General features: G+C 41.6%; 2 protein-coding genes across 7 annotated transcripts; both read left to right on the top strand.

Moving 5' to 3' along the window:
* The first annotated feature begins 33,780 nt into the window (after positions 1-33,780).
* gramd1bb (GRAM domain containing 1Bb) lies at positions 33,781-100,118 on the top strand. Of its 6 annotated transcripts, XM_029517406.1 has the most exons (23): positions 36,020-36,136; positions 47,161-47,250; positions 50,929-50,955; positions 58,636-58,679; positions 81,322-81,532; positions 87,622-87,642; positions 88,526-88,549; positions 94,017-94,101; positions 94,428-94,531; positions 94,650-94,745; positions 95,025-95,105; positions 95,260-95,375; positions 96,173-96,335; positions 96,415-96,604; positions 96,740-96,883; positions 96,994-97,112; positions 97,201-97,343; positions 97,534-97,637; positions 97,834-98,134; positions 98,310-98,321; positions 98,473-98,580; positions 98,894-99,014; positions 99,505-100,118. In XM_029517406.1, the coding sequence occupies exons 5-23, from the start codon at positions 81,419-81,421 to the stop codon at positions 99,592-99,594; spliced, it is 2,136 nt and encodes a 711-aa protein (XP_029373266.1). In that variant the 5' UTR covers positions 36,020-36,136; positions 47,161-47,250; positions 50,929-50,955; positions 58,636-58,679; positions 81,322-81,418; the 3' UTR covers positions 99,595-100,118. The 6 variants fall into 6 exon arrangements, with proteins under 6 accessions (XP_029373263.1, XP_029373264.1, XP_029373266.1 ...); XM_029517403.1 differs by lacking the exons at positions 36,020-36,136; positions 58,636-58,679 and adding an exon at positions 33,781-33,879; XM_029517404.1 differs by lacking the exons at positions 36,020-36,136; positions 58,636-58,679; positions 88,526-88,549 and adding an exon at positions 33,781-33,879.
* Positions 100,119-105,149: 5,031 nt separating this feature from the next.
* dact3b (dishevelled-binding antagonist of beta-catenin 3b) lies at positions 105,150-115,216 on the top strand. Its single transcript, XM_029517851.1, has 4 exons — positions 105,150-105,413; positions 111,359-111,491; positions 111,807-111,914; positions 112,347-115,216. The coding sequence occupies exons 1-4, from the start codon at positions 105,183-105,185 to the stop codon at positions 113,855-113,857; spliced, it is 1,983 nt and encodes a 660-aa protein (XP_029373711.1). The 5' UTR covers positions 105,150-105,182; the 3' UTR covers positions 113,858-115,216.
* Positions 115,217-115,635: the final 419 nt, after the last annotated feature.

The following is a 115,635-nucleotide window of genomic DNA, read 5'->3' as shown; positions in this document are numbered from 1 at the left end:
GTGAGTAGTAGTGTGGAATGATAACTAAAAGTAACTCTTGCACAGCAGGTACTGAGCGGGAACATGGAGCAGAGATGATTCAGCACCTGTAGGACGGGGACAGGAGGGACGAAACGCAGACTACGGGAAGAAACAAGGTTAGAGACATGTAATGTTGCAATCTACATGCATGGGGGAGAGAGAGAGAGGGAGAGCGGTGTAGGCCCATAGCGGCATAACTAAAATAAGAACAGTAATTAAACTTACATTTTTAACTGTAGGCTTTGTCATAATGGAAAGTTTTAAGCCTGATCTTTAAAGCTGCAGCAAAGTCCGCCTCTCAGACTGATACTAAGAGTTGGTTCCATAGAAGAGGAGCCCGATGGCTGAAAGATCTGCTTCCAGGTTTACTCACAGAGACTCTAAGAACCAGAAGTATACCTTCATCCAGAGAGCACAGTTACCTCCTGACCTTTGAACTCTCTGAGAGATGATGCAGCTTGGTCATTAAGAGCTTTGTGCATTAGAAGAAAGATTTTTAATTCTATTCTGAATTTTACTAGGAGCCAACGAAGACAAGTTAGCACAGGAGAAATGTGATCTCTTTTTCTACTTCCTACTTCTACTTGCTGGTCATGCAGGTCTTTATGTCTGTAAGACATGCCTGTAGTCTGACTCACTGATTAGTTTCATCTGGCTTCATGAACAAGTATAACTGAGTATCATCTGCATAACAGTGAAAACTGATGTTGCCTAAGGGCAGCATATACAGGTTGAAAAGGATTGGTCCAAGGACTGAGCCCAGTGGGACTTCATAATTTACCTGAGTGTGCGATGAAGAGTCATTGTTAACATTAACAAAGTGATATTGTTGTAATGAATATAATTTCAACCGGCTTAGTGTGGCTCCTTTGTTCCAGTTTTATGTTTCAGCCTTTGTAATCGAATATTATGGTCAGTGGTGTCAAAAGCAGCACTAAGATCTAACAGGAAAAGCACGGAGGCTAATCTGTTGTCTGAAGCCATCAGAATGCCGTTTTTGCCACTTTGTGCTCTGATGTGCTCTAAAATCTGCCTGAAAGTCTTCAAACAAGCTATTCCTATGCAGATGTTCATATAATTGGCTTGCAATTGCTTTCACACGAATTTTGGAAATGAAACAGAGGTTAGATGGGTCTGTAATTAGCCAAAACATCTGGATCAAGATTAGGTTTTTTTGAGGAGGGGTTTAATAACTGCAATCTTGTCGGGCCGTGGTACATAACCAAGAGGTAAACTCACATTTATCAGATCCAGAATATACATGCTAATTAGTGGGAAAACATCTTTAAATAGCCTGACAGGTATCTGGTCTAAAAGACAAGTTGATGGTTTAGAAGATGAGACTATAGAAAATGGCTCAGAGATTTAAAAGTGAAAAAGATCCCAAATACAAAGCAGGTGTTCCAGCTGATCGAGAAGCTGCTGCATTTGATAGTGGACTTCTGCCAATTGTAGGTAAAAGCTGTTGAATTTAGCTTCTGATTGTTACGATTTTATCAGTTAAAAAAAGTTGCTGCTAAGAGCTAAAGGAGCTATGACTCTGTCAGCCTGGCTACAGTACTGATGAGAAACCTGGAATTGTTCTTGTTTTCTTCTATCAACACTGAATAGCAGGACTTTCTGTCAATGCAAAGAGCTTTTTAAATGTATTTATTTATTTATTTTTTAAGCTTTGTTTCCAGGCCAAGTAGAATTCATCTGCATTACTGGACCGCCACTTCCTCTCCAATTTCCGTGACGTTTGCTTTAAGGCACAATTTTGAGGGCAATACCAAGGTGCCAGCCGCCTCTGTGTCATTACTTCCTTTTTTCAGAGGAGCCACAGAATCAACAAGGTCATCGATCAGTGTAGGGGTGAAGTCCTCCATAAAATTTAGACATGGCAATTTAGCAAATGATGACTGAATATTCTCCTTAAATTTGGCCACAGCATTTTCAGATAAGCATCTACTATAGCTGAATTTATTCCCCGATGCTTTGCAGCCAATTATTGTAAATTCAAATGTTATTAGGTAATGCTCCCAGAGAAGAGGGCTGTGGGGAAATACTATCAAAGCTTTTCATTCATGATCAAAGAAGATCAAGAATGCATACTATCTGTGTAAATTGTGCATAAAGCTGGTTGCAATGCAACTTTTCAGGTGTGCAGGTCATCCGCCTGCTCAGTTCCTATTTGTGCTTTTCTGCTCTGTGACACATCTGTTGCTGAACCATGAAAGGACACAAAGTTGTTTATGGCCTTCTATTACACATGTGGGGTTGGGTGAAGCCCCTCTAACTGAGCCCTTCATGAGCCATGATGGCTGAGGACGAAGCAGACGGCAGGCTCCTTCACCTTCCCCCCTCTCAATCTGCAGCCTTTCAGCACAATACTGACACGTTGGCAACAAGGTCAGCGATATCTATTGACCTGCCAGTCACGTATTGACTGGCATTCATCTTTTCCCTCTGAAAACTTCTTACGCTGACAATCTATTGAACTGCCAAGATAGAGAGTGTGTGTGTGGACCACGGTTAAAGAGAGGATATGAACGATAGATATGACACAAAGTCCCAAAACCTGTGGCAATGACATCCTGAGTAGATGGAAGTAAACAAGCCACAGGAGATAGGACAATTGCCGGTGTGTTCACTGACATCTGTTTGTTAAGGAGCTGGCTGCAGACTGCTTACTCAATTTACATATTCTCTAAACGCAGCATCCATATTAAGCAGGATCAAATTTTCAAGGCCAGATCACATTTCTCCACTCCCTGTCCCATGCCTCTGTGAAAATTGTTCCACATGATTAGCCATGTGTGATAACCCTGTCATATACCCACCTCACTGGTTTGCCCGCGGACACACAAGGGCTTGTAAAATATATGCACGTGTGTGTTGGCGACATTTGATTACAAATCGGATGATCGGAGAGCTAAGGATGAATATTTGCAGTTTTAGCAATAATATTTTGTATAGAAATAATCTAATGTTGCGTTTTGTGCCTATTTAGGACAAATGATTGGTGTTGTGTCAAAATTTCAAATTAACACAGAAACGGGACACTCACGATCTAATTAGCCCAAATACAAAAGTGATAAAATATGTCATCGCTCAGATAAGAAATCTCTTGGCTCTGAGCAGCCTTTGTCACCTAATTAATACCAAATCATATTTTGCTCTTGGTATATCTCTGTAATATGCAAAGTAAATATTTACAGATTGCCACACAAGGCAGTCATGATTGAAGTCACTTACATAACGTCACCCCTGGTGTCCAGCAGGCTCTCTTCTTATCTGTGACGCTGATAAGCGAGTCATAAGTCAGACATCACACATCACCAGCTGAGATTATTTCATTAAAAATCTCATGTGTAACCGAGATAAATGCAAAGGAGTGCAGACAGAATTCTTCTGGAGTACAGTTATCTATTTCCAGAACGTTTGTGTCACGCCTTTTCAATTTAAGGGTTTATGCATGTGAGGCCTTGACATTATTTATTTATTTAATTATTGACCTTCTCAGTAAACGCCTGATCTTATTTCCTGGGCCTCAACAAATACAGCAAATGTAATATCAGTGTTAACAAAAAAATAAATAAAGAAATAAAAGAAAGTTATTTGTTTAGAGGACATTTGCACTGCGTAGTGTCCTATATGGTTTGTTGGAAGAACATAGTAATAATATAGCTATAGGTATTATACATGAGTGGCTTTGCTTAAAGCTCCCTCTGGTGGAATGGGAAATGTGTACCAAGGGCACTACAGTAAGCAGGAGCAGACACTGCAGTTCCGAAAGTGTTCTGCATAAAGTTCACTTTAACTACAGTCACATTGTATTCATTCACGTGAAAGTTCCTCATCTCCTATCAAAGACAAATTGGCGGTGTAAAGACGCCACTCATGGTGGGAATTCGCTTCACTGTTGCCAATCGTTGTGAATAATACTGGGGACTTTGTGAGTCTTTGCACTGATTATGTCTTGATAATGGAAATTACACTGTGACCCATATCCAAAGTATAATTCTCTCTGTGACAACTACACTAATTATAGTGCTGCTATAAATTCACATTGAGAGGTTAATAGCATGCTATTTTTGACACTTCTCTACTAAAAGTCCACTCGCCTCTGCATTTAAATGAACTGAAGAAAAAACGATCAATTTCTGGGGGCTAAATTGCAAACTAACCATGTGATGCTGTTCGATCTGACGGCACAGACTATGATTCATGAACCTGTGACACCTCTGGCGAACGTAACAATCCATTTACATTGCGAATCCCTGATAGTCATAGCTAAAGGAAAAAAAAAAAAATGTTGGTTAACTTGAACTGTGATGTCTTTGATGTAGAGCTTCGAAGTCTGTACTGGGTGTGCCACTTTTTCTGATGCTGGGTGGTAAAATACCAGCACAGTCACCACATAGCTAAGAAGATCTCTTTTTATTCTATTATTAAATATTAAAAAATTAACTGTTTGACTTTGTTTGTATAACGAGAAAAGCAAGAAGCATGAAAATCCATTTAGTGTACTGAAATCATAATTCTGAAAGCTATTAGTCAATCTAATTGAAAAATGAAGCAATTAATGATACTCATTTTTTTTTAAAGCAAACAAGTAAAATTAATGTTAGGGTAAATTAGATAAAGAAGATCCATAATGCTTCACTCGGAGGAGGAGAGCCATTCAGCTGAAGATTTCACCCTCAGGCTCTCGTACATGGTGGCACGCCATTTTCTATCGATTCACCAAGAGTTCGTCTCAAACTATGCAAAAATATGCTGTGTGTTACGGTTATTTCTAGAGTTTGCATCATTTCAGAATCCATTTTTGACACCACAGATCCACTGCAGCAATACTTTGTGATCAAGTGGTAACATAGTTATCGGAGCCTTTCTGAATTTTCATGGATAACCACACTGGACATCAAATCAGCTTCACAGCTGCAAATTCAATAAATGACAGGTTCAATAAAAATAAGAAATTATCATGATATTAAATGCAGATGTTGATATTGTATCTTGGTGACATCTTAATAATATTTCATCTTAACACTCCTACAATTATTTTTCTACCCGATATACCTATAATAGCTGGTGTAAGGTATAATAATAGATTGACTTCATCAACCCTCTGGCAGGGAGGGCTTGATGACTGACTCACGGCCAGAGAATAAATCTTTCAAACATACAGAAAATAAATATTTATTCATACATTTTGCATTCTTCAACCCCTTAGAAGCACAGAGATATCGTTTTATGACAGTATGAAAAACTGAGTGAACCACACAGTGGGTAGAGATGCAATGAGGACGATTTTATATATATATATATATATATATATATATATATATGAGAGAGAGAGAGAGATATGCACACACACATTTTGTGGCTAATGGCATGGGAAGCACAGTGAATGGTAAAATTATAAATGGACTCTCTTTCCTTCCTCCCTCCACCTGCTGGTCCCCAGACTCCTCTGTGAAACTTTAAGCAGATCTCCTTCCAGCCCAACAGAACTGAGGCAGAGAAGCTCACACTGCAGCTCTTTTACCGCACACCTGAAGGAAGAGCACACCTGATAAATAAGACATGGCCTTTGGGAATCTCATTCCTCAGCTGAGACTGGAGGAGGCGCCGGAGGACCGGCCGCTCAGGTGCGTCTCCTTCCGCCCCTTCCAACATGGACACCAACACGGACACCAGCACCGTGGGAAGTCAGCTTCTCCCCGCAGCGACAGAAAACGACACAAGTAAGAGTCTTTCCCCCGCTGCAGTCAGTTTGAAGGACTTAGGCTTCCGGTGAGGACTCCCAGTTAGGAATTATTGTCGGTGAGGCTGAAAGGATTAAATTTGGGTATAAGGAAAATACAAGCTGAAAGCCAGCCCACCGTGCACTTAAATGAAAAATAAACCACAACTAATCCACTTAGAGATTCAGCCCTGTTCGTCCTGTAAAGGGGGGGAAAGAAAGCCATGCTGCAACAAACAACAGGACAGGTTAACATACAGACACAAACGGAGCTTTCCCACAAATATCAGACGTTAATTCACCCATTGGCTTGAAAGCAGTGATTATCATCATTAATCTCTGCCCTAAATGTGTTGCTCTCAATTGTAAAAAGCTATCAAAGCCAATTCTAGCATGGCAAAACGAAATAGTTCGTTTTACAATCTGAAAAGTACAAGTTTAAATAAATGCACGCCAGTAATTGTTATTTGCTTAATTCTTGCAGTGATCAGTTTCTCTACTGTATGCAGCCATTATTTCCTGGCCGACTGTTTGTTGTTTTCTTGATGACAGTGTTACTAATTGGAAGGAAGTCATTAAAGGTGTTGGGAGGTGTCAGCTTTAATTAGTAGCGTTGACGAAAATGGGTTAGGCAAGATCTATTTTTCGTGTCACAATAAAGCTTATAATACCTATTTGCGACTTAAAGTATTTGTGAGATGTTGCTGCTGTAAACTGGAGCCTACAGAGGCATAAATACAGGCTGTGGGCTTCTAACGCTACGCTGTCATTTTCAGTGGAGAAACCATCATAAAGGGGAAGCTGTCATTTGGAGGAGTGTAATTTCACATCCTAATCATACGCTCTAATTTGCATGTGTTTTTTTTAAGAGTGTTGGCGTGACAAGAAGTGAAATGCAGGAGATGTGACTTTTCTGTCTGCTGATGATTGACAGAGCAGTGCTCTGTGATACAAGGAAAGTATTCAGCCTACAGCTTTTCTTGGTGCGCGCGTTTTCAGGTCAAATAAATATCAATGTAGCTTGTATTGTGTTTTTATTCAGAGCTTTGTGAGGAATTAACTTTAGTCGGGGCAAAGTAGCTTGACCGCTGCAGGATGTTACAGCACGGCCGTAGGAAGAGATATTGCTGTGAAGCTGCTTGTTGCTACGCGAACTGTCACCTGGGACAAGTAGGATCTAATTGGGTCTTTGTATAATATGAAACCGGCTGTTAGCAGCCACAGTGGTATGGTGATTAGGCGTCCATCTTTTCCTCTGTCGAACAGTTATCAGCCCGTCCAATGTCATGAATCTATCTTGTGCTTCTCTGGGTAGAAGTGATGGATGCCAACTGTGTCGGAGCCAGATTTCACAGCTCAGTGGCGGTGTTAGAGCATTTAGGGGCGTCTGTCTAATGATGTGGCTTTAAAACGAACAAACTTTGTTTTTCACAGTGGTCAGATAATGCTGAAAGTGTGAAATGTGCAAAAATTTCTTATGACACAACCTCACTCTGGTTGGAAACTCACAGGGATACTTTATGTCCTCAGGAGCTACTTTGCTTTTGTTGGTTTTATTTCATAGAAACTATCGTCAGAAATGTCCAGTAAAGGGTTTTTTTTTGGTTTATCTTCAACAGTTGCTGGAAACAGTGTCACATCTGTTAAAGTCAAAACAGCTGTACTTCCCGGGTAACATGTTCACTGCTGAACATATTTTAAAATTTTTGGCATTATGATGCATTTTAATGCAAAACATTTGTTCCTGAATATGAAAATGGTCTGAAGCACCTGATTATTTAGCCTTTGGTTCAAAGAAGCAATGGGTAGGTGGCATCAATTATCTGTGACATTGTGAGTCTAAAGACACTATCAGCCTCGCTGAATGGTGCTTAGTCATCACTTGTCAAGCTTGTTTCAAGTCAATGTAATTTTAGGTTTGATATAATGGTGGTGTCAGCTCGCCTGGCTATCTGTGTGGCAATATAACACTGTAAAAATGTCCCTGCTGTCCTGACAGTTTTTTGTCAGGCATTGCTGCCGTTTCTCGCTGTGAGCCGGTTATAAACTTGTGATATATTTGAATCGTGAGTCATATTTTTTGCAGTGCCTGCAAATAAGTTTGCTGTGATTGACCAGATGATGGGGTTCACATATAAGATGATAGTGGAACAACTAGTACAGCCCGAGGTATCTAGGTTTGTATTCCTGTAACATCCTGTTTGGGTATTACTCAGAGAAATACTTCTCTGAAACTTCATTGATGCATATTGTACAGGTTCAGTCTGGAGTTTTATAGCCAGCTGATTAAATTGCTCACAGTGAGGCACTAATAAAGAAGTCATTGGGTCCAACCCATAACACCTTTCCTCAGCTGGCGTCTGTCCAAATGGACGGGCATGGAGGCTTTTGTTAGTTCGCCTGCTCATTTCCAATCTGTGAAATTAAGAGCCATTGCTGCCAATCTTGACATCACACTGGGCCTGTTCAGGATACCGACCACAGGAAAAGATGGAGAGATAATCAACAGATTAAGTAAAGTTTTTTTTTTTTTTTTTTCCTAATTTATTATGTCTATATATTTTTTTGGGGTACATTAAAATGTGGCATCATTTCTGCAGTTTGACATAAAAGCCTTCTTTGAGTCTTTGAGTGTGTGTCTGTACTTTGCAGCTGAACATTTAAAATCTTTTCTGTCCCATGTGTGTTTGTCAACTAGCTACTGCCACCAAAGGGCACTAGTCCTGATGGTAATATTTCAGGAATCTGTCAGAGTTGTACTGCTGTATGTGCAGTGTATGTAGGAAGAGGCAACAGTATATCTCCCTGAACTGTCAGTCAGGTGTGTTAATCATATTTCAATCATCCTGCTTGTGCTTTCATAAACAGCAGTCAGGTTATTAGTGTCACAGTGTGAGATGATGCCGCCATGATTAGAAGTCTTCCTCTTGTCATAATGGCAGCATCTCTTTGACCGAGCTCAGGTGATTTTCCACACATTGTCAGCACCATGCTGGCTCCATATTCATACATTAACAAGTGTGTTCAGTCTGTAGAAGCAGAAACCATGTGCACAAGCAATGAATTGATACCAAGTGATAAAAGTGTGGCAAGGCTTTGCTCCGAATGTGCTTTTTGAAATAAAAAGCACCTCCTATTGAAACTGTGTGTGATATGCGGCCTAGGAGATTTAAATTATTGAACTGTGTCACTTTGAGCTCTGTAGCTGATTCCATCGCACTTTCGCCTCCGTCACAGTGTCCTACATGGATGCTCCCAAGTGTGTCTAACAGTTCTAATGAGGACTTCGTCAAAGCTGTGACTGGCAAATGAGACAAATCCAAGCCTTGGTCAAGGAATGGATCTTTTCTTTTATCCCTGCAAAATCTTATGCAGCAACTCCCGCTGATAAAACATAGCTGACATCAAAGCCAGGGCTCAGAACATATTAAATCTGGGTTTAAGAAACATGCTCCTGCAGCCTGTTCGTTATTGGCACAACAGTTAAATGGCTTTAAAAAAAAAAACACCATAGTGAGACAGAGCCAAGATCACTTTTGGATGTCCTACATTCTCATTAAAATGTTTTAAAGAGGATGCTTCCCCACTCATATTCATTTGCTGGAAAGCTCCGAAAAACACTTCATTAATTGCAATCTCTGCTTGCTATGAGAATATAACATACTTTAAATAAAATGATTTTTTAATGCCCACAAATATCATAATTCCTACCAGGATTCGCTTGCTTTGCTTCGAGGTCATTCAATATTTATCACAAGCTTTTCATAGATGGGAAATGGCTACATTACTATTACACACGAGACCTTTAATATGTTGCTGCAAGGAAGAAGCAGATTTTGAAAATGAAGATACTTTTGGTAAATGGCTTCATTTGGAAAGTGGTTTCCTCAGTGCACTTCCTAATTTGCCTATCGTTCACTAATTTACCCCGACTGTATGCATTTCTCAAGCCACAGCAATAGCTTGATTTTGTGTGTGTGTGTGTCAGTTAAGTTTTCACGTCCAACAAAAATGTTTCACATGAAATGTAAGAAATTGAAAAGAACAGAGGTCATGTAGAACCACCCAGTAATTTTACACACTAATCTTGGTTGCTGTAAAGGTCAGAGCTTCATCAAGTTTACGGTTGGGGGAAAAAAAAAAATCAGTAAAATAATATTGTAATCTGATTTGTTTTGGGACTAAATTATTAATATCTCCGGCAATAAGCAACAACAAAACAATCAGGCCGATAGGCTGCAGAGTCAGTTAAACTCCTCTTGAAGGTAATTAGATTCAGATAATCCAAGCAACAAAAGCCATAATCCTGCTCAGATTCACTGCATACTGCTGGTGTTGAACTGGCAGACCTGTTAACAAACTGCAGCCAGAGAGCTAATAAAACTAAGCTGTTCGTTGGATTGGATTAGTAGGCATAAATTTACCCTCATCAATGCTGTGCCGTCTGTCACGATGAAAACTGGCGTGTTTGTGTGTCTAGGCAGAGCTTTTGAGAACCCTGCGGTCGAATCCATGCGGCAACGAGCAGACGATTAAATGTTGTATTTAAAAAAAAAAAAAGAAATTAAGATGTTGCCAATGTTAGAACATTTAATGATGGTTAAATTCAAATGTGCATGATACTAATCTGCAAATTAATTATAATTATAAAATCATGGTGGCTGTAATTCATGTCAGCTGAATCCTTTTAAGATTGCATGAGAGGATATTTGAACTGTGGTCAGAACAAAAAGGGACAAATAGTAATTTGAAACTTTTTTTTTTATGTACGTATTCGTCTCCTTTTTTAGTAACAGCATGCTTGAATAATGCCCTTTTTAATTTAAAGGTGGTTTACACCAAAGCCTTTGATGTCAAATAAGATGAAGACTGTAATTTGTGCTATTTGTGTTTTTCATTTTTGCTCACTTGTGTATTCCATCAGACTGGGTTAGGGTTGGATTACATAGTCAATATTATGTCTCGTAATACCACGTGATTCCCCGAAAGGCATCTTCAGTGTTTCTGCTTTGTTTCTCCAAGGGCATCACCACAGAGCCCGTCTCACCCAAGGGCCCCAGTTAATGAGCCAGTGCAGGAAAATTGATTCAGTCTCCACCTTCCTATCTCCATCCCATGCAGGCCAAAGATAAAAGTGGGTGGATCCCTGGACTCATGGCTCAGTGAAGCTCCCGAAGTCATTTCCTTTCCTCTGTCTGTGCGGCCTGATTAATTACAGGCCAATAAAAACTAGGATCAGGTCTAATTAGTGAACATATTGAATACATGCTTGGTTGAAAAGATGCATCTGCACTGTAAAGTAAATCTATGCATCTTTCCTCAGGGTGCTCTAGTTTCTTTCTGCTGTTCGACAAAATAAAAAAATAAATTAAAAAAAAAGGCTTGAACATGCAAAGCCACCTTACTTCAGTGATGCTGTTGGTGCACGGTGGCACACTGGTTAGTGCTGTTGGTTCGGTTCCTGGACCTGGGGCCTTTCTGTGTGGAGTTTGTATGTTCTCCCTGTGCCTGTGTGTGTTTCCTCCCACCGTCCAAAGACATCATGTTTGGGTTAACTGGTGGCTCTAAATTGAGTGTGAGTGCTTGTCTGTCTGTGTTGGCCCTGCGATGGACTGGCGACCTGTCCAACCTTCTTGTTGTGGGTCAACATCACTAAGCACAAAGCTGCCGAGCTAGGTGTTAAAGTTAAGTTATTTAAATCCACAGAATATAATACAAAATATGCTCCTAGCTCCACATATAGTAGACTCTCAAACACAAAGTAAAAGCCGAAACGTTATTATTAATCCACTCATTAATAGTGTTCTGAGATTTCACAGGTGAGCTTGCTGCTTCCTGGGAAAGTATGTTGAAGAACGCCTGTGACAACTTTACAGTCCTCAGCCTGACGTTTGTTGTATAATAATGTTTTCACATTAAACTTAGTAAAACTGAACCCCCCCCCCCCCCCAAATCAGGAATGCATTGCTTACTTTTCAAAATAATAATCACAAATTAGAAGAATGTAAAAGATTATTGAAACTAATACAAACAAATGAAATACACATCTCAGTCATTATAATTTCACTGATTCACTGTGTGGGAATTTCTGTCCACATGGTGGCACAATAGCTTTACTCTTGCTGAAAGAGAAAGAAATTATTCATACCCAGTCAAGCAGTCTCTGAAATGTACAATATTGTAAATCCTCAAAGTAAATGAAAGGGTGATAGTTATTTAGTATCAGTTTACTCTTCAGGTTATCCTCAAAGTGGATTATCAATCAATCATGTCAGGACTTCTCAGACAAGCCAAATGTTGCTGCAGCCGGAGGCCAAAGAGCAACGTTCCTCTTCCCTGCTGGGATCCAAATTCAATGTCAAGATATATGCCAGCTCTGATATCCAGCGGAACATAAACAAAGTGATGCAAACCCACACTACTGGCTGTTTCATGGACCAGCTATCAAGGTTAATTGCTGTGTGGGGAAATGGATGTGAATGTTGCCTTTAAACAGCAATCACGGGGAACGAACACCAGCTAGATTAGGAGTCAATGAAAGGTATCAAGAACAGGATGTGAAAGAAAGAGAATCACATTTACTTGCCTGTGCAAAATTGCATAAGCAGACTTCAGCCAAGCTTTCAAGCAGCTGTGGGCGGGGGGTGTCAGTAAACATCAACACAGCTAATGAGCTTTTCAGCGTTGACTCTTGACATTTGCATTGCATTTCGGTGAAGATGGCAACACGCCCCAAAAAAACATATGCGATATTGATGAACTCTGTCTCTTGTTCAGCTTGCAGCTGTTTCACTATTATACTGTGCTGCAAAAGAAGGAACCCAAAATGCTGGAGTTGGCAACTAATCCTGCACAGAAAGAAAATTTCCGTTGGGCATTAAAATATTAAAGGCAAGTCAATCGCACTGCAGCTTTACTATGTAGTGACAAAACCATTCTTTTGTTTCACAGCCGCAGTGTAATCTCTCTATTCATCATGTGTGGAAATGAAGCATAGTTTTGGTGGATTGGATAGAGTTTGTATTTGCTGAGGAGACGGGAGACAAATCACTCTATTATTCGCATTGTTCGTTATATACAAACATGTATGGAAACAAAATAAAATATCAATTTTAATTGATGCTATATCAAGGTATTTCTGTCATGTCTTGCAGGTGTTCTGTAGTTGCAGATGATTGTTGAATGAAATGGCACAGTGGCACAGAACAATGACAGGCTTACATAATCGTGTAAATTAAAAACTATTGGCCAAAAGCCTGTGTGGCTTGCACGTACAACCTGTTCCTTATTCTTGCAAATAAATCACCATGTTATCTGTGCAGATTTTCGTTTAGCACACAGCCGAGCTATTCAATCTCAATTATTTAACAGATCTGCATCAGCGGACCATTTCAACACCTATCCACACGAACATGCATCTTTCTTTGAGTGCATCTCGCACTACCTGACACCTCCATCGAACAAAATCTCTGGTACTCTTGTCATTAAGCTCCTGTGCATGAGCCTGGTAATAACTCCTCTGTAATCCAATACCATTCTGCCATCCTCACGTGAATCAGATAGTTCTGTCTCTGATCAAACCTTTAGTGTATTAATGCCAAATACCAGTTTATCACATAATATACTGCACCACCGCTACAAAGCACCCTCAACAAAATCAAGCATGTAATTGTGTCCTTATGCTGTATGCAGTGAGGCCCGTGTCGCTGATCATCTGCAAATGTGTAATTTACAATGTGGGATACATTTATTTTTTTTTTTTCCTTCTCGCTGACAAAGAGAAGAGGTTGGAACGAAATGTTTTTGATCATCATCCCCTCTCTGCTGTAATTATACTCTTGCTATGGCTTTTCATTGCTGTTTTGAGAAGAGAGAGGTTATGTTGAGCACTCTGCAGTGCTCCAGCTCTCCACTTATGTTGAATCGAGGGCTTTGAAAGAGGAGAGAGAGTTCAAATTCATCATTCAGTTGCACTAACTCATTGACCATAAATATCAGCTCATTCTTGAAAGCTGTGACCAGAGCTCATAGAAATTACTCTAGCTACTCAACAAAACCTCTCCAAACATCTAAAACGCGTAAACCAGTGTGGGGACACGGCTGTAGAATATTTATGTTGTTGTTGTTGTTCCAGTTCAGCTGGTATGTTGGTGTCACATGCGTTGTGATGGAATTATAAATTCCACCAGTTTGCCCTTTTTTTTTTTTTTTAAGGGAATCTATTTGTAGTCTTTAGGAATAGGAGGAACACGCTGAAGTTTATTTCATTATTTGCGGGAATGTAAATGGAAGAAGCATCTGCTGAAAGTGAAGCACAGTCCCATCAGGGTGGGATTCAGTCTCATAAAGTAACGATTACCGATCGCTGTTTGAACAGATGTGTTGCCTCAAATTCCAGGAAGTTATTAGTCTTCTGTAATGACCAATATTGTTTTATATAATTAACAAACCCTTTTAACTGCACAACAAAAGAGTATCCATCATCACATCCAATATGGTGTATAATCTCCCACTGTAATCTGTACATACTGTCAGTTGTGTATCATTTAGTTTTTGAAGTACCGTACGGCAGTATCAGTGCCACAGCTGCTACATATTAGGGAGTGCGGGTTTTAAACACTTCTGCTGGAAAACGTTTCACTTCAGATTGATAAATCATTTCTCTATTGGAATGCAACTCAGGATAAGATGAGACATTTCTGCAGAGTGAAGAGGGAGTTATGTGCAAATGTTTCAGAAGAAGAAACATAATACTTCAAGCAGGAAGCAGGAGTGGCTTTGAGAAGGGCTAAATGATGAACCCCAGACAATAAAGGGGTCGTAATGTTGTGGTTGGTTTGGTTTGAACATCTCGACTGACTGAAAGTTTTTTTTTTTTTTTAAATGGGAACATGAAGAATTTTTCTCTTCTTGATTGTATTAGCACTCATAAGTTATCCCTGATGAAATCAGATCTGCTTCAAGCTGACATTTCAATGCACAAGCATGAGGGATTAAGAAGAATCAGAATCGCCTTTATTGTCATTATACATGGTACAACGAAATTGGGGCGAGAAGCCATATTGTGCAAAGTAAGTAAAGTTTTGAAGTGCTCTGTTTTTCTAATCGGGTTAGAAGTTCCTGTCACACAAACGAGCCGTGTCAAACTGACATCTTTTTTTACGGTCAGGTTGGCATGATACTGGGATGCATCTTTCTTTCCAAAGCAAAGAGCCCAGACAGCGGCTACATGAGGGTGTCATACTGGGAAAGATGACAGAGAGAGCAGAGCTGTTATTATAGATACATGGTGGATACCAGCAGATGATAATTAACACGTGATCCTGCAGAAGGAAATTTAACTGTCGGTTCCTCTGGGCCTGGCCTCACAACCAGCTTGCTATGTAACATTGCAACAGACATTTGTCATTTGTAGGGTTTAAAACTTAGTTTAGCTTAATACCAAAATACAGTTTTAATTTCTTTTCAATAATGTCACTATAATATGCTCCACACTGCATTTACAAACTGCATTTTCTTCAGACTAGTTTGGTCGATTTGTTCTGCAATTAGAAGCAGCAATAAAGCAATTATAACAGTTCTGTATCATCACCATCATCAAATTAATAAAAAATAATAATAATATAATATAAATAAGAATATGTTGTTCACCCACATAGTTCTAACATTACAGGACGCTTCACTAACTTTGGATCAAATGACTCCAATTAATTTTACCAAAGCCTCCAATATTCAGTAGACTGGAGCATGTAACAACTCACTTTCATTGAGCTTTAGTTGAAAGGGCACATTGTTTACTGCCTTTGTTTCTGTTGAGTAGAAAAATCTGCTTTCAACCTGTTTCATGAACACGAATGAACCTCCAAACCAAGACAACAGAACCGTTTCTTTTACTTTAGAAAGACCCCATGGAAACTAAGTTATTAACGTCGTGCATTCCTCGTACATTTTGGACAATGGCTGCACCTCTAATTGCTGGACTAACAAGCTGATACTTTTCCATTTACTTATTTATTATTATTAACATCACCAGGTTTTCAACTCATCGTTCTTTTCTTTGTGGTGTGTCTTTTTGTCACCAAGGCATAGGAAATCTTGATTACTTGGTTTGGTATGCAAAGGTCTCCAGCTGCTTGTTCGTACCAATACAGCAGGCAGGTGCCTTCCATCTCTGTGCAGACTTTTTAAACCTTGAGCTTATCTGCAGATTAGACCTGCTATGCTTTACTTTTTAATCACAATGAATTCTTTGTGCTTTGTGAATACTTGGAGGAATTTCAAACCTTGCTTGATTACGGCTTCATCAGACTGTTTGTGGGCATAAATGCAAATTGTGTGCGTGAGTGTGAAAGATGAGTGACTGTATTTCCTCATTGGCCAAAAAAAAAAACAACTCACTGTTTATGTACCAAAGAACGTTAAGATTTGAAGTTTTCCGACCCATTTTTCTTTTTCTTTATTTCTTTATTATTATTATTTTTTTAGAAGTGAGGATTACTACAGAGCTTCAGCCTCATTGCAGTTGCCATAACAATGTGTAGCTTTATTTGGGCTCGTCTGAAGATCTGTCAGAATCTGTAGTCAGGCAGGCAACCAATTCACCTTGCTTCTCCTCTGATTTATCTTTAGCTCTATGTTTTTCTCAGCTTTGAATAATGTGATACTTTTACATGGGTGAACTTAATATAAAGGAAATCATATAGTCAGTGGATGAAAATGATAAATTCCCAAGTGGTTGGTCTCCACTCTTTTGCTGCTTGACCCTTCCCTGCCTCCTGCTATCAGCTCAGTTCACCCCAGCACTATGAATATCTCTTAGGTAACTCTGTCCCTCTTCCCTCCTGCTGTTATCCCCTTAAACCATTGGGATTTTCAGCAAGCAGCAGAGAGACGTGGGGAGATGGTGTTATGAGTGTGGGTGTAGTTTTAGGGGAGAAGGGGAGATTCTCATAATAGCGCCTTGCTGTCCTCTTTCTTCTGTAGTGCATTACGGCTGAAGACTCAAAATAGAACATCTCTCCCGAGCATCCAATCACATCTGTGGTAGCCTTACGCACACATACACACAGGCGTTTGGTGTATCCCTTCTTCTTCATGCAATCATGAGGGATATGGGATTTGCAAGGGAGATCTTACTGTACAGTGACTCATTCTGAAAGATTTATTTTATTCATTACATCAGTTTTATTTATTTATTTATTTATTTTTTTTTTTACATCACAGCGGAGGCTTCCTTCATTCTGTCTGAATCACTCCGCACACACTGCCTCTGGTTTAATATATGACCAGTTCTTGGTGTGACACAAAAAAAAAAGGGTCAAGCATAATGCAGTTCATTATAATGGCATCCCATCACCCTCATATTGTGGTCTGTTTGAGAACATGTCAGATGTAACACAGTAACACATGTTTGACTGCTAAAACACCAAGAAGTAGCTAAACGTATTCTACACAAATACAGCTCAGAGAAGCTGACAGGAGCTTTTTTGTGTGTGTGTTATTTCCATACCTTTTTTTTTTTTTTTTTTTTAACAGTACAGAGTGTGTGTGTGTGTCTGTCTGTGGGTGCCTGAGCCACTGTGGATACGAATGCATGCCAGAGTGAGCAAGCAAGTGTACGAGTGGAGCAGGATCAGGAAGGAGAGGAGACAGAAGAACCACAGAGAGAGAGAGAGAGAGAGAGGGCTTTGTGCAGATAGTGCAGGAGCAAGTCGCAGTCCTCGAAGAAAAGGGAGGTGCATCCTTCAATCTTCTCATGGGGAATTTAAACTGGCTTCAGATTGGCTCCATTCAGACAGAGGATTCCCCCGCTTGTGGAGTACGATTCCTTCTTCTAATGTAACACTTTGTTGTGAAGCGAGAGAGGCGCACAGGAAGGAGGGACAGGAACACTCGCTCCTACTTCCTTTTTTTTTTTTTTTTAATTCAGCCTGCTTGACAGATGGCACTGGCAGAATGATCTTTGACTCTCACCCAGCGACCAATCCCCGCTCCCGCCATTGAGGTAACATATATAAGCTCCTCTCTGCTTTTAGCCGAAGAAAAAGCTGTGTGTTCATACGTGCATTTAGCTGCGCTGTGTGCCATGTATGTGCTTGAATGAATGTGCAAAATGAATATGACAGCTCAGTGTGCATGCGCATGTATGTCTGAAATATTAGTTCAGCTGTTAGTTAGATATTAGTTGGCTCAGTCACCACCTCATCAGCATCTTTTCAAAGTGGACTTATCTAACGTGGCTTAGTTGATGGAGTTATTTATTTTAATTTTTATCAGCAGTGTGTTTTTCTTTCTTTCTGTGATAGAGCTGTTCTATGACTGACCATCATCGGGTAGATGCCAGAGTAACTGAGGTCTAGATATTGGCCATAGGGAGCAGAAGGACAACACTGTGGTGCCAGCACTTTTTCCCCTGAGTCTGTTTATTTATTTATTTTTTTTTTATTCGATTAATTCCCTCCATCAATAAAAACGATGCTGCTCTCTGTATTATGACTGGCTGTATCAGACTTACAAACCATGGTAATGCAATTTCCAACAGTCAGGTGCTGTGGAGTTTGGTTTTGTTTTTTTGATGGTGTGATGTTTGGGATTTAGGTGGCTGTCTTTCTTGTTGCAGAGAAAATTTGATTTGAGGTTGTAGTTTCAAAAAAGCTGCTGAGAAAATGTAATTAATGGAAATACAGGTGTTTGATAAAATGGAAAAAAAAAAAAAAGTCCTGTAATTGAGAACAAGTGCTGTAGTACAATTTAAGAATAATTGTCTTAGAAGTAATTGCAAACATTCTGACTTTAGAAAAGTTTATGCCGTTGATTTTGCTCTACTTCTCTGCTCTCACTCCACATCAGATGACTTGTTGGCCACTTGCCAGCCTTTCTTTTAAAACCCATGCTCTCAACACAATGCGCTAGCTTCTCCCAAGCAGCCAACACTGTTGGAAATGTATTGTTTAATTTCCTTAGAAAAATAGATGACAGTCTCTGTAATATCTAGTGACAACCTGAGATTTTTGAATGTAGGGAAGTCTGCATCTGAAACAATGGCTAGCTAACCGCGCTCGTCTTTGGGTAATAATTCACTCACCTTCACTCTCTGTGTCCGTCTCTGTCTCCTGTCCTCTAACTCCTGTTCTCAGCATGAGGTTGATGATCAGAGGAAGCCTCACCGCAAAAGATTGATTGTACCTATTAAAAAAACATACGAAAAGATGGTGACACTTGCCCACATATTTGACGTTAGTGTCTCCACGATTGATTACGTAAATCATCATATGAAACATCTCTTCTATTTATGTTAAGGCCGATAAATACCTTTTTCATATGTCGTTGTTTTTATTTTTTATTTACTGTCATGCTCAAAGGGAAGGTGTCATAACGGCGTAGTAAAGTTCACAGCTGGCTTTCTCACCAGCAGCATGTCTGGACATTGTGTCCTTGAGCAGACTGGTTCCCTGGTTGTACACCTACAGGAGGGTACTGAGAAGATGTTCAAAACGGGACGAGAAAATAAACAGAAACCAGTTTGTTTTGATTTGCTTTGCAACGGATGAGAATTATAAGCGTTATCAATGCGGCTTGTATGAGCTTGGCAGCATACATGACAGCAACTCAAAAAAAAACAAAAGTGCAGACACATTGTGATCATATTTTACAGCAAAACTAGAATACACACATTGACCACTCCTGATTCTGTCTCCCCATTTCACTCTTATAGAGTCCACAGAGGGATTTTAATGACGGCACTACAAAGTTAGAATCTCTTTTAGGGAGATTCGTTTCAGAGCCATTTAATTTATTTGCCCCGTGTGTGTCAATTTGTCATATTTTGGATATTGTTTTTTATGAATTCAACACATTTCTGATTTGAATACATTTGTCCTTCAAAGCATTTTTTTTTCCCAGACTGAATTTAAATATTTATTAAAAGCATCCACCAAATAATTAACAGTAATGCATGGAAAGAGCAAAATTAGTTGTCATAGCACAAATACGCACTCGCATCATGTGAAAGCCGTTTCATTCACACAGCACTGGCATCCTCAGCATGTAAATGTTGACAAGTCATTCTATACTTTGAGCTGATTAATTATTTAGCCAGCATGGCAGGCTCTTGGCTGTTTGTGTGCTGCATAGGAAGCCACTAGTTTAATGCAAACCATCAATCAAGACAGGACACAATTTTAATTGAATCATAATTCTGGATGTGATTTCTGACAGAGTTGTTCAGAGCGCCACTATCCGTCATCACGCGCAGCGTGTTATTCTTAGCCACAGTGGCTCGACAAACCTTTGCTTGGCCTTGACAACATGTGACTTCCCCTTCGTGAAGAGCTGTCCGCAGGTGCAGAGTTCAGAGTGTGATGTCTCGTCCTTGACGGTTTAATGTGTTTGTTTATAGCATTCATTGACCCTGTTCACAATGAAGATTGATGCTCAGTTCCCTCCCACTGCGTTCCCAGGGTCGCCCTCCTCCTCTCCACTGCCTGTGCTGAAACTCACACCATTATCTGCAGATTAAGGATGCTGTGGCTTCCTGTATCACAGACAAAGCAGCAAAGCAGGTGATTTGTAGTCCCCACTGTGCCGTAGTTTGACCAATTTCAGCCCTAATCGACACAGTAGCTGTGAGATGGATAAATGTATTTAATGAGGGCAGAGGGACGAGTCAATAATTCCGTCAGTTTGACGTTTTCACTTTGGATAGACTGTCAATACACTGGGCTGATTGAACCCTTTAGATATGACTGTCACATAGTGAAACATTAGCTTTGTATTTCCTTCTTTCATATGTGACGTAACAGATGTGGACTAGCAGCTTCTTTTTGTGCTTTTGTTTTTCATTTTCTCTTTAGCGTTTTCTTTGAGATTTCTTTGGATCAGTAGCCTTAAATAACCCAAAGCTGAATTTAAGAGTGGCCGCACTAAACGACAGAAGAGAAGTCTCAACCTGAACTAAAGTCTCTTATCTGTCTCTCATCTCTGTTATTATAGCGGTTATCTTGTGTGTCCAGGTATTTCTGTCCGTGAAGGTTCTCAGTCGTCCACGTCGTCTTATTCTTGGTATGTTTAGTGGGAAGCAACTGGACTTCTAATCTTGTTTCTCATCCAAAAGGCTTCTTCAGTTCTGAGAAAAGTGTGTTCAGTGTGGTTTAAAAAAAAAAAAAAAAATCATCATCACTAAATGAGTACATGAAGTTCATGAAGGCATCCATTTCTTTGCTTCCTCCATGACACCCTTTTTTTTTGTGATAACTTCCTGCATGAATATGTATTTTTTACATAATGAGCATGCGGTGTTTCTGTAGGGTGAACGTGTGTGGTTTCAGTCTGCTGGTGCTTAGATTTGTATCCTCATGTAATCCGTCTCCTAATAAACACTCTTTATTAGCATTCGCTCTCTAATCTCCTGCTCACTTGCTGATGAAAATCAAAAGCTCTGAGGGTCAGCATATTTGGCATGTTTGACTGGTATTAGGTGTTACAATAAGCCAGATTGATTGTAGTTGTGGGGAGACGTGCTGAGTTTTATGTGGCCCACTATTTAATTAGCAGCTCCACACAATGGGTAATGATTTCCTGACCGTCTGAAGCCGATTGATGTAAGATTAACTACGTCGGTTTTTGGGTTTGGCTGGAATTTTTCATATGCCACGTTCGCTGTGTTTTCCATAAAACATAAACTTATGTTTTTAATGACTCAGTTTACACTTTTCATGCTGTGTTTGACTTCTAAATGGATAAAACTCATTTGTTATTGCTCAGGTTTGACACTAAACGCACCAAAGGCACGTAGCTGTGTTCATTCTCTGGTCGGAGGCATCTATTGTAGATTTTCTGCCTTTTCGTAGTGCCACAGTTTCCTGTGGCACCGCGGTGATGTTGAGTGAGTGCAGTGGAAAGCAGCCCAAGGATGTTGTTGCTGTCAGCTTAATCTCTTGCGATGGTGAAGACAGAAGATCACTTAACACATTATATTTCATGCCAGATCAGATGCGATAGAAGAATTTGTACTCTAATGTTAAGCACATTTTCTGTCTTGCATCAAAACTCCTCTTTTTTCCTTTAGGACCTTGTTGCATGAACTTTGAGTTGAAGTTGAAACTTTGGTGACTTAGTCTAATCAAAACAAGGTGCCGTTCATTGAATGTCCACTGAGTTTCTGTCTCTGTCGGAAAATAAGTTGAAGATGGATTAATTTCCTGGATGTTACACCAGAGAAGGGGTGAGTTAAAAAAAACAAACAAAAAAAAAAACTAAATCCAGAGGGTGGCTCCAACACTTGCTTTAATTAGCAACTGTCATTGTGATGCCTGTATAGCTGGGGGGATTCTTCTTCTTCTTCTTCTTCTTCATCTTCTTGTTTCCTCAGGCAGCAGTTATCTCTGAGAGCTGTCCTGGTTCCCATTTAACAACAGTAATCTGAAAGTATTGTGTACATTTGATTAAAAATTCTGGCAGGGTCCTGTTTCACAAATGGCTCTCTCTCTCGGCTTTTGTGCGCGTTGGGTGTTTTATACCCTCATACAAAATTAAGCCCTGCTCCACTTTGCCGATAACCTTTGGGCACTTTGGCATCTTGCTCTGGTATTTACCCCAAACAGTGGTGCAGAGGAGCGGCACTGTGAGGCCCACAAACTCAACATTTCGGTGGTAGAGCGGCCATGTGGCATGCTGAAGGCTAGATTTAGATGCCCTAACAGATTAGGAAGGTGCCCGCTGTGCAGAAGAAAGTGGAACGAACATAATAAGCGGGAGGCTTTGTGTGTTCAACTGTCGACATTTGTTTTATGAAAAAAGAAATACAGCGGGAGTCGCCTGTTCCCTTCTCATTGTTGCTCATTTCGACAGACCTCCAAGGTCCGTGCTGCATTGCTTTGGCTGGCTGACCTTTCAACCATTGAATGTTGAATAAGATGAGTAGAATGTAAAAGGATAGAAGGAAAGAAATGCTCACTAAACATCTTGAATATTGTGATGCATTAGAATCCCTCTGCAGCTCCTCAGGACTCGGATGAAAACCCGCAACAGACATCAGAGTGCAAGAATTGCTATTGGTTTACATGTCTCGTGTGACAACCTGCCTCCTGCTTCTTTTTTGTTTAGTAGACCGTTGTATGTTTTGTTTTGCTTTGTTGTTTGTTTGTTTCTCCTGCTGGGCCTCTAATTTTGCTCCTGGTGTCTTGGCCTCACCAAACCATCGAAAAGGTAACATTTTGCTTTCACTCACTTTAGGTCATTCCCAGCTTTTAGGAAATAATGGGAGTGAGGATGTTTGGGAGCAGAGAAGAACCATAAATGCAGCTCACAGGCAGTGAGACAGAAGCTTTTACAGCGCCTGGTGGCTCATCTCTGCTCCAAAAAGAGAGTTAAAACTGCCGACAAGCCTAAGACACTGAGACAACCGAGTCCGACCGAAGGCTGTCACAAGGATCACAAATGGAGTGAAATCGGCTCCAGAGAGGCAATGTTAACTTCCTGAATGAATGGTTGTTCATTAAAACACCCAACTTTGGTACTCCTGAGCAAAGCTAACGAGAGTGTCTGAAACATCAGCATGTCTCCGTTCCTTTTACTGTATTTTTAATAACGACCAAATGCTTCCCTAAAGTCCTCTGTACAGTCTCTGGTCGACGCATAACAGGAAATTGAAGTCAATAAAATAATTGATATTTTTACTTTTATAGCACTTATCTAAATTTTTTTTTTTTTTTTAATGTTAGATGTGTTACCCTACTTTCAGCTACAGTAACACCAGACCTACATGGAGTTCATAATGCGAACTACTTTTTTAATAAAAGTAATCTTAAATATGGTAACATTTGTCAGCAATAACTCTTATTTTCCTTGCCTTCTGAACAGCTTTCCATGTGTTCAGAGTGAGTCCAAAAAAAAAAAAAACGACTTTGGATTTTGCAAATGAGGTCAAAGAAAAATGGTTTTCATTTTCATTGTGCCTTGGGGGCCATTTTTAATGATGACTGATTTGTATGGGCAAGTAAAGTTCATGCAGCAGGCTCTTATTACAACTTGGAAAGTAGGAGAAGGCTTTTATGTTAAAGCTGACTGGCTAATTGAATTGGATAAGTTTCCCAGCTTTCTTCTCACCTCTGATTTTTGGGAAAAGGCCTCATTTTTGTCACGTTTGTCACAAACAGTGAAGCAGCCCTGCAGTACGACACACGAGCTGAGGGGAGAGGAAGCATGATTTTGTTCTGCTCAGGCAGCTTAGATTCCTATTGAGTGGTCACAGTTAAAACCTGATTTGGGTCTTTGCTCTGGCTCTGAAACTACAGTACAGCAGGCTGACACGGGGCCAATTTATGTGCCCAGAGATCACATTAAGTGGTGCTGATGCTAAATAGAGCTGATAAAATGTCTTTATGTTGTCAAATAATGAAGTCATCTAGACATTACAGTGACACCAGCGCCCCCTCCGTCTTTCAGGCCGTCATTGATCGTTCACAGGCTGTAATTCTGAGTTTTTTACTCTCTCTTCTTCCGCTCACTTCAATTTTTGTTTTGTTTTGTCAGGTAAATCGCAGCAGCATTCAATAGGTGGGACGCATTTATGTACTCCCAACATTAATGTGTCCCAAAGGACACTGACAGTAACTGTGGAGAAAAAAATGTTTGTTGTTTAAAAAGGCACCATAAAATAAAATAATCCTTTTATTAGTCCCTCGGTGGGGAAATTTGCAAAGGTTTATAAACAAGAAAAATTAAGAGCCACTCTAGTGAAATGAAAGGAATTCCCAGACTGTGACATCTGTTGGCTGGTATTCAAATGTTTTCCTGGTATTTCATGGGAAGTATTGACTACCTGTGTGTTTTTGGCTTACTAATCAATATTTCATTGTCGTCTTTATGTACCAAGTGCAGTCGAGGGGGTTGTTTTAAATTAACACTTACAACTGAATTATACAGCTACAGGGCTGCATATTGATTCGGGAGATAAATGAGCAAAATTGGAGATATCGGTTGCTGTCAGAAAGTAAAACCTTTCTGCATTAACTAGTAATGAGCAGTTGATGTTGTCCTCTGAGAGATGTGGAAAAATATTTCCCATTTGCCTCAGCTGCATCTGGAGAGGTGTCTGCTTTTTCAGCCTTAATTACTTACTTGTGACTCTTTCCAACATCTTCACAACTGACAGAAGGCACTTAACCTCATAACGTATATATCTTGTGTTATAACGAACAGCCTCGGGGAAAATATTAAAACTCAGTCTGAAACAGCAAGCAAACTTCTGCGACTTAGCAAAAATCTGCTGTTTTTACTAATTATTTTGAAAAGAGGAGCACAATATCAGACTCTTTGATTATAGCTCTTCTTATATAGATCTTTGCTCTGAATGCTAAAGGATAATGATAACAGCATTCATATCTGTTTTTGTTCCTGCTGTAAATGGATAAGATGCTGCAGGAAATAAGCAAAAACTCATTGACTTTCTTCTTAATTTCTTTTATATTAGTAATTTTTCTAAACTGCCTCATTTGAGGCAAATAAACCTAACTTGGTTAAGAGTGAATCACATAACTGCACAGTGCGACGTTATCTCTGTAGCAGCACGGTTTAAAGTCCAGGCTGCAGGGAGAAGTTTATGTAAGGATATAGCTGATCATGTCATTTTATTTATTTATTTATTTTATTTTTTTTAATGAGGGGACACAAGCCTGATTGTGCACCTTTCTTGAACGACTTCATGAGGCAATCGCAGTGGAACGTCACAGATAATTAGCTAGCTTGCTTTGATGAGAAAAGAAAGCAAAGAAAGCAATGTCATCATGGGGTACATTTGATAGCCTGGAGCTTTTGATCCTGTCCCATTATCTTCATCAGCAGAGGGGGGTTTTGTTCATGTAATTCTGATTTAGATGTGTTGTCGATGGCTACCTGTGGTTTTAAATTTCCATTCAAATTTTTAGCTCCAGGATAACATAGAAATAACATCAAAATTTGAAATTTGAACATCCATACACTGAGTCAGTTGTCTATCTGCCATTAAGGCTCAGAATCAAAAGCTACAGAACTAAAACTAAAAGGACATTTTATATGATTTTTTTTTTTTTTTTAAATCATACAATATGCCATATTTAAATTGTTGTAAATTGGAATTGGTGGGAGTAATCTGAGCTGACGCTGGCGAAGGGCACGTTGCACCCTCAACCATCGCCCATGGGTTATGGTAAATTGTACGTCATCAACCTAATGTATAACCCCTAAAGAAATTATTTTAATGAAGTCGCACAACATTTATATTTCTCATCTATCCTAATGCTGTAAATGGCCATCGGAACAATGTCCCTCATGTTTTTCCACTGACTGTAAATAAATAGTGACACTATTCTGTCCCTTCAGCCACTTACATTTTTGCGCTCCATTACTCCAAGAGGGCGAAGCTTTAGAGGATATAGACAAACTCCTGAAATTCAAGGCTCATTATCTGTGCAGAAGTAGCACCCCAGTGTACCAGACTGTATGGACACAGCCGGTCAGCCTCCAGTCCCCAACAATTAAGGATCTATTTTTCTGGCAGCAGAAATAGCCTCAGTTTCTGTCTGCCAGCTGACTTTAATTATCCGGTCACTTCCTGTAGTCTGACTGAACAGAAACCAGTGATGTGGCGATCTTTTCCCTGGTCCGCACACGCGCCACAGGCTCAGATTCATTCACGGTCTTCAGGTCTGTCGTTCATTATTCACGTGGCTACAGCAGTAACATGACCAGTGCTGTTGTTACTGGTGAGGAGAGCTATCTGACGTTGGTACAAAAGTTAACATTAGCTATGTAGCTATAGGATGGCTGTTTTAATTTGCCTTTCCGTTGGAACGAGTTCATGCTGCACTACGGGTCTTCAGTGACCAGGTAGGCTGAAGTGGAAGGTGGCGCGCTCTTCGACAGGCAAATTAATAATTATGTGCAGTCATTTCAACTTCAGTAGGCTATGGCCCAAAAGGGTGCTCAATAGTTTAACAAAAGCAAACTTGTGTATTATATGCCAAGTGAAGCAAACCATGTTGCTCTTTAGTGTTTGAAAGCCGTGCTTTTTCAGTCATTACTCAAATGACAGCTGGCTCCAATGAATGAATGAATGACTTAAAAAAAGACACTCTGACACTCAGATACTTTTACCTGATGCTCTCCAATCCCAGGTTAATCTGTTCAGCTGTGTACATCTGGCCATGAGGGTGTAAATCATCTCTGCTCGAAATTAATAAATTAATTCATTTTCTGTGCAGTTTCTGTAGTTTCATTGAGGTCAGTGTAGTCTTTACTGTTTGAGTTCAAGGCATCAGGACTGGTATTTGGGGTTTTCACTTTGGAAATGGTCCTGGGGGTCATTGTCCCATCCTGCCATCACATGAAGTGTAAATGGGAGTTAAACTGGCTGGAAAGAGCTCTTAAACACTGAGTTATAGTTGGTTGTTGGTGCTGTGTCTCACAACTTCAAGGATGCTCGTTCTAGTTGGACATAGATGGCCTCTTTCACTCATGTCAAACCTGGGCTAGAAACAGCGTCCCACCTCCTTTAGATGCAGACGTACAGTCTTGTCCTGAGGAGCTTGCTCTCCTGTGTTCTGCCATGCGCCTGCAAAATCTCCATTCATCCCCTTTGATACATCTGTTGTTCAAAATAACCCATTTTCTTTCTTTGTGGATGCAGAGTGATTACTGATCACAATCTGCATGTGGAATAACACATTCCTGAATCAGGATAAGCTTCAGGGACTGTAAAACGGCACCAAGTCACAGCCTCTGGCAGTGTGACTTTCACACCTGTGGTTGACAAAAGTTTGCACTCACAGTTTTGTGGAGACAACAGATTGTCGCACTAGGCAAATTCAGCTACATGCTGCCTGTCATTCCGATACAAAAAGAAACATTAACACATTCAGTCACTGAAAGGGACTGGAGGATTGTTGTCAAAAGCTTTTCAAAATCCTGAAAAAGCTACTGAGTGCTTTGGTGTCAGTTTGAGCTACCGATAAGCAGCTTCCTTCTCTGACGGGTTTTCATCCCTCATGAGGACCCTCCTTATAGTAAACCTTAGATTTAAAGCCCCTCTATGCCAACTTATTCTTTTCAGACCAGCCTCTACTGCAAGAAGTGAACCTTCATCTGTGACTCGGGCTCACATACTGTTCTGTTGCTGAACCAGATGAAAAACTAAATAATCCACAGTGTTAGCCAGTGACTCACAGCTGCTTCATCTATTACAGAGGCAGGCTCCAACGTTCAAATGTCATTTTCCCACAATCTGAAAGATTTATGATCACCATTGCACTGTGTATGAGAATGAACCTATGGAAAGAGGGGCGGATCAGGCTTTCAGGCAATACCACGCTCTTTTCTCCAGTTGCTTTCAGATCAGGATGTGATGAATCAGTTTGTCCTTGCTTTGTCTGGATGCTCAATTGAGTTTGTTTTGGAGCCTCATTAGCAGAAATTTGCTCATACTTTGTAGATGGACACCAACAGCATGTAAATATGAAGTGATTTAAAAAAAAAAAAAAAGCTGCTCACATGTAGGTAACCTGGAAGTAAAAAAAAAAAAAAGCTACCTCAGTGCTGCCTTTCCTAACCCCCAAAAAAACCTGAACCCCACAGCTACAGATAAATACAAAAAACATAATTATAACAGCAAGACAAACGCTCATATCGGTGCTTTGCATAATATTCCAATTGTTTAGAATATATTAACAATTTTCACAGCAAATTGGCGAGGTGACTTCAACCATGCTGTGTGAATTGTTCTCAGCATTCTTCTGTACTTGTCTGCACTGGAATAACTGAACTCATTGAGATGCAATCCAAAAATATTTCATAGAGGTTGTTATTCAGCGTCCGCATTTGTGACTCAGAAAACACACACACACACACGCAAACGTCAATGCAACAATAATTTATGGGTCTGAGAACCTGAAGGAGATGCCCCGTTAGTCAGAAGATTTATGTCTGCCCCCTCAAGTTTAGGAGCTGCAATGAGCGACTTTATTATCAAGCCTGACGAGCAATTGTATTGCATTTTTAACTTTCTTTTCGAAAAACATTGTATTCAGGCTGCTGCTCAAAATGTAACATGCTGCGCATGATCATGTTACGTAAACCTGAATAAATACTTCACCATCAGAGCCTGCTGCTCTGTATTCTGATAAGACGTTTCAGTGTTTGATTTTGCCAACTCCCTGCCTCGTTTCCTCTCCACTCCCCCGCCCCAGGAGCTCACATGCATCTGTTTGTCTATCTGATTATTTCTGTCTGTTTGTCTTCAAGGAGAATATCCCAAAGACATGAACACATTTTCAGCAAATGTACCAAACAGATGGGCCGGGGATCAAGGATTTATTTATTTATTTTATTTTTTTTTTTTCGTCTGGGTGCTCTGACAAGAAATTAGTAGTATGTTATAGTGAGTTAACTAACATAAATGGGTGCTGTTTACAGGGTCAAGAAATCCATTTGAAGTACACCATAGTAACATCTATTGGTAAGTTGGAAGATGCACCACCAGCAATGAAATGCCCCCCCAGTCCCTCCCACCCCAGCCTTTTGCCACACACTTATTGACCTTTCTTCTTTCAGTGTATTTTATTGGGAAGTGCTTCTGCTTCTGAGTCCACTTATGTTAATACTGTGCAGTGGGCAGACAGGTAGGAGGGATATATTGTAAAAGGCTTTGCAGCAGGAGTTCAGTCAACACCTCTCTGACTTTTTCCGCACACATTTGCATTTTTAAATTTCTTCCTTGAATATATTTATCAACAAACAAAAAAAAAACATGCTGTTGTCACTTGGCACAAAGAAAATTACCACACGACCTCATAGTCCCCAGAATAATAAGATGCACAACAGCTCAGCAGCTTGCTGATGATAAATACAGATATACAGAGACAGGAGAATAATATATAAAGTTAATAATCAGGCTATGCACTTTTCTTCTGGGAAGTCATTCGTTGGTGGGTGAAAGCATTTACCTGATCAGTATATAGGGTCATGAAAGAAAGCAGCCTCTTGAGAGCACCACAGTGACAACACATGTTTAATTCTGCTAAATGTGGCAGTGACCAACAATGTTCACAATGCTGCTATAGAAACCAAGAAAACTGTCTCTACTAGATGCCTGTATATGTTCTGTATATTTATTAATACATGTACACAATGTGTGTGAAAGATTCTTTTCATGGATGTGTGTAGGGGTAGGAGGGGGCGGAGAAAACAATGACAATTACAAATGCCGCTCTTCATTCTTCTGCTCCCAGACTGGCAGCTGAAGATGAATGTGATGTTGCTGAATATTGCAATTACTTTTGTGCAAAGCCTGCAGACGGCTCCGAGATACTCTCCATCACGCTGTTTTTAGTTTTTCCTTTCTTCTTATTTCTCGCTCAGAGCACATTAATTTGACCAGTGCAGCAGGCTGTACAGTAGTTGTGCGCACTCAGTGAATAGTGTAGATAGCCTAGCACGTTAACCATTAATTCATTCATCCATCTTCTACCGCTTATCCGTTCCCGGGTGGCAGCGGGTGCTGGAGCCAGTCCCAGCTCACATTGGCCGAGGGCGGGGCACACTCTGGACAGGCCGCACGTTAACCATGTCAGTCTCATATGGGAACAAGCAGGAAGTTAGAGCTCCATGCAGTAAACCAGCTCTGTCATTAATGTAGTTAGCAAACACTAGTCACGCTGAAGGACATTAGATAGAAAAAGGCAGAAAAGCATCATTTGTTGAGGCTTGATCACTCGCCACCCTAAGTTAATTTATAATTTCCTGCAAAGTTAAATGACCAAGTACCAAAAGTTTGCACAGGCTTGCTTCCCTGAGCAAACACGGGCATTTAACACTTTACCCTGAAATGATAGAATTCAAATGAATCACATCAGAAAATGACAAATGATGTTTCACACAGCCATTTGATGGGTAGTTATTTTAATAAACTGAAATACCTGTCCAGACAGTGGATAAAATCAGATATTTTGACGTGTCATAAAACTCAGTTTGAGCTGCAGCGAACAGTAAACTGAGCTATGATCGGCAAGATTTTTTGGATGAATCCAATCCAAATTGTGCAGGGTTGCACGAAACAAATTTGCCTGTATAGCAAGATGAATGCCATGCGTTTGTCCAAATTCAAAAATTTCAGGTACATATATTTTGAAGTTGTGTAGATGAACAAAGCAGAATCTCCCACAGATTGTATAAAATACGCCAGCGATGTCAAGCCTGTGTTAACCACATTTTATCATTTTATTTTATTTTATTTTATTCAGAAAATTTGTTTACTCTAGGATAGACAAGGCTTAGCTCTGGTTCAAAAATACCACCTTATCTCTGGGTTTGAGGAACACAGAGTCCTGCAGCACTTACAGTAAATAGAGTAATTTTTTACGCAGCATTTTCTTATGCTGTCGAGCATTTTGTCCCCTTTTGTCCACATCATCTTTATGTAAAGACACAGCAGCATGTGGGCTAATGGAGATCTGCCTAGCTGGCAATAATGTGTCCATGAAAGGCAGAGCGGGCCTTCGGGGTGTGACGTCATTTATTCTAAATGACGACACATGACAACAGCAGCACCTACAATGATTTCCTGTTCTTCAGAGCACCCGCTCGTTGAAATGGAGCCCTTTCACTATTGGAGCGCTTTCTGGCTGGCAAGCTGTTTTGTTAACTAACTTTAACAGAACAGGCAGTGTACCTTTTCTGTCACACTAACACACACTTGTATGGTTTTGTGATGATTGTGTAAAAACACTCATTCATTTTCTCCTCTCATGAGTCAGTTATGGTAATACATAATTTACTGTATTCCTGCGCTGAGCTCAGTGGCAGTTTGTGGTTTGCTTTTGGGTAATTACATTACACAAATCCAATAGAACAAGACATCTTCAGAAACTACAATAAAGTAACGTTTTTGTTTGCTATAGATATTTAACCAATGTGAAGTCAAATATTTGATTTTCTGTGAAATTCATCTGAATCTAATTTCTTTCATCGGTCATCCTTTGAAGCTGCAAACGGCCTCAAGCAACAAAACTCCACTATCTGTCTTTAATATGTCACTGTTTCATGCTTGTCGCTTTCCAAACATAAAATTGTTGCTTTTCTTGTCTATAAAATGAGTTCTATTATGAATATAAACGTTATTTAGGAGCTTAAAAGTAACCAGGGAACTTTGTAAGGAGGAGCGGACTAATGGAGGTCAACCAGAAATCTTATCTTTGAGATGTGGGAGCTAAGTTGCCAGAGGTGGAAGAAACATTGATGGACAAAGTAATCCTTGGCCAAAATACACCTGTCAGATTAAAATAAATCCCAATAGTAAGATGATTGGTTGGAGCTGCAGAAGCTTCAGCCAGCCTCAGTCTTCTCAAAAGCCTCTTAGCTGCAGTTGGAAGTCTTTTTGTCACAGTGAATGATGTGGATTGTAATCAGATAACTGTAGATCTGTCTCTGTCTCCTCTGTTGGACTGTCTGCCCCTTGTCACTCTCTGTCACGTTTCCATCAATAGAAGCATTGTTCAGTCGCGTCGCAGAATCCAAGAATTGAGCTGTTTCTGCCCGACAACGGCCTTTTGCGCTCTCTCCGTGCACAAGGCCCCAGGAAAAGTCACACTCGGGGAGGGAGGTGTGGGAACGCGCAAATACGCGAGCACACTGTTTAATGGCACCCTGGCAGACAGACTGCCCAGATTGTTTGTCTGTGACCTTCACCCAGTTGTTCCCAAAGCGGTGGAGGAGGTCATGCCTCATGATCTGTGACATAACAAACCACTGCAGACTCCGACTGTCCTCATTTGGACCATCTTTTAAAACCAGTCAGTCACTGACGAAGGTGACTTCGGTGGTAACTTGGGGGATTATATCAGCGTGATTTCTTCTTTACAGTGTGTTGACAGCAAAGGGTGAAAGGTGAAAGTCAACGTTAATTAAATTTTACCGTGTTTTGTTTTTTTTGTTTTTTTTTGTTTGTTTGTTTTTTGGGGGGGGGCATGTGAATGTGTCTCTTCGCTGGTGTTTTACAATATTACCTTTTGTAGAATTGGTTGGAGGGTTTGTTTGTGGTCATGGTGGAGAGACTGGGGCTGTTAATGTCGTGAGATGCCCCAGACTGCTCAAACTAGCTGATGTCCATTAAGCTAATTGTTTAAATTAGGGTTTCAGTGTGTCCTATCAAAAGGGAGTAAATACTTCAGATCACTGTGTAGCTCTACACTGTTTTTTTTTTTTTCTTATGTAAAATGTCATTGTCTTTACTTTAAGTGTGGCATCCCCAACAAGATGTATTTGTTGTTTATGTTCACATGAATTTTTTGAGGGGGGGCTTCTTCCTGGAGCTCTAGCAGCAACAGAAAACAGTCAGCCAATCAGAAGAGAGGCCCGAGCCGCTGCTCTACTATTGGCTGATTGAATTAAAAACAAACAAACAAAAAAAACTTAGGGGACTTCAAGTTGGACAAACTAAATCATCCAAAGTTGGACAAAGAGTCCAGGTAGGTTGTGTCCGGGGCAGTAACTCATTGTGACCACTTTTCTGGTTGTGACATCACAAAGTTATGCTCCTTTTGAGCCAATTCACGAGCTCTGTGCATTTTGCTTGCGCACTTTAATACTTTTTAAGAATATTCAATCAACATCCATGCCTGTTTCATATAAACTGTACAGTCTCTAAAAATAAGAAGAAAATAAATAAACGGCCATGTAACCCTTTTTTTGGAGAGAATTTTGGAGAATTATTCACCTGATGAGTGTGATAAAAGAGGAATAAGAAGAAAAAGTGGATCAGGATCAGCTGTTGAGCCACTAAGAGGTTAAAAGAAGGGAGGTTATTGTGTGTTTGGTCCGGCACTGATAGGTCACCGCTCGGTGGTCTGCTCTCTCCTCCGTGCAGTAACGGGCTGCCCGTCTCCGCCTCCCAGGAGGCACTGATTTGATTTCACTTCAGTTGTTTTTTTTTTTTTTTTTTTTTTTTGTTTGTTTGTTTGGTTGTTGTTTTTTTTTTTTTTTTCTCCCCGGATCTGTGATCACCGAGCAGCATGGATGAGTTCCGTCGGTAGATCTGGTCCTCCGGGTCCGGCAGCCTGTGAGTCCAGAGCCAGGAGAAGTTTGGCGAAGGAGGATCGAAGGTAAAAGAAACGTGCGTCGGACTTTCACTGCTGGTTTGAGTTTCATCTGTGGGTTTTTTATTTATTTATTTATTTAAGAAAACTTAAAAAAAAAAAAGAAAAGTGAAATCGGTAAATCCTGCGGAGGAAAGAGTTTTAAATGCACCGGTGAAAGCTCGCAGTGTGTTGATTTCCTCCAACAAGTAGATGCTTTTAACTTCCTAGACTTGATTTCCTGCCTCGCAGTGAGCGGACGGCTCCTGTCGCCTGTCTCTGTCAGATGCTGCAGTCTGGCCATCAAGTCTCACAGCACACACGTCTCAATATGAAACATGATATTTTATCAGTAATCATTCTGGTGAGTGGGATCGTCATAATAGTCCCCTGTGAGGCCACCTTGGTAACATCCCATCTTCCCTGGCACCTGAGAAAGATGAAAAGTGTGTTGTGGCCGTAGAACAGAAGTCTGTCTTATTTCTTTCTGATGGGTTTTATTACATTTCACTTGCAAACTTCAAATCCTGTGCAGAGTTTTGATCATATAGAAAAGAGAGTGCGTATTTGGGGCGCACTGTGAGCCGCCTGTCAGACAGCAGTCCTCCTTAAATCTGCTGCTGGCTTCAACATTTCTTTCATGGACTTGTTACATCAAAAAGCATTTTGCCAAAGGTTTTTCTGACAGTACCGTCGTCACCTGGTCTGTAGTTGTCTGTAGGGTTACCGTTTGGGAGCGCTGAGCAAGTTGTCATTTTCATATTAGTCACATTAACACATTTTTTTTTCATTCATTGCAGATTTTGTGTCGTCTTTTGTCCATTCTATAATATTCCTCACATCAGGAGAGTTCTCCCTGTTGTGATTGGGTATTTCACTTAGAATAAATTAAATATATTGCTGGAACCTTTTTTTGTTTTTTGGATTGCATTTTGTAGCCATTGTGAGTGTTTTCTAATATAATAGCCCGAATCAAACAACAGTGTTTAACAGAATACAGTGTTATGTGTTATATATAACATATATATATATAGTAGTATAGTTACAACTGGCCTAAGGGGGTAAAATATTTGGACCTGCAGCAGGTTTTTGATATAGGCTGAAGGGAGGTTATTATACAGACACAAGCTTGTCTGGTTGGTTTTATTACGTGGCGGCACAGCTTGAGCTGAAAAAGAATGGTCTGGGATGCTTGAGTGTTTTCCTTTTACACATGTAAGGTTTGATAGAGGAAGTAAAAATGTTGATTATCATCTGAACTAAACACAAATGAAACGTCAAATTTTCCTTTCAATCTTCGACAAGCTCTGGGCTTCATTTCAGTTATCTCGACGCCACTCAACCTACCTGCATATGTGTAGCTCATTCAGATTCAAGTGTTAAGACGTTATGCTTTGGGAAACAGTAGGTGTTAGATATGTCTTAAACCACATGTTGACAGCAGCAGCAAATCTGAAAGAAACTTGTCTTCACAGAAGAGTTGCCAGCTCTGCACATCTCTTTCTTTCTTCCTTCTTTTTTAACCTGTCCTGTTTAGCAGCTGGGGCAGGCAGGATGAATGTTCCTGGTGCCTTGTTGTGCTGAAATACTCCTCCTGTCTCCATCTGCGTTTAACTTTATTGGCAATGAATCTGGTTTATTGATGAAGCTAACGGACTGAGGCTCAGGAGTGGATAGAAAGAGAGAACGGGATAGGGGAGATCGGGGGGGGGGGGGGGGTACAGAAACAATAATATCAACAGAAACAATGAGATTATGTGTCAGTTGTGCGTGTATGTGTGCGATGGCTTGTCATTGGATGCTGGGGGTAGGTGGCGTGTGGGGGGGGGGGGGGCGTAAAAACAGGCCCCCGGCCCAGGACATCTCTGTTATGAGCTACTTCCAGGAAACTCTTCATTCTGCTGCTCTTCTATAGAAATACCTTGAACTGAGCCACAGCGAAACAAGAGCATTCTCCCAGTGAGACATTTTGTGGCTTGGCTGTTTCGGTGGCTAGTTTTCTCTCTCTGAATGCAAGCACTTTGAATGCATCACACAGTCTGGTGTTTCCCGGTTTCCGACAGCCCTTCTTCTCTCAGCTGTTTGTGACTGTCGGGCCTGGGAAAATGCCTCTTAACCCCACAGGAAATGACAGTTGCTGAACAAACCAAGCTGTTGCTTGCAGTTGTCGCTACTTCAGTGTTACTGCAAATAAAGTGCTCTTTGGAGGTTAAATCTGTCGGGGTGATTCCAGAAGAGTTTTTCAGACATGAAATGCTAAATTCCTTTGGCTGTAGCTGTTTATGTAAGTCATTGTTCTCTCATCTTTTTTTATTTTTTTTTTCTTTGTTCTGGTGATAGACAGATAGAGACGCATAGTAGGCTGCAACCTGTAATATGCCACAGACACTGTAATTTCCAGATTGTCAGTGCCTCAGTCTTGCCTCAGAGAAAATGTAGTTTCCGTGCTTAGTGTATTATATATGCACATGGTTTTCTAGGGTGTCAAAAGGATATTTGAAAATTTGCCGCATGAATTGCTTGGTTTGCTCGAGGATATCCAGCAATAGGCTGGAACACCTAAATGGAAAAATACATACATTCCTAAGTAAAATGAAATTATGATCGTATGATCGTCTTAATTTTATGGGGACTTGACTTGCATGAATTATCAAGTCGTAAGAGAGTGAAGCGGAGAAGATAAGTTGTGAACACGATGACTAAAAAAAAAAACAAAACCAAAAAAAAAACGGTTTCACATCCTCTCAGAAAAGCAGGTGATAGAATCTGCTGGTGCTGTAAAAGCAGCGCCACCTGCTGTTTTTTCTGTTATTTTAAAAGTAAGCACCTTTTAAGCACCTAAAGTCGTCTCTCATTTCATGAATTTTAGTTCAGATCGTCCAGATTGCCTCACAATTTTAGAACAGCAAAGTTGGACTTTGGGGAACTTTGACAGGATTAGTGCAGTCTTAGTACAGCCAGATGGAAACTAACAGCTCATTGGCTAAATCCAATGGCAACCTCATCATTCATATTTGCAATGCCAAATGTGAGAGGCAGCATTGAATCGTCTCATCAGCGCTTCATAAACCACTTAAGAGCTCCTAAGAGCTCATAATTGCTGTCTTGAAATCTAAATTCAATAAAACCAATCAGACCTGGGAGATTAAAACCCGTTTAAGAGGCATAAATAGGCTTTGTGTTCGGTGACTTGAAAGCGAAATCCGGAGCTTAGCGTCTGTCTTTCACACGTATTAAAAAAGACTCTTCATTTTACAGGATCACTGCACTTATGAAGGTTTTTTTTTTTTTTTAAAGGCAGGCAGAGATCAGATGCTGCAAACATCACTGCTGTCTCTTTCAGCTGAGAAAGAGTGTGCACGTGTAAGTGTGTAAGTGTGCACGTTTTTAAAAGGGGATGTGAAAATCCTGGATTTGTAAAGATGGTATAAACACAAAGTGAAATAACTTGCAGCTGCAATGGACTACTATTCAGAAATATTCTGATTGAGTCTGATCAGCTTTCCCAGTGCATATTGTAGCTTCAAATTCAATGTAATTATCTGACCCCCCCCCCAAAAGTTCATTCAGTTTATCTCGCCTTGCTGTCATCATTAACTAAGACGTGTCTTCACTACAGTCTAAATACTACATGCTGTATTGTACTTCACCAAAGAGCTGTGTCTGTTTCCATAGTGTAACGAGGCTATTTTTAGACGCAAGGAGAACTAAATAAGAGATGAAAGCCCGGCTTTTGATCAGTATGGCAAGTCTCTGCAGATGTGGACTAAAAAGGAGGTGCTGTTTTCATGGTGAGGACGGTCGCACACAGACCTGATATCTTTGACTGAAAAGGATGCACTGTGGGCACATATAGCAAGTTCCATCGCCACCTGCACAAACCCAGGCCTGGCACAGCAAAAAGTCACAGTTTTGAGAAGACCTTCTGGGGATCATGCATTAGCATGGCTTGCAGCTTTGCAGCTTTTAATATAACCTTTCTGTAAGTAATACGCGACTAAGACAACTTGTGTCTGAAAATAACTTCGCTGCTGTATTTATATTTACAATGAACCCATTTACAAATAACTTCCCTGGCTGGTGAGCACCACAGCAGCAGAGCTGGAAGAAAGAGTGGTCTGTTTTGCATGCGGTCACTTACAGCACAATGTGTTCCTTCAGTCTTCTTTACAGTGAGTCGGTGTGTATTCGGATGCCAGTCTGACCAGGGCTGTAGTGAGGTTTATTCCATAGATTAGCAAAGGAAAACGCAGAGGTACATTTTAGGTGAAGCCTCTCAGATGAACAGGCGGTATAATCGCATCACTTCCACGGTGCACACGGTGTAATATTTGCCCGTCAGTACTGCTGTGGACAGCTACCCTGCGCTGTCAAAGTCAAGGCTTTAGATACGGACATATTGTTCAGCACAGATTCCAAATTGTAACACTTTAATAGCAGTGTGCCCGCGAGATAAACGTCAGGCAGACGCAGGTTATAAATGCTTTAGGAGGCAATATAATTTCATATTATTTATTATTATTTAATTTTCCTCACATCTCAGTTGCTTTGTTCATTCCCTCTGAGCTGATCCGCGGTGAGATGAAGGGCTCTGTTTACACACATCAATCTTCACTGATTGTCTGAGATGTTTTACTGTCCGGCTAAATTGCCGTAAGTAAATCCAAATCTTTCAAAGCTCCTCTGTCTATATGCGTTCTCATTTGTCCGAAGATATTTAGCGGTTACATTTATCTGACCAGGAGAAGACAGAGTAAAGCTTTGGTTTCCCCTTTCATAGTGGAAAAGCTTTAGTTGAGCTTTAGTTGAAGCTGAAGCTGAAGTTACATCCACCCATGTACCCAGGTTTCCTTAAGCTTTACTCCACTTGAAGGGAAATATTCATCAGTGCATTGATGTCCTGTATCTTTACATAAAAAATAAATCAATTGTCAAATTTACTCTGAGGTTTATTAGCAGCATTTATGTTGTCACAGTTCTTTTCAGTCTTTATCCACCATGACAAAGAAAGGTCTCCCACTGAGAAGCTGTGTGTTTGAAGCTCTGGTAAAGAATTCATTTGACCTTTTTTTTTTTTTTGCCTCCCCGTGAGTGTTCATTTAATCAGCATTAACATGCCTCTATTATCTGCTCAGTGTTTGACATTGTGTTGACAGGGACAGAGTACTAAAAATAGAGAGGCAGGGAACAATTGAGCTGAACTTTGATGGTCAGAAATGACGCGTAAAAGGCAAGCTCTCACACGGTTGTTTTGCGCTGTGTAATGTTTACGGCGATGGAAAACTGTGATCCCGGTTTCAGCTGTAACAGCAAAGCTACACCATGGTGGGCCTGATGATTAGGGCCTCTCCTGCTGTGCGCACTTTTTATATATACATATTTAACTGCACAGGTGAATCAACACGTTCCCTTAGATTTCCTTTTTCTTGATTGTCTAGGGGAAAAAATTATTTTTGTTCATAAAATCTGAAAATTCGAAGACATTTTTATTTTTTTTATTTTTTTTTTTTGGCCTACACTGTTGTGTGCACCTGTTAAGCCAAATGAAAACCAACAACAACAGAGTACGTCCAGAGGCCACTACGTGTGAAACTGTAACAAGAAACGTTGTCCTCCTATAATTAATGCATGAAGTTTCTCCACTTCACACTTAGCCAGCCTGCAGGTCAGAGTACACACTCTTGTTGTTGTTTGTGTGTGCATACATCTGCATACGTGTGTGCGTTTTGGAATTTACACAATGCCGTGATAGATCTTGAACACATGATAGTTGCTTGTCAGCAGCAGTTTTTTCCGTCTTGTCTGTGGCATCATCTCGGTCTTTACAATACGAAGTCATTCTGCGTATTGAAGGATGGCTTCCTAATTATTTAATAACGCAAATGGAATAAACGATTAGTAATAGTTGAACAATAATATTATCTCGATCATTTACATTGTCATAAAATCTTTGATTTCACTGCACAGTGAAACTCTGCGTATTCCAGCCTTTCAGGATTGACCTTTAAACAGCTGAATTGCTTCTAGTCAAATATTTGTGAATGAGCCCCTGTTGGCTAAATCCAATGGCAACCTGTAATATTTGGTTAGCTATCTCTGTGATAATGATAGCACTGTTTGAATATTACAGCTCAAGTTACAAAGCCTAAACATTAAACGACTGGAGTAAAAGGCATAATGCACCCCATGTTACTGATTCTTGATTCGTGCTGTCGGGGTTGCCACCTTTATTTTTAAAATAATTAATAATATAAAAATATATAAAAAATTATAAATGTAAACTGGAGACACACATTCATAGTTCTTCTTTTGACAGGACAGGCCAAACACTGATTTGATATGCTCTGTACCTTCAATAATAAACCAGTGGCTTCAGATTAGTGCTGAGTGCTGCCTTTAAGCTGTAGATGAACTGAGTGATTGATCAGTGCAATAACAGTTAACGGAAACTTTTTTTTTTTGGCCTGTTGTATGCTGTCAAAAGTTCCATTCTTTCTCTATTAGTAGTCCTGAGCCGCTGTACATTTATGTTTTCACCTTTTCTTGTCACCCCAATGATAGTTTAAATGTTGTATTACATCATCATCTTAACGTATGAATGAATGAAAGTACTTTTTTTTTCCTTTTCTTATAAGAATTCAAGCAGCTCATGACATTTATTTTTAAAATCTGCATTTCATAATGGGACATCTGAATTTTAGGAGTTTTATAGTCACTGCAGCTGCTCTGGTTTGATTAAGACCCGAAGACAAGGCCATTTCTCATTTGTCCTATTTCGGAAAACGCTTCATGTGCTCACTTTCTCAAGGTGACGTTATTGAATGCTGTCTACCTACCAAACTCAGCATTTTACAGGAGAAACCACATTAAATCAGATTGTTAAACAAAGTCTGCACGATTTCGAAATTCTTCCCAGCTGTCTTCCCTGGCCTTTTCTGTTGGAGTTATTTGGCAATGGAACATAATATAACATTTAGCCCAGATTTTAAAATATATTTCTTCCAGACATCAGTACTTTATATTGAGTGAGTTTTAAAGGATTGGTTTGATTTCCATTATCATTAACAGCAAAAAGTGGCGCTATTAGCTTGTATGATATTTATGTGCAGTCAGGTCGCTCTCGCATCTTTCTCAATACACACAACACTTACCCCTGCTATTTGTTTCTCACCTCGCAGATGCCCAGCAGAGAAAGCCATATGTGCAGAACAATTACTCTTGTGATGCTTGTGGTGTAGAACACAGATGGTTGTTTACAACTGCCTTTGCCTTGGCTGTATTTTGAGGCCAATGCTGAATATATAGCCTTTGTGATGGTTTCTTCTGAATCCTATTCTGGGTTTTAGTTTGACAGTTGCACCTGCAAAGCTGATAGGCGTTGCTTTTACCCGTATTCAGAAAAAACATTGAGGGTTGATCCGATTTGGGAACTTTGTCAGCATAAAAGATTTACGGACTGACTTCTCTTGTGTCCTGATCTGTAACTGTGTCGTTGCTCTGGTGTACACTTGCATGCAGCCATTGCTCAGGTATCCATCGTGTACAGTGATTCCTAGAGGTTTTCTCTTCTCTGCACATTTGTTTGTTGGCATTGTTAGAACATTTAAAGGTAAGTGATACGCCTAATGCTATTTTTAAGGTTTAAAAATAAAAAGTTTTGGACTGATGCGTGGTGGTGGATAGGCAGTATATGTTCAGCAGATCAGATATGAGCATGTATGAGTGTTTGTACGTCTCATATGCTGCGTTTCCTGTTACTGCTTATCGTAGTGTGTGTATCTTCCTGTGCACCACACTATTTTGATTATCTGTGTGTGCGCTTGTGTGTGTGTCTGCTTCACTTGGTCATCATCACCCTCAGCTTTACCTGTACCTTGCCGTCCTATCACCTTCCTCTAACCTGTAGGTGTTAACCACCCGAAGACAGCGGCACACGGGGGCATAGGAAGAGCTGACCCTTCGGCATGGGCGCCACCAAGGCTTGCAGTGACTTCCTCTGCTCCGGCAACGCCAAAATGAGCACAAAGTGACAACAAACAACCTTCCCAGCCTTTCACACAGCATCAGCATTAATATTCAATGGCTGACAGTTGGCGCCTTCCACTTTAGCATTAGCAACAGCAGCTAAGGTAACAGCTTTGGCAGCTCAGACTGTACCACAGCCAATGTGTAAGTGTGTGTGTAACTTGGCCTAGCAGTCCCTGGGGAGGACCAGCAAAGGAGTTGTGTTACACTCACTGACAGTCTTTATACATGTTTCATCTGCTGCTCTCAGAACAGAAGCCCCCTTTGTTACCTAATCCAGCCCTCTCTTCCCCAGCCCGAGAGACTGAGTTTACTGCCGGTGCTCCTCACAGTCTGTCAGTGAGCCATTGAACTGATACATATCAACCAACAGCTGAGGAGCAGCAGAAGCAGATATCTGCTATCAGGACTCCTCTGCCTGTCTTTTAATTCGTTGGCTGCAGTGGGGAGAGGGCTTTAAAAATAAACAAGAAGAACTGAGGGGCTTCGTGAAATCTACCAAAGTCAAGATTGTCAAGGATCTAAACCGTGTCCCATCTGTTCAGCTACTTCTGTAGCTAACAGCCTTTCAAGCTGCAAAATTGCAAAACCTACAGATCTTTAAAACGGGGATCTGAAGAAGTTCTTTAGGTATTGCATTTGCATTTTAGTGAGCCGCTCAGGACCATGAGTGACACTCTTAGACCTCCTTCACTTCAGGTGAGTGTCCCAAACGATGCTCCAGCATACTCAGACGGAGGAAGCAACGCTGTGTCCGATGGTTCCATGCGATCCAGCTCTTCAACCCCAACTCTCCGCCGCAAGCGCTTCAAGATGCGGCGCATGAGGAACGTCCCCAGTGAGAGAGACGTCGTAAAAGGGCGGCTTAACGGCACTCACCTAGCCCCCAGATCCCACTCCGGCTCCAAAGAGTACCTCCAGCTGCCTTCCATCGAGATCACGCCCTCCAGCGATGAAGATGCATCCCCTTCCTGGTCCAGGTGCTCCACGCCAAGCGCCTCCCCTCGCCGCAAGCGTTTCCTGTTGAGGAAGTGGCTGAAAGTCAGAGAGAAGAAGGAGCAAGGAAGTGAGAGCAGGTTGGTATAGGCCCTGCCTACTCACCTCTCCTCATTCCCTTCCTTTCCTCCACATCTTCCCTAATACCTCCATGCTGCTTCAAGGCTCTTTCTACCTGCGCTAATGTGTTACATTTCTAATTGAAAGTGAATTAAGCTTTGTCACGTCAGCTCAGGTAGAGGATTGGAGGACTGGACATCTAGACTTGTCTAGCTTGAGGTTTCTCTTAACTTTTCAGAATCCAATATTTGTTCATCTGGCTGGTCAGTAGTTGGCTACATTGCTTAGTAAGCATGGACTCAGGACTGTGCAGATTTCTGTCTAGGGTCACCAAAAGTTAAGAGGTTTCATCCTCAACTGAACACAAATCTATAGATTAGAAATGATGCATTTAAGACAAAGGTCTCTGGAGTTACGCGATGGTTACTTAAAAAGAAGTTGACCTTACAGTGGAACTGGATCGAAGGTTATAGAGTCTACAAAATCAATAGCTTGCTTACTTTGAACACAAGGCAGTAAGTTCCACAGAGATCTCTGATAAAGTATAAAATAGTGTCACAAGAGCATAATTCTTTTTATGCATTTGTGGGTTGGCTGGAGTGTTCAGGGCAGTTTCTGTTGTCATAAGTTTAGTTGTTTTTTCCCCCAATTTATACAGGCCATACATTTTAGTGTTAAACTTTACTTATGGTCTTTTGCTTCACTTCACTCTGCTTATTGTTAATGATTTGATTGGGAATGAAGGGAAACTGTTCGCAAGTGTATATGCAGTTCTGTCAGATGAAACAACTCTTCTTTTAGTTAAAGACACCAACTCATCCGAGGAATATAACAAGGCATGTAGCGCCAACGGCATCCATCAGGGTGAAGTACTGTCATTAAGCAGTGTGTAAAGCTCTGCCTCTCCTCAAGGTGGAGTTTAGACTGTTGCGGCATTTGTTCCTCACCTTAATAAGCACACTGCGCCGTAAAGACGACATCGCTCCTCCGCAGTCGCCGCCTCCTTACTTTCTGCACATAGTCCAAGCTCTTAATTCTCTCGAAATAGCCAAATCTCAGTGTTCGTCTTCACATAATTACCGATGAAGCAGAACAAGCTGTCATGTTAAGTTGTGGGAACACTGTCCAACTGTACAACATGTCCTCCAACGCTGTTTTTCTGTTAGTTAGCACTTCTGCCCACGTTTGTTAATTATTGTTACTATGTAGGTTTTTGACATACTAAATATTAATGGCAAGTTGTTCCGCAACAGTTGTGTTTTAAGAAGCCAAAGGCCTCATCGTCTGAGGCACTGAAAATGAGTACACTTTTGCTCTGGTGTTATCTCTCTGCAAATCGGGATGTGTGATGTATTTAAGGATTACTCAAAAATATATAATACATTTTTTTTTTTTTTAAATATTGTTTCGTTGTAGTGAAGGAGGTATAATCAAAGCAACACTGGAACAACACTGAGGTCTGTTAAAGTATTGTTTTTCCTGCAGTAACAGAAGTTAAGTGAAAAATATTCAACAATAGCAATATTTGGTCATGATGGAATGGTTATAGCTAGAAAATTCTGTGTAATTTCTTACTGCAGCTTCAACTTTCTGTCATCTATAAGGGACACACTGTTTTCAATCCATGAAGCTTTTGTGATATGATGTGAAGATTTAAGTGTTTTTATGTATTAATCTGCTCTGATCTCAAAGCTGAGCCTGAACACAATCATTGTCCTGCACAAGGACTTTGTGACAAGTTAATTTACATTTGTGGCTGCAGCGTCTTGCATATTATTTGTTGGTGTGTGTGGGTGTTTAAGATTGTCAGTGAACGGTAGATGCTTTTCGCTACAGTGGAATCTGCTGTTTTGCAGCCTGATAAGAGAAGGGCTATTTTAGTTCAGTATGCTTCACCAGTCTTCACTACTTCCAACTCACCCGAGCATTTAAATATTTCAGGCAATTCCTCGTGAAACAAAATTAGAAAACAAGAAGTCAGATGCTAAACTTTTAGATTTGAAGAAATGTATAAATCTACCTGTCTGTCACTTATTCAGGCTGTCCTTTGGGGAAAAAAACCGTGTAACCGTGTGGTTAAGATGTCAAGAAGCTTATTCAGATTGAGATCATGCTCTTGATTTAAGCAAGTTAATAAATTTCCATGCACTTTAATCTGTGGGTGCTTTTGCACATTAGGATGGAAAGTTATTATGATAATGCATTGTTTCGTGCATTTTGTGTTTTATAACGTACACTGCTGTTAGCTATCACTTTTTATTTTGTGTCAGCCCTTTGCAATCATGTTCAAAGCCCATTTTCCATCAATTGTGTATGAGTGCTGAATAATTAACCGTGGGCCTGTGCCCTGTCAACTTTCTGTGCTCCAAAGGCCAGCGATACAAGTATATATACTTGCATTACACAGACAAACCCGACTGCTTCTACACTTGTATACATCTTCCCTCTGAGAGAACAGCTGGGAGACACACTGCACCTGCAGCTAAGAGAGAGTAAGACATAGAGCAGTTGAACGGATGCCAATGAGCAGCATGAAGAGCAGAGCTGTGCTTCAAGGTTACTTTAGCTCCTGCCTGTGTTAAAATATCAGATCCTGTATTTGCAGGTATGGTGATTTTCTTTAAAACTGTGTTTACAGTAAGAATTCAAGATTGCACACAAAATAAATCAGGGATGTTCTTTCAGTCTTAAACAAATAATTAATTTTTTATTTTTTTTGTCAATCATTACTGCACTCCACATGTAACTGGTTTACAGTGGTACAGTTACAGTATCACTGAATTGAGCACAGTACACACAAGTCCAAAGACATCTAAAACTTTAAGAATCCACCTGAAGTAAACTAAACATAACCTTATCCTCCCAAAATCTGCGTTTTTCATTCATTCCAGCCTGGCCCTCCTGCAGCTCGTAGCTGCTGCAGGAAACAGCTCAGGGCACCGTGCTGAGTGTAAATAGTGACGACCTTTACCGACAGAATGGCTTTATTCTTAAATGTCACCTTAGAGTCGGGATGCAGTATCGAAACAAAGGTAAATTATTCCAATGCAAAATAAAATACAGATGTGCCTCCATGGTATTATTCATACAGAAGATGCAATTTAAAGTAATCAGGTAACAAATATCTGACTCTTGCAAAATTTGGGGGGGCAGAAGTAGTCATCTGACTATCTGTAACAACCTTGATTTATTATCATAAAGCTTTTCTGCTGCAAATGTGTCATATGGCCCCCTCTAGTGTTAAAATCATATTTGTGCATGGGCTGGACTCAAGTTTTCATATATATATGTGTGTGTGTAATCATTTTCTGTCTTTCCAATGAAAAGTACTTAAGTTTAATTGTCACAAACAACAAAACAATCTCCTTGTCATGTAAGGCAGATAAAACATTCGATAGGTAAATGGAAAGGAAAAAGCAAACGGCAGAATGTTGAAATAAGAATGGACCCATCACACTGTGTGAAAGTGCAATGAGCATAGAGTAGTCCTGTATTGGGATGGTGGCAGCTTCTGGGTGCAGATGAGGTCAAGGTGAATTATTAAGAAGTGTTACAGTTTGTGGGAAGAACTGTTGACCATTCTTTTATATTCTTGTTGGGCTTTCCCGACAACTGAGGCCGTGATGATGCTTCGGGCTCTCGATCAATGTTCCGCCAAGTATCTTGAAATGAGAGACCTGCTCCACCTCCCCACTGCTGATGCAGAATGGGCAGTGGTTGCAGTCTCCAGGTCCTCAGAAGTCTGACGATCTGTGCTGTTTTTGATGTTGAGGTCCAGGTTATGATCCTCACACCAGACTGGCAGATGTTGTCCCAGCCTCCTATATGCAGACCCATATTATCTGAAAATGTGATGATTTGATTAGTTCGACAGGAGGGAGAGAGAGTCATGAGTGTATAAGGTGTACAACAATGGACTGAAGATGGGCGGTTGTGTTTGGTGCCTCCCAAGCCTCACAGATGTGTGTGATTTCATTTGTGAGCGTTCAAAACCACTGTCATGGAAAACATGAAACAGATGAAAATAATAGGAATAACACAAACTGCACTGTAAAAGTTTTGATCATAACTGTTAATTTACTGTTGTATTTTTTCATGTCTTCGCTTAATTTTTCTTCAAATTTGTAAAAAAAAAAAAAAAAAAAAAAAAAAGAGTTCACATTGCAGTTTAGCAGAAGGGCACTGTAATGATTGTCAACCCCGACCCGTCTCATGTGTTTCATGCAGCAGCCAGCAGAGCAGCCAGCAGAGCAGCCAGCAGAGCAGCCATGAAGACGACAACACTCGTTTCTTGACTCCATTAATCCGAGAGGAGAGGTGAGCTGTGCCCGGCGCTTCTTTTTTTGCTTGCAGCCCTTTTTAAATCACAATGTGACTTAATGAACCGTTAAATCAAAGTCAGAGTTTATTCCATGAAGCATATAGGAGTCAGTATATTTACAGTCTCTGCAGTATCTATTGAATCAGGCCACCTGGAAGATTCATGCTACTGGGAAGAATAATCAATCCTGTGTCTAATGTATTCCATAGTTTTTGGGTCACAGTTATTCATTTCTTGCATGCATTTGCCACTAGATGGCACATCTGACTGCTGTGGTGGTAATACCCAAAGGCGTTGCTGTGCTGCATTATCAACTTTTTGTCAGTTTCACAGGTTATTTGTCGTTTTGTTTTGTTTTCCAAAACAACAAATTCAACCCTTCAGTTCTTTTTTTTTTTTCTTTTTTTTTTTTTGGACAAAGGAAATCATTTTGTGAAAATAGATTTAAAGCATACTTGTGTTCTTCCTGAAGTGACAGTAATGAATATAGGGATCTTGGTCATGTGTAATTATCCCGACTTGATTATTATGTGCGCTTCTCTGTAGCTCAGTTTAAACTGAGACAGACGCTATCATTAGTTCTTTCTCAACCCAGAATATGTCGCAGCTGTCAGAGGAGCACCACTGACAGATAGATAGACCAAGATATTAAAACAGTAACTGAACCTGGTGTGTTCGTGTGTGTGTGTGTGTGTGTGTGTGTGTGTGTGTTCCCTGCTTGCCTGGATCGGGCTATGTCATACCTACTGTAGCATTTGAAGAAAGCAGTTCAGCCAGGAGCAAATTCAAGTGAGCAGTCTGTCAGGTGCTGGATGTCAGAGGAAAACAGAACTACCTGCATCGCTGAACTTTTCATGTACTGATGCAGGTGTGTGTCTTCCAGTTTGTGCTGCAGCCTCATTTTCAGGGTGCCGTGATTGTGGGAAAGAAAAGTAGGAAGAAAGAAAGATATTGTTGTCCTTTTTTTTTTTTTTTTGATTTCTAGCAAGATGGTGCTTAGTAATGTCTGATTTCACCACCAGTAGAGAAACATGATTTCTGATAAATATACAGAGAGGCAAAGTGTTAAGTTGTGATCGCAGAATAGTTTAGACAGCTCATTGAACTTAATCTCAGCCAAGTTAAACATTTCAGATGTTGGCAAGTTAATGAAGTTGGTGAGTTGGACTACCAAGGCCGTACAATTTATTAAAGCCTTTTAAAATAAACATGATGCAAAATGAAGGAATACACCGAGGTCGTCTTTTTCTTTTATTTTACTTTTTTTTTCAATTTCAGCAAATAATCTGCAGTACAGCGAGTCTTCTCTGTTATAGAGACAGCCAAATGTCAAACAAGCACATTTTACAAAACAGAAGTTAAAGGTAAAATAAAATTGACCCTGAATTGAAAGAAAGCATGTAGGAATCCTTTTTGTTAGCTTCATACTAACCACCCACTGAGCTGTCTTTGCCTTCAGCTCTGTGCATCTTTCACTACACCTCTACTCTTCCTCTCTGTCCTGAATGTTCCTCTTCTCTGGCGCTGCCTCCCGCGCACTCTTCTCCCTCAGTGCCTCCACTCGCTCGAATTAGGAACAGTACCTGTCAAACCTATGGGATTTCTGGCTGCTCTTCTCTTTGCTGTGCTGGTGATAGCTAGTGAGGTGCTTCTGCAGCAGCTGCAGGGAGAGCAGCGTTCTGTAGCCGGCTTTAGAGGGCACGGAATGTCATGTCTCCTCTGCAGGTAAAAACAGCTGTATTTCTGCCGGGAGCGATGCACTGCTGCATCTCCCCAAATACCGTGCTGTCTGTCTCACTGTCTTCGTGTCCGTCAGTCCTTGTTTTGCTCTCACTGCATCTGTCTGTTTGCCTTGTGAGCTACAGTTTGCTCAGTGTGCTCTCTGCAGCTGCATTTCCTGTGGGGGGGAAGTGACAGCAGGCTATCGGCTGATATGTGCCACTAGCTGTGATATATATATATATTTTTTTTTTTTTTTTTTCCCCTCTCCTTACTGCCTCCGCCAGATTATCTGGCCATCCATAGGGGCTGAAAGGCAGAAACGAAGACAAGTTTGCTCATTTGCTGCCATTTTCTTTCATTCGCATTCTCCGCTGTAACTGCAGAGTGTTACGTAATACCACAACGTGACTTTGCCAAGTCGGTGTAATATGACACACCAGTGGAGATGACACAGCACATGATTGTGAGTTGTGAATTGGGATCACACATTGTCAGACATGCCATCACTGGTTAAATTTGCAGAACAGAATAACACATATTTACATAAAGATAATGAAACTGCAAAATGTAATTTTAGACTGTCCATTGTGTGATATATGATATGATGATGCAGCAGCAAGTATAAACACAACCATGTATAACAATACTATGAGCATATATGGGGACATTTGAAGTGTTGAACATTTTAAGACATGTTAAATTTTCTTGATTTGTTGTAATTGTGTTTACATTGTGGATTAACTCTTCCTGTGATCCACCTGTAAGGAGATTATGAGTAAATGAACAATTCAACTTTGACACAAGAAAACTCATATACAATGATGTATAATCATCATGACATGTGCGTTCATTTCAAGCTGTGTATAGTGAATACATTTTTAGTCAGGCACACATGAACTTCATAGAGTTTTTAATCAGGAATTGTCATTCTCTGTATCTATCCTACGCTTTTTATGGGTTTTATCTTTATAGCTTCTCACTATCTGCCTCATTGTCTCTTTCCAGCATCTTATCTCTCTTCTGTCTGATCCTCTTGCTCCCAAAAATTCCCCAGCTCTTATATAAGTTCGTAGTCTTCTTTAGTTTTGGTCTTTCCTGAATCTTCCCAGTTTCCAAGGAATATTTTTAGTAAATTGAATAGAATATTTGTGACCTAATTTCTCCTTCTTCTTTTGTCGGTTTGTTTTAACTGGATCTTTCCTGTTTTACCTGAAGACAATGCAACACGCTAATAATCTTTATTACATATAGATCATAAAGTACTTACTACAATTCTTCCAAATATCTGTTTTTCACCCTTAGTTGTGAAGTGTCCTTGACTGCTATAAAGTAAAATACTTTATATTATGGTATGGTCTTTGACTGTCAAATTAAAATAAAGGATAATCATAAGATAGCTGTTGGGGAGCCAATATCAAATTTTTATTTATTTATTTTTTCAATTTTCCCACTGTGGGACAAATTGAGGAGTTTGAATTTAATACTTAGTGACAACTTTCTATTCTATTTTTTAAAAAAAGAAATAGATCCTATGAAGAATTTATTAAGATTATAATTGTAATTTTTAAGACAAGCATTAAAATGATTTACCAAATTTCATTCATTTTTTTTTTATGTCAAAGCCATTAACTTACATACCAAAACAATATTTAAATATGATGGAAATTCTTATTGTTGGTGAAAGAAAACATAGAAAATGTAATCAAAACCCTCATGGAGGACCTTCTCCTCCAAACTAAACTATTATTTTTTTCGAAGAAATGGATTCTGTTGGGTCAAGTTATTTAATTTTTTTTTTTTTTGTGTTATAATGCAGTAATTATAAATTTTTATACTCCTTTGTGGTTATAGTAGAAATTTTGAAGTATTAGTACAGTGGAAGACGAAATTTAAAAAAAAATAAAAATCACTGGCAATGAATGATTTTGCTTCTCCTCTCGTCTTCTGCGCAGGTCTGACAGTGCAGCTGACAAAATCGGGTAAGTCTGCTTTCTGTCACCCGCGCACACTCGTCCTGTACCACCAGAAGTGAGGTTGCATCATGCGTTGGTGGGCTCGGCGGCCTTGCTGTCACCCCACTTGCCTCAGCCCGCCCACCCCACATGTGACACAGATTTGTGGCTTTGTCTGCCAACCAAGGTGTCTGAATGCGCTTTACATTTGGAGAGGCCAGCACTGAATACAGTTGCAAAGCCACGGAATGCCATTGTTTGCTTTTATTGGACAACATCAACATCAGACACAAACAGGGCTTTGTGAGTGGGAAACCATTGTGCAGCTTTTGGTCTGTTTAGCTAGTCGGCCTGTGGCAGGTCAGCAGTGTTGATGCACACTGTTGGTCCCCACACTATGTTCTTCAGGGCATGAAGGCTTTGCTGCCGCAAGAGACACAGTGCCGAACCTGAAGCGAAAAGGTTGAAGGCACAGGCTGGAACGGTGAGTGATGGGTAATTTTAGTCTGTGGTGCACCACATGAAAACTGATGGAAGGAGTTTCATGAGCGGCTAGCCGTCTATGTGGAACTTTGGAGGCAACCTTTTATTATGTTGCATCAGTCGAACATTTCCTATTCAGATTTTACAAAAGATTTCTCTATACCAAGTGAGACAATGTTATGGGCACCCTGGTGTGTGTTCGCTAATACTTTTCCATCACTGAATGCAATTTTTGGTTTAAAATGCCTTGAAGCCAGTGCTTGGCCCTTTTCAGTCTTTTAGCTTGTTTTTTGTTCTGTTTTTTTTAACTGCATTTTATACGACGGAAAGTCGGACGTTACACCAGCTGATGTTGCTTGTTGTTTGTCACCATTCGCATGCCAAACATAATCTATCAGCACTCATGGAGGGATATTAAATTAAAGATTTAGATGCTCGGGCACTTCGCTGGCTTTACTAAATGTGAACATTTGTATGAACAGAGGTCACACGTGGTGATGCTTAAATCAGAGAGAACTGAAACTCTGACTGTGAAGTGACTGTCCTCATTAGAGAAAGAAAGCAGCTCCTCTGCATTCAAAAAAGCGCCTCAGCTGATTTTGCTTTCGGCAGAACAAAGAAGAACAAGACTAACTTTGATTTTTTTTTTTTTTTTTTTTTTAAAGGATTACCTTCATTAGTCACACATGTGCTCTTGCTAATGTTTTTTAACCAGTTGATAAATACATTAAGTCAGAATGAAGAACGGTTTAAGGGCAGCACAGCGGAATAGTGGTTAGCCGAAGGTCTGAGTGTGAGTGTGAGTGGTTGTCTGTCTCTGTGTGTTGGCCCTGTGATGGACTGGCGACGCTGCCCTCACCCAGCACCCATCGCCACCCGGAAACGGGTAAGCTGTAGAAAATATTCTGCCATCAAGCAAAGGTTTTTTTTTTTTTTTTGTTTCTTTTTTTCCCCCCACTGAAATGAGAATATATATGCGCTTGTCATGGGAGACCAGTCGGCCAAAAAACAAAAAACAAAATTCCACAAACCTGCTCGTTTTAGCTTTTGAATTGGTGATCGAGTTTTTGATACACTGGCAGAGCAGCTGTATTAAGGACGTTTAGGATCTGCACTATACAGCAACTACAATCATACATGACATTACATGAATTATGAAGTGAATATGAACTCACCCCTGCCATCCCTGTATTTGGTCTCTGTATCCATTCTAACCCCACTGCAGGTATTTCCTAACTGGTCTTGAGTCACAGAAATTTCACAAAATCAATACATAGTTTTTTGGGTTTTTTTTTTTTTTTTTATAAAGCGAGCCATAAATAATGCATGCAAAGAGCCTGCTGGCTGGGTAAAGTGAGCAGGATGCAAGTGCATTTGGAAACTCTGTACTTTGCATGTTGTAAAGAGGAATTTGAGTCAGGTGCTGTGAGTGTGCCCAGAAGCTCTGGTCTGTTTTAGCGCACACAGAATAAGAGGCTGCCAGGTTGCATCCTGGGACACACACTCTGATCTTGTCCTTTTTAAAAGCCAGTTAATTCTGCTGCAGAGATTCTCCCGAGCGGTCCAGCTTTGTTCTTTATGCCTTCTCTGTGTTCGCTCTGATGTATGCGTTGCTCTCCCTTCCGGATTATCGATCATCGTCTGTGATGTGAGATGTGAGCTTCCAGTGATGGAGGTCAGCATAATCTGATCTTGCTCTTTACTTGGCCTCAGAGAAGCATTCATTGAACATATTGGGTAAAACGATATTTGGAAAATAGACAAGACCCCAGTTTCTAGTTCCAGATGACTTTCAAACAAGGAAAGGAGACGTTGGTGCTGTAAAATATAATCAAGGAACAGATAACAGACATTAGGGGGAACAATACTGACAATCCAGAATTTCAGTTGGCCTTTTTTTAAACTCATAATATATTCTGATCAGTTACAACACTTGTGACTTAGCTGTGAGAACGACAAATACAATTGATTTTCTTTCAAGCTAATTAATAGTTCACATTAATGAACAGTTTGCCATTCAAAATGAGTGACTTCCTGCATCTGCTTCAACGATATATTTTTTTATCTTTAATTGTTTTGTTTTTTTTCCCCCCATCTGTCGCATTGGTCATAACTGTGTGTTGCGTGAATTATTTGGCTAATACATGTCGCCTTTCTGCTCTTTAGCTCTGCGTGGTTTCATCTGCTGCACTCTCATGATTTCTGTTGTCACTCCAGCTTCATATAACAATGGCAGTACATTGAAATGGTCATGATAGTGATGACAGTGATGCAAGTGTGTTGCTCTATGAATTTAGGTCACGGACTTCGCTGGGGTGTTATGTCTGCAAGATAGGATGACTTGATGACGTAGCTGAAAGCCCTTCCCCATATTAATGTGCATTTGTGTGCGTGCATCCACCGTGTCTCTAATGCGGCTCCTCACAAAGACGTCGTGATGCTTTGGTTGAGAAGCGCGGCTGCATGCCCGCAGCTTGAAGCACAGGCAGGGAGACGGAGGAGGAGGAGGAGAGATGGAGAAAGTGACGGAGGGCAGCGCAAGGGAAGGGAGGCTGATAAAGACGAGAGAGCAGGAAAGGAGGTGAAGGACCACCCTTATCGAGCATAGCCATTCTCAGTGAGCCTACCAAAGGGACCTTCCCACACACACACCATGCCTAGGCAGCCAATCAGAGCGCTCACATCTCTGACCCATCCTCCCTCGTACAACTGCTCATGCATGGCTCAGTGAAGCAGATTTAAGGTGATACGATAGGAAGCAAGGCTGCGAACCTCCTGGACAGAAAACTGAAACTCATTGTGTATTGTGTAAAATACAGAGTGGAAAGATGGTGTTTCGGCAACAGCTGTGAGGAATTGAGGTCTTGCATTGCTGTCAGGACAGTAGCATCTGGGCATTATGGACTTCCTGTAGCTTCAGAACAGGCAGTATAGATTAGCAACTGTTGTCTGCATTACCTCTCTTTGCAACTTTCAGTGTCTGAGCTGGTGACACTGTTTTTTCCTCTCACTGGTTTTGGATGTGCTGTGTGACAGAGGAGAACAAGGGGGATTTTATGAGGCTTGGCGATGATGACAAACCATGCTGGACAAGTGACAGTCTGACAACGAAACACCGGGACAGTGATTGAAGAGAGGCCATGAGAGCCAGGAGAGAGGCCAGGATGGTGTCTGCCTGTTCACCATGCACAAACATAAGGTCAGGTCTTATTTCTATATGCTTTTCTTCATCTGCATCTGCATTCATAGCTCGTAATCTTGAGTTTGGTTCAACCAAAGATGAGCTGAGAGGCAAACAGGTTACAGTGCATGAAATAAATGTGAAAACCAAAAAACAAACAAACAGGTAGTCCAACATTAAATGCACATGCTGTTCTATATATAATATCCACAGTTTTCAACAACCACGTCCTGGGTATTTTTTAATATACAACTAGAATGTACCACTTTACTCCGTTACATACCGGACTCCTCGCTGCCTGATAATGATGATATGAGCTACAGAATTATGTGCTGATGTAGTTTCCAGTCCCTACATCAGATGATGTAGACGACCCTGGTATTGTTCTGCAGCTGTACCCTTTTCTGTATGACCTTTGCTGAGGAAAAGCATCTGCGATCTATCTCCCTGTTTCTCTCCCCCTCTCTCCCTCTCTTTTCTCTCCTTCTATCTTTTCACTTGCTTTTAAATGTCAAGTGCATTAGTTTTCTTTTTTCTTTTTCCTGAACTTGCTGTGAGGAATTTAACATTTAAATATATTACAATTCAAAACGAGTGTAAAATAATAACGTTTACATCCTAAATGTATGTATATAGTCGCCGTGTGTTGCTATTCAGAGAACAAGCAGGCATACACCTTTGTGACCGCATTAGATAGTCCATATCTTCATTCTCCTGGATGGGGCGGGGCTCATATTAGCCTCAGTCTAGTGAAAGTTTATGTCAGAAATGCATTAAGACATTAGAATATGTCAGAATAATGAATATACATGTGCTTTTATCTCAACCTGACGATTGACAGAATAAATGACTCGTATTTAAGCAATAAACACATACAGATATTCGTGTTGAAAGGGGTTTTCCAGCTGGCTTGTGGGCCTGCTAAATGTCCACTGTGATCTCTGCTCCCCAGGTACATTACGGGCAATTTCGTTAGATTTACTATAGTTGTCGACGGGGAAACAGCGCAGTCCTGCAGCTGCTTTAAGTTAATTCTCTGTGATAAATTCTCCGGGCAGGTCATTCTGCGTTACCCTCACATAACTATCTCTTTCGTCCTGAAATGAATCACGAATGATGAGCATTAGCTATCGAAATGAGGGCTAGTAAAGCTGGCATGCACAGATTGGATTTATTTTGATAATGAGACAATGAGAAAATAGTCCACGACTGAAACAGAAAAAAAAAATCCTTTTAAAATGGCTACTTTGCATTCACACCTTTGACATTATGTTTTTTTTTTATTATTATTATCATTATATTATGAATGCAGTTCATTAAATAAAATAGTAACTATGGATTTGTAGTATAGCAGAATAAGTGTGATATGAAACACCAGAGCCCACACCATTGACAAAGCTGCAAAAGAGAGGCGTTCATTATGACACTTTATGAATCCATATTGATATAACTGATATTGACCTTCTATCACAATGCCAGCTGCAGTTATTGAGCATGCTGTCATTTTAGAAAGCTTTTCATGTTCTCAATGTTAATCAGGCATATTACAACTTCTCTGCCTGATGCTAAAAGAAAAATGGAATAAGAGTCATTTAGATTTTACCAAATTACCTGCTGTGTGGCATAAACATGCAAAATATAATCGTACGAAGCCAACTAACCCAGTGATGTTCAATAAAATCAATGAGTGTAAATATCGTCATATTGTACATAATTCACTCATAATGTACTCTTTTTTTTTTTTTTTTTTTTTTGGTCTCTGCAGAACTTTCACATGCAAAAGAATTTAACTGAAATAAATTCACAAATCAGCTGGAAAATTTTATCAATCATCAGTATCTGCAAAATGCTAGTGGGATAGTGGGGTTTTATTATTTCTCTGTTGCTCATACCTACATAGAGATTGTGGTCATTACTGAAGTCAGATGGACATTTTTATTTATGGAAATTGTCTCAGTATGGAACAAAAAACAACAACACACGCACACAAACACAATTGTTACGATTTGAAGCTGCGTAGTAGTAGTTATATCACCCCCTGTATTTTGGGCCAGCTGTTGACATCGCACACTGACGCTGATTCATTAAGTACCCTTTTCTGTCGACAATCTGTCTGTCACTGACACACCCACTTACTGTTTTTGTCAAAGGTTTTGTTTTCATGCTGGGAAGACATCTGCCTCACTGTGGAATTGCACAAAGAAGTATGCCATGCACATATGCCATGAAACTAAATATAGACGCGTTGTTGTCTTTCAGTGATCATTTTTTCGAGGCAGGTTTGTCCCTACCTGTGCTCAGTTAGAGCTGAGTTTGAGACCAATCTGAAGCTCACATAACATACAATCTTATTAGAGGAGTACCAGTTTCACAGGAAATTTGAGATAATGTGAGATAATGAAGCTGTGCTTTGTTCAATTCACTCAAATATTCAATACAATTAAAAGGGGCCGATACAATATTTGGGTTCAGCTTCAGACACTGTAGAGTTGTGGAGGCCTGAACCAGCCCAAATGTACATAAAGCTCCTTCAAACCTCCCACAGCCCGTACTGTATCTATCCATGTGGGCCATGTGTCTGCTTACAGTCGTCTCCCCTGCTTGCTGACTAATCATGGGGCTTCTGGTGACTCACAGAGAAACTCACATATGTTCATCAGCAAATCAATGCCACTGATCACACCAAATGTCTTTAACTCCAGCCCAGCAGGGTAGCATTTAATGCGTTTCTTTCTGTAAATAAACACTCTTATCCAGATGCATATCCACAGGGATCGACCTTAGATACGTTGTAGCTGGAGAGCCATCTGTCATCTTAAAATTACTCGCAGTTGTTCTTTACTGAACGCTGCAGGTTTGGCTCTTCAGAGCTGCGAGGAATATTAAGTTCCATACAACAGCCGAATTCGATTCTCTTTTCTGGGTCACCTTACTCAAAACGTTTTCATCTTTAATAGGAGGTGGTGGTCTGTTTTCGAATTTCATGAATCAAGTGGTATAAACTGTAATCTTAGCTCTGAATTGCCTCCCTTTGCCACAGACGTTATTGATTTCCCCTCTAGCTGATCCAAAGGCGCCGTAGATTACTCTTACTTAGGCCACTCTCTGTTCCTCTACATCCTTCGTTTGCAATGGCGCGAAGCGTCCAGGGTCAATGGTGCACTTCCGCTTTAATCTTCACACAAGGTGAATGATGGAGACACAGGGCCTTTATTCTGCCTTTGTCAAGCAGCAGCATGCTCTAGCATTAACCTGACGTTCCTAAGTCTTGACAGGAAATACACCAGCTAATCATCTCCTCTCAGTGAGAAAGTATTAAACTTGATTACCCATCTGACAGGCATGAAATATGTAGGGAAGGAGCAGCACAGCCAACAGAAACCTCAGTAAGTGCTGGGAAGCTTAGTCGGAGGAAGGGAGTGGGAAGAAATTGCTCTGACTGGAGAGGCAAATGTATTATCAGGTGTCACAGCGAAAATGAATTGATTGAATAGATGGAGTGGTTGAGGGCCTGTGATCACAGTGATTCATGGTATATGTGGGCGCTCTGTATTGAGTCACCGGTGGCAGCAGCGACTCCAGTGAAACGACAGTGCTCTGCAATCCCAATTAGCCGTTACTTTACATACATGCACACACAAATGCACATGGGATTACCACTGTGTGTGTGAAATGATTCCCTTAAACAGTTATTTCTCTGTTTTAACTTCAGGGTTAGAATAAAGCAAACAGCAGCATTTCAGAATGGCTTGTTATTTTAACCGCAGTGCTCAGTAAATAGCCGTATGAAGAAGACTGAAGTCTGAAAGAAGGCTTCTCTCGCTGTGCGGAAAGCAAAAAGGGATTCTGAACCAATCAAAATGAAAGCTCCTGACCTTTTGTGAGGACCAGGGATAACACATTATAACAAAAAGTACAGTTGTTATAATATTTGCTTTTTAAATTTTCTTTAAAAAGCAAGACCGTCTCTGTCTCTTCGTGAAAAACGAAGGAAGAGATTTGACCAAAACCTCTCATTTACTCTTCTCTACCTCCACTGATAGGCCAAGCAAAAGAAGTGGAAGAAACTGATATGGAAACCACAAAGGTAGGACATAACCCATCAAAAGACACTCCACACATGAACAGTTGTATTATATCGCAGCTGAGATGTGCTTCATGTCATGAAAGATAAATATTAGGTTGTGGCGCATTCCACCATCCTTCATGCCTCTCTGCTTATATGAAAAGAAAACTCTGCAAAGTTATCCATCACATCCTAACAAGCCTTATCTGACACGCCAAGAAATGGCGCTGCTCCAGTTGGCTGATTGCATATCCATCCCCAGTAGTTGTCTTCTTCTTCGTCTTCTTCTTCTTCTTCTTCTCTTGACTTCTGGTCCTCAGATTTCACTCAATGTGAGCTTCCAAAATTTGCAAACCCGCTGCAGCATCATTTACCGAAACACTGTCAGCATTGTCCTCTGCAAGAGCAACACTGCTTATCTGACACCCGAGTCATTCTGGCTCCAGTATGACCAAAATGCGGTATAGAATGGTAAGTGCTGCAAGGAAAATGAGTAAGACTGCAGAGAAAATAGTATACATTGGTCGTGGGGTGGAAAAAACAAAACTCTGGTGTTTTTCTGAGATAATCAGTGTGGAAACTACACATTTATCTTGTTTAAAAAAAATAAAATAAAATAAAATTATAAATTACTGGGGACAAAAAGTCATGATGTCTCACATTGATTTTTTACTATTTTAATTTATCACTTGGGAGTTTATAGGACTGCAATGTTATTTTACTGCAGTACTCTTTTAAACGAGGGAACAGACAGGTTTCCTTGTCCAGTTTCTAAAAGATATCACTGATCACATATTGATTATACGGTGAAGAAGAGCAGATCAGTGACATACATTACTTGCAATATTAGACTATGTGGTTTTCATTTGTGTTTTGTGCTAGCACTACTACACAAAGTTAATTTATTATACCTTTCAAAGTTGTTAAAACTGAAGATGAAAAATTTTAATGATAAAAAATTCACCGTTTTTGCCACATTAATGAGATAATTAATATCAGTAATTTGGATGTGTCATTTTGTAGAGGCATGCAGCATAAGAATTGGTTAAAGAAGTGATGCATCTTTTTTTCCTGTGGCTGCACAGTAACAGGAAGGGTGGAAAGGTAGAAAAGTGTGGAGCTCTCATTTAGGCAGATCATTCTGTCACATGTGTTTGACTAGTGGTGCTCTCTTCTGGGCTGATGACAGACTCGCTTGTTTGAGGATGGATAGATGATCACCTCTAATATAAAGACTCTTTGGTAGCATAGACAAGCGCAGAGTACTGTCTACCTCAGGGGTTTAATACACCTTTCTAAATCTGAGTGAAAGGGAATTACTTTATCAATCAATCAGTCAGTCCCAAAGAATTTTTAGCCTCAGGCCCAGTAGCTTAATGACTCCCAGGCACCAAGGACCAAGTTAAGAATAAAGATGACTTGTAAGATATCATATGGTGTTAGTGTCAGGTTCATGATTATCAAAAAAGTGCCATGAGAACATCTGAGGAGTTACATAAGGGTTTTTGTCCCTTTCTCTGTAGTCCTCGACCTTGTTGCTGTAATCCAAAGTTTCAGGTTTTCATCCGTTGTGTAGGCTTGATGTGGAAAAAGCAGCTGGGCCTTGTTGTGAATTGTGGCATTAGCTTTTCAGATTCCATCAAATGTGAACTTGAGGTGTTTGAAAGTCTGAGGCCTCGCTGGGTGATTGTTGCTTTGTCACCATGAGTGACATGGATCATTTGTGAGGCTCAGAATAACTCAAGAGCCGCCCTTGAAGGCTGTTTGCGTGGTAATGGCATAGCAACCACTGTTAAGCAAACGTGAAGTTGGTGTGCGTGCGTGCGTGTGTGTGCTTAAGTGGAGCTTTGAATTGTGTTTCATTGGCTACAACTGTATGTCTGACTGAAATAAGCAGGCAAGGCCCACATGTGGCCCTGAAGCAGCAGGCTGGACCTTTCCAGGCTTCGATGATGACAAGGTCGTCTCTGTGGCAACAGCCCTGGCTGACTAGATAGAAGGTTCGTCTGCTAGGGGGTCGGTCAATATCCCCCCACCCAATCCCCACTGCCATCACTGCCCCACAGCCAGAGCCTTTTAATACAAAAATAGCTTTTCCCCCCTCTACCTTCGAGAAGACACAAGTGTGTGCAAAGTGGTGCCACTGAGAAGAAAAGCTCTAATACTAAGACAGAATAAAGATGGACACCTTTTAAATGGCGTCATGTAGCAGCTGCAATTTTCATAAACTTGCCTGCTTAAATAAAAGTTAGACAAAGCTTCCTCTGAGGAAACAGATGGGGTTAGTCTTTCACCCGCGGAGATGTTTGAGTGTTCCCAGTGGTGAACAACCCGCCCCAACACACACACACACACACACAATCGTCAGCACATCTTGCCATCTTAGACTCCGCACCACTGTATCTCATGCTGACTGAGCCAGCTTGTTTAGTCACGTAATAACTAAAATGAGGACGAGGTTTCAGTGTCTTTGACAATGTCTTGCATAGATTATTTCTTTATTAGAAGTCTATAAATCAGCATCTTCCTCCCTTTTCTTCAGGCTGCCATATTACTGCGCGCGTACGTGCATTCAGTACGCATCTTCTGCAGCTACCCTTTGCCGTTTCTGACCCTGCACAGCAGTGTCAGCAGTGCCGTGTCACTGTCGCAGCTTGGCTATAGTGTGTACCGTATACTACTACATGATCTAGACCTGGAGAGATCAGCATAGCCTGACCTTTTTGTGTCAGGACTTTCTTTTGTTTGTTTGTTTCTGAACAGAGCTGATTTGTGTTTAAGAAGCTCAGGGTCATGAATGTGATGATTCATGGATGCACAGCATAATAACCTCAGCTCCATTTGAGGCAAGAAATGCTGTTCCATTACTCTTGCAGGTAACCAAGAGAGATGCGCTTATTATTGTTTTATTAAGATGGATCATGACATTATTTATTCTGATGAATCTGAATTTGCTAACAGCCCAGGACCTCGTATTTATACTCATGACTGACACTAAAAACTTTCACAATTCCAATAAATTGTTCTTAATTCCCCTTAAATTATGCCTTTAAAAGACAATGGCATTCTCTTAAAAGTAGCCCTCTATCAGCAACGCATCTGCTGCTGTTCAGTTAACCTTTATCTTTAAAATCCAGTGAATTCCACTGATAAACTAAAGTACATCATATAATGTTTTGTTACAGTTCGTGCAGTTGGACTTCTCTGGTTATACCACACATTGTCAGATTCGGAGCTCTATATTTTTGCTGCATGTTGATATAAGTACACAACATTTCTTTATTTTCAGGAATGCACTACAGTAATTTGACCTTTTCTCTCTCAGTACAATTATCAGTGCCTAAAGCCAGTTTGAGTAGACTCATTTGTTTAGATCACTCTTTGATGTGCCAGGGAAGATAAAGTGGAAGCTTGGAGTTAAAATAAGCATAGTGGCGTTAAGTCACCACGTCAAATGAAAAGAGCAGTTAACTGCTAAGTAAGTAAGGTGGAATGAATGAATTTGCTTAATCTACATGATTAGTCTACATATTTAATAGAGTGGTGAATTCGTCACCTGCATTAGTGATGCAGATTAGTGCATATAAATCATATATAATAGTTCATCCCTAATTATATATGGAAGTATGAAAACAGCAAGTGTCATATTACAGCGGCCTTTATTAATCAGTTTGTCTTTTTCAGGATTTAAATCTGAATTTGTTTTGATACTGGCCCTTGTGAATGAAAACCTCTCTACTGGGATAAATGAGTTAAACAAGCCTCAATTTATTAAAATTTAGCAGTGAGAAAGTTAGAATTTCCCACCCTGACCTTCCCGGCGTTTCTGGGTAAAATCAAGATGTAGATCATAATAAGAAAAATGCATCTTACTGGATGACTAACCCTAGCTTACTAGTTGCTTGCTGACTTTATTAAGTCTGTTTTCTGACAAGCCAAATCCATTGTTTAGGTTAGCAGATGTAGTCTCCCCATTTTCCACCAGCTCTCTCTCCCTCTCTTCTCCTCCCTCTCACTCTGCTGTGTTAAATAATTATAGGTCTGTTTGCGCGCGCGCATGTGTGTATGTGTGTGTGTTTGTGTCTGCATGTTAAAGTTTTGTTGAAAAAGAAACCTCTGTCTACTTTCATCCAGCTCTCGGCAGCATAAATGGGAGACTGAAGGCTTTTTTTTAAATGAGTGCTTTAATGTCAGCATGCTGCTGCTGTACTTTGTTCTTTTATTCATGGCACACGTGACAGGCACACAGGCCATCTGTATTTCACTTTATCACTTTATGGGTGGACTGCATATTGAACATATCTCTTTCACAGTGACGGTCCTTTCTGCCATCAAACATATGACGTCGTCCATCATCAGAGCCCGTTTTTGTCTTCACTCTCTCTCTGCTGTGCTGCTTTCATGTTCCAGCCAACGCTGTTGTCTGTTTAGTGTCTTTTCTGCCTGTGCCCATAGGGATGTCTGCTGCTGGTGTGTTTTTTTTGCATGATATTAAATCTTCTTGGGCCTCCTGCTAAGCTGGTTTCTGTTTTACATTGATGTTCCATGTTTGCATCAGTTCAGATGGATTCTTACTGCTTCCATCTTAGATGTTGCCCATTTTTCTGGCTGATCTCATGTCATTGTGTTAATCAGGCATGCAAGCTTTTACTACAACTGCCTGTCGAAAATCCACACATCTTTCTGATTCAGACAACAAACGTGCATCCTATGTAGCTATTTAATATCTATGCAAATTAAGGGCTTTATTTATTTCATTAAATTGTTCTTAGATTTTAGTTTTTGGATCTTTTCCTTCTCAGATTTTTCTATTTTGCTTACATTTTTTAAAGCTATAAATTCTTTGCCTGTCTGTGTGTGACCTGTAAATGCATTGCTGCTCTCTGTCTCCCCACTGTGGTACTGAGAGCATGGATTATTCAACATGGTCAGATAGTCAATAAACAAAATAGCTAGTCAATCTCATGGTCACCCATTTCCCTCTCTGATCAGATAGTGGCGATCAATCTAGGGGGGCTTATCCATGTTGAAGGAAAACAGTATGAGCATAATCCACTCTGTGTGACAGAGTAAGGAACGCCTACCAGGGATAATGGGGGGGTGCGTCCAATCCCACAGAGCAGTGCAGAGGGATTAATCCAGATTATGCTATTCTCAGAAATAAATGAAAAATCTCTGGCCCAGATTAGGGTTCAAAGAGTGCTAAAAAAGATTCTGGTGCAAGGATCACCTGACTGCTGTTTACTGATTTAATAATAACAAATATCTGTCAAGTTGTAGTGACAAGATGAAATATTAGCTCAAACATGTTTTTATTTTATTTTTATTTTTTTTTGGTTCTTTTGTTTCTCTTGAAGTAAACATCAGAAGAAAGATACCCCATCATTTTGGTGTCGACTGAGATTTCTCAGCGAGCGTAAGCCGTTCATGCTTTGCTTGACTTTTGTTTGTTGTGTGTTTATGTGATCATAACAATCACTCTGCCGCAGCAGCACTCAGCGGCTGTCTGGCCAGAAGGTGGCATCAGCGAGAGGACGAGCTGCCTGAGAGGAGCTGTCCATTCAGCACCACTCTGTCAACAGAGGGCAGCGCAGACAAACTGCTGTCGCACACACACACACACACAGAAATGATTCAAGAAAAGTGAATCATGACAAAATGAATCGTTCCGTGCCTCTCTATGCCATCTTGTTCTTTACGTTAGCATTTAGATGGAACCTTATAATTTGTTTCTGGTGTTTTCTGGTGTTTGTTTTGTTTTTTTTTTGCAGCTACAAGCTGCTTTTTTATTATTATTGAGATGCAGAAAAAAATCCAAAGTCACAGTGACCCTCTCTGTGAATGATTTGATACATCGAGTAATATTGGTGAAAATGAAGCATGCATGCCCCTTGGTGTGTCAGTGGCATTAGCAGAGAAAGCTGGATGATCAAGATGTGCTGCTTGTTCATTACAGAGGGATGTTGTCTGCAGTTGAGGTGGCATCTTGCCACCTACGGGCTCTGTGGTCATCCTCCATGTCCCCGGCAATGTTTAAGTCACTTGGCTTTACATTCTTATGACGCACTACGATGCAGGTATTGTTTTCAGTTTCAGACATAACTCGGTGGGCCCCACCACATCGACTCTGTGTGAGATGATTTGCTGTCCCCCTGCCTGACTGAAGCTCAGGTTACACCACTCACTCGCTCACCCTGGAAAGGGATTAAAGCACTTTCATATCTACCCTTTTTTTCCCCTCTCCACCCTCTTCTATCCCCGCAGTCCTACTGCATTCACAGTAACCAATGGGGAAGAGACCATGCTGGCTAACAGTAGAGAGAGAGTGTGTCCTCCTGTCAGCGCTTTGCCTCACAGCACCGAGGTGAAAGATCGTCATCCCACTGAAAGTTTTTCCATCTTAAAACTAATCAAAGTGTGGTCTTAGGTGCTTTTTAAAAGTCTGCAGCTGCCAGCTATCGATTGTTTGTTATGGATTGTTTTACGGTGCCCTCTTCAATCCAAAGTGCGCACGCACAAATATGTACACAGAGACATGGCCCCACAAACATGGGCAGTAGGTTGTTGGAACAAATGGACCAAAGCCACCTGAATGTTAGAGAAATTGCAATACATTACGTTTGGACCTGGCAGAGGTGATGCTTTCACAGGCATGCTTTGGGCTATAATCAGAGATCTATGACGTAACACAGGTCATGCCATAAACAAGGAGTATGTGACTGTACATCTCACCAAAATTAGGTGTCATCTGAAAGCTTTTTACTGTCCACAGTACTAAAATATGTCCTGAACTCTCTGTGGCAGACCCATATATCCTCCCAGACTAAGAGTCTAGATCCAACAGCATTATCTACTTTCCATTATCAGTCATTCTCTCTCTCTCTCTCTCTCTCTCCTGGCACAATCTGCATCTGAAAAGGCAGAGCTAGTGAATGAAGCTCAGTGACTCAGCAGGCAAAGCTCAATAGCAATAATAACGTAATATTATGCTAGCCCAAAACTGATCACGAGTGCTTTTCTTTTCTAACATCAAACACCGACAGCCAAACATTTAAAAAAAAAAAAAAAAAGCACCAACTTAAAGGGATCAATGTGCAACGAATTGTTTACACTTAATGGCATAAATCAGTCTGTGAAATGCATAAATCTTCTCAATCAGTTGTGAGCGTTGGTGCGTGCCTCGGCCCGGCCTGGCCAACCAGAATCTCAGTTCTTCTGACGTTGGGGGGTTGGTTTGTATTAGCCACTGCTGATAAGGTGTAATTTGTGTGCCTTGCCTTAAGAAGATTAAGCGGGAAGAATGTGTTGCACCCTGACCCAGTGCCTACCAGCCATTGTTTTTGGTGACAGTTTCCATTAAAGCGAAATGGTCGCTGCTCCCTCTGACCCCCCTGTGACCTGTTGTGGTCACAAGCAACCAATTCTGACGTTGTCAGTTGAATCAGATTCTTGTTTCCATTATTGTTAAATGTCATTTAAATGGTTGGGCTCCTGAAAACAGATAAAAGAAGGCTGAAAAGGCACTTTTTCATTTTATGGTAGAGAAGGTAAGCAAACTTAAATCTATTCCCTATCCTGCTGCTTTGTTGTTTTAGGTTTTGGAAAGGCAAAAAAAAAAAAAAAGACAGCAAAGATCACTGTTTTCAAAGATCCAGCATGCGGTAAAACCCAAAGCTTGATAGACCTGCTGTGCTGGTAAATTAGACAAATAAGGACGATTTAGAGGAGTCCCGTGTTTAAACCAGGGAATCAAACGCATACACAGCAATAAACACAGGGAGAACCCTAGTACACTCAATTCATTAAGAGATTAACGGGGTGAGCTGCCGACACTGATCAAGACTGGAGTCCAATACGAGAGGGGAGAATCGCAGCAGCAGCAGCCCCCCGCCACAACACCTAATACCCCTCTATGCGTTGCATGTTAGGTTGGAGGTGGGGGCGGGGGTCGCTGCACAGAGGATGTTATGACCGGGGGCGAGCATCCTGCACTAGTCTTCCAATTGGGGCCAGTGAGGCTTATCATGGAGAGAAATAGAGAAAGAGAGCCAGTGAGGACAGAGAGAACAGGAGGGAGGTTGGGGGGGGGGGGGGTGTGAGAGGGAGGAGGGTGGAAATCCTGCGCCTGCTCACTGTGAGCACAGCAAGTGCGGCTTTCATCCGCAGCAGAGAGGACTGAGAGAGAGAGAGTTTGAGCGAAAAGAGGCTTTCAGGGACAGTGTTTGACAGAGCTTGACAGGAAAGGCACAAAGTTAGGAGCGATCAGTTACCAGCCATGTTTTCATTTATCTGCAATCCATAATCCGTCTCTTTCTGCTGCCTGCAGCGGTTTGCATTGTGAATCTTGCGGTGCAGGTCACCTCTTTCTCTTTTGGGAAACCTGAAGAACCCCAGGGAGGTGTGAATTTCTGGCACAATTGCTCAGCACTGCGGCACCTCAACGCGAGCGAAGGAATGTAGCAGACAGGTGGGCAAAGCCGAGGATCATCCTTTCCGGACTTTGGTCCCCGATCATCCATCTGTCTCTGCATCATCCACTCCTCCCTTCTCCCTCTCCGTGCATCTCTCCTGCTCTGTGCATGGGAGGTGAGGGCTTGGCAGGCTGTCAGTCAGCATGCGGCGGTGTGAACGGGCAGGCCAGTGCCCACATCACGCTATGGATGTCAGACACTCCTCGCTGTACTAATGAAAGGCTTCAAGCTCGCCTGGTAAGGTTAAATGCACATAATTTAACATTGATGCTCATGTCCTGTAGCTGTACGGCTGTCTTGTATGAAAAGCGGAGCAAGTTGTGACCATTTACTGGTATTTTTCTGGATTAGGGCTGCACTGGCATGTCAGCGTAAGACCATAAGACCGGATGGACTGTCAGATGATTTGGCTCTTTAGATTCGCTGCTCTTCACTTGTGCATTTCTATATAGTTGCATAAATATAGCAGCTTGTAATGCTGGCTGGATCAGAGTGTGTACGTCCACTGTTGATTAGTGGGATTGTCTTTATTGTTCTCACTGTGATGACCCTGCTCCACTCCCCTCCGGCGGGCTCAGTGTGGAGCAGAGCAGCTGAGGAGAAGGGCTCACGTGGCCGCCTGGGAAAAAAGCAGGCACATGCTGCCTCTGTCTCTACCGAGCTTTCGCTCTTGCCGCCCGTCCTCGCTTATTTTCCTCTGCCTTGGTTATCTCACATGGACAAACACGTCCACGTCCAGTGTACATGCTCTCTGTGCACTTTTCTGTCATCCCTTCCTCTATCCTCTCCTCCTCTTATATTTGTTGCTCCTCCTCCTCTTGCCTGATATTTTTAGAGACGAATTACAGAGCACTGCAGGACAAAAAAAAAAAAAACTAGAGGGGGAGCAGTTTAGGTAACGTGCGTCCCGCTTCCTTTTTTCCTTCTCACTCTGATGAGGACCTCTTTTCCCCACAGGACCTCTTCTTTTCCCTAATGCCTCTGTCTCTCTTTCATTTCTCTATATTTGTCCCTCCCTCATTTACTTCCCTCTCCTCTCTGCTCGCTTCTTCTTTTTTTATGCCTCTCCAATCTTTCACTTTAATCCTCCAATCTTAATAAGGGTGAGTGTGTATGTGTGTGCTTTCTTTTTTTGTGTGTGTATCTCAGACATCCAGGACTCCTGAACTGTTGTGTTGCACTAAAGGGAACCCTTTTAACCCTCTATTTAATCTGTTCACAGTCCCCCGGAGACCCTGCTACGTTACACTGCGGAGTCATCTCTTATTCTTCCATACATGAAGTCGACCTGGCCGGGTGTTTATTTGTGTATAGTTTGCATGCCATACTCTTAATGTTATGTAACAGAATGGACTCCTGCAGTTTTACTTTGTCCAATATGACGCATTTCTATCCTCATCAAAATTGCAAAATGTTGCAATAGGTGTATATTTTTATCTACTTTTTGATCAAGAATATATTTGTGTTGTGTGTCAGTTCTTGATGAAGGACAAAAAAAAGAATCAATTGAGGAAAAGATCAAAGTTGTAAGGCATCATTGCAGCCTCATCAGTGACAGGATCCAGCAGAAACCACACTGTTATTAGCCCTCTGGTCTTTTCAGGGACAATGTCCTACGTAGGCAAAAAACACAGTGACCTCGAGGTCATTACATCAATCAGTACCTCAATCAGTGCATTTCTTGTCTGGAGGCTTATAAACCGGCAGCTGACACTGGACCTAGCACTTAATTTATCCGCACTAGATACACTCATCTGTCCTCAACTGCGATTCTCCCAGTCTCTCAACTTATTGTAGTCTGATGACAGAAGAGAGAGCTCAAGGTGATGATGATGATTGTTTTCTTAATTTTGATACAAAGAAGATGCAGAATGTAACGTACATGAAAGATCATACGAAAAGTCCAAAAAAAAAGAAAAAAAAAAGGATTTATAGAAATTGAGTGATTTTCATGACTTTCATGTGCATTTTTAGTGTTGCAATGAAAGCATATATAAACAAGTTGTACCTATAGTAACCTGCCATCATATAAATATGGTATACGATGGGAAGCCTTTCTAATGGTCATACGGTTCCAAGGTTGTCCTCGCAAGCACAGAAATTACAGCTATATTACTTTTACGTTGACGTGATAGGAAGTTAGTGTTGAATAGTTGTCAGTTTGGAAGCCAGGCTGCCCTGTTGGGTGTATGTTGGCCATAGGGCATGCTGTGACTGAGTACCATGGTGGAGGATATTTTTGCAGCATTACTCACTTGTCAGAAGACAAGGAAGAGATAAGAAGAGACTAAGAAGGACGGAGAGAGAGAGAGCGTGAGTGTGTGTGTGTGCATGTGTGTGCACATGCATGCAAGTGTGAGTGAGAGATTGCTCAGGATTTGGCAGTGGTCCCAGTACGGGGATGTTTGCTCTTGATATGACATTTGGGGTGACTTAAACCTGCACACAAATACACACTCGCACACAGACACAGATGTGCACACACAGCCGACAGCAGCAGCTGTAGCAACAGCAAGGCACTGACAGGAGGCTGGAGCTGGAGCTTATTCTCTGCACGTGACACGGTGCACAAGCTGGTTGCTGCTGCAGGACAGTTGGACAGACTTGCATACATATATGCCTGTGGGTGTCTCTACCCTGAGTTTCCAGCCAGTTGTTCAGTTCCTCCATACAATAAATTTTCACAAATCAGAGACAGTGACTGCACCCCCCCCCCCACACACACACACACACACCCCAAACATCAAAGACATTTGGAAAAATTCTGCATCCGCTAGCATAACCAGGGATACTCCAGATCCTCCAGTACATACATGCAAAATGCACTCCAAGGCATATATTGTTGCGAATCTCTCTCTGCGCTATTTTTGGCTGACCCAGGCCTCCGCACCAAGAATATTTGTTTTAGTTTGCAAAGAATTGGAGGAGTAGTAGTAGGTGTCGATTGTTTAAGATGCTCCTTGCTGATGATTTGGCCCCTTCCCTTCTGCAAAACTATTTCTAGCTGCTCAGAAAACAAAATTTGTATCTGTCCAGGGTCGGGGATTTATGAGGGCCAGTCTTGGACCAACTACAGCCTAACAGATAAAGCACTGCACCATCCCATTGAGCCACAGTGGACCTGTGAGTTCACAGCAGGGGCTCTGCAGTGAAGAGAAACCGCAGAATTGTTTCCCTCCTGGCCGTAGCTTATTAACGCTCTCTCTCTCCTCCCTCTCTCTCTCTTCTCCTGTCCTCTTTTCCCTTTTTTCTAAACTACTGAATCATCCCCACGACCCATTTATCATCGCTGATTATATTCTATAGTTCCCTGCTACACTTGTCTGCCTAAACCCAATATAACTAACCTTTTTTTCCCCTGTCTCTGCCCTGTGAGGGGATAAAATTGATGTATCGATTTTCCAGTGTTTGATAGTCACACAGTAATTATAGATAAGAGTTGTTTCTTGTTTGTGTGGAAAATAAGTAATATAGGCTACAATGAAAATAATAGATTTTTCTGTCATATTGTAATTGTACAACTGCATTAGTGGACAGGCAGGTTTTTGTTGGTCTCAATCAGCTTCATTATTAATTGACTGGAAGGTACATTCAGGGACGGACATCCATGTGTACTTCTCTCTGATGGATGTCTGATTAAAGACTCCACATTAGCACTCCATGTGTTGGTTTCTCAAATTAAGCCTGTCCAAACAACAACGTCATTTTCCATTCAGCATTTTAAAAGTACAACGAGAACCCGCTCGCCCTCCTTTTCTAAATGTCAAAAGCTACTGTAAACTATATATATTCAAATGAATAGGAAAGTGTCACTGGACTTCTGACTGGAACTTTTTTATTTATGAAAAAAGAAAAAAAAAACACTGTTGGACCAATTCACTCACAGTAATTCAATAATTCTTAGTATTTCAATCATTACCTTTTATTTATTTATTTTTATTTTATTTTGTATTTTCACCTTCATACAAGCATTCTAACACCTCTGTTCACTGTTACAATATTAAACAAAATCCCACTTCCTCATTTCACCTGGTTTTTCCTCGTTTGCACCTCCTTTGCAAGCTGACTTTGTGTCTACCCCGTCACCCTCTCTGCTCACCACTCTGCTTCCTTCTGTCTGTATATCCCCTGCAGATGGCAGTGGCTGTGTCCCATTCCACTGGGACAAAGTGTCCTTCGGGGGCTTAATCCTTTTTGCGAGTTTTCCGTCCCCTCCCGCCACTCTCTGACATCTCCACCAAGTCCTTAAATTGCCTGACTGGGGCCGAGTTGTGCTTTTGAATTTAAATCAGAGTGCTTAATTATAGCTTCTCTTAAAACAGGTTCTTGTACCCAGAGGTACTGTAGGTCACAGCTCCAATGAGAAACCAAAAATTGTTTCAGGCCTGTTTAAGTTCGGTTGCCACACAATGAGGGTGATTAAGCATTTTAATGAAGCCTGGGACAAAACACTAAAGTTATGCCCTGTGGGCTGGTTTTAAATAGTTTAAAGAAAGGTAACGATTCCCAGCAAAGTGATTTTTAAACTTTACTCATACATCACCACCACCACAATAAATGTTGCGTCCTAATCTTTCAAAGTGTGAATAAAATGGAGACACCAGCCGTCAGGGTCCGACTGTGACCCACTCCTGTCACTCCAAACATGTTTGCAGCAAAGTGCACTTAAAGTCCAGGGCTTTGTAGATAACTACTCGTGTGTGTTAATGCTTTATGCTTAATCATCAAACCACGCCCCCTGCCCCCCACCCCAGGACACAAAAACACAACCATGCACCCTCCTCCAGCTTTCTCTTTCTCCCTTCTAGTTACGGAGACTTCAAGTAGAGGTGCACATGAATGCTTTGACGGGCTGCCATGGTAACAGCACGGCCGAGACACAGTCGAGCTGACAGACATTTCCGATCCAGTCAGGCGTCACCGCACTGGTGTTGCCATGACGACTTGGTAAACAGCGCGTCTCCGTTTCAAAAAGATGGAGAAATTTGTTGCAGTTGTTAACATTTAGGGCGTGGCCGGATCCAATGAGCACCGTTCAAGGCTTTCAAAGCTGTCAATAATCAGCGCTTAAGATGAATAAATCATGAGTTAGATGCCCAGGGCTGTTGATTTCATACCATCTCTCTGTCTGTGTGGTCAATTTGACCATCTGCAAGTCCCCTGGGTGGAACAACAATGGGAACAGAGGTCTCCTAAGTAGGTCATTTGTTGGTGTGAGCCTGGGCAGGCTTATCTGGGCACACAGTGGTCCAGCTCAGTGGTCCAGCCCTCTTTGTTCCACAGCACAGCTCTGCTCGGCGCTCCCACAGAGGCAGCCAGCTCTGCTGCAGCCCTGAGGTCAAGTCTTTCCAGCAGCACAGCTCAGGGCTCCGTTCACCTCATTATAGAGACACAGAGGTGGCCGCTCACTATGGCCATCTTTGTGTATGTATGAATTAACTACCTTCAAATGATCTTTCTTGGCAAATTCATAGCAGCACTCATTGTTGGTTTAGTGTACACGGGATGACAGTCAAAAAAGAGAGAGCAGCAGAAATAGTGAAGATGTTTTTTTTTTCATGGTGAAAGAATATTTGTTTGAACAGGCTGGTAATCCTGCAATAGATGTTGAATTCACAATAATACTGGTCTTCCAGAAATGGGCACACACTCCCAACTTTGTGGATAAAGTTTGCTGTTGTTTCTGCAAGAGGGTTGCATTGGGTTGTAAATTGACTGACTGAAGTGCAGAAGTTGACGTATATATTAAAAACAAAATGCTATAGTTTGAGGATGCTTGTGACTGGTTACAATTTGTGTATTTGGATGGAAATCCGGCTCGTGTGACGACGAGCCAGCACACACAATACCCCCAAACTGAAGCAGGTAAATGGGAAGTAGTCATGAGTCATGTCCTACTTTTTTACATGTGTGTCTGTATTTCTATTTTTTTATTTGGTTCGATTTGAACTGCTGAAGGAGGAAAGTAGGTTCATTGAGTGTTTTTCATATTCATGATGCAGTTGTTGAAAATCTATGCTAAATATCAGTTAAATACTTAAGTAAGAAATTTATATTGCAGCAGGAATGATTAAAAGATAAAGCTTCACTTGACATTTTTTAAAATGCTGTTTGATTGCTTGAGGCTTGAGGAAATGTGGCTTTTCTTCACATTTCCAAACAGATGGTGAAGACACACAATGGTTAATGGTTCATATTTTCTTTTACTGTCTTGATTTAATTGACCACAGTTGATAATTGGATATCAGTTATTATTCTAATTGTTGGATGTTGGCAAGATACAAGATGCCTCTAAAGCCACCAGTGGAATAAAAAGTTGATATTTCAATGAATTTAAATGTTTGGATGGCCCAATATACTGACATGACTTTCCCCATCCCAAAGTGTCTTTTTTTTTTTTTTTTTTTTCACCTTTTTGTGCAGTTATGATTACATGTTCATCATTCGTTATTGTTCAGATTATTATAATAATATTCATATTATTCCAAATTGTAAATAGCTACGGCCTTATATAGTTTGTGTGTGTGTAAGCTTGAACTTGCTTATTGTGTGATTTAGAAGGAGGTCCGAATGTAAAGTGACCTGAATGCCGGTGATGTCAGCCCCTCCATTCATGAAACACATGAATAATTGAGGAAGCGGCAGGCTCAGTGCACCAGCACCAAGTAGAGGTGGAATGCAAAGTGAAAGCCATCTCTTCCCTCCCTCTCATTTGCTCTGTCTCTGTCTCTCATCCTCTCTCTCTCTCTCTCTCTCTCTCCTGCTCTCCCGCTTGCATGTTTTCCCTCAATCGCCTTTCATCTATTGTCAATCTGCAGCCGTGAAATTCTGCAAGCGAGGAGCAGTAATCGCGAGAGAAGAGCCTTGCTTGGATACTCGCGGATGCAGTCATCAGGCAGATCATCCGACGGCTGGCAGAGCATAGCGAGGGGGGGGGGGGGGAAGAGAGGGAATGGAAAAGTGCAGGTTGCTGAGAGAGAACAGGAGAATATCAGCCTCAGTTAGACAAAGGGGAAAAGAGCGATAGAAAAAGGAGGAGAAAATACACTGCCTGGTCTACAGCTTCTTTGGTTTCTCTCCATCTGTCGGGAAAATACGTTCTCTCTTATCTCCCTCTGCTGCGTCTGCTTCCTCCTAATTTTCCTCCCATCCTCCTGGCATGCTCCGGAACTCATTCATCCTCCTCCCCTTTATCCCTCATCCCTCTCTCCGCTCTCCTCTTCCCTCCTCCTCCCCTCCTTCCTCCTATGCCTTACCCACTGCTCCTGCTGTGTGAATGAAGCTGTTGGCAAAGGGCTGATCGCCGTGGAGCCGCTCTCTACATGGCTACAACCAGGTTAGTGCTGGGAACAACTGGCTGCCGACCTGCCTTGCAGTCAGGCAGAATTACATGAAGCCTGCATAAAGATTAGCTTCCCCACTTGGCGAGATCAGCGTGTACTATTTTGAAGTAGAGTCCAAGGAGGAGAGGTGGGGGGGCAGCTGCACCTCAGACCACCATTGCCTCTTCTTTGGCAGGTGGTGTTAAGGGCAATGTAAGCTGGTTATTAGGAGATCAGAGCTGGCCAGGGAAGATCAGTGGCCCTAAGCCTGCTAGAGAAAATCTCCCTGCCTGCCTCTTCCATCTTTCCTCCCTCCCTCTCTCTCTCTCTCTCTCTCTCTCTCTCTCTCTCTCTCTCTGGCTCTGTCTCCCCCCCCCCATTTCTGTCTTTATTTATCTGGCCAGCTCCCTTCTTTTACACTTGAGAGAGAGAAAGGAAGGCGCAGGTTACTGCCTGCGGGATGATCCGCTGGATGAACAGCTCATTACTCGGAGCTGCGTACGAGGACATGGTGGTGTTTGAGTGTGTGACGGTGGCCAATGAGGGCTGTCGCTGTCTTGAGGGCTGCTACGGCGAGGTGTTGAGGGACTGTGTCTTTCAGCAGGGGTATGGTGGGACTAGGGTGGGTGTGTGTCTGTGTGTTAGTGCCAGTGTGTGTTCAGATAGAATGGATGGGTGGGGTAGGATGGCTTTGGTTATATAATACATACAGTTGGGTGTTTGTTTTTTTTTTAAACTTAAAGTTGTTTGAATGTGTTGTATTTTGTAGATTCTATGTGTAGAATTTGGTTTAGCCTATCTCAGTAAAAATGGAGGGAACTGTCACATACTCCTGCAATATGTAGGCGTAGGTACTCCGTTACCGTGCGCATGCTCATGTTTATGTCTGCTCCAGTGTACTGTATGCGCATTCCTGTGTGTGCATGCGCAGTTGTTGCTCCTCATGGTTCTTTCAAAGCAAGCAGAGCTGAAGGGCCACTGCCAGATGGGTATTTTCCAGGGTCAGCAAAACTGTGAAAACTAGCGGGGCCCTCAGAAAGGCCCGGAACTCTGTTCTATTGTGCAGCTGAGCGTTTGGACAGCTTGAGCCGGTTGGATTTAGAGCTTTAGAGCTTATTTAAAGAAAAGACTGTAACAAAGTGGTGCAAGCAGTGTGCTTGTTTCTTTTTTTTTTTTTTTTTCCCCTCCACACTTTATATGTAAGAAGTGACCTATATTGAGTGACTCTTGACATGCAGAGATCCTCTTTGATCAAAACCTCGAAGTTAGCCGTCTGTCGGTCTTTCTGTGCTGAGCTCTGTAATGCAGATGAGTTATGTGCTCAAGCCTCAGGGACCAAAGCCTCTCGCACAACATGCAAATGAGCACACTACACTGTACGCCAAATTTTCATAATCATTAGTATATATATAGTACAGTATAGGGAAGTTCGGGTAGAGTTGTCACACTTTGTGTGTGTGTTTTGTTTGTTTGTTTTTTTTTTGTTTGTTTTGTTTTCCCCCCCTCCAATAAATCAAAAACCATTTAGACTGGAATAGCCAATTTGACCAATGCCCAATTTGCTATATTCTAAACTTAAATGTGTATTAAACTTTAATGTATTTAAGCAGTCTGATGAAATATCTTACAGGTTGCAAAATAGATTTGAACACTCGTCCAAATGTACAGGAACAGGTGGAACACATACTACGGATGGTAATAACATTACTAAAATATCTATAATTCAGCTGTCAAACACTCCAAATAAAAAAAGATTATATATCTTTCATGTTATTGCGACATATTCCGACTGAATTAGCCTGTTTTATTTCATCTGAAGCCCTCTAAGGTAAAGAAAGTGGGATTCCTTTGTATGTCTTCCTCTTTCTGATATTTGGCACACTGTAAACAAACATGTAAACAAAAAATGTAATGATCTATGTTTTTAACATGACTGAACCAACTTGTCAGTGACTAGTTGGTTGTAAGGCGTCGTTATCACGGTGTCTATATCATCTCTTAATGTTTTCACCTCACAATATCTAACCTGACTGCCAGTTTGACACATCTCAGTCATTTCAGTTTTTAGCCTACAGAACAGTGATTTTGATAATAATTCTTTTCATTGTTAGACATTTGGTCTCAGGACAGCATCCAAAAAATACGTCTGATAGGAAAGTAAAAAGTTTTACCTCAAAAAAAAAAAAAAAGTGATAACTTTCTCTGGTTGTTTCAAATGTGGCTTATTTTTTGTTAGCAAAAAGATGTGAGCACAACAAGTGTTATCACTTGTTTCTGATCAGAGAAATTCAAGGAATTAACTGTCCCTGGTCTCCCCTCGAGTCACTTCAGCTCAAAATAAAGATGTGATTTATGGGCCCTAACACCTAACTTTACCTTATTTATTTTGCTGGGGGGGCCTTAACAAAAGCTTTTCTATGCAATTTTAAGATTACATTAAAGATTAACTTAAGTTAATCAGGACTTGTGAGGAAACCTGAAAAGGAATATTAGACAAAACTGCAGAATGAATACTTTAGTACATATGAGCGTTGTAAAATGTCTCTAAATCCAGACATCAGTCATCAAACGAGCTGTCACATGGTTTGTCCGCCTCCCTGCTGTATTCCCCACACAGACAGCATGTCGAACAGCAGAGCTGCTGAAGTATATTCAGTCACACTCTGAATATTTAAACCCCTCTCTCCGTTCACTGTTGCTATAGCAATATTCAGTCTAAGCTGAGCTTTGTTCGAGGTATATAGTTGTGTGGGCGGTACTCTAAATGATATGACTTTTTAATTGTTTGTTTGTTTGCTCTCTATTAACAGTAAATGACTGCATGTAAATGCAGACCATAGTCTTTGGATCATATTATCACTGCAGCTCTGTAAATGTATAAATCATGGGAGTGCTGCTTTATTTGATTTAAGGAGAATGATCATATATTGTTGGGTTTTTCCCCCAAAGCATTAGAATAACTCGTATTTTATCAAACCATACGTGTATTTCATGTGCTGCTCATGTAGCAACAGCTTCGTCTATTGTTTGACAGCTGCCGGACCCATTGTGCTGTTTCATTGAACTCTCCGAGCATTAAAGAGATAAAGCACCACCAGGTACTGTTGTGTTATGGCAAACTCTCAGTGCTATTGTGTCATGCAGCAGTTCCCTACAAAGCATCTGTTATAGATGCTTTTGTCAACCTCTCTGCAGGTTAACGTCAGCTGCATGTTCGCTCCATCCACACCACCACGCTGGTTCAAAAAGCAAACGGTTGGGCAACTGACTGAGTGGTTTAGTCATTCATATCCTGATGATGGATTATTGTTTGCTCCTGTGTAAATGTAAAGGAGAGGTGGTCTGTGAATTCTTCCTCTGCTAAAACAACCTGTTGTTGTTCCTGGACCAGGGATACCCCCTTGGTCTTTCCAAGGAAGGAGAGTAGGAGAAATGATCCAGTTCCTGTTTTGGTTCATGCAACACTGATTTTACTCTTTTACATATTTTCAGTTGTGGCCTTTTGTTGCCGAACTGTAATTCTTAATTAGAAAAGCTTTTACTCCTCGGGCAACATTTAAAAATCTGTAACTGCTGCAACATGGCCTATACCTATTTATACAGCTAATATTTAAGTTTAACATTAAATCCCAGCCTCTTTTACCAAAAAGACCAAGTTGGTGGTTAAATTACAAACACTGAAAGATTTTAGATTTTGATTCACGAAATTAATGACCTCAGAGACTCTGGATTCAACCTGACACTAGACTTCATCGCCTCCCAGTCCTCCACCGTGTCATCCTGACGTACAGTGGGTGAGGGGATCTGAGTGTGTGTGATGAAAGCTGACTCAGATATCAGGAAACAAGCCACACTCCCTCTGTCCGTATGGAAGGGGAAACTGACTACTATGTTTGTAATCGTTCTGTAGTCTTATTTACTTGCAAACATGCAGAGGATGCGGTAACTCGGCAGACAGCAGAACAGCGCAGCGTAGCGTGTCTGCTAAATGATTATTTTTAACAATTTCATTTACTCAGCATTTCTGGGAAAAAGTGCTCTTAAAGATGGGAAGTTCTGGAAGATCATTCCGCATTTGCCTTCTGGTCCAGCAAATGCAAACCTGAATGACTGTCACAATTCTCTAAATAGAACGTGTGCTGTTCGTTTTTAAAATTTGGCTTCTGCTTATTATCATTATCATTCTTATTAACTAATATATTATTTTCTTCCCTCGCTGTATTCCTCGTTGATGTCACCTTCCTCTGTTGTCTGAGAAAGATACCAGAAAAACACAGAACAGACAGATTATTCCCCATGGCTGTAAAGTCAGTCTCTTTCCCAGCTTCCCCCAAGGGATCATGGCCGGTCATTTATAATTGGGCAAATGAGACGAACAAGGGAGCTGCACCTTTTAACTGGCATGCGACCAAAGTCTCTTAATTGCTTTGCTTTATTTCAAGATTAAGAGAAAAAAGAAGTTCCCTTTTACTCATTAAGTTCATGACACATGCATCTGCTCTCATTAAGGTGCCTCCCCTTGAGAATCAATGTACAATTTACCAAATGTGCTTTTGAGCACCCAAAAGGCTCTCCTCCTGCCGCATCATTTTTGGGAGTGTATTTTTGAGTGGTATTTAATTTGAGAAGTATGTGAAACACCCCAGAAGTTCCCTAGAGTACAATGATGACATTGGACAGGACTTAAGCAAGTGTACGGCATGTTTAATAAGGCACGCGTATGACGACGCAGATCTCCTGGAAAGAGAGAACACATTTTTAATGTGCTTCTCCGACCGAGGACAACTGTGCCCCAGTGCAAGACGTGATACTGAACAGACTGAACCGGAGGGTCTTCTCCAGCCAGTACCTGGCATGTGGAGGATGTATCCACAGTTTTCTCTCGTGTCCTGTCGCACGGTAAAAAGGAAATCAGTCAAATGATTGCTGTATTATAAATCAGCTGCTTTTTCTGATGAACGATTACTGACTCGTACGACATCAGTACATTTAGGTGTCAACAGTCTCTGAATTTGCAGTGCAGTTAAAACACAAGAGGGTTTGACATTGTTCTTTTGCTGTATGCCTTTTAAAAACGCATCCCAATTTAAGCTGTTCTCAAACTTAGTTTCAAGTCTGTATCTAATTTGTTGCTATGGAAACTGTCGTTGGTCTTCAGGGTTTTCCAAAGCCAGGCCAGCGGTGCCTGAAATAAAAACCTCTGCTTACATCATAAAGAATTAATACGGAACCTCTAAAATTCACCTCAACGTGGACGGGAACTGGGTGGCTCATCACCTCACCTAAACAATTTCCTTGCCTTGGCTTATTTGTCATGTGACGTCACATTTTGTGCCATAATATGTTGGTGCTGTGTGTTTTGCTGTGGCCCAGACAGTCTCTGAGCTCAGACAGAGATTACCATGCCTGCTGAATATCAATGCACTTTGCTTCCTACCGTCATTGTGCGCTTGTGACTGTAAAGTTATACCCTAACGGACCGCATAGACTGCTGGAAAATTCAAAAATGAATACAAAATAAATCAACACTGTGCCCGGGATACAATATTAATGGCTAAAGAGAAGCGTGCAGAGAATTCAGAAAATTTACAAAAGTTTGGTAAGTTTTGTCTATTTCTGACTTTTTTATGTCTGTTAAGCATCTTTGAGTTCTGTTGAAAAGCACTATTCAAATAGAATTTATTATTACAGGCTTATAACCCTAACCCTAAGTGAACGCACCACGTTGCTCTTGCCTTTTAAAATCAGCTACTGGTACATCAGACCCTGACAGTCGGACAGAAGATGCCAACGCTGCTCTGTATGATTTAGTGATCTAAGCTGCAATGAAGTCTAGAATGTAACAGTAGATCAGTAATTCATGGCCACTAACGGCGGCCATTGGCTGGCAGTGACGCAATGGCTTGCATAACGCCATGCCAAGTAACCGAGCCTGGCGGGCGCTTTGCCACACAGATCACTTACAGAGCCTTTTGTCAGCTTCTGTCATTTTGGGGAGAAGGCTTTCTTGCTTAGCCACTGATGTGTGTGTGTCTAGTGCTGGCTCATAAAGGCTATCTGATAGTAAGTTACTGTAAAAGAGAAGAACAGGGACAGACAACTCCCTCCACTTGGCTGGAGAGCTGTAGATGGAGGTATTAGAGCAAATCCCCATGCAAAAGTCAGCGTGAACCATAATTTGAGATAACAGAATCACATACTATAGGCTTACTTTACTAGCCAGAAAGACGCTTTCCACCTGGTCCTGTACATCTGATCATTTAATCCTGGTTATATCTCCCAGGCTTTCCTGCAGGCATGGAAACAGATCTACTCGTTCAGGGGAAAAGATTTGATTTCATCAATGCAAGGCCTCATATCTTACAGTATTTCAAAGAAACAGGTCGATTAATGCCATGGTCACAACATAAGTTGGTTGTTTTTCCAGGACAGTTTCATAAATAAATTGGCAATGTCTCTAAAAGCAAACCTATCCATTTCCCTGCTATGTATTTGTGAGAAAATCCTCAGGTCATGTGTGTGAAGCTGTCTTTCTACCTATGGTTCCCTCTCTCCTGCTGCTGCTGCTGCTGTTGTTGCTGTTGCTGATTTCCCGTATTAGTTTAGCTCTTATTAGTCAGGTTAGCACACGGTGCTTCAAGCCTGTTAAGCCACATGTGATGTAAGTCTGAGGAAACTGTGTGTGTGCTGAGCTGTTGTCAATACTGACGTGTGAACTAATGGCGCTACTTCGCGCAGTGCTTCACCCGAGGGGGTGTCTATGTGATTTCTGGCATGCCTATGATGCCCTTTTTAGAGGTTTACATCATATCGAAGGTGAAATAGTATTAAACAGTTTCCTTATCACTTTCCCTCTTTATTTTCTTTCAGCACTGCCAGTAACTCAAACAAGAGCACACCCGCCTGCTCACCAGTTCTACGGAAACGCTCACGCTCTCCCACACCACAGACGCAGGAGGGTGAGAACATGGTGGAGAAGGGATCAGACCACTCCTCTGACAAGTCCCCCTCCACGCCTGAGCAGGTTGTCCAGAGAACGTACTCCCTGCAATCAGCACGAAGCGGGGCAAAGAACTCAAAGGTGAGTGATTGAGTGAGTGAGATGCTCCTTTTTTTTTTTTTTTTTTTTTTTTTTTTTTTTGCCTCTTTGGGTCCCTCTTCAATAGAAATGAAGGTCAGCCTCACAGTTTGAAGTGTGGTGCAGTTTGGAATATAATTAGTATCAAATCAACATCATGGTCTCAGCTCTTTAGTGTTTCCACTGAAAAGAGTCAGACGTTTTCACAGAAAGGCCTCACTGGGAGATGGTAGGGGGAAGACGTGGCTTAAGGACTGATTGTTCAGAGTGTTCAGAGAAATTACTCTCTTTGATCAGAAACGAACAGTGGATATTTCAGCTGATTATAATTTGTTGCATGCACTTAGACGCAAACAGCAATAAAGCATCGAAATGAGGGTGCACACAATGTAAATATAGTAGTTGGATAGTTGAGACGAGATGGAAAATCATGAGTGCAGCCGTCAGTTAACTGTGACTGCATAAATACGTCAGAGTTGTCCTGAGTTCTTGGATTTCTTTTTTTTTTTTTTTTTCTTTCCCCCAGTGTGGTGACGTATGTGTTATGCTTTGTTATTGACCTGTACGTACTGATATGTAACTAGTGAGCTGTAACTATCACTCTCCCTGCCTCAGGAGAGATTGCACCCACCTCTCCATTCCAGCCTTTCATTTGTACATCTCATTTACTCCCCAGCAGCCTTTTCTTTTCCCTTGCTAAAACTTACAACTGAATTTAGGGTTGTTGAAATGCTGCCATTCTTACATTCAGAACAGTAATGAAATAGTCAAATCCAGCTTTACCTTCATCTTACTTGATGAGCCAAAGCACATGTATGTCGCTCTGGCCAAATGTAGAACCATATTAACTCAGATTTGGAGGCCCAAACAGTGTTGTGGTCCAAAGATGAAGGAAGTTGTTGCAGGAACACAGTTTGGTCCACGCTGTCATTGTTATGGGCTTCTCTGAGGACAGACTACATGAAGACAGGCTGGTTTCTGCTGCCTGTCCAAGCTGAACCATGAACAGTGTTAGGAAATTTTGTCTTCGAGCCTTTTAGTTTGTTGATATGATGGATATTACCTGACATACTAATTGGTCACAATTGGCCACAATGGTCAGCAATTTTAACCTTTGTCCTGGTATAATATTTTTACATTGAGGAAGTGAATTTGACCCAGATATGGGTGTTTCCAAGGAATCAGTGAGGTTCACATGTTTTTGAGTGAAACAATACACAGCAGCTCATTTGAAGAGTGTAATAAGTTTTATTTGTCCTAGTTCTTTCTCCTAATTCTGTCCCACTAACTTTCACAGGAATATTTCTAAAACTGATTCTACTTTGAGCGATGAGGATAAAATTCAATCCAATACACTAGCCGATGTTCAATACTCAGATTCCTTAACAAAATGAACAGCTTACACATCGACAATTGTCTTTATCGTTGGTCACTTTTATTAACATTTGTGTCGCTCGTAGCTAATGTGTAAAATTAGCTTCAGGTAAAAGACATCTGTAGATTTTTTTTTTTTTTTTTCTCTCCCCCTGTCCATTACATTGTATGTAAATAGGAGGAAATACCTCTTTCAATGTCCATTTGCGCATGTGAGTATCATTTTAATACTGCTGGTTTGAAATGGGAACCTACACTTTAACAGCAAGATGGAGGATATATTGTCTCTGGCAGAGGTGGACTGTGAAACAGTATTGATTATTGCCTGTGTGTATGTATATACATATATATATATATATATATATATATATATACATACAGTGAAAGAGTTAGTGATAGAACAACAAGCCCTTGTGTGGAAGAGTAGAAGGACAAACCTTCTTGTTGAGTTATTCCAGCTGAAGAAACAGAGCCTTTCGCACATTCAGGGTATTGTGACGGAGGGAGCGTGTGGCTCTGATGCTTTGTATGCTCAGCACTCATTTGAGCTCCCAGTAGGTTAGAAATCAACCACAACACTCCCCTGATCTTTACCTTCTCATTCTGTCTTCATCCATCTCTGCTGTTTTAAATCCCACATTGTTTGGATAATTTATTTATTTATTTATTTATTTTTGTTGTTTTTGTCTCCACAACACAGTGTGCACGCCTTCTCTCTCTCTTTGCTGCTGTTGCTACATGCCATGTAATAATGTGTGCCATCTGATGATGACTGTTCAGTTCTTCTGTTGGTACTTTCAGCTGTTTCTTCTTGCAGTTGATTTCTTTCTAGTTTCATTTTTCTCTCTGATTTTTCTTTGTTCTTCTCCTGATTGCATGCTAGTCTCACAAGCGACTTTCCAAAGTAAGCATTACTCTTTTTTCTGTTCTTCAAATATTCCTGTGCCCAGCTGCCCCTCTCCCCTCCCTCCCCCCCGCCTTCCCCATGCCCCCACCTCCTGTCTTGTGAGCTGCTCTGTAGAAATGTCCCTGCCTTGTTTGCGATGCTTCACCCTGAACCAAGCCTACTTCTGTGCACACTGCAACCATTATGAGCCCCATCTGCACTCGCAATCACAGCAGATGGGCATTTCTTGAGACTGACAAGCCCATCAAAAAACCTCACTCACCTCCTTTCCTCTCTTCTTCTCTTGTCCTTTCCTTTCTGGTGATATGCAATGTGGCAGTTCCTGATTACACTAATATGTGTATTAACCAGGCTATGCATACTGCAAATAAATGTCACATCAGGATAGATTGGGTTTTTTTTTTTGTTGTTTGTTTGTTTGTTTGTTTGTTTGTTTTTTTTTTTGGGGTGTTTAAATGTTGTGAAATAAAATAATAAAACGCAAGGAAAGGTAAGGGAAATCAGCAAACGTTTCTGGTACAACTTCCTAAATTCAAATTTCTTTTCCTTTACTTTTCTTCTAACTATGTCCCTTAGCTTATCCCTCTCTTCACAAACTTTATCCCGCTGATACATTTTGGCAATGAGAGCTTTATATCTGTCGTGCTGTGTGACTGCCTGGCTGCAGAGGGATAAACACTTAAAAATCCTGCCAGGATCTTGGTTCAAAGCTCCAGGACTACATCATTATTTGAGCTGCCTCTGTTGCCACATTAGAGATTCCCTCCTACTCTTTTTCTCCCGCCAAAATCCCCCTCCCCAACCTGTAAACGCACTGCAGGCTGGTGTCACGTTTTAGTGCATCACCCATATTCTCGCATCATCCATCGATTTTCCTATTTGTCAGACTTCATCTCACCCCCCCCCAATGCATTAAATTTATCGCTGAGCATATAAGGAGTCCATTCAGGGTCTTGCTTTGGATCAAACTCCTGTAGGCACTGACAGTGAAACACATGGAGATTTTAAATAGGACTTTGGTGTGAGAAGCAGCCACATGACGATCTAATTGCTGCTATGCAGCAGCACAAACTCTTTCACGCACATACACACACACACATATCCCCATCGATTACATCACTCTTCAGTTCTGCGCCGCAGTCCACCAACACCCCCCACCTACCCAATCCTTTTGCAACACCCCTTCGCCCCTGGTGATCCTCTGTGGTCAGCAGCAGTCACATGACCCCGGATGGCGTGAGGTCGTCCTAGCAACGTGAGCTTGATCATCCAGTTCCTAATGCAATCCAAATAAAAGAGTGCATTCAGCGAAAAACAGAAGAACTGCACCTCTCCGAAAGGACCCAGTGATGATAACAGACAGTGATACAGCAATAATCAGTCAAAGCGTACGAGAAGCATGGAGAGTGAGTGAGATGTCAGGTCTCACAAGATACTGGTCCTTGGTCCCTCAGCTTCCGCTATCTTATTTTCTATTTCGTTGTGTTCATGTTGCTTACTGCTTTGGTTAACATTTTGTTTTCTCTTTAATTTTCTTTCAGTATGACAGACTAAACCTCATTAAAGTAAGCATTTCTACTTGTTTTCATTTGAGCCATTGACAGTCCCCGCTGGCCACCATTAAATCCCCCGGCCCTCCGCTTCCTCTGTAGCTGTGCCACTGTAGGACCCCCTGTGATAGTTTCAGTCCCTCGTGTCCTTTCCAATGCTTTCCATCCCCTGAATTAAGGTGAAAGGACAGTGACCTATACTCTGTGTAAAACTGTTTATTTTCTAAATGTCTTGACGCCGAAGCTGACGCAATCAAATTTGTATCGGTTTAAAACACAATTTCCTTTCTGAATGAGTGCACTCAAACTGGTCTGTTGATTCATTTTGCCATAACAACACAAGCAAAGAGGTATTTTAAAGTGTTTTTTTTTTTGGCCGTCATCACACAGACTGAGCCAGTGTTGCTGACGATAAGCTGAGTTCTGCGGCATAAATTCGCCATTTAATTTATTGACACACATACAAAGCAAACGTGTTACTTGATATTTGGTCTTAAATCATTCTTTTGAAGTGTTCATCCAGCAAAAATGTTCAGTTTTGTAATCAACATCCCTGTAGGTGGTGACATGGAAACCAAATTATGTAATTCAGAGTTATCAAAACAGACTCTTATCCAAACTTCTGTGTTGCTCTTTCTCTCTCTCTCTCTCTCTCTCTCTCTCTCTCTCTCTCTCTCTCTCTCTCTCTCTCTCCCTCTCTCCCTCTCTCTCTCTCTCTCTCTCTCTCTCTCGTAAACAATCACAATGAATGAATAGTTTGACACTGTGAAAATAATGCCATAAAACCCACAAAAAGTCATACAAAGTCAAACGCGGCATGCATACACCACACGCACAGACACACACACACCTTATCCAGACAGTGGCCTCAGAGTAATTCCTCTCTCATGTCTCTGTCACCTTCAAATCAGATTAGCCCACATTAGCCCAGCTATCCTTACTGCCAGGCCTCAGGCCTGCTACTGCAGCTCACTGCATGCTAACACCACACACACACACACACACACACACACACACACACACACACACACACACACACACGCATGCACAGAGCCCCTTTTACTCCGCAAAAATAACTACTAATACCTGCTAACATACCATTAGAGTCTGTCTTTCAGAGAAAACTCTGACAACTCCAGGCACAAGGAAAAAAAAAAAAAAAAAAGTATTACAGGTTTTTTGGCAGCGGTGAATTGAAATGTTTTGGACCTCAACCCTTGAAACACACTATTAGTCACTAGTCTCTATTACCAGCAAAACTGCAGTAATGGAATAGTGGTCTTGACAGAAAAAACGACTAACTCGTCATAAAAAGGTCTCTAAAGTAAGAGAAATAAAATTCATGATATTCAAGTTTCTTTTGGGTTTTTCAGGTTTTGTGGGGGTTTTATTTATTACTGTAATCAGACAATGGATATCACTTATTATCCCTCGATTCCTCTTCTCCTCCTGTATTCCTTCCTTCTTCTTTCACCCCTCTGAATGATCACCTGCATGTTTTGCCCTTTGGGACTTTTGCTCATAGACTGATAGAGCAGAAAATATGTGTATGTGGCTGGAAATGTTGTGACGTCATAGTCATGATAAAGGCATATCTCTTCTGCCCTCTGCTGTTACAAAACTGCACCTGGACGTTATGAAGAACACAATGATTATTGTTGGGAAATCACCACTGAAATGTTTTAGTTTGATTATAATAACAATCATAAAATGTTATGGTACCTTAAATATTACTATCAAACAGCAAAAATGCAAAGAAGTTGATATTGAATTTTTTTCCCCAAGTCATTTTTTTTTTAATCAGAAATTGTACTTGAAAGTTTAAAATAAATAGGTTTGAGGTGAAATGCCTTTCAATTACAGCAGTAGAGGAAGCAGAAGCCCCCCACCTCCCACTTTTTTCTTTTTTTAAAGGTTCCTGTATTTTAATAATCAATTGATATAAAACTTAAAGGGCTTTTGTGCTGTTGAGGGACAGACTGAGTGAACTGTAAGAGAATATCGCTCAGTCTTTACCTCAGACGCATATTGCTGCTATTTGAATATTGTTCATATCTTCCTTCGATTGGTGGCAGGAAGGACTGTGAGGTTCAATTTGACCTTCACGCCTGCTGGCACTTGTTGTGATCGCGTTGATCAGGTTTCACCCCCACAGTATGTTTGTACGAGCACACAAACCTTCTGCAGTGTATACTTGGATGTGTCACAGACTTTAATGCTCTCTCTGTCTCTGTCTCTTTGTCTGTTCTCTCTCTCCACAGAAGAGCCAAAGCTGGTACAACGTAAGTCCCATCATTTGTTAAATTTGATATGTGTGATTCTGTGTGTGTCTTATGAAGTTACACATGTGCCTGTGTGTTCTCATGTCACGTGGGTGAGGTGACTCCTGAGAGCAACTTAAATTTGTCGTAGTGATAAGTGCGCCTTATGAGTTGAAACCAAATCACGAGCGGGGGGTCACTGGTCCTCCAGGCAGGGATTAGCATGGCCTTAAAAGAGCAACAGGCTGGTCCCATCCGATATCGAAGAGAGAATGGAAAGGCTAAAGTCGGACTTTATATGACAGTGAATGTGAATTTCTTATGGCAGCTCTTTCATCTGCCTGCCGGGGCTCACTGTGGCTTTAAGAAAATAATGTGAGTAGATAATGGCTATCACTTTTAAATAAATTTTATTCTATTTGGTTCTTTTTTTTTTTTCAATGTAATAGTTGCAATTCTTGAGATTTAGGTGATCTTGCGACCTTGAAATAAAACATTTTTGTAATATTTTGTGTCCCACCGTGTTGGCGTCACCTGCGGCTCCAGGTGGGCTTTATTTGGTGGGAATCGCGCCCAAATGGCTCTTTTAATGCTGAAGGTTGCTGACTCCTGCTTTACGGAAACTCACAGGGCACCCAGAATGGTGCAGATTAATGGTGCACCACTAGATGGAGTGCTAAAACAGTTTCTGAGCTTTATTCTCAGAAGAAATCACTCAGGACGACCTCTGAATGACCTTCACCAACATGTCCACCAAAAGGGGCCTGCTGTGTTAATCACACCCACAGATTCGGCCGATTGAGGTTGTTGACCAGGTCAAACCCGACTTTTGGATTTTTTCCTATTTTATGTTGCTTTATTTATTTTTTTATTCCCTGTGTACACTCTTCCCTTTTCTCCCTAGCATGAAAGACAACACATCCTGAGAGTAAGCATGACTTGTATTCTTGTACAACCCTGAATATCTTTCAGTCTCCCCTGCTCTGTCTCTTGGTTCTCAGAGCAGAGGGATGATAATACCCCTCCTGCCTGCCTGATTCTCATTCCATTGACTCCGCTCAGTTTTGTTACCACCAGAAAACAAGGCAACACTTTGGACCAAGCGATTTTGAAGTTTATGTAGCTCAGATGTTCCTCCTCTTAATGCCCTAAAGTTTAAATTCCAAAACAAAGCCCAGCTAATGCTATGTTTGCTCCATCAGATCTTGTTAGGCTGTATTTTACTGCCTAACATGTGGCCAAATAACTGTCACCACACAAACTTCTAAATTTGGTACGCAACAGGTGGTAACAAGCGCACTGAGCTTCTCACTGTACTCAACAAATCAACAAACCATCACAAGGGTCTCTGGACAAGCCTTGAATGCCTTTACAGAAGAGAATGGAGCATGGTGCCTTAGGTCTCAGCATGCTTCCCTCCAGTCCAACTCTCTTATGTCTCAGCAAACACAGACATTGGGGCACTTTTGGGCTCAGATAAGAAAATCAGAGGAAATACTGTACTTCAACACTGATAAAGAGAATGGAGAAAAGGCTGTTAAGTATAAAAAGGCTGAGTCCAATGAATCCATAAAACTTCTTAATTACTTCTCTAATCCACTCAGCTAATAAACGTGCACATTTTATTCACTGCCCCGCTGTGTAAAATTGAGAATTATGCATAACAATCTAACACTGTCAATGTCTAACAGATGTAAATGTCATGTTTAAACAGGACATGCAAGAGGTGTACAAAAAATCAGGACCATCTGCTCTTATCATCAAATATGCTCATTGTTTCCCACCAGAGTCTAAAATCTTATTCACTTACAAATTTAAGCCGGCGATAGTCAGATTTTTATTGTCAACAAATCCCATTATGAAACCATGGATCGATCCAACCAACAGGCTCCAGTGTTTCCAGATGCATTTTATCCTTCTGTGCTGTCGAAGTCTATTTTAGACCTTAATAAAAACAGACGCGCACTGCAGTATATTTTCACTCAATCCTCCATAAAACATCTTGTTACCACAACTGTAGCAAAGTATGCGTGTTAATCCACAGCTGACTTGAATTTGCAAGCAAGCATTTATCTCAGTTCAAGTTAAAGTAAAATTATTGTCATTAGGTCTTTTTAAGTAGGGCTGCCACTATTCTCCAAATCTCCAAGTCAGTTTTATATTTCAAGGTCATGATTCGAATCATCTTTTTTTGTTTGTTTGTTTTTTTTTGGGGGGGGGGGCGGGGTCCTTTTATAGTCTAGCATCATTGGTTTTATGCCATGATAACGCATTTAATTTTGCGAGATGGGACATATCATGATGTCATTTCAATCGATATCTGATTTACAGTGAAGATTGCGATACTCCTGTTTCATAGTGCTGTGTACTATAAGCACAACTTTCACGATTCACTTATTGAGTACTGTAATTATAGAAACACCCCGATGGATTTTATTTTTTTGGTCTAAAGAAAATATCACCAGGACCAAAAGGCTGATTAGGACATACATTTTCATTACTGACTGAGACTCAACAGTTACAATCAAAAACTGTAAAATGCAGGAGGGGACATTCAGTGAGGCAGCTTCATGAAGCCTTCATATATTAGTGCTGTGTTCCTGATATCTTGTGCACTCATGCTTAAACATAGAAGAAGCAGAAATGCTTACTCAATAAATTGAATAGTTTCAATTGATACTTTGGTTTGGTCTTCCACTGCATATGCAGATCACACCTATGATACGCCTGCATGTAGGGCATCGTATGCATGGCTGGCTGTTGTATGTGTGCACCTCTACATGGCAATGATGACCTCCCATGGCACTGAAGCTGCAGTGATTAAAAATTCATCCGTCCGAATGTGAGCTCTGAGCCTATTGGAGATATGCACAGTAGCCACTGTTGCTCTGAAAGTGTTTATTCGCATTGCAGCTGCGTGAGATTGTCATAATGCTGCTTTGGAAACTAACCCAGAGACTCTAGGAAGTTAGCAGCACTGGAAGACAAACCTTGAACAAATATTACACGGATACATGAGATTGGGATGGTTCTATTTATTTAGATGCAGGCGGTGTACACGGCAGCATTCATGTTGCTCACTCAGATGGATACACATGCCCACAAAGCAGGCTGGACAACACACCTCAAGCCCTCACCCCCTTTAACACACTTTAAACCTCACCCTGGTTTGTTGTACCACTCTCCTCCATCCCCTACTGTTTGTCCAGGAAGTTAATAGTTAACCAAATCCATAAACTGGTATCGACCTCATCACAAGTGTCATACTGTCACCTGAATACTGGGCGCCATATCAGTCACAATGGCCTCTTTCTTTGCCTGATATGAGGGAGAACGCATTGAATGAACATGACATGAAGCTTTGCTCTGATCACAGACACCATGAGTAATTTCAGGGAATTTTTTGTTAAGTTCGATGAAATTCCCATTATTTCCCATCATTTTCAGTGTGGATGAAAGCCTTTTCTAGAGTCCTGTGTGATCAGCACTGTTTTCAGAGACAACAGCTACTGAACATTTTCAGTAGAAGTCTGCTCACTGTGCAGTTAACAGGGGTCCAGCTTGATTCATCCAGGAGGGGTCCATGAAACTCAAGCTACAGTAATGGATTTTCACTTTTTTATTTATTTATTTTTATTATTATTTATTTATTTATGTATTTATTTATTTATTTATATGGGGGGGGCTGCGGCTGGGTGACGGTTGTTTCATTGCCTCTGGGACCTCCAGCGTTATGCCAACTTTCTCGATGCTCATACTATACTTTGTTAAGAGCAGTAGGAGTACATGCACAACAACTGTTTGTCAAGCATTGCTAAAATAGGAGCTGCGAGCTCTGCATCCTTCTCCCCTGCTAAGAAGAGTAACAGGGAATGATCAAGTATCAGGACGACATGAATAACCTCAATATCAGCGAGAAGGGAGGAGACGCCTTAATTCAAATCATCACTTAATAGAACTGTCGGCACCGGACGATTTTCATACATAATATTATTAAAGGAATGAGAAAGATAAACAACGAAACACTTGAAAAATGTTTGTCCAGCCATTTCACCCTGCAGTGTAAGCATTGCCCTGCAACCCAGTGTAGACCCTGTTAAGATTAATGGTGGTGTTTTGCAGACGAAGGTAACTGGAGGTTATGCTCACATCTGTTCTATGTAACTCAATCACCAGGTCAGACAGCAAGACACAGTCGGCAAATACTTACTTCAACCAATTCAGAACATTTGTTTCTTTTTTTTTTTTTTTTTTTGGGCCTTGTTTGCTTTCTTTTTCATTGCATTAGTCCTCTTCTCCGCAAAGTCAACTTGTTTCGTTCTTTGTTGATTGTAAACAGGGTAACTATAAGGCAATCCAAACTTGGAAAGCACCACACACGCACACACACACACGCACGCACGCACACAGAGACAGACAACACACACACTTAGTTGGAGGAGTAAGCGGAAAAAAGGAAAAAGCTACTGGCAAGATAATAAAGGACTTGTTGGCTTGGGGTTACTAGAGGGCAACGGTCGTAACTCGTCTGCCTGTGAAAGAGAGAGAGAGAGAGAGAGAGAGAGAGAGAGAGAGAGCAAGAGCCCGAGAACGAGACAGAGAGACAAGGATCATGTGGCTGGAGTGTGCCGTGCCCAGCGCTCAACACAGAAAGGGAGCAGCACCCAAAACGGGGGGCGGGTACTGAAGCGTCCAAACCACTGGAATCACCAACTCTGTCTACTCCTATTTTCCACAACACACACTGTGACTGACAAGTCAACCAACTTTAAAAGGAGTCCTCAGGGCTACACTGTGGAAAGTTTGCTTCCTCCCAGGCGCCAAAAGGGGAATCTGGCGCAATGGATATGGACTTGAATGAAGACTGTACGATGTCAGACTGGGAGGCCGTGTTGGAGCTGGATGAGGCGTTGGCAGGCTGGCTCCTGCAGGGTCCAGCTAGAGGGGAGTGGGGTTGGGAGTGGGGCTGGGCTGCCTCAGACATTCAAGACCCTGAGTGGGACACTGAGGACATCCCAGCTGTAAGTTGTCCTCCATTTGTATGCTCAAAACAAACAGGGGGGGGGGGGGGGGGTGAGTAAGAAAAACAATGTGAGGAAGCTAGAAAATATTGAGGTTTGGAACAAGGGAAAAGACTTTCTAGCAAGCTTTGTCTTATTGCATTCTGCTGCAAGTGTAGTTCAATGGCAGCTCTCCACCACGAAAGAAAACAACTGGTTTGGTTATGAGTCATAGCTATTTGAATTCTCCCAGTGCCCATCGAGGCCTGTATGCAGTCATAATCAAATTACTGTTTCAATGACTTAATGCAAATAGTGTAGGTGGGTTGTTTTTTTTTTTTGTTTGTTTTTTTTTTTGTTTTTGTTTGTTTTTTTTTTTCTGGAAATGAATGCTGGTTTTCAAAAGAAGCGTTGATTCTGGTGTGTTCACGTTAATATCAATCAAAGGCAATTAGCAAGGGCTTTTAGTTGTCAGTTGCCGTATCTCACCACACACTTCCCAGAACTGAGCAAGAAGCAGCCACAGATCCTCCCAAACATTATTGCAGTTGTTCAGCTTCTTGTTTGTCCAAGTAGCGATTTTTGCATGTGAACAAGCTGTTCTGTTTCCCCCCAGCGCCGATCCATTTTTTTTTTTCTTTTGTCTCAGTATACCACATGTTAATATATTGGCAGCTATTGTTTCCTGAAGTTTTCCTGTGGAAGGGGAGCATCTGGCGCAGACAGTGAGAGCCCTCGCTATAGCACACACTTTTACACATTGCAATCTGCAAGTGATCACAAGTCTGCTGAAGCCAAGCAAAAGAGAAAAACCTGGCCGTGTTGAAAATGATACCGCTCCCAGTGCTGGAAGGAATTAGTTTGACCGTGTTACTCAAACAACTGTGTAAGGTTTTGTTTATACTTGAGATTTCATCAGTTGTCCTTCTTCTTGTCACTAAACAAAAGCCTCATTGTCGGATATGTGCTGCTCTGTAATGCAAATCTGAGAATGTGACTCTTATTATAAATGCTCGTAGTCATGGCGGCATGTGTATTGGATGATCTGCAGCGGGCTGATATTTCCAATTGTGCTTTAAATCGCTCTGCTATCAAGTCTGGTTAATGACTGCAGGTAACTTCAGCCACATACCTCTGCTTGCCTGAGAATATATGTCCATGCCTTTTGCTTGTCAAAGCTCCCCACAGAATGAAAGCCCTCAAAATAAAAAAGATCTGTGGGTGGTTTTAACAAGGTTACCTCACATGCTCACAAATAATCTACGCTGTGTGATGGACATAACACTTGTGAGTGAGTGAGTGAGTGAGTAACAGAGCATGGAAGTGTGGGTTTTAGAAGAATGTGTGTTTGTGTGTGTGTGTGTGTTGTGTTTCTGACTCTGCCTATCACTGCAGGTGCTGAGCCCGACATACAAGCAGCGCAATGAGGACTTTAGGAAACTCTTCAAGCAGCTCCCCGACACAGAGAGACTCATTGTGGGTGAGTGGACGCCACCGACACCACTCAGGCCATCTGAGGACTGACAGGGTGCAGCTTCCTTGTTAGTAATAAAAAAAAAATGGTTCGGCCCTCCAAAACACAGGAGGGCTACACACCTTCTGTTTGGGAAACGATTGTATCGCAGCCGATGTAAAAGCTTATCACCTGATTGTAAACTTTTTGCAACAGTCTGAGCGCTGAATGCTGAATGCCGACTTTGTCGGAAACGCTGTAAAAATAAAACCTGAGGTCAGAATTTGACTTTTTGATGGTTTGATTTTGGGGAATTTACAACTTATAAATAAAATATACATGAATTGTTTCAGACTACTCCTGTGCTCTTCAACGGGACATCCTCCTGCAGGGACGACTCTACCTCTCTGAGAACTGGATTTGCTTCTATAGCAACATCTTCCGCTGGGAAACGCTGGTACACTTATGAACCCTCTGTGCATTCTCAGTTCATTCTCCTGGGTCATAGTTGAATTTATCGTTTTTTTTGTCTGGGTGTGTATAATTGTGTGTATTTGGTTTGTGTTTGCGTGTAGTTGACAGTGCGACTAAAGGACATCTGTTCAATGACGAAGGAGAAGACTGCCCGCCTCATTCCCAATGCCATCCAGGTCTGCACAGACAATGAGAAGGTAAAGGACACAGCCACTTAGAGTTATGGAAACTTGGAAGCGTAACTACTGTAGTATTAATAAAGACTGATCAATGAGTGTGAGTGTTAAATCTAATCATCTTCACCCAAAGAGACACCACAGTAAGTCTGATTTCAAAGTCTGGCTGGTAGTGTGAATGTTGCTTAAATCTAAAACCATCACTGCCCAATGTGTCAGAGTTTGGTCCTCAAACTATGCCTTTAATTTCAAATATTGAAAAAATTAATAAGTGACACGATCACCTTTGATACTTCACAGCACTTTTTCACCTCGTTCGGAGCCAGGGACAGGACGTACATGATGATGTTCAGACTGTGGCAGAATGCGCTGCTCGACAAGGTCAGCGAATGTGACGTCCAAAAGCACAAGAATGTTTTTACATGTGTTAAATGTGACATTTGTACGCGTAGCTTTTTCTTTCCATGCATATTTTACTGTGCGTTACTAAAGCATCCTCTCATTCCTCATTTTGATTGGTTTTTGCCTCCTGCAGCCCCTGTGTCCCAAAGAACTGTGGCACTTTGTTCACCAGTGCTATGGCAACGAGCTCGGCCTAACCAGTGATGATGAGGACTATGTTCCCCCTGATGATGACTTCAACACCATGGGGTGAGTCTGGTTATGCTACAATCATCAGTTGCTATGGCTACCACCATAAAAACCTTCAGTCGATCATCCAATTACCAACCAAATTACAAAATAATGAGGGAGCCTGGTATGAAATGCAAAAGCAAAGCACTCAGGCTCCAGTCACACACAAGTATATAATCCATGATATACACAGTTACACACTTGGCGTTCATCACAGGTCTGCCAATTTAAACTGCAGTTCTTCTTGGAAGGCTTAAAAGATCCCTCTTTACTCTGTCTCTCGCTTAATTTACATTTTCCCCCCATGTGTAAAGCAGTTTTGCAAGATTCAATCAATTTGGAGTCTAGGTTAGGATCTGTTCTCTGTCTTTACAGCCTCTGAACTGTTCTGTTCATCACAGATTGATGTCAGGAGGGCTGTGCGAACTGAATGGTTTAGCTGCACAAATTTGTGGTCAGTTTTCATCAGTATTGGAGCCTGCCTAGTGTCAAATAAGATCCCGGATGGTTCGGGGAATCATTCATCTTTTCAAGCATCACTAAGTTAGATAGAGACAAATAATGTTGCATAGCTGCTTCAACAGCTTCAAAGCTGCAAAACAAAGATTGCTTTGGAATTCACTTTCAACTATTCAAAGATATACACAGCTGAACCTTTTTTACTTTTCTGTTATTGTATAAACCTTCTGTCAATAGTATTTTACTACATTCAAATCCAACCCATTACAGATCTTTGTAAACACTGCTTGAGTTTCCAGCCTGAGGACGAGTGAGCAATAAAGTTTATGTCTGACACTGTTCCCTGGTGCCTTCAGTTTCAGTGAAGAGATTCCCAACGAGGAGAACGAGATCAACAATGACAACTTGTCAAAGAGCAGCTCTGAGGCCAAACCTGAAGGGAACTCTCCTCTGCTACATAAGAAGCTCGTCCCCAACAGCACCATCCCAAGCCCGGGCAACCACGACACACCCATCACAGTAAGTTTCCCCACATAGTGACGCTGCTGAGAGCGTTGTTCGAATGAATTTTATTGGTCTGATCGATGCTTTTCCACAGTTTGACCTCCCACCAGATGAATATGCAGACTGCCTACCAGACGGCGAGCTGCTGACTATGCCACTGGTGGCGGAGGAGAACAACGATACTGGAGGCCCTGGTGGTCCTGTGCCCTCACCTTCACTTGACTTCAATGACAATGAAGACATCCCCACTGAGCTCAGCGACTCTTCTGAAACACACGACGAGGGTGACTGCACAAGACGATAAAATATATAATCCTGTAGAAAGTTTGCTCCGCTAACGACTCGTAGCAGGGTGATGAGGATGATGCTGCTGCCAAGAGCCATCTCTGATTTGTATCTTTTCTCTGTCTGATGTCTAGGTGAAGTACAAGCTTTCCATGAGGATCTGAATGGCAGGCAGCACATCAACGAGGTCTATAAGTTTAACGTGGACAAGCTCTATGACATCCTCTTCACTGAGTCGCAGTTCATGAGCGACTTCATGGAACAGAGGCGATTCTCAGGTTTGTGCGGACTACGTTGAAATCTCTGGAGTGAGTGCAAGCCAAAATAGATCATGCTGTGTGCTGCAGTAGCTACCAGTTCATTCATGTCTTGTCATTTTGTGGTCCAGATGTGGTCTACCACCCATGGAAGAAAGATGAGGCTGGGAACCAGACCAGAGAGATCTTATACACCATCTCGTTGTCAAACCCGCTGGCCCCCAAAACGGCCACAGTCACAGAGACACAGGTACAGTCAACCTCAGCACACCAGCAACATTTCCTCTGGTTTTCATCTCTAAAAGTTTGATGTCACTTAAAAAACATGCCTGTGTCAGACCCTGTACAAAGCCAGTCAGGAGAGCGAATGTTACATCATCGACGCCGAGGTCATCACACATGATGTGCCCTACCACGATTACTTCTACACTATGAACCGCTACATGCTCACCAGGGTGGCCAAGAACAAGTGTCGGCTACGGTAAGAAAGACGTGGTCAGACGCACACAGCTGGGAAATAATGATGTAGAACATCAACTTGTTTATTTATTTTGGATACTTTTTTTTTTTTTTTATTCACATTTGAATTTTCTTTTTGTACCTGTTTTTTGAACTTAACATCTATCTGTATTCCAAAGATGCATTTAGGTCTCTGTCTCGCTGTCTCTCAGGGTATCAACAGAGCTGCGCTACAGAAAGCAGCCATGGGGGCTGGTGAAAGGCTTCATAGAGAAAAACTTCTGGAGTGGGTTGGAGGAAAACTTTCGTCATCTTGGTAAACTTGTTTATTGTTTGGTTTGTAAAAGCAAATGAATCTATATCTAAATATAGTCATAGTGAAACTATATTAGCATACCATAATATATAATAATTGTCTGATTTGTAAATTTTTTGATGATAACAGAATAACAGAAATAGTACATCTGAGTCACAGTTACTCCGTGAAGACTGAGGTGTGTATCATTTCTCAGAGTTGGAGCTGTCGAAGCTGGAGGAGATACTAACCGAGACCCATCAGCTGTCTCCGAAGGCTAAGGTGGTGAAGAACTCCACGGTGAGGCGGAAGAAGAGGCCTCTCCCTCACATCCGCAGCCAGCATCTGGACGAGGCGCTCAGCCCCGTTACCACGCCGACAGATGATGAAGTGATTCAGCGGATCAAGCAAGTGGCAGGATCCACTCAGACCAGACACCAGAGTCCAGAACACCATCACCTGCCTGGAGGCCTCGCTCTGTACAGCGTTTCCAAACTGCTGCTCATCATCAGCTTTGTGTACGCAACAGATCACAAAACAGAAACACATATATACGTTTGTATATCTGAGTCATTTGTTGCATTATTCCATCCATTTTTCCTGTAAGCTCTGTTGTGTTTTGATCTGGTTTCTAACTGAGAATTACAGTCCATTGTTGTTCTCTCTCTCCTTTCCTTTCATCGCCATCCATAGGATCTGTTTAAGGTACATATCATGTCTGATCATCCGGTATAGTCAGATGTATATAATCACAATATCCCGATGGCAATTAGAATGTAATTTCCATTGTACATAATCAGCTAACCAATTCTATTATGAATTGCCAAAATGCAAAAAATTTTCTGACTTTTTTCAGCTTGGTCCTGCTGGTGTTCCTCAACATGATGCTGTTCTACAAGCTGTGGATGTTGGAGTACTCTGCACAGTCCTTAACAACATGGCAAGGTCTACGGCTTCATGAAAGGTACACACACACACACACACACACACACACACACACACACACACACACACACACAGCGGGCACAGAAACTTCCACTGCTATTGTTATGTGATCAAGAGGCAGTTGCACATACAGTTACTGTTTCACACACTGCATTAAAAATAATCCACGTGGTAGTTGTGGTGTGTGATGGGGAAAACAGAGAACATCTAAAATTACCCCAGAATTTACCCCAGAACAGCTTTTTGGCAGTCTCTCAAAAATAGAAGTCACACTTCAGTGACTGCACTCATTTAACATTGCTGATCTGCGTGTGTGTGTGTGTGTTTCCCAGTAAACTTCCTCAGACGCAGATGGAGTGGTCCCAGCTCCTGGAGGCACAGCAGCGTTATCATGATGCCGAGCTGCAGAAGTGGAGGGAGATTATTAAATCATCAGTGGTGCTGTTAGACCAGGTACTCGGGCACAAAAGGGCTGTTTCAAAATTAATGCTCGTGAGCCTCCCAAAGAGGCATGGGTTGGAATCATTTAGATCAGCTGGGCTCACATTATGACAGTTCAAGTACACATTACTGTAGTTGCACTGTATCACCGTCAGTGACCATTTTAGCTCTGCTAAATGTTCCCCATCCACCTCTCAGGACACCAGCCAGCCAGTGGAGCATTCATTATTAGATATCCAAGGAATAGGAAAAACCACAGCAGCCAACCAATGGCAGGAAAATTTGCATGAAAGAAACTTGATTTCATCCCTGAGCCGAATTTCAGGAATCCTTATTAACTCCATTTGGAATGGCTAATGATCCAATATTAACCGATTTAAAGGGTTTTACATAAGACAATAAACAACAGCTAAACGTTGCATCCAAGCTTAAACTACCAAGTGTAACGTCCATGTTTTTAATGAGCAAGCTAGTGCATTGTTTTGTTTTTCCTTTTATTCAGATGAAGGATTCTTTATTGAACCTCCAGCGAGGCATCGGTCTAAGTGACTACAGCTCTGAGGCGGAGGAGAAGAGAAGTCGCTATCACTGACACACCACCACAAGGCCATGAGGGCGTGCTGTGCAATATAGGGCCTGTTTTGTTCGTGAACCAGTAAGCAGGCAGCAGCGAGAGAGAGAGGGAGAGGGAGACGCAGGACCAACAGTGAGCTGGTCCAACAGAGACAAAGGAACGCAAGGTAACCAGCACGGAGGGTCAAAAAAAAAAAAAAAAAAAATACCCTGGAGGAGGAAGTCATGGACAGAAAGTGCCCCTATCACACGCAGGAACTGAGGTGTCCGCAACATCACTGAGGCACTATGGGACGGTGCGAGACTTGCGCCTTCTCTGCGCTTGTGGGAAAACAGTCTCCTTCTCTTCTCTTTATTAGCGAGCGCATCCTTCTGTAAGCCATGTCGACCAGGAGAGCGGCAGAGAGAAAGAAGGAAAACTACTGCATGCATTTAGACAACCTAGCTCTCCTCAGTCAGTGTTAATGTGGTCCAGTTCCAGTCTACGTGTGTCCAAAAAAAAAAAACAAAAAAAAAAAAACAATAACAAAAAAAGAACAACAACAGAAGAAGATGAGAGATTTAGTCAAAGGAAAGGGGGGTCCTTTCAAGTCTTACTGGCTTTCTACACTCTCGACTGTTCCAAACCAGTCGTCCCCTAGAGGTCCTCGTTGCAGTGTCCCTTTCTCAAACCTCCAGGTAATCAGAGTGCAGTATCACCCCACCGCCAAAAAGAAAAAAGAAATGTCACAGCTGGAAGCTCCTTGCCTTGTTTGACCCCGGCCTCTGTCAGGGCTGGTTCCCTGTCAGACCATTGTGCTGAAGTATTTGAAAGACATTATAAATGAAGAGGACCTAAATCACTATTTTTAACCTTAGATCAGTTTCCCCTGCCTCTGTGTTAGCTTCCTTACACTGCATGATCTCTCATCCTTGTAAAGAAGTCGAATGTATTAGCCTGGACAAAAAGGCCAGACTTTGATCACAACTTATTCTTCTTTTAAAAAGGGATGCTGCAGCCAGACCCGTTGGGAGATCTGTGTTCTTACTTGTTTTATTACTAAACTGTGACTATATCTCTTTAAAAATGTTTCAAATTAGAAAAAAAAAATCTATGAATATATTTGAAATATATAAGAATATTTCATTATTTAATATATATATTTCAAAATATATAAACATTACCTATATTTATTGTTAATTTATGTACATAAAGAAATTATCAGAGCTCTAGACCAGTTAAAGAATTTCTAACAAAAAGTGTTTTCTTCTAAAAGTGCATGCCAGATATGTCTGTGACATGTCCAGTGTGCAAGTATGATTCTGCATTAGCGCGATTATATTCGCGCATGTGTGTGTATGTGTGGGTGTGAGAGTGTGTGCATGCGTGTGTGCTGTAAAGTGTGACATTTTTACCATACCACACTTGTATGTTTCTTACGTTTGTTTTTTCTCTTCCGGCTCTTTGAGTCGGACTGCCTTTTTTAATGCTAATGCATTTGGATGCTGCCTTGCATTAGCCCCACCAGGGTACAGTTTACAACTGAAGCGTTTTGTTCCAAAATTAAGTATCCAAGATTTGAAAAAGAAAATGACTTTACACCTCGATGTAAAAAGCGATTGTCACTTTTTGACAAATACTAAGTATCTTAAATCAGTCTTTACCAAAACAAAGTAGACAGACTTGATCAGCTAAATTTTTAAGAATGAACTAACTTGAATTTTCAGATTTTTCACTCATAAATGGATATGTAACATTTTGGAGATGGACCCTTCACTTGCCCTCTGCGAGCAGTTCTTTATCCATGTCACCACATTAGTAGCTTGACCACACTTTGCTTAAAAAAAAAAAAAAAAAAAAAAAGAATAGCTTGACATTTTGAGGTATGTGCTCATTTCTTCCCTGAAGTTCGACGTCCAGACCAACACCGCAGCCAGCAGCCTGTTAGCTCATCCAAGGAGCTGTTTGCTCCACTTTCCCCCATTAAAGATAACCATTTCCTGGCGCTGCTGGCGGTTAATCAGCTAATTAATCTTAGCACAAAGTGGAGGAAACTGCAGACACACTAACTTGGTTTATTGTGTATATGGTCGACAGTATGTGTTAACCAGTTCAACTGTTTCCCGCAGTTTCTTTATGTTCAACTAAGCTAACTGGCTCCTGGCTCACTCTTGATATTTAGCATGCAGATATGAGAGTGGACACTCAGTATATAAGTGAAAAAGCAAATCTCTATGAATGTCAAACTACTTTTTTTTTTTTTTTTTTTTTTAAAAACCACCTTATTCAACCACAATCTCCCTTCCCTACTTCAAGTGTCTGTCTTGGATGCAATGAAAGCATGAGAATTAACGCAACTAAATTAAACCAAAAGAGAGGAATAGAAATGTACTTTCACTGACTATCACATTTTTTTTTTTTTTTTTTTTTTACTGAAGTATTTATCATGTATGTCATGTATGATATATATATATATATATATATATATATACTGGATTAGGTGCATCTCTGTTGCTGACAGAGACCCCTTACAGCTGACAGACTTCAGCAATGAAAGCACTTCCAAACTAACTTCCTTGTGTAAAAAAAAAAAATAAATAAATAAATAAAAAAACCAAGAAGAAGAGAGGGTAAAGCACTTTAAGGCCTTTTCAGGTAAAGAATGACAAGACAAATGGCAGCGGTTTAGTTTGGATACGATCACGGGAATTAGAAATGGCTGGATTTCATTCCTGCTGATTTGTTTCTCCCCCAAATCAGAGCTGCTTCTGCAGCTCTAAATACAAGAAGTTTGAAGTGATTACGTGTCAGTCTTCTAAAACGCCTCCCCAAACACAGCAACTCTAAACTAAAGTCTGCCACACTTTCTTGTCTATTTCAGGGCAAGGCGAGGATGAGTGATTTGTATGAGGGGAAACGGTATCTTTACTGTGTGCCTGTGTTGAGTGTTACAGAGTGACTCACTGAAAACAGCAGAAAAGCTTCAGGATTTGGACCCCTGCTGTTTGTGTTTGACACTTTAAAGAAGAAGAACGATAACACATGGAAACCTTAAGACCTGAATGTGAGTGGTTGGAAATGTTTTCTGTTTTATAGAAATCACTTTCACAAACCTGATGACACTGAAAGATTGCAGTGAAGTCATGCTTCATGTATATGATGGTACAGAGATGTCACACATGAAATATATATGAAAATGTGACGAAAATGCTTTAAAGCGTTTTGTTTTTTTTTTTAGTGTATGATAAAATTGATTTTCTTTTTCATATGCTTGAATTACTTTTTTTGCATTTAAAAAAAATCTGTTATGAGGGAAACCCTGTCAATGCTGAGTGTAAGTTCCTGGCTTTAGTTTGATACATTTGATACCTGATTTTAATCTCTTGGGGAAACTAATTCATGATGAAGACTGATCATAGTGACAGATACATTGTAACGCTACACTGCTGTCATACGCACATCCAAATTATAACACAGGCCACAACACGTGATTTGAATTGTATCAATCCTCACAATTATGCAATTTAAGATTTGTTTTATTTGGGGTTTTTTGTTTGTTTTCTTTTCGGGGGGGTGCGGGGGCAGGTGGTGTGGTTGTTGCTTTTTGGGGTTTTTTTGCCTTCATTATTTCCTTCTAAACTCCACATTTGTTTGTTTGCTTTTTTTTTGTTTGTTTTTTTTCACTGTTACCAGCAAATGGCTTAAATCAAGTTTTCATTCTGTCTTTTCTCGTGTGCACTCAGTTATTTGCGTTGCAATGCGTTGAATGATTGTATGATTACTTTTGGTGCACAGCTGTGGAACCAAGGCGACCCAAGAGTTCTGGATGCCACCAGTTTGTCACTGACAACTAATGAATTGTGCGGTTCGTTGACTGTATTAATAATTGGCAATTTGCCTTGCCATCACAGAGCCGGCGAGACAATAGTGCCACTCATACGACACAGTACTGACTTACAGCCTTGGTTAACACACAGTAGAATCACAAGCGACCTCCTGAAGACGACCACTGATCAAACTCATAACAAATCCTCTTCGAGTGTGTCTTGATTAAAAAAAAAATATATATATGTACTGGTGTAGTTCTGTTCAAAAACAATTTTACTGTATGTTTTTTGTTTGTTTTTTGTTTTTGTTTTTTTTGTTTTGTTTTTTTTTTTAGAAAATGTTTTGATCTCTATAGAGACTTTTAGTGAACTTTATACATGAGATAAGTATACTGTAAGTATATGTTGTGTATATCTGCAGTGTGCACACACACAAACACACTGACAAAAAGAATCCAACCTGCGCTGCGCGTAGGTTTTGACTTGCCGATGACTTTGCCTCATAGAGAATGACGATAAAAGTGGCTTTCTGGTTCATGTGAAGTAGAGACTGGAAGTATGAATAAAAAAAAAGAACTGAACAAAAAGATGTTTCTGTTCTTGTAGTGGAAAGCTACTTTTTTTTTTTATATATGGGGGGGTGTTCAGCAGAATCACACAGATGGGTTTACTTAGCTGTTGTCCATAAGTACACAGCATGTGTAACCTCAGGAGACTTCACAGTGGAGTACTGCAGAAGAGGCTGGCATGAGGATGAAATATTCATCTCTAACTGCACTAAAAAAAAAAAACTGAACACTGAAAGCATTGTTATTTCAGGAGCTAAAGTACGAGCTTGTTGTAAACTATTAGTTTGTTCAGAGCAGCCTTCCCAAAGGTTTCCTGTGCCACCCGTTTAAATTACTGTTGCATACTTTCCACATTAACTACAACTTTTTCCATTTTACACAGTAACCAGATGAACCCAGTTGTGTAAATATGTCTGTGTGATTCACATTATTTGATCTATGCTTTGTTTCTATTCTATTAGTTTTCTGAGCGTCAGGCCTGAAAATCTGACAGAAAGTTGGAGATGGCTTGCTCAGATATTTACCTTCCAGTAAGTTTTAAGAGAATATCATACAAATCTGTAAGATGGATGTCCAGCTCTCATTTAACTGATGTTGTCCTCACACTTCAGGCCAAACTGCTGGATCCATTTGACAGCTCCCTTCCCTGGAGTTTCATTCTGGTTATTGATGCACTTCTGCTGCACGGTTGCTGTAAATTTTTTTGCAGGTAATAAAATCGCAGTCTTTTTTTTTTTTTTTTTTTTTTTTTTTTTTTTTTTGCTCTGTCTCCAGAAATACGCCTCCCCCGAAGAAGTCCGTTAGTCGCCAGGACGAGATGAGAAGATGGGTGAGGTCGAGGCGTCACTCACATGAATCAAGGGGGATGGGACAACGTTACGCGCAGCCTCTCGCACCCAATGAAGGCTGAGATTGAATTTGCAAAAAAAAAAAAGAAAAAAAAAGGGTGGGGAGGGTGGATGACTCCCCAGGTTCGTGGCTGTGGCCGGTCGCAGAGGGCGGAGCTCCGCCGCTGCGTTTTGACAGCTGCGAGATAGAAAACGCTTCGCGCATAGCAGATCCGGGAAAGCATGCTGCTGCGAGGAACGAGATGCAGCATGGCCCTTTACAGCCTCCTGTAAATCTGGGACAACTGCGGGAGCACGGAATACCAAACGGGGGCGGCGGCGGCGGGGGGGGGGGACAGTTAGACAGCGGTTATTGTGCAGATCGTGCCGGGATCCGTGCGGTCATGCACCGCGCCTTCTCCTTCCCGGTGACGGTGGAGCGCAGCCGGACCAAGGAGCGGCTGGAGGCGAGCCTGGCCGGGCTGTGCGAGCTGGAGCTCCGCAAGCAGAGGCAGGAGTGCCTGGTGCTGGGGGCGCTGGCTCTGGGAGACCCCCCGCCCCAGGACGGCTCCAGAGGAGAGCTGGGCTGTTTCAGCAGCTGGGGTCAGGAAAACTTGACACTGAGGCGCCAGCTGGTAAGAAGTTTATATTGTGTCTTTCACTGTTTGGATTCCGGCAGGGCTCCCAGGGTGTCCGCCCCCCCCCCCCCACCACCACCACACACCTCCCCCCGTGGTTGAACCCCACTTTACCTCTCGCATGTACATAGTTTTGAATATAATAGTGGTTATCCTCATTGTAATCCGCTTGACCGTTGGGTGGACTCTCGGCTGGGCTGCGCCTTTTGTGCGGCGGTGACCTCCGTCTGCACAAAACTTACTCAACTTGATTAATCGCGTCTTCGTGTGAAAGGCCGTAATGCGTCTCCTCGCTCCAGGCTGAGATTTATGCCTGTGGGTAAAGAAATCAGGGGGTGGAGCACCCGCCGTTTGTGGCACAGACCTACCACTTAATGGCCCATTGTTCCCTCATCATGGACTTTTGTGGCTTTTACTACCTAACAAGCTCTTATTTGCGCTCTCTAAACGCCATAAAGGGATGAATTATTCCTTCAGTTTGTTCGTAACACCTTTTTTTCTTTTTTTTTGAATACTGTTATTTTTGGCTTTCTCTTGCGTGGAGCTCAACCGAAGTTGCTCCGAAAGAAAAAAAAAAAAAAAAAAAACGGCGGCGCAGCATTAACATGACTGGGGTGAACAAAAAAAAAAAAAAAACAGTGTTGATCGAGACAAATAAAAGTTTGGGTGTGTCAGTGCTTCCGAGGCACCATGTCCCTCACCAAGTTTTACGCACCGCCGGTTCATCTCTCCAAGTCTCGGCGCCTGATGTGCGTTTTGTCGCATCTGTCGTAAAACTAGGCGAGTTTCATTTCGAGGTCTGGAAGTTTTGTTGCTCCTGCGCAGCCTCTCAAGTTGCCTCAACGTTGCTACAATAGGAAGCCATTATTGGTGAAAGAGAAATTAAATCAGCCGCCTCCTTTGCACACCTCCTTCCACCGCCCCCCGCCCCCCCCCCCCCCCCTCCGCCGGGGGCCTAACAATAGACGCATATGGAGCAGAATACTAATGGTGCCGATGGAGGCCCCTGCAGGAGTGTGACACGCATTTAGGTGGCCGTGTCATCCTGGTATGATATCAAATGGAAACATCGTCTGTTTCCGATGTGCCACACGCGCCACCGAGGCCGCGGTGAAGCTGTCAGCCTTCATCCTCACGCCGACGGGAAATCTTTCACGGCCAGTCAAAAAGTGGCACCCCCCCCCCCCCCACACACACACACACACACTTTTCTCATATTACGCAGCAAGGCGCCCTTCGGATCGATGTTTAACTGTTCTGCTTCTCCAGCCGTGTGTGTAATTACACGGCAAATTCATCGGAGAGCAATTCATTTCTCCGCCAGGACTCTAATTACGGTCCCAAATCGAGGCTTCCATCATATCGGCTCACCATCTGCGTCCGAGCCAACCGCCCCCCCCCCCCCCCCAAAAAAAAAGATTATGATGCATGTAGGTCTGAAATGTATAGTTCTGTGTGTGACACAGAAACAGCTGACCCGTGAGGAATCTAGTCTGTGTGTGTGTGTGTGTGTGTGGCTGCCTTGGACATGAATATGGCCCCAGACAGGCTCACAGGATACAGTGTGTCCTGGTGAAGGTGTTGACAGCTGTGTGACGCCAGACAGCAGCTGGGAAAGCATGAAGCTCTGACCTCCCTCTTGGCTTCCCTGCTGTGTGTGTCTTTGGAGAAAGTAGAGGAGTATATGTATGAATTGTGTATGAGTGTGTAGCATACGTTCATCCATCTGAGTGGAGGAGCGTTTGCTCTGGGAACTCTGAGGTGCTCTTAAGTTTTCATTGTTGAGAGCAATCTGGAAATAACTCTCAATGTTATGAATTCGTAATAAATCGCCTGTTTAAAGAGAGCATGAGTGCACAGTAAGCTTAGCTGAAGCACTGACTCATTAAACATCAGGTTGTGTGTGTCCTTGTGTCAGGACAACAGCACTGCCAGTGACTGATCACTGGATGGTTTCCTCTGCTTTTGTTCTGCCGCACAAACAAACCATACCGTTCAATATCTTTGTGCATATACGCGACTGTGCCTCTGAAAATACAGCTGCTGCACTGCCACAACCAGAAATCGGCTTGTCCAAAACAACATGTCTTAGCAGAACAACCATGAGACGGACTCTGAGCTGCCCCCACAGCTGTCAGTCACATGAGCACAGCCGTGTGCGGGTCTGATCGCGGCCAGCCCACCCTGCTGCCCTGCCTACAGGCTACACTGAGCACACAGTCAGAGCAGGCTGACCAATACCATTCACTGTGGTTTGTGGTGTGTTTGCAGAAAATTAAACTTCTGTCAATACAAGAAGTATCATGAAGATTTTATTTGCCCTATTAAAATAAGGAATTTCGATTGTGTGTGTGTGTGTGTGAGAGAGAGGGAGAGAGAGAGAGAGTGTGAAGAAAGAAGGGATCAGTAGTCCAATCCAGCAGTGGGACTGGGGGCAGGGTGTCTCCTGTGTGTGTGTGTGTGTGTGTGCGCTTGTGTGTACATGTACATCCGGCCTCCTACAGCCTTCTCTGTGCAGAGCCAGTCACAACATTGCTTTAATTATAGAGGGTCCAGCAGTGCGGCTGCTTGCCTTTTGGCGCCCCGGTCCATAGTTTTCTATATCCTGGCAGAATTTAATTTATTTATTTTTTCAAAAGCTTCCTGTCAGTGACTGGCTCGGGTTCAGTTCTGCAGATTAAAATCCTTCACGAAAGCCAAGGTCTCTGTCCTTTTCTCCTTTCTCGTCTACATTATAATCGGAATGTCTCTATCGCTATAGTCTGTCCTCATTTGTTTTCCTGCCACTTCATGTTTTCATTCTTCAGTGGCTTTAACCGGCGATATTAGAAGAAAATCAGTCCAAAAGTGGATTCACCTGCTGCTTTGTTGCTTTCTCTGAAAGCGCTGATGTGTTGCACAGCCAGTTTATAACAGCTTAATGTCTAGGTGATGGTGGCTGCACCCCGTCCTCAGTCTTCCCCATCCCCCCATTAGCCTTGAGCAGAGGATGCAGTAAAACAGTAATGATACAGTGTGCAGGGTGTCAGTGGACCATTGTGAGACTATTAATAATAAAGCCACAGCGTCCCCAAAGCCACACCATTATTGTGTCGGGCTGGTCTGCTCATCCACAAAGGTCTGCTTGCTTTTTGCAGTTTCATATGTACAGTCTTGGCTTTCACAGTGTGTGTTCATTTCTCGGCATGGTCAAAATGAAGCAGCAGAGAATCAGTCGACCAAGACAGCATCGTTGATTAATTGATTTCCAATATTCTCTCCTCCTCCCAGCTATTTCTTAACCCCCCTGCCAGAAGCTGAGACAAAGCTCCTACTCTTCGTTCCTGCCACACAGAACCATATTGATGTCGTGATGCTAATGCCTTGTTTATGGCGACACAATAAGAGCCCTTATCAAGACAAAAGAAACGACAGTGTGCGGGGTGAAGAGGTTGTGTGGGAAGCACCAGTTAGCTTGGGTCAACTGCCGCTCAGCAGCGTTTGCATTATGGCCGCATTACGTCTGCAGGACAAAGGAGTCAGAGCTCAGGCAATGAGCGGCGCAAGAAGTTCATGCTAAGGGATCATCCAGCCAACATATCCTGTTTTCTGTCGGACTTATTTTTCATAACATTCAAGTTTTGGGAGACAAACAAAGGAGTGAGAGGGTCCGCGTATGGAAATCCATCCTGCATAATTGACAGTGTGACCTTCAGGGCTCTGTACTTTTTCCACATTCACCTCATATAAAATGTCAAACATTCCCATGTTAACAGCTAAAAGGTTACGATACTGTCAGTTGACAGTGTAACTGAATGTCACCAAATCTGTGGCATTTGGATTTAATTACCCTGAACAACTGACAACCTTCCAGAAAAGTCCCACCCATAATTATTTTACTTACTTGTGGAGAAATTCAAAAATTAGTAAAACTGATGTGCCATGAAGGCAACATTAGGAGCAGACACAAACATCAGCATACTAACATGCTCAATAACAATGATACATCTTCTTTAACGATTTCTTGTTGTTTGAGCTAGTTAGCGTTTATTAACAGGGACTCATGATATACATGAGATTTTTTTCCTGACGTTGACTGGTTCATGTAAGTAGCTGCAGTTCAGTGAGGGGAATCTGAATGCCTGTACCTAAGGAAAGCCACGAACCTCATAGGAATACTAGAGTTAGTCAAAGATCAGCAGAGTCAGTAGTTATCCTCTGGGAATTTTGAGTGGCTGTTAAAAAAAAAAAGATAAAAAAGAAAAATATCACGGCAATCCATCCGAATAGTAGCTGAGATAAATGAGTCTGGACCAAAATGGTGGACTGAGTTCATCATCACGCAGCCTTGTTGCTGACATGGCGGAGAAACTTCTCCACTTGTGTGACAAACTGCTCTCCAGTGATTTCAATATGACAGCTATTGTTCCGTTACATTTCCATATGCAGTGTTTTATTGGCACACACACAGAGATGTACAAAGAGAGCGCCCGGGAAGTGCAATAGACTGTAGCAGATTTCTGACAGGTGCTCCATCATGGAAGGGCTCTAATGTAAAAAGAGTCACCTTGTTATGAGGACACGCTCAGTCTTGTGATAATGAAGTCTCTCTAATGAGCCCTGAGTGTCAGCAGCGGTCCAATCACTACTGCAAATGACAAAAAGGCCTGCTTTTGTGCGTCCATGCAGATGTGTTTGTGTGTGTTGGATGTATGAGTGTATGTGTTTGGGCCTTGCAGACAAGCTTGCGTGCAAATGTCTGCAGATCTTAGAGCAAGTGTCAGATGATGTTGGCATTAGACCAGCGCAGACTGTCTCACTGGCTGAAAAAGTAAGTACACTGTCTTATAAATGTGTGTGTATGTGTGTGTGTGTGTGTTTGTTTGTAGTCAGCACATAATTTAATATAATCACCACAGAGTGTATGTTTATCTGAACTGTATGAGCAAACATATGTGTCTGTGTATATGGTAAGGGTTTGTCTCTGTGTGTGTGCCCACTATGAAACACCCCCCTACCCTTCACAGCCTCTTGAATTATTCATGCTCCAACTGACTGCTTCCTCTGTAAGCTTGCTTACATAAGAGAGTCCACTGACGGATATGGATGGTGTGCACGGTGGTGACCTTTGATGGCCACATTTTTATTTTGGCAACGAGCAAAATGAGGTCGACATCTAAAATGTAGCTTTAACTGTTTTGATGTTTTGTGTGAATCATTTAGGCAGTTTTTTTTTTTTTTTTTTTGTGGAATCCTGGCTGGATTGGCTGAGACAAAGTTAAGAAGAAATCTCTGACAAACTGAAACTTCTGTTGGATAACGTAATGCAGCTAATACAGCATTAGTCTATGATCTCCGTTCATCACTCTTCGTGTGCACAAACGCTGAACACTATAAACTTCTGATCTTACCGTTAACAGATGATAATGAGATCTGCGATGCAGCTGGAAGTGCAATCTGTTTGCGTTTGATTGTAATTTTTAAGTAGACAATTTGAGGCCACAGTTAATCATGTCAACAGCAAAGCAAAAATATTCAGAAAGACCTTGCAGTCAAATTAGCAGATTGCTAATCGGCAGTCCTTTTAAACAAAACGTTTAGACTTACATTTAGCCTCGGAAGAGTGAGGAGGTTGAACTTAAACGTCCAATACAGCGTTTATGTTTGACTACATCCCAAAAGAAAGCCCCATACCGTGGCACATTTAAGCCGGGTAATTGCAATGTCCATTTCACAGGGTTAATATTAAATCAGAGCACCACCACGCTCACACAGCATCACTGATGGAGTCACGGTCACGGTCAAAAACTTTTTGCACGCCGCCCATGCCTGCCTCTCCTCACCTTAGAACTGCCTTAAGTGCTTAAGAACACAGAAACTGCGTGTATTGGAAATTATAGGTCAGGTCAAGCATTATACTAACAAAATAAATGGCTCCAACAATGTGTGCATTTGTGTTGCAGAGTGCCCTTCAGAGTTCCCCATGGGGCCTGATGCAGGCGTTGGAACAGCAGGTGGGAGAGCTGAGGATCGAGGCAGACGATGGCTCTTATGACGGAGCTCAAGGAGAAACAGGCGACAGTCGGCCGAGCTCTGGTACTTATTATCCGCATATTTGAATAAATAAGCACATTGTGATTTCCCCTACTTTCAACAAAGCCAGCGACTTCTTTCATGAAGGCATTCGTACACAAAACATGATGTTTTCCTTTGCACTGCAAAATATCGTGCCTGCATAGGGTTCGTAATTTATTTTTACTCTTATTGTTCATTCATGCTTGTAGTTTTGTTTGAAGTCTATTTGTGGAATGTGGTGAAATGCAGCCTGCATTAAAGCAACTAAAATGGCTGGGGAGTTATAATGAATGAGGTATTCATCTGTGCTCCCTCAAACTGCACTCTTTTCCTTAGGTTTCTATGAGTCGAGTGAGGGTCAGTCACCAAAAGGAAGGTCTTGTTCCACTGAGCATGCAGAGACCTCCTCCTGGGCTTACACCAACGACAGGCCGAAATCTGTGGGTAAGTAAAATTAGCAGATCTGGAACGGCTGAGGAAGCAGCAGACACTGGGACCCTTCTTATGCTGTGTAAGAGTCAGCATATCTGTCTTTCAAAGCCAGGGAATCAGGAAATAAGGCTTGAAGTTGGAGTGGAAAGAGCCAACACCGCAGCCTCGTAGACATCAGCTTTCGTATGCTATTGAACAAAAACATGTTTCACATCAGCAACAAGGCAAAGATTAAAAGTGACATCAAACATTAAGACCCTGGCTGCATTCGTAGAACCTCTAATGACTCTGTGTTGTGGGATATATGTGCTATTGAGTTCAGGGCAAGGCTTACTGAAACTGATCCCATGAAATCCTTGGGCTTGTTAGCAAATCACACCCTACAGTTATACAATTATTGCAATCATGTACATATTTGAAAACAGTCCTGTTCTCTGTAATCAGGAGACCCCGTCATGGTGAATGGAGAAGCAGATACCCCAGCACTGCGCCCCACCCTTCCTCGCTCTTTCTCTGCCCCTTATCCAGCACTTGAGGGCATTGCTGAGGAGGGCACAGCACTGGACAGCTGGCAGTGGGATCCCAGCGAAGCCAACCAAGCCTGGCACCAGCAGCCAACAGAAGACCAGGTCACCGAAGAGGACTACCAACAGGCTTTGAGGGTGGAGAATTACATCCTGAGTCTCATCCAGCGCCATACCCTCTCACCACGACCATGCCAGCCTCGCACTACCCTGAGCCCTGACCCCACATACTGCGGTGCGTCTGGGCACAGCTCCCTACACAGGAGGTCTCCTTCTCTTCCAACAGACCAGCGCCTCCCTGACCCGCATCTTCAGCAGCACATTGACCTTTCGGCAAATCCAAAGAGCCAAAGCTGGGGTTGTGACAAGCCAGAGGGGGAAGCATGCAGTGGAGAGGCCCCATCTTTGGAGGAAGACCGTTATCTTGCACTGCCCTACCCCCAGCCCAATCCACACACTCTGGCTGAGAGGCTACCGTCACCTCTGCCCTCCCTGGACCCCAACCGTGGTGTTGGAACTCTTGACCTGTGTTGTGAACCAGCATCCCCCCAGCATTATCTTCATCCACAGCCCCCGATTCATCAGAGGCACAATTTAGTAAGTGCTCAGTATATCCCTGGACAAGCTTGCCATGCCCCTGTGCGCTCCCCGAGACACTACAACCCAGAGCAACCTAAGCCAAACCGGGCTGTTCCCTCTCCAGACCACCCCAACCCAAAGTCTAGAAACTCTAAGAAGAGCCACAACGAGCGACAGAGATCCAAAAAGTCCAGCAGTAAGACCAGTCGATCCCAGTCAGAAAATAGCCTCCTGAGCCAGCGAGTGCTGTCCGAACGCAGGTACAGCACGACTGAGCGGCACCAAGGTAGAGTGGATCTTTCTCACAGCCAGCGCCAGGACACTGGAGCACAGAGGTGCAACAACAGCCACATCGGGAGCCAGCGCTGGTGTTCCAACCTGGAGCTCAGCCAGGATGAGGGCGAGACCCGGGCAGGGCAGGCACATAGACGAGCACCTCGGAAAGCTCGCCACGCTCACCCGTGTCCCCATTCCCACCCGCAGAACTACTACCAGCAACAGCACACAGAACGCTGGCAGCCAGACTTTCAGGAGAGAGCCCCTCTTTGTCAGGGAGAGGAGGGCCACACCGGTGCCGCGCCAGCCGAGTCCGAGTCCAGCATGAGTGAGGTGTATTCCCCAGCCTCCAGCTCGTTGTCCAGTGACTCAGATGAGAGTGGGGGGCTAGTGTGGCCCCAGCAGCTGCCACCACGCCTTGCTTCTACCTCCTCCTCATCCTCACCTTCACCCCAAGCCACCGCCAACAACCCCACTCACCCAAAAACCTTTGTCAAGATCAAAGCCTCTCATGCTCTAAAGAAGAAGATCCTTAGGTTCCGCTCAGGGTCCCTTAAAGTCATGACCACCGTATGAGGCCATGATCAAACCTATCCTAAATCCATAACCCTACTTTGTTTTTAAGTGACAGTCACAGCGACATTTTGGCTGCCAGTTTTGGTCACGATCACGTTAACTAACCCATCCCCTTTTTATACTCTACCTACCTCCTAAATGCAGTATTTGATAGTAAGAGACACAGTTTAAGGTCTGAGATCTTCTGTCAGTAATATCTGCTTAAATTGATCTTGTACCTAACAAACATCAAACACTAGACTCATTTGCTTTATTGTGCTTTGACTGATGATAAATGATGTAATGCCAAGTTGATGCCCTGAAGCTACATGATTCAATATACTGCCAATTATTTCTTGATATCTTCTGGCCTTAAGGTTAATTATTCATTAATTCATTCATCTTCTACCGCTTTTCCGCTTGCAGGTCACGGTATGGTTAATTCGCCATATATTCTTTCTGGTTGATTATTTCCTGCAGTGTAGAGGTGGCTAAACACGTCCAATATTATGACGTTCTGGCTAACTCATTATCAAAAGCCTGAATGTTTCTAAATACCAGAACTCTAAATATTAGATTTAGGTGTCTTATGACTGCAGCTGCAAGACAATTTGACGGTTCTGAATTTTACTAAGTGACCTGGTTCTCATCATGGGGAATTTCCATGAATGAATGGCTCAATTTAAACCCAGGACAATATTGAATCCAATAATACTGAAGAGTCAATCGAACATTATTGAAAACTGAAGTGTTGCCAGTTCATGAACTGAAAGCACATCATTGTTGTTGCTCTATTTTCCCTTAGATGAGTACAATATCACATTGTTCTTTCCAGAAAAACGTATTGGAAGCCATTTAGAAATCATTAGGAGAGAAATTATAGACCGATGAAGGAAGCATCACGATCGTGCTTTACAGGAGCAATGAGTCCTCCACTCAGCCAGCACCGCAGAGAAAAATATCTCATTTGTGCTGGAGGGAACAGATGTGCAGTGGTAACAATCTGCGTTTAGATTTGCCTTTTCTGTGGTCTCAAAATCCGTGGCCTAATTGTGAACATCTAAACCAAGAATACGTGTATGTCCCTTTTTCACATCTGCCTCTTTATAAACGTGGATAGACGCTACCGCGGACTGTCCACTGCCTCTCTGCTCCAGCTGGCTCCTTTTGGACCCGTGAGTCAGGACTGGGCTTTAGAGGCCATCTTAACGGACCAGGTTGCATGCATGCATATAGAGTATGTTTAAGTGCACAAAATAATTGACAAAAGGAAACAGCTCCAGCTCACTAACTCACTCTGTAAATACGTATGTTTTTGTAAATACCATCACGTGGCCTTTGGATTGAATGTTGTTTTTAAATAAAGCCATTTTTGCTCTTGATTTACGTACATTAACAAGTTGTCACGATTTAACTGATTCAATTTTCTGTTCTTATCATTTAAAAGCTTTGATGCTGGTAAAATAGGATTATCCTAAAAGATCCCAAATGAACACGGAATGATAAAATGAATTCACATCTCACAGTCTCGAGCAGAGCTGCATCTGTGTTCAGCAATGTGTTTTTTGGCCAAGTGACTAAAAAAGTGACTGTTTAATGTCCATAATAGAGAATTTTGCTCCCTCTCGTGGCCCATCGATGAACTGTTGGCTAGGTTGTCATGGTGGAAAAGGGAATTTTACTCAAGCTTGCAATCAAATTTCCTTTTTACTTCTGCTTATCGGTTGGTGGGGGCGAAGGGAGGGTACATCTTGGGCAGGTCACATGCATCGCAGGGATCTGTGTTCATAAGTGTCATT

Source organism: Echeneis naucrates, chromosome 13 (genome assembly GCF_900963305.1).
Source record: "Echeneis naucrates chromosome 13, fEcheNa1.1, whole genome shotgun sequence".
Lineage (NCBI taxonomy): Eukaryota > Metazoa > Chordata > Actinopteri > Carangiformes > Echeneidae > Echeneis > Echeneis naucrates.
This window is presented reverse-complemented; position numbering and strand designations above follow the sequence as displayed.

Bases quoted from the DNA above. Each gene is read 5' to 3' on its own strand.
- gramd1bb (XM_029517402.1), top strand. From the start codon at position 42,544: ATGAGTGACACTCTTAGACCTCCTTCACTTCAGGTGAGTGTCCCAAAC. The intron at 94,532-94,649 runs GTACACTTATGA...GTTTGCGTGTAG, and splicing joins TCTTCCGCTGGGAAACGCTG to TTGACAGTGCGACTAAAGGA. The intron at 97,344-97,533 runs GTAAGAAAGACG...GCTGTCTCTCAG, and splicing joins AAGAACAAGTGTCGGCTACG to GGTATCAACAGAGCTGCGCT.
- dact3b (XM_029517851.1), top strand. From the start codon at position 105,183: ATGCACCGCGCCTTCTCCTTCCCGGTGACGGTGGAGCGCAGCCGGACC. The intron at 105,414-111,358 runs GTAAGAAGTTTA...TTTGTGTTGCAG, and splicing joins TGACACTGAGGCGCCAGCTG to AGTGCCCTTCAGAGTTCCCC. The intron at 111,915-112,346 runs GTAAGTAAAATT...CTCTGTAATCAG, and splicing joins CGACAGGCCGAAATCTGTGG to GAGACCCCGTCATGGTGAAT.